Source organism: Solea senegalensis, linkage group LG21 (genome assembly GCF_019176455.1).
Source record: "Solea senegalensis isolate Sse05_10M linkage group LG21, IFAPA_SoseM_1, whole genome shotgun sequence".
In the NCBI taxonomy this organism is placed as follows: Eukaryota; Metazoa; Chordata; class Actinopteri; order Pleuronectiformes; family Soleidae; genus Solea; species Solea senegalensis.
In genome coordinates this window covers 1,825,006-1,950,000 of record NC_058040.1, presented here as the reverse complement: position 1 = coordinate 1,950,000, position 124,995 = coordinate 1,825,006, and the positions used below count along the sequence as shown (strand labels likewise).

The 124,995-nt window shown below is 40.8% G+C and overlaps 8 protein-coding genes and 1 long non-coding RNA gene across 20 annotated transcripts in view; 3 read left to right on the top strand and 6 right to left on the bottom strand.

Annotated features, from left to right (window-relative positions):
- Positions 1 to 3,609: 3,609 nt before the first annotated feature.
- Positions 3,610 to 11,304, top strand: stom (stomatin). Of its 4 annotated transcripts, none has more exons than XM_044012855.1 (9): positions 3,610 to 3,805; positions 5,709 to 5,741; positions 6,741 to 6,850; positions 7,087 to 7,159; positions 8,878 to 8,960; positions 9,570 to 9,773; positions 9,963 to 10,097; positions 10,292 to 10,462; positions 10,605 to 11,304. In XM_044012855.1, exons 1-9 carry the CDS (start codon positions 3,751 to 3,753, stop codon positions 10,620 to 10,622), a joined length of 882 nt encoding a protein of 293 aa, XP_043868790.1. In that variant the 5' UTR covers positions 3,610 to 3,750; the 3' UTR covers positions 10,623 to 11,304. The 4 variants fall into 4 exon arrangements, with proteins under 4 accessions (XP_043868790.1, XP_043868789.1, XP_043868788.1 ...); XM_044012854.1 differs by having other exon boundaries at positions 10,548 to 11,304; XM_044012853.1 differs by lacking the exon at positions 10,605 to 11,304 and having other exon boundaries at positions 10,292 to 10,521.
- Positions 11,305 to 13,756: 2,452 nt separating this feature from the next.
- On the bottom strand, positions 13,757 to 32,743 carry LOC122787120 (gelsolin-like). 2 transcript variants are annotated; one of them, XM_044053717.1, is made up of 17 exons: positions 32,619 to 32,743; positions 23,426 to 23,626; positions 22,254 to 22,408; positions 21,654 to 21,815; positions 21,432 to 21,581; positions 21,225 to 21,314; positions 20,725 to 20,857; positions 20,329 to 20,633; positions 20,111 to 20,244; positions 19,937 to 20,027; positions 19,257 to 19,283; positions 16,560 to 16,730; positions 15,892 to 16,066; positions 15,442 to 15,563; positions 15,130 to 15,207; positions 14,938 to 14,998; positions 13,757 to 14,715 (listed from the first exon to the last, which is right to left on the bottom strand). In XM_044053717.1, the coding sequence occupies exons 2-17, from the start codon at positions 23,619 to 23,621 to the stop codon at positions 14,546 to 14,548; spliced, it is 2,220 nt and encodes a 739-aa protein (XP_043909652.1). In that variant the 5' UTR covers positions 23,622 to 23,626; positions 32,619 to 32,743; the 3' UTR covers positions 13,757 to 14,545. The 2 variants fall into 2 exon arrangements, with proteins under 2 accessions (XP_043909652.1, XP_043909653.1); XM_044053718.1 differs by lacking the exon at positions 19,257 to 19,283.
- Positions 32,744 to 35,026: 2,283 nt separating this feature from the next.
- On the top strand, positions 35,027 to 47,689 carry LOC122787121 (serine/threonine-protein phosphatase 2A 55 kDa regulatory subunit B alpha isoform-like). The gene is made up of 10 exons (XM_044053719.1): positions 35,027 to 35,296; positions 38,843 to 38,911; positions 41,718 to 41,815; positions 42,325 to 42,490; positions 42,597 to 42,709; positions 42,802 to 42,979; positions 43,910 to 44,074; positions 44,158 to 44,327; positions 45,506 to 45,597; positions 46,242 to 47,689. Exons 1-10 carry the CDS (start codon positions 35,290 to 35,292, stop codon positions 46,519 to 46,521), a joined length of 1,338 nt encoding a protein of 445 aa, XP_043909654.1. The 5' UTR covers positions 35,027 to 35,289; the 3' UTR covers positions 46,522 to 47,689.
- A 3,117-nt stretch (positions 47,690 to 50,806) lies between these two features.
- LOC122758626 (ethylmalonyl-CoA decarboxylase-like) lies at positions 50,807 to 54,484 on the bottom strand. The gene is made up of 8 exons (XM_044012890.1): positions 54,460 to 54,484; positions 53,452 to 53,532; positions 52,945 to 53,120; positions 52,668 to 52,810; positions 52,036 to 52,088; positions 51,608 to 51,688; positions 51,424 to 51,496; positions 50,807 to 50,860 (listed from the first exon to the last, which is right to left on the bottom strand). The coding sequence occupies exons 2-8, from the start codon at positions 53,514 to 53,516 to the stop codon at positions 50,807 to 50,809; spliced, it is 645 nt and encodes a 214-aa protein (XP_043868825.1). The 5' UTR covers positions 53,517 to 53,532; positions 54,460 to 54,484.
- Positions 54,485 to 58,760: 4,276 nt separating this feature from the next.
- Positions 58,761 to 65,276, bottom strand: LOC122758542 (uncharacterized protein KIAA0408-like). Of its 3 annotated transcripts, none has more exons than XM_044012779.1 (6): positions 65,021 to 65,276; positions 63,446 to 63,988; positions 63,129 to 63,208; positions 61,111 to 62,914; positions 60,239 to 60,274; positions 59,851 to 60,156 (listed from the first exon to the last, which is right to left on the bottom strand). In XM_044012779.1, the coding sequence occupies exons 1-5, from the start codon at positions 65,153 to 65,155 to the stop codon at positions 60,245 to 60,247; spliced, it is 2,592 nt and encodes an 863-aa protein (XP_043868714.1). In that variant the 5' UTR covers positions 65,156 to 65,276; the 3' UTR covers positions 59,851 to 60,156; positions 60,239 to 60,244. The 3 variants fall into 3 exon arrangements, 2 of the variants coding, with proteins under 2 accessions (XP_043868712.1, XP_043868714.1); XR_006358160.1 differs by having other exon boundaries at positions 59,989 to 60,156; positions 60,239 to 60,612; XM_044012777.1 differs by lacking the exon at positions 60,239 to 60,274 and having other exon boundaries at positions 58,761 to 60,156.
- A 1,281-nt stretch (positions 65,277 to 66,557) lies between these two features.
- On the top strand, positions 66,558 to 77,648 carry LOC122758469 (arrestin domain-containing protein 3-like). 2 transcript variants are annotated; one of them, XM_044012685.1, is made up of 8 exons: positions 66,558 to 67,060; positions 71,382 to 71,463; positions 71,841 to 71,988; positions 72,426 to 72,528; positions 72,648 to 72,904; positions 75,726 to 75,879; positions 75,974 to 76,128; positions 77,544 to 77,648. In XM_044012685.1, exons 1-8 carry the CDS (start codon positions 66,781 to 66,783, stop codon positions 77,619 to 77,621), a joined length of 1,257 nt encoding a protein of 418 aa, XP_043868620.1. In that variant the 5' UTR covers positions 66,558 to 66,780; the 3' UTR covers positions 77,622 to 77,648. The 2 variants fall into 2 exon arrangements, with proteins under 2 accessions (XP_043868620.1, XP_043868621.1); XM_044012686.1 differs by lacking the exons at positions 66,558 to 67,060; positions 71,382 to 71,463 and having other exon boundaries at positions 71,924 to 71,988; positions 72,388 to 72,528.
- Positions 77,649 to 88,434: 10,786 nt separating this feature from the next.
- On the bottom strand, positions 88,435 to 116,962 carry LOC122787017 (myocyte-specific enhancer factor 2C-like). Of its 5 annotated transcripts, none has more exons than XM_044053548.1 (12): positions 116,760 to 116,962; positions 113,819 to 113,913; positions 104,851 to 105,001; positions 100,529 to 100,732; positions 94,027 to 94,170; positions 93,428 to 93,620; positions 93,279 to 93,323; positions 92,674 to 92,846; positions 92,550 to 92,573; positions 91,396 to 91,525; positions 90,685 to 90,808; positions 88,435 to 89,612 (listed from the first exon to the last, which is right to left on the bottom strand). In XM_044053548.1, exons 3-12 carry the CDS (start codon positions 104,902 to 104,904, stop codon positions 89,300 to 89,302), a joined length of 1,404 nt encoding a protein of 467 aa, XP_043909483.1. In that variant the 5' UTR covers positions 104,905 to 105,001; positions 113,819 to 113,913; positions 116,760 to 116,962; the 3' UTR covers positions 88,435 to 89,299. The 5 variants fall into 5 exon arrangements, with proteins under 5 accessions (XP_043909483.1, XP_043909484.1, XP_043909485.1 ...); XM_044053549.1 differs by having other exon boundaries at positions 93,428 to 93,617; XM_044053550.1 differs by lacking the exon at positions 92,550 to 92,573 and having other exon boundaries at positions 93,428 to 93,617; positions 94,021 to 94,170.
- Positions 116,963 to 120,855: 3,893 nt separating this feature from the next.
- LOC122758683 lies at positions 120,856 to 121,236 on the bottom strand. Its single transcript, XR_006358175.1, has 2 exons — positions 121,172 to 121,236; positions 120,856 to 121,020 (listed from the first exon to the last, which is right to left on the bottom strand). It is a non-coding gene; the product is annotated as an uncharacterized LOC122758683 (long non-coding RNA).
- Positions 121,237 to 124,407: 3,171 nt separating this feature from the next.
- LOC122758488 (heme-binding protein 2-like) overlaps positions 124,408 to 124,995 on the bottom strand; it is a 1,620-nt gene continuing 1,032 nt past the window's right edge. The window contains exons 6-7 of the mRNA XM_044012706.1: positions 124,727 to 124,899; positions 124,408 to 124,623 (exon numbers count right to left, since the gene is read on the bottom strand). Of these exons, the coding sequence (XP_043868641.1) occupies positions 124,545 to 124,623; positions 124,727 to 124,899 (252 nt within the window). The 3' untranslated portion in view covers positions 124,408 to 124,544. The remainder of the gene's footprint in view (positions 124,624 to 124,726; positions 124,900 to 124,995) is intronic.

The following is a 124,995-nucleotide window of genomic DNA, read 5'->3' as shown; positions in this document are numbered from 1 at the left end:
GTGTTGTTTGTTTTTACATCATTTTACAGGTCAAACGTGAAAGTGTTGTTTGTTTTACATCATTTCAGGTCAAGCGTAGTGTTGTTAGTTTTTACATCATTTCATCATCATTTCCAGGTCAAACGTAGAAAGTGTTGTTTGTTTTTTACATCATTTCCAGGTCAAACGTAGCAAGTGTTGTTTGTTTTTTACATCATTTCCAGGTTGTGCTCCTCTCAGGTTTCTCAAAACATCTAATTGAAGATGCTTCTGTGTGAACACTGTGTGTTGAAGAGTAAAAGGAAAATCCATTCAAACACCCTCTAATATGTGTACATGTATACATATAGTGAGTGTGTGATGGTGAAGAAACATGATTCTATCTCCTCCGCTCTCATCATCCTCTCATTTGATAGTGGCCCATGAAAACATGAACAATCAGTCTTTGTCATGTGATCCATGGATCCAGCGTCACGTCAAGTCATGTTTGCTCAGACTGTCGTCCAAAGCTAGTCTGCACAAAAATGGAATGTTTCCAGGTTCTGTTTCTCTGTCTGTCTGTCTGTCTGTCTGTCTGTCTCTCTCTCTCTCACACACACACACACACACACACAGCTGTTTTCCCCTGAGTTGTTGTAGTGAATGAAAAATGCAGTACTGTATGTATGTGCAGACAGACAGACAGACAGACAGACAGACAGAGAGACACACAGAGAGACTAAGAGAGAATAAAATCATTTTATTTTTGTGTGAAATATAAATTGTATTATTATCATGATGTTAAGCTCTTTATTTTTTATTTTATCTTAATTATAATTAAGTTTTATGTCTTTTAATTTTCCAGATATATTTTATTGCCTCGTTTTTTTGCCATTATGTCGAACTTCATTTAGCTATTTATGATTCTTCTGTGCAGATCGGATTGAATCAATCAAACTTTATTTACACAGGACGTTTTGTACAAGGCAATGCAGCTCAACGTGATTCATAAGATAAGATATTAGAAGAAGAAAAGAAGACACAATAAATAAGGAAATGATTGTATTAAACAAAACCTAATGATCTGATCACATTTTAATTGGCTATTTTGTAAAGAGTGAATTTTAATTTATTGTCCATTCACTAAATTCAGAAGAAGATTGACATCAACATCGTTCTGCAGTTTACTGAATAATATACATATATGTAAACATAGAAAGAGAAAAATGTCGAGTCATTATTTGACCAAAACAATATAAAATACAAGCATAGAGTTGAACGTAATAACAATAAAAATATCATTTAGAAGCTGAAAATGTGAATGTGCAATAATTTATATAAAAGAATAAGATGTTGCTCACATGTGTTTATATTATTATTATTATTATTATTATTATTATCATTATAAACCTGCAGTGATAATACATTAATAATAATCACAGAATAAAAACACACTAAACTGAATGGAATCATGTAAATCTGAGGTTAAATTTCTCTGCTTCATCAAAGAGAGAAAAACCAGATTAAATCTGATTAAAAAAACTATGATTTTTCATTCACTGATTTTAAATGATTGAGACGATGGACAAACATGTTCAGAGACAGTTTGACATGGTTTCAAACATCCTGCTGTAAAAACTCTGTGTGTCCAGAGAGACATGCTGCCACCTAGTGGCTCAGAGTGTGAATCAGCAGACACTGAGGTTTGTCTGTGACTGAATTCAAGATTCTACATTCTTTATTGTCAATGTAACAAAGCGACATTCATGAAATTGTGTGAAAATAATGTAAAACACAACAAATATAGAAAATCTTTACCCTGACAGTTTCTAACATCTGTTTTTGTTCATCGCTAAATGGAGTTCGGTCACTTTAGCTGCTTTAAACAGTGACTGTGTGAAAAAGAACACTTTAACAAAGATGTGTTTAATTCAGTCATTAACTGATTTAAGTTTCCATCATCATCATCATCATCATCATTAGGTTACAGTAAAGTCATAATTAGACGTGATAAACAACTGATTTACCTTCTGCTACTGAAGTATTCTTAACATAATAGAAATGACTAACTTATATGAATGAATCTTGTCATTTGAACAGATTATAACGAGCTTTATTGTCGTTGAAGACACAGCAAATCAATCATAATCAACAAACTTCAGTCATCCCATAATACAGTCTTCTCTCCAGCGAGGCCTGGGTCTTCGTCCAGGAGGCATTGTAATGGTGCCGGGGCCACCTCACGTGGGCCACCTCACCTGGGCCACCTCACGTGGGCCACCTCACCTGGGCCACCTCACGTGGGCCACCTCACCTGGGCCACCTCACCTGGACCACCTTGTTCTGTCAATCAGGATTCAGGATTCAGGATTCAGGATTCAGGATTCACCTTCTTCACCTCAGTCCACATCAGTACCAGGATGAGCCCCAGAAGTCAAGGAGGGACGGACGAGAGAGGACAAGTGAGCTGACGGAGCATGAAGACAGAGACATAGTTAGAGACGGGGAAACCACGACGCTCTGACACCAACTACCCAGAAGGCTTAGCGAAAAGGCTGGATAATAGGGAGCAAGTGTGAGTGCACAATCACAGTGTCCTAGAGAGAGACAGACAGGAGGAAGAATTGTTGTAAGTGAGACAATCATCATCATCATCATCATTTTCTGTAACAGAGTCCAGACCACGTTCACTCAGCCTCTCTGTGCTGGAGTTAGTTTTGTTTATTCTTTACCTGGAGACACAGCTGAGTTAAATACACGTGTAGCTGCTGTCTGTCTGCCTGTCTGTCTGTCTGCATCTGTCTGTGTGTCAGCTGTTAACTAATCTTGCACAGTGGTTTATAAATAACCAGCTAAGATTAGCAGGTTTAATTCATCTGCCAGCTGTCTGTCTCTCTCTCTCTGCTACAGTGTGGAATCTCTGCTGTGGGCGGAGTCTGTGAATCAATGACGACTCATCGTACAGTTACACACTCTTCTTCATGTGTTTATTAAAGGTCCAGTGTGTGACGTGTCAGTGTCATGTTACAGCTGAATATCTCTGCAGCCTGAAAGTCACAACATGGTTATTTTGGGCCCTGCGGTGATACAATGGTTAGCATTGTTGCCTCACAGCTAGCATATTAGATCCCAGTTTGACCGAGGGTCTATTTTCTGTGTTTACACGTTTTCCCTGTGTGTGTTTATGTGTGGGTTCTCTCTCTCTATATATATATATACATATACATATATATATATATATATATATATATATATATATATATATATATATATATATATATATATGTATATGTGTATATATATATAATATGTTTGACTGATTGTTTCTCTTCTCTCTATAATGTTGTCAATGTTTGTCTCACTGTAAACACACACACACACACACACTTGAGATAATGTATGTTGTGATTTGTGGCTATAGAAATACAACTGAATATTACGACTTTATGGCCCTAACACTCCATATTTATTATTATTATTATTATTATTATTATTATTATTATTTATTTATTTAACCCATGTCTGAATGTGTGTTTCTTATCATGCTGGTTCATGTTTGTCAATGACGTTGTGTCCAATACAGATTTGTTTATTTGGAGGAGGAAAAGAAAAAAGGAGAGATTGAGCGCGAGCCAAACAGAGCCAGTTTGAGCCACGCCCACTTCAGCACCAGTAGAGACAGAAGCAGACTGCACGGTGTCTGTCTTCTTCACGGTGTCTGTCTTCTTCACGGTGTCTGTCTTCTTCACAGTGTCCTCACAGTGTCCTCAGCTTTGACTTTTCTCAGTCTCAATGCAGAACGAAGAATTAACCATGAAAGAAAGCCGAAGACGAGAGCATCAGTCAGGTAAAACAATGTCGAGTTTAGGGCTTAAACCTCAGAAATGAGCTGTTTATTATTCACATGACGCAGCGTTAACTAACCTACTAACAGCGTTAACTAACCTACTAACAGCGTTAACTAACAGCGTTAACTAACGGTTAGCACGCTGCAGTCCAATGCTAACGCTAGCTTTAGCAGTCGATGGTCTGTTTACGTTTCCATGTAAAAGTGATCAGAGTTTGAGTTAAATGTGATGCTTTTGACGCCATTGTGTTTCTTTTAAGTCAACATGTAGAAACAGAGAAAGTATTGTGAGTGAACGTCGTGTTTATTCACGTGTTGACGGTAGAAAGACGTCATTTATACGCACACACGCCCAGGTCTGTGTGTGTGTGTGTAACGGTGGAGCTAGCTGTTAGCCCCATTAGCTGCATTCACAGGGATGTGGTTTTAGTTCAGTGCTAATCAATATCTGTGACGCAGTGGTTTCAGTGTTTACAGGTCTGTCTAATCCATTTAAAACATCAGTTTATTTAAACAGTATGTTATAAACTATAATCTTTATTCTAATCTCATCAGGACTAGCAGGGCAGATTAACAATTTAACAATAACAGGATGTTTCTTGCAATCACTATATAACTTTAAGTAACATTTGCATTAATATAAACACTAACAATCACTATTTTACCTCAGATATAGTAAATATTTCTGTTATTAAACTCACAGCCTGCCAGTCATAAATATGTTTATTTTGGTATTATAAACTATTTTCCCACATTAAAACAAACATTGTCATTTTGACTGAATATGAAATGACACCATGAATATTATTACGATGTCATGATGGAATATTCCATCACAATATTCCGGGGGTTGGAGTGGCTCTGTGGTTAAGACCCTGTGTACAAAGACTTCATGGTCGCAAGTTCAACTCCACCCCTGGCAGGTTGTACTCAGTACCCTTGTAAGTGGAAGCGACTATTTCCAACTGAACCTACTGAACAGATGTTTATCCCTTATTGTGTGTATATATATATATATATATATGTATGTAATAATGTAATAATTTTTAGTAAATATTTAAAAGTGTATGATTGTTTTTCATTAGCCCAGAATGATCCTGTTATATAAATAACGGGAGCAGGGAGGTGGACATTTTTACGGTAGCCCGCAATGGACAAACTAAACATTTTTTGAGTTTTGATGCTAACTGAAGGCGGCACACTTTTACAGACTGTACCTCTAAGTTGATCTTAATTTTGGTCATATCGCCCTCTGATAATGTGGATGCTTGTAATGAGTTGTCTATAAATGAAGGACTTTATGTTCAGTGTCCATCTTAGTTAGTAAAATTGGAAACTACTATTTTTCACTCTGTTTGGCTAATTTTCCTTTTTCTTTCACTCTGATAAAAGAGACAAAAGTAAATGATGCTATCCAAGCTGCATTTTGTATTTTTTGTATTTTGTATTCTAATAAAAAATATCTTTTCATTTACACTGTTAAAAATCTCCAAGTGCTACAGGTGAAGAGCATAAAAATTCAAAATGGAAAAGGGGATAAAACCAAGATAAGAAAAAAATAGATGGAAGGAACAGGAAGGATTTAAAAAACATCATTTAAGAAATGTTTTCAAATTGTCTGTGGTTTGTGGTACATTCCACAGAAAGAAACAGCATACATTATTAGAGAGGTTTTGTTAATCACTAACATGTCGCATGTTTGTGTGAAAGAATATATTTGAGCTTGAATGTATTTTCTGAGCATAAACATGTTTGAGGAGGAAGTAACTGCTGTTGAAACACAGTAGCAAACACTAAAGTTACTAACACTACTGTATGTTGACTGGGCGCAAACACCAGTTAACCGTTATCACCTCTAACCAAAGTCGATCAATTGCCCTTTGACGTGTAACTGTGTCTGTAGGTCCGAGCAGAGTGGGTTTACATGACGGTGAAGGTACGGATCTCGGCCAATGAATGAATAACATGCATGTGTCAGAGATGAAGTGATGAGTTAGACACTGCGGTGCTGTGACTGCCATTATTAGATCCATGCATTTATGAAGAGCACTGTGCTGATGCATGACTGGACCATAAATGTAGATACAGTTAAGAATTTGCTTTTTTACCAGCTTTGAATGTTTTTTTGAATGGTTTGGTTTACAAACAAAATACAGGAAGTGGTGTAAATCATCAAAATGATTTCCCCAAACCTTAAAACACCAAAATTGTTTAGAATCTATGGTTGTAGGGCTGGATTATATGGGGAAAAAACTTCTCATGATATTTTTTATATCTTGTTTATATCTTCTGATATCGATCAGGACATAAAGCAAATCAACATAGATATGTTGAATCTATATCCTGACATATGTGGATATAACGCTGCACACAGGTGGTTTCTCTGGACTCACGAAAAGAGTGAAATAAAATCAAGTGTTTATGATCTGTATCAGATTATCTTAAAATATACACTTATTATTTTACCTTTGATTTCAGATAAATGAAGCATATTTACATGGATTATAAACAATCACATTGACTATAAATATGGTCAAATTCTGCCCAAATAATTGGGCTTAAAACTTTTTGTCCATTCCATGTATTTTTCTAATCAATTTATAATATGTGTATTTCTCAAATGTATTCACTATAATAAATATGATGAAATTATATTAGGATATTCATTTTCAATAACACTGTTCGTGAAGAGTGTTTCAATATGGAACGATATATAGTTCACAATAATGATGCAAACTGAATGTATAAATAGCAAAATAAACAGAAAAAAATCATTATGGGCCACGAGTTTGAGACCAATGTCAATGTCCTCAATTCACAGAGCACACACAGATATTTAGTTTCCTGTTGAAGAGATGTGTTGTCAGAATAGTCAGTGATTGATCAGTGATTGGTTGTGATTGAGTATTTTTATTGTCTTGTTTCTGTCCTGTAGCTCTGGAGAGTGCAGACTCTGACATCGGCATGTGTGGCTGGCTGCTGGTGGGGTTCTCCCTCCTCCTCATGCTGCTCACCCTCCCCATCTCCATATGGATGTGCATTAAGGTCAGCTGTTTGTTTTCCACAGAGTAAACGAGCCAGAACAAAGCCTCGCTCTGTTTATCAGTCTTATGAAAACTCCTGACTCATCTACTGTTTAAGCACCTGCAGAAGCTTCTGAACCGTTGTTTATCAGCCATTTAAGTGAAATCTACCCTGGATAAACGGGGGGTAATTGCACATGGAAGGGAAAGGAAAAACAACAAACGTGTGTGGGTTTTCTTTTGTTTCTCTCAACACAGATTGTGAAGGAGTATGAGCGAGCCATTATCTTTCGCCTGGGACGCATTCTGAGGGGAGGAGCCAAAGGACCAGGTCAGAAATGATTATTGTTGTTGACACCAGGTTATAATGTATAAATTATTATCACATAATGCCATGAAAACGTGGTTCTTAAAGGAGCGAGGAGACCGGACTCTGATTCAAGGGCGTGGTCCCTGAAACAGCAGTGAAGGTCACATGACCAGCTCTTCAGCTGATCTCGCTGTGATTGATGGCTCCTGCTTCCGCTGGCTTAGTGACGCAGGTTGCTATGACGACTCAGATGTTCTTATAGAGTATGCAGAGGTTCACAGGAAGTGTTGAAGAGTGACAAAGTGTGGCTGTGAAATGAAATGAAATGGTGAACAACAGTGCAGGAACTGAGACTTGGCATTTGACAATATCACAATTTATATCACATTATCCTGATCCTTGCTTTAACTTTTTAAAACCACGTTGTATTTTGAAAAACAGGAAACAGCCCTCTGTCATTATTCTACCTTTGTTGCAGCAGTTTTATCGGTTATATAAGTTGTGTTAACCCACGTCACATTTACAGTTAAAACTAAAGCCCTAATGCTTTCACATTTAAAAACACAAACAAATGGTAGATGGAAAAAAAACATGAGGAAGTATGAAGGAGGCGGAGTTTCCTGTATTTCCCACGTTTCCCACCCATCTCCTTCCTGCAAAGCACCAACTAGCGTGTGTGTGTGTGTGTGATATGACCCCTCCCTTCATATACATTACAAACAACCGTGTGTGGCACACACAAGGTCAGCCCCGCCCACACATCTTCTTCATCCTCCTCCTCCTCTGTTTGTGAAAGGCAGTGACTTTGTTTAAAGAAAAACACAGACTCCCACATACAAGCATACATCCCATAATTCACTGTTGTTTCATGTTTGATTTAGTTTGTTTAGTTTTTAGTTTTTTAAATTTAACTGGGTCTAAAAAAACATGCTGGTGTCGTCTGAAACAGATGAAACATGGCTCCTCCTCCTCACAGTGTGTGTGTGTGTGTGTTAATTATAGCTCTCTGCTTGTAAACCTCACATTCCTCAGAAGCTAGAAGAGTCACCACAGCTATAGCAGCTGTTTCCCATGATGCCTCTGACCAACACTCATAATGCAGCACATGTCTAAAAGACCTCCGTATATAAATGTGTGTAAATGTGTATAAATGTGTATAAATGTGTGTGTGTATAAATGTGTGTAAATGTGTGTAAATGTGTATAAATGTGTGTAAATGTGTGTAAATGTGTATAAATGTGTGTAAATGTGTATAAATGTGTGTAAATGTGTATAAATGTGTGTAAATGTGAGCACAGTTGTGTTAAATTCTAACTTTCAGATGATTATCAGTGGAATGTTCCTCTGCGGCCGTCGTCGTTGTCTTCGCTGTCGTCGTTGTCGTCGTCGTCGTCGTTGTCGTCGTTTTCCCGCCCTGAACACATGGTTGTGATCTGGGCGTTTAAATACACAGTATCCTGAGAGGAAGTGCAGCCCGGTGCAGCATTAATGTTAATGTTAGCTAAATGACTGCACATGTCTGTTTGAGTACAGCAGCGCGGCTGCCAGTGTTTGTGGCACTAATTGAATTCTTGAATGGAGAAGAGAGGCTTGTGGAGGCTTTGTGTGTCTGTGAGCACAGCTGCAGAATTACAGCACTAAGCTTCTGTCACAATCTCACTCACTGCTGTGTTCTTTAAACATTTGACTGTGTTTCCAGAGACTTTGGTCTGTGGTTAAAAGCGTGTTTGATTCCACAGGATTGTTCTTCATCTTGCCCTGCACTGACAGCTTTATTAACGTGGACATGCGCACCATCACCTTCGATATTCCACCACAAGAGGTGAGAAGTGAACATTTCCTCTTGTATTACACGATCCTCTGATGTGACTGAGAACACGCTGCTGCTATTATGTTTCTTTGTTTTGTACAATGAAGAACATGCTGCATCATTACTATGGAAAATACTGTGCTACACCTGCTTATAAAGACAGTTACAGTACTGATATTGAGACACTTGGACATATGTCATGATATTATTATATATTCAATATTAAGTGAAAATATGTATTTAACTGACATAAAGGAATTGATTGAAAATACATATGATATATTTATATGCATTGTTGCATCAACTGTATTTATATAATGCATATAACAGGTTTTAGAGTTTAGAGTAGATATTTTCTTTCTTTCTTTCTTTTAGAATGTATGACAGTTTTATCTGTGTACTTTCACTGTGAGAAACTTCAGAGTCCAGCTTTATGTCTAGGATTTGCTCATATATACATATATATATATATACACACACTGGGACACAACTTAAAAATACGGAAGACACTAAAATAAGCCATGTGACCCATGTCTGCCTAGTAACACACAACAGAACTCTATTCCACCAGGTCTCTGTGAGCTCTAACATGTTCTCTCTGTTCTTCTGTCCTGTTCTCAGGTTCTGACCAAAGACTCGGTGACGGTGAGTGTGGACGGTGTGGTGTATTACCGCGTCCAGAATGCTACGCTGGCTGTAGCTAACATCACCAACGCTGACGCTGCCACGCGACTGTTGGCTCAGACCACGCTCAGGAACGTGCTGGGAACCAAGAACCTGTCAGAGATCCTGTCTGACCGCGAGGAGATCGCACACAGCATGCAGGTGAGTGGCAGCGCGGCCACGCCCCCTTCAAACAAACACTCACACGAGTGTCGCTCCATCTGCTGGACAGTTTAGAACATGACGACAGAGATTGTTTCTGAAGAAAAGAAAACTGGAGATCACCTGTGTGTGTGTGTGCGTGTGTGTGTGTGTGCATGCGTGTGCGCGCGCGTGTGTGTGACCCTCCAGTCTTCTCTGGACGACGCCACAGACGATTGGGGGATCAAGGTGGAGCGTGTGGAGATCAAAGATGTGAAGCTTCCTCTTCAGCTGCAGAGGGCGATGGCAGCTGAGGCCGAGGCCAGCCGTGAGGCCAGAGCCAAGGTGAGGCGGAGCCTACTGTCATACTGTGACATGATCAACACATGTGTACATGTACTGTATACACTGGTGTACACTGGTGTACATGTACACCATAGTCTCGCCTGTATAATGATTTTACAAATGTGACAAAAGAAATCATTCAAGCATGAAACCTGAGCACAGACCAGTCATCTGCTCTCTGTCTCCCCCTGCAGGTGATCGCAGCAGAAGGGGAGATGAAAGCCTCCCGCGCCCTGAAGGAGGCGTCGCTGGTCATCGCTGAGTCTCCGTCCGCTCTGCAGCTGCGTTACCTGCAGACCCTCAACACCATCGCTGCTGAGAAGAACTCCACCATCATCTTCCCTCTGCCGCTGGAGATGATGCAGGCCTTCATCAAGAACTGATGAGTCAGCACGCACACACACACACACACACACCGCCGCACGCACACGCGCACACACGCACACACAGGCCTTCATCAAGAACTGATGAGTCAGCACACACACACACACACGCACGCACACACAGGCCTTCATCAAGAACTGATGAGTCAGCACGCACACACACACACACACACACACACACACACAGGCCTTCATCAAGAACTGATGAGTCAGCACGCGCACAGACACACAGGCCTTCATCAAGAACTGATGAGTCAGCACGCACAGCACACACACACACACAGACACACACAGACACACACAGACACACAGACACACAGACACACACACAGGCCTTTTAAGCATGTCTCTTTATAATTATAAATGTGACTTAAAATGTTGTTTCATTTCAACACACACACACACTAACGGCAGAGAAGCAGCTTTCTTATCATTATTATTATTATTTTTATTATTATTACTACTTGTGACCAGTTTGAAGTCTGTTTGTCTTCAAGAAAAAAACTCAAATCACCAAAGACTTTGTGTCACATGATCTGTGACTGTCACTCATGCAGAGTCGGCCTCAGCAAACTCCATTTCAACATTTTAAAGATATCTTTATATATCTTTAGTTATTTGGTTTCATTTTGTAGTTTAATTCCAGTTCAGTATCACCACACTTGTGCTTCACTTTGAATATGAACGTGTGAATTAATACTAGGACAGTGTTGTGATGTTCACCCTCCTGTGACCATGACAGGATGTGGCATGCGTACTTCTCATTACCATAACTTCTCATTGAAAATTCAAAAACTGCCGGGAAACACGTAGAAATAGAGCTTTGCTCTCATATACTGGTCTTTACGGTAGAACCTCAGGACTTCAGCGAGCGTCCAATCACAGTCTGTGACGTCAGCTTCTCAGGACTGGGATTCCTAAACCTGAATTCACTGAACATTTTCTGTGTCATCATGGTCATGAGAGGGTTAAACAACAAAACAAGTGCACACACACACACACACACACACTGTGACCACTGCCACTATCATAGTGCCGTTATTACTATAATAATAATTATTAGAATGAATCAGTGTCGTTTTCCCGACTCAGTCTTGTGGCTTCTCTGCCAACCTTTAGATTCTACCTCTGATACTCTTTTTGCTTCTTCATATATATGTATATACATGTATATATATACACATACATACATACATATATACACATACGTATGTACCCATGTTCACTGTGTCACCGCATGTTTTCACACTGTATCATCAGAGGGAATCAGGACTTGCAGTATAGACTGGAGTTAATGTGAGTGAAACGCTCAGATTCATAATGTTCACTCATGTTTTGACCCTTTAATAACACGCACAGGTCACAGGTCACAGGTCACAGGTGCCGCACTTTAAGTAATGTCCTGATTTTGTTTTTTGCCAAAAGCCTTAAAAACGTCCTGTTCTCAGTTTGACGTCGATGCAGCGACGACACAAACTCAGTGCATTTAAAAACAGAGCAGTATTTAATCAAACCAAATACTCTGCAGTTATTATGTAACGTGTTAACGTTGTCTGTGTGTGTGTGTGTGTGTGTGAGTGATGTACTCCTGTTACTACACATATACATATATATGTGTGTGTGTGTGTGTGTGTGTGTGTGTGTGTGAGTGATGTACTCCTGTTACTACACATACATATATATGTGTGTGTGTGTGTGTGTGTGTGTGTGTGTGAGTGATGTACTCCTGTTACTACATATACATATATATGTGTGTGTGTGTGTGTGTGTGTGAGTGATGTACTCCTGTTACTACACATATACATATATATGTGTGTGTGTGTGTGTGTGTGTGTGTGTGTGTGAGTGATGTACTCTGTTACTACACATATACATATATATGTGTGTGTGTGTGTGTGTGTGATGTATCTTGTTACTACACATATACATATATATGTGTGTGTGTGTGTGTGTGATGTACTCCTGTTACTACACATATACATATATGTGTGTGTGTGTGTGTGTGTGTGTGTGTGTGTGTGAGTGATGTTACTACACATATACATATATATGTGTGTGTGTGTGTGTGTCTGTGTGTGTGAGTGAGTGATGTACTCCTGTTACTACACATATACATATATATATGTGTGTGTGTGTGTGTGTGTGTGTGTGTGTGAGTGATGTACTTTACTACACATATACATATATATATGTGTGTGTGTGTGTGTGTGTCTGTGTGTGTGTGTGTGAGTGTACTTTGTTACTACACATATACATATATATGTGTGTGTGTGTGTGTGTGTGTGTGTGAGTGTGTGTGAGTGATGTACTCCTGTTACTACACATATACATATATATATGTGTGTGTGTGTGTACCATATACACACATATATCTTTTTAGTTTTCAGGGCTCAACGTTGAGACTTTTTTTTATTTTCTTATTAAAGTGAAAGAGAAATTTTCACAAAACCACAAACAAACAAAAAAGAAAGTTTGATAGAGTTGTGTTTGTTTGATTCAGGTCACTGTGACCAGTGTAAACCTTCTGTTGTGAGACGAGATGATGTCTTCTGGTGTTCAGACTGAAGAGCCTGTGATATCATCACACACTGTGATGATTCAAAACTAGTGCCAGTTGACCCACTTTCATGGTGACCTGATGACATTTGCAGAAATGATAGTTAAACACAGATTTTGTGTTTCCACTGCCAACACAGCAGGCTCCGCCCCTTCCCTTCCTTTGAGCTGTTTGCACGCAGCATCAAATAATCACAATGAGTCACTGCAGCCCTCGTCTCACATACATGTCCATCACGTGTCTCTAAAACCTGATGTATGTGGACGACTGACAGCTGTGTGTGTGTGTCATTATATCTTTAATCTAATCTGATTATGATTTCTGTTGCTCTGGGTTCAGGTTTTAGTTGGTCAAAATGAATGTGGAGCCCGAGTCCCAGTTTAACTAAGCCAGGTTTAATGTGTCACAGATGTTTGATTTTCTTTTTCTTGTGGAATAAAAAGCCTGTTACGTGAGTTTCCTACAGTAACATGTGTTACATTTAACTACAGCGACACTGAGCTGAGAAACTGAAAAATAATCTTTTATTCGAGAAAAGTCTTTGTTTCATGTAGTTGTGTAGTTATAGTTTAGTTTGTTTTGTACACTTTGCTCGTGTTTGATGAAGTTTAATGTTCTCATTATACTTAGATACAAACATGTATACACACATAAATAAAGACTTGATCAAAAATGATTTGTCTGTAGATTTCATTCTTAAAGAAAAGCCGAGACTTGACTTTTAGTTTAGTTTAGTTTTTATTGAAATGAAAACAAGGTTCATGGGGAAAAACAGTACAAAGTGTTCTGACTGCATTTTAAAGCAGCAAAGCGTGGTAGCATCACACAAAGCCTCCTGTTGATTCAAAATAAATACAAGTGAACAGTGAAGGCGTCGTTAAACTACAACTGTACCTTTAAAGGAGAGGGAATGATATTAAGGCTTTGGTTGTATTTGCATATCATCATGGCTTTTGACTTTGTCACGAGTGAACGGCTTTTATGTTAAAATCGTGATTGTTGTGGTAGTTCACGACGACTGGACCGACTATTTTGTTCATATTCTAACTGTAAAAATTGTTATTCTACTAGTTTACTCAGATAAAAACATTTTTTATTGTTAAAATAAAAGTAAATGATAAACACTGTTGTTTTGTTGGTTAACTATTTGAACAGTAAAAGAAGAAACTACTACTATAAAACTTGTTGTTATTAAACTAGAAAAGTAAAGTACAGTAGTAAAGTGTCTCTGTAACAACAGGTTTTTATTGTTCAAATATAAAATAAAAGCTTGTTGTCGTACTAAACTTAGTGCAAACCCCACAGGAAGCATGTGTTTGTGTTAAAGCTCGTATTGTTTCTGCATCATCTTCATCTTCATTATCATCACTGTCACATTTAAGTGAAGTGAAAACTCTATCGCATCAGAAACAACAGCAATAATAACCATAGACAGAGTAAGTGAGCGAGGCGTGTTATTGGCAGCTGGAACAGTCTGGATGGGGAGGAGCAAGAGGAGGAGGAGGAGTTTAAAGGGCCAGTTCAGCCATGGCTCGTTCCAGAGGGTCAGTGGTCCAGTACTCGTGATCCCAGCCCAGGAACCAGCCCGTGAACGTCGGCGGCTCGAAGCTCTGCTTGATCTTCACGATGGGCGTTCTGCGATCTCTGCTCGCCGGGTCTGTCTCGATGTATCGCACCGCTGAGGTGAGACACGCACACGCACACGCACACACGCATTTAAATAGTAATTTCAAGCCTAATTATTTGTGATTTTAACTGCACAAGTCATCGACATAATCTGAATACATCCTCTAATCTGATTGTGAACACTCAGATCATTGGAATTTCATAGACTCACATACAGGATAATCTGATGAAGACCAATGAATGATGGAATAAAGAGTTGAATCTGTGTGTTTACCTGAGGCCATGGCTTCAGTCTTCTCTTCCTCTTGGGCTTCGTTTCCGATCCAAACAAACACCTGACACACATGAAAGAATTGTTTATATTGTTCATATGTGTATATATATATATATATATGTTATTCTATATATATATATATATATATATATATAAGTATACAGTATATACGTCATGTTCAGGTTTGTTTACCTGCTCCCATGTGTCCAGGATCATGACGTCATCAGTGGCAAGGTCATCCTGGGTCATTTCCCCGGGGACTTCCTCAATCTGAGACAAAGACGACGATGATGATGATTACATGTCATTTAGCAGACGCTTTTATCCAAAGCGACTTACAAAAGTGCATTTAAACATTTGGGTACATATAAGAGCTAGAAGTAAGTAAGAGCTTCAAGTAGAACAAACAATTAAGTGCTAGTCATAAGTGCGATGATGTCATCGATGAATGTGAGTACAATGTTTCTTTCATTAAAATCACATTTAAAAAAAGCAAACACGTACAATGAAGTTTCCGGTCTTGTTGGAGCAGGCGAACAGACGCGGTGGATGAGCGTCCATCTTGTCCTTCAGTCTGTTAGAAGTGCGATATTTTGTCTTTCCTCCCAGAATCTCCCAAAACTGATCTGTGAAAACATCGTGAAAACATCGTGAAAACATCGTGAAAACATCGTGAAAACATCGTGAAGACATCACGAAAACATCGTGAACACATCATGAAAACATCGCATCAATCACAACATTGGGAAGACATCATCGTGAAAACAAAAACATCGTGATCATCATCGTGAAAACATCGTGAAAACATCGTGATAACATCGTGAACACATCGTGAAAACATCGTGAAGACATCGTGAAGACGAGGTTTTTTGTTTAACATGATCAGTTATTATTATTAGAGGAAGAAGCAGCAGCTTCATCACAGAGTGAAGATGAAACAGATTTCTGTCTCACCTGTCTCTGCTCCCTCAGAGAGGTCAGAGGTCGTCACTCCCAGAATGCCACACAGCTGCTGAGCTCCCTGCTTCTCTGTGTCACTGGCTCCCACTCCCACCCACAGGAAAGCGTCACCGGGCGTCACCAGGACGAAAGCGTCGTTAGAGTTCAGGTTCGATGCCACAGCCTCCAGCTGCGCACACACAATCAGCATTAATCGGGCCAATATTTTCTAATAATTGACAAGTATTACTAATGACACGGTCTCCTTAATGTGTACTTTGTATTTTAAATATTGTCAGTTTACAGTGAAAGTGAAGTTTGTAAGTCACTCACTCTCCCAAACCAAAGTCCACAGAGAAAATCAGTGATTGTAACATCACTCACACACACACACACACTGCTGCCTCCATCACTGAGTTCTCATGTCTTATTTTTGTGACTTCAGCATTAAAATCCTACATTTGGTTTTACTTTAGTGACACAACGTGACCACACGAGGCAGCAGAGGACCAGCAGCTAAAATCACGGATTTTCTCTCTGGACTTTGGTGTGGGAGAGTGAGTGCTTTACAAACACACTGAGATAATAAACTGAACTTTTCTTTATGTTGTCACTGTTGTGTTTCCCTTCAGGCTGGTTGTGATGATCACATGATGACTCATGTTGTCACATCACTCTCTCACCTCCACAGCTCTGGTGTGTCCTGCAGAGTTGGAGCGGACCTGGAAGAGTCGAGTCTCAGCAGGAGCAGACTGACCTCCGTCTCTGGACGTCCCTCCTCTGTACACCACCATGGGCTGTCCTCCAAACACACTCATGAGGTGAGCGGGCTCCTTCCCCTGCACCACCCGCACCTGCTCACAACACCACCGCACAGTCAGTGACACAACACCACCGCACAGTCAGTGACACAACACCACCGCACAGTCAGTGCACAACACAACAATTTTTGGACAACATACTAAGGTGTGACTTTTTTGTCAATATTAGGACGACATACTAAGGTGGGACATTTTTGTCCATTTATGGACAACATACTAAAGTGTGACTTTTTTGTCTCATTTTGGACGACATACTAAAGGATGACTTTTTTGTCTCATTTTGGACGACATACTAGTATGACTTTTTTGTCTCTTTTTGGACGACAAACAATGACATTTATTTTCATATGTATTTTCTCATTTTCCTCCTCACACAACACAACACGACAACAGTGCAGCGGAAACACAACATGCTTTTCAAAATGTCTGCTGCAGTCCTCAAAGCAGACACAAGATGGCAGTGTTGAGCTGAGACACGTGTTCACAATCTGTGCCACAAAAACAGCTGTGTGTGTGTGAGTTTACCTGTATAACTTAGACAGTGGGCTTTATTCAAAGGCTCATAATGTGTTTTTTAACACTTTTAGAATCATAATAACAGTTTAATGTCATTAACGTTAATCTTTTGAATGATTTAGTCGATTGTTTTTGTTTTTCTTTAACAGAAACAAACAAACATGTATTATAATGGAACTGTTGACACAGTGAAAATAATGTTTGTAAATGATTGATTTAATTTGCCAAATTAAAGACTTAAACTTATGATGACGTTTTAATTTAAAGAGAGAAAACACATATGTAGTAAAACATTTCAGGAATACTTTCAAAAATGTTTTAATATTAAACCAATTAAAGTGGTGACTGTAAAAAAATAAGTTTTAGTTATTTAATAGTTGTTGTTTTTTCACTTATTTTTAAAACTGTTATGGTTCAGATTTAACAGACATTATGAGCAGTTTCCAGCAGGGGGCAGTGTAGGAGCTGTCTGTGTTTTATTATCTTAATCTGTTTATGACACAAACAGAAACTTCCTCTTCACACTATATTGTATATATTATATTATATAATATCATTTATATTATATTATATTATATTATATTGTATTATATTGTATTATATTATATTATATTATATTACATTACATTACATTACATTCTATTATATTCTATTCTATTATAATATATTATATTACATTATAGTACATTACATTATGTTACATTATATTATATTATATTGTATTATATTATATTATATTATATTATGTTATATTATATTATATTATATTACATTACATTACATTACATTACATTCTATTATATTCTATTATATTATAATATATTATATTACATTATAGTACATTACATTATGTTACATTATATTATATTATATTATTCACTCTTGTGTATATAAACATAAATATGTGATCAAATATAAAAACTAAGGCGTCTCCATTCAGATACATGTGGGCTCACTATTTGGTAAACAGCAAATCACTGTTACATAACATCTGATTCATGGTGAGTGAAGTGTGTGTTTGTTGTTGTTGTTGTTGTTGTCGTCTGTAAACAACTCTGTCAGGTTTACTTTGAAAAACACAAACACACACACATGAACACATGAACATGATAAGTGGAGACACACATGTGGAGTGAAGGGCAAACGCAGAAATGAATGAATGAATGAATGAACAGAAACAGGGCTGCAATAATGAATAATCAGTTACTAAATTGATCATCAACTCACTCAACTTTTAATAATTAAACAGTTTCTTTGAATTTAAATGTGAAATTTTTCTAAAACAAAGAAATCGTTCAAAGTGAATCAGTGACAGATGATTTGTTAGTTTCAGCTCGTTTGATAAGATCCTGCATTATTGTTTAATAATAAATAAACAATAATAATATTTACTTTAATGAAGATCAAACAAACTTAAGCTTTGATTCATAAACTGTCAGAAAACATTGGTCAGTGTTTGTCAAACGTCACAAAATAAAAAATATTCACATTTAAGAAGCTGAAGAATCACAGAAAGGTGCTTTAGATCATCATTGATTCATCATTGATTCATTATTGATTCATTATTGATTAATCGTTGATTCATTATTGATTCATCATTGATTATTATTGATTCATTATTGATTATTATTGATTCATTATTGATCATCATTGATTCATTATTGATTCATTATTGATTCATCATTGATTATCATTGATTCATTATTGATCATCATTGATTCATTATTGATTCATTATTGATTCATCGATTGATTCATCATTGATTATAATTGATTATCATTGATTCATTATTGATCATCATTGATTCATTATTGATTCATTGATTATTTGATCATCATTGATTCATTATTATTGATTCATCATTGATTCATCATTGATTATTATTGATTCATTATTGATTATCATTGATTAATTATTGATTCATTATTGATTCATCATTGATTCATTATTGATTCATCATTGATCATTGTCACAGCCCTAAAACAAAGAGAGGAATAAGAGGAGGAGGAGGAGCAGGAGGAGGAGGAGGAGCAGGGACACTACCTGAGTGGTTATAGGAGCACCAACAACCTGATGATACAGACGAAATCAGGAACAAGCAGGAAACAAGAAGAAGAAGAAGGGAGGGAGCGAGGAGAGGAAACAAGAGGAAGAAGAAGAGAGGGAGCGAGGAGAGGAAACAAGAGGAAGAAGAAGAGAGGGAGCGAGGAGAGGAAACAAGAGGAAGAAGAAGAGGGGCGAGGAGAGGAGAAGAGCAGGAGAGGAGGAGGAAACAAGAAGAAGAAGAAGGGAGGGAGCGAGGAGAGGAGGAGCGAAAAAGGAAAGGAGGGAGCGAGGAGAGGAGGAGAGAAACAAGAAGAAGAAGGAGGGAGCGAGGAGAGAAACAAGAGGAAGAAGAAGGGGGGCGAGGAGAGGAGGAGAGGAAAGAAGAAGAAGAAGGGAGGGGAGAGGAGGAGAGGAAACAAGAAGAAGAAGAAGGGAGGGAGCGAGGAGAGGAGGAGAGGAAACGAGAAGAAGAAGGGAGGGAGCGAGGAGAGGAAACAAGAGGAAGAAGAAGAGAGGGAGCGAGGAGAGGAGGAGAGGAAACAAGAAGAAGAAGGAGTGAGGAAAGGAGACAGGACGTGACAGTGCTGCGTCAGCCGCAGGAAGAAGACACATTAATAGTAAAATGATAAAGAAAAATGGATGAAAAGACAGAGACAGAAAAGAGGGAGGAGTTTAACCTGGACAGGACCGCCTCCCAGTTCATCATCCAGCTGAGCGGCGAGCAGAGCAGACGCACCGATCTCATCCTGACTGGAGTCCATTCCCTGCCTGAACACACACACACACACACACACAATTCAGGACGATGTGTCGTGTGTGAGCAGCAGAAACACAAATGTCTCATGTCTCACCACATGTAGATGATGTGTCCCTGACGTCCTCCATGATGGTAGTTGTACAGGATGATGTAACTGTCTCCTCCGTAAAACTGTCCATACGTGGACGGATCCACGGGAACTTTGTCCACTGCCTCGATCCTCCAGATCTACAGCCAGAAAAACAACAAACTGCACGAGCTGCCAGAGACACTTGTCCATCAGAGCCTCAAACTCCTCCTCCTTGTCCTCACCTGTTTGTCTCCGCTGCCGTCGTCCACCATGCCGTGCTGCGCGGCCATGGCGGTGGACTCGTGCAGGCTGGCGGCGTCGAACGGAACCTTCTGGATGTTGGCGATGCTGTTGGCAATGTAGGCCACGCCCAGTCCCACCGTCTGATCCTTGTCCCTCCAGTTCTTGAAGAACTGCTTGAAGAGCGGCGTCTCGCCCATCTCGGGCAGGATCTGCACCTGCGTGTGTTTGGGGTAACCCATCTTCTTGATGAACTCGTCCGCCGCCTTCATCGCCGCCTTCCTCTCGTCCATATTGGCGTCTTTGCCTGCGGAGAAAAAAAAACAAAGATCAGACGCACATTCAGCAGATGAGGACAAATCACCTGAAGATCAGGAGACGGTTCTGATGGTTCTGACCTTTCCACACAAAGATCTTCCCGTCGGAGCCATGGTCCAGGATGAAGCAGTCACCGGACTCCAGCGCACTCTGAGCAAACGGGTTTTCAGCCGCAACCAGAGCGATGTTCATTCCTCCACTGGCATTAGACACCTGAGGACATGACAGGGGACATCACTGACATGAGAGACATCACTGACATGAGAAACATCACTGACATGAGAGACATCACTGACATGAGAACCATCACTAACATGAGAGACATCACTGACGAGAAACATCACTGACATGAGGAGACATCACAGACATCACTGACATGAGAGACATCACAGACATCACTGACGAGAAACATCATAGACATCACTGACATGAGAAACATCACTGACGAGAAACATCACTGACAACATCACTGACATGAGAGACATCACTGACATGAGAAACATCACTGACATGAGAGACATCACAGACATCACTGACATGAGAAACATCACAGACATCATTGAAACATTGTTTCTCTCACCTTATACAGTTTGGCTCTTTTCCTGTTGGAGGCGTCGGCTTTGATGTCGTCTGAGTCTCCGACAGGAAGATCTGGTTTAGGACCTAAAACCTGACACACACACACGCACACGCACGCACGCGCACGCACACACACACAGAGATTTAAAACAGAGACAATGAGACTTTCTTATTCAGAGATGTCATTTTGTGTTGCGGTGTTTCTGACCTCGATCATCCTCTCTCTCTCTCTCCCCTCCTCACAGACGTAGACCTTCGCTCGCCCGCTGCGCTCGTTGTCACGGATACCCTTGGCCACCTGCGTCGCCTTCAGCGTCTCAAAGCGGTTACTCTGTGATCCACACCACTGGAAAATCTCCTGCAACACACAACACAGCGTCACACAGGGTCAGATGACATGTGAACATTAAAGATCAAGCGTTTGACTCACGTCTCCGAGGTCCAGGATGAAACAGTCGCCGCGGTTGAAACTGTCCCAGGTCACCGCCACCTCTGTCGCCCGCACCGAGCGACGACCTTTGACCTGCAGCACCCGCTGCACCGTCACCTCGTTGGTGACGACGTGTTTGAACCCGGAGGCCACGCCCCCTTTCTGTGAGACAAGAGTTTTGACGTTGACATTTTTTCAAAATAAAAGAAGAGCAGCTCGGAGCCTTCACCAAAATAAAAGCGTTAAAGAGTTAAACATGTGGTTATTATAGGAACAGTGGAATCAATACATTATGTTTTATTACTTTTAATATATATATATATATATACATATATATGTAAGTTTGAATGTAAATGTATACGTTAAAAAAAACATGATCCCAGCACTGAATATATAAATATAAATAATAATAATAAAAATGCCTTTTAAAGTTTTCGTAACATAACATGGTATTTTTAAATTATTTTAAAATAAATAAAAATATACAAGTAGTTTTAATTTGTATTAAATAAATGTTGTTTTGTGACATTTCTTTCACATTTAATGAATAAAAATAGTTTTCTTTATTTCAAATATTAAATATATGAAGAATTTTCTCACCATGTACTTGATTCCAGACTTGAAGTAGCCCAGGAAGGTTTTGGACTCGTGTCCATGGACTTCGCGGTACTGGATCGGTTTCCCTCCGAGGAAGTCGTCCATCTGCACGGTGAAGATCGCTGCAGAGCCGCTTTCATCCTGAGAGCAGAGGTCACCTGACCACACACACACACATGTCCTCCATGTCAAGCCTGTGAGTCTCACACACACACACACACTGTACCTGCTGCTGACCTCTGTGTGTGTGTGTGTGTGTGTGTGAGAGACACTGACACACACACACACACACACACACACACACACACACACACACACACACACACACTGTCCCTGCTGCTGTCCTCTGTGTGTGTGTGTGTGTGTGTGTGTGTGTGTGTGTCGTTCAGTTACATCAGATCCTGATTTATTGGAAAATGTGTTTTTTTTTTTTTCCAGGATCAATGAGCTGAACTAAAAGCATGAAAACCAATAAACACGTGACCTCTGACCTCTGACCGCTGATATAAAATCACACACTAATATTAAACATGTTTAGATTAAAACATCATGTATACAACACTGATTGTATAAATGTTACATTAAGAAAAATCATAAAGAAAAGGAATAAATTCTCCCTTAAATGAAAACATGAGAACATATGAAACATTTCAATGGTTGTAGGTAACTACACTGAGTATAGTAGTATAGTATAGTTACATATACACTTTTTATTATTATCTTAAGCAGCTTCTTTTGTTGTGTTTTTTTAATTTTTAATTAATCTGACGTCAGTGAAATTATGTTTTTTTAATAATTAAACTCAGTTCCTGTGATTTTCCAGCTTCTTAAATGTCCATGAAACAAAGAAATCACTCAAACTCAATCATGTGGTTACATTTCAGTCCATGGGCCAAACAACTCATGGATTAATGGAGAAAATAATCCACAGATTAACCAAATGTGAAAATAATGGTTCATGATTTCAATGTTTGCGACTTTTCTTTCTTTCTTCAGGATGTGGAAAATGTCCTTTGTGCATAATCTAACAAAACTCCTCTGACTACACTGTAAAAACATGAACTCTGTACGTGACTGTGATAGCATTATAATGTTAGATATAATCCTGTGGTCACTCCTGGGTCATTTAACAGTAAATATTTAACAGTGTACATGTAGTGTCTCTCTGAACTCACCGAGCCAGAAGTGAAGGTCGTACTGCAGGTTCCCCGAGCGTTGTTTGATGGTGTTGAGGATCAGGTAGGCGTCGCCGCTGTAAAATCCGCCGTACAGGTTCTCAGGGACCGGGACCAGGTCAAAGTTCTCCACCCTCCAAACCTGCAGGCCCGGCTTCTGTCCGGCTCTCTGAAACTCTGGGTGCTGCGCTGCCATCCTGCCTGGAACACACACACACACACACACACACACACACACACACACACACACACTGAGTGTTAGAGGCTTATCCACACACACACACACACACACACACCTGTGATTTCACAGGTAAAACAAAGATAAAAACCTTTAATAAGTGACACTGACACTGTGTGTGTGTGTGTCTGTCTGCTCCCTCACACTTTAACCCCTCCCCCCAAGGCTGGGCTGTTACCATGGATACAGAGATAAAGTTTAGGGTTATAGTTAGATATGAATGAGTCAACGTTGCCCCCGTGCTCAAGGTGTTTCCTCACGCGAAGAGGAAGTGGCGCGTCGTCATGACGACCACAGACAACAATAAACACAGAGAAGATTCACTGACTGAACCTCAGCCTACGTTTCCCATCATCCTGATCTTTGAGTTTAAAGCAGCTGTCAGCGATTTCACACACACACACACACACACACACACACACTCATGAGCAGAGAGCAATCACTGAGAGCAGCTTTAACTGTGGAAATCAGCTGATTCATCACTGCCTGTGTGTGTGTGTGTCACATATCAATTACAGATTATTATGTGGTTTGTGTTTTTATGAGTGCTGTCAGTTAAATGTGTTATTAACATGTTATTAACGTGTTATTAACGTGTTATTAACATGTTATTAACAGCGTTAACACAAACCCATTTTAACGGCGTCCATATTTTTATTGTGAGATTAACGTTCTTTTTGGCCAAGCAAACTTTGTGTTTTTTTTTAGTAACGTTAGAAAAACTACAACAACACACCAGATCTAACTAGACCACAAACACGACAACAGCCACGCTGCACACACTGGTTTGGGCTAAAGAGTAGTAGCTAACGTTGTGTTTGGAGTGGATGGCGAGCGCTGTGCGCTTCTCCGTCTCCAACGCAGTCTGGATCATTTCATCCACGTCATGATGTCTGCAGTGTTACCAACCAAGCTGGCAGACCCCCGAAGACCGCTAGCTCCTTTAGCTCGGATTAGCTTGTTATTAAACCACGACACTTTATTCACACACTGCAGCTGATACACAGCCTCTCTTATTATTGTGCGGCTCTCACAATAAGAGCAATAAGTCACAATATGCAGGTGACAGAGATATTGTCTCAATAAAAAAACATCTGCACAAACCAAGAAGATTTTACATTAATGCGACATTAATGCGATTAATCGCGAGTTAACTACGACATTAATGCGATTAATCGCGAGTTAACTACGACATTAATGCGATTAATCGCGAGTTAACTACGACATTAATGCGTCCCCTCCAAGTTAAACACCAAACTTGGAGACTTGGGCTTCAACACTTCCCTCCGCCACTGGATTACGGACTTTCTGACCAACAAACCTCAATGTGTTAGGTCAGGACACTCCTGCTCCAGCACCATCACACTCAACACAGGCGTACCACAGGGCTGTGTGCTGAGCCCATTCCTCTACTCTCTCTTCACCCACGACTGCAGGCCTGTACATGGATCAGAACAGCTTTTTCCCCAGAGCTGTCTGCCTTCTCAACTCTGCCCCCCACTGACCCCCCTGCACAACACCTTAAACCAGTTACACCCCCCACCTTTTTAATTCTGCCCACCGAATTAATGTCTTCTCTTGTTTGTTTATTTATTATGTAGAATGTTCATACCAACTCAATAAGTTATCAACCTGTAAAATATGTCCACAATCTGTAAAATATTCTGTAAATTAGCATTTATCCATATGTCTCTTAATATAGCGTATTCACTGCACCTTATCTGTATATAATAATCTGCACAATATAATTGTATTTATATTCATATTTGTTCTTTTTATATTTATACTTATCCATAGAACAAATCTACTTCTGTACATATATATATATTCATATTCTTGCACTTTCTGCTTGTTGCACTTCTGGTGAGATGCAAACCTCATTTCGTTATCTGAAACTTGAGTAATGACAATAAAGTTGAATCTCATCTCATCTCATCTCATTAATCGCGAGTTAACAGCAGCTGTGATGAAACGTGTGGCTCAGTAAAGTGAGTTATTAGCTCAGTAAACACAGAGACTGTAAACAGAACCGGAACAGAGGAGCCGTGTTCAGACCTCAGACCAGAACCAGAAAACCTCTCCATGAACTTATTGACACAGATTGTTGTTTTCCACAGGAATGTTGCTGCTGCTGTAAAGAAGAATCGCTCCCTCTTCTGCGTCTGAACCACAAACATGGCAGGAATCTGGGTTTGACTCTGGAGAAGGAAGTGGTTCAGAAACGAGCGAGAGGCTCCTCCCTGTCTCTGCTCTCACCAAGTCTGACCAGAGCGCTCACTGTCCCTGAGCTCTGGTCATGAGTTAATGCTGCGTTTCATTTAGCAACAGTGTTACATTGTTAACCGCTTCACCCCCGTGTGTCCATCACCTTTGATCAAAAACACACAGAGATTATACAGATGCAGCATAAATGTGTGTCTAACTGTTCTCAACTTTCTTTTCTGTCTAGGAGGCGCCACAGCACAGATTTTTCTTTTGAGTTTCCGACCTCTTATTGTGGTGTCCAGTTAAGAGATACCACAGCCCTTGACCTGTCGGGGATTCCAACTGGCAACCCCCTGGTTACAAGCAAGTTCTCTTTCCACAAGGCCATGGAACACAGATGTGATTCTGTCAGACTAAACAGAGGAGGTGAGGCTCAGTCGGGACCTCAAGAAACTGCTGAGTCACTGTGTTCGGAGAACCTCTGTGACCCAACTCATTGTCTCTTTTCCCAGCTCCGACACACATGTAGCAGAACGGATCTCCGCTTGTCTGACCGACATCTCTCTGTGGACGTCTGACCATCACCTGAAACTCAATCTAGACAAGACTGAGTTTCTTTTTCTCCCACCACAGATCTGACCGTCACCCTCCACAACTCTGTGGTAACTCCTTCTCATACTGAAGGAACCTGGGTGTGACACTTGACAACCATCTCTCCCTCACTGCCAACATTGCTGCAACAGCTCCATCTTGCAGATACATGTTGCACAACATCCGAAGGATTCGGCCTCTTCTAACCCAGAAGGCGGCACAGGTTCTGGTCCAAGCTCTTGTCATCTCACGCTTGGATTACTGCACCTCCCTCCTGGCTGGTCTTCCTGCATGTGCCATACGACCTCTGCAACTCATCCAGAATGCAGCAGCTCGACTAGTCTTCAACTTACCAAAGTTCTCCCACACTACACCGCTCCTCCGCTCCCTTCACTGGCTTCCTGTAGCTGCTCGCATCCGCTTCAAGACTCTAGTGCTTGCGTTCCATGCTACAAACAGATCCGGTCCAGCCTACATCCAGGACATGATCAAAACCTACACCCCAGCCCGCCCACTCCGCTCTTTGCAGAACTCCAGACTGTTCACTGTCCGAGCTCCCAAATGGTGGAACGAGCTCCCCAACGACATCCGGACAGCTGAAAGCCTCCACATCTTCCACCGCTGACTAAAAACACATTTCTTTCGACTCTACCTCGACTAAGACGACGACGACAAAAAAACACTTGCTTATACATCACACTTATGACTAGCACTTTATAGTTTGGCTTACTTGAAGTTCTTACTTACTTCTAGCTCTTATTTGTACCCAAATGTTTAGATAGATAGATACTTTATTGATCTCGAAGGAAATTCAAGATGCACTTTATTTAATTTAATTTAGTTTAAATGCACATATTGTAAGTCACTTTGGATAAAAGCGTCTGCTAAATGACATGTAATGTAAAGTAATGTAAAGTAGGCTGGAGGAGATTTTCCATGAAGTGTTTTCAATTCATTCTCCTGCACATTTGAATTGAATTGAATTGAATTGAATTGAATTGAATTGAATTGAATTGAATTGACTTTATTCCTCCCCCAGGGGGGAAACACACATTCACCACAGCTCAGTTGTGAAAAAAAGAGAATAGAATAAAAATAAGAATAAGAATAAAAAAAATATATATAATAAAATAAGATTAAAAAAGAACAATAGTGCAATAGTGCACTGTATTGTTTCAATTTCAAAAAATAAAAAGTTACAAAGATAAGAAATTACACTCTAATATAGAGTAGTTATCAGGGTTAAGTACAAAAGTGAATGGACATTTACGAGGAGTTAAATATTTATATCATCCCTCAGATCAATATGAACATGTAAAAAAACTGTAATATTATTATTATTATTGTTGTTGTTATTACACAGTTTTAAAAATGAGAAAAAGAACTTTATGTTCCTCAGTCATCAGCAGTAAATCACTGACTTCATGAACACGCCCTGTAATATAAGAGCTGTGAGCCGAGGATCCTGAAGGAAAAATGTCCCTGAAGGCATCACCAAGTTCACGCCAGAGAAAACAGGGAAACTTTACATTAAAGTCTACGACAAGTGACTACATGACTGTCAACTTCATTTATTCATGTTCAAAAACAAGCTGGAAATAGACATGCAGTCTGAACAAGAACGTCCTCATTAACCCTGAATAATGTCACTCATTAAAAGAGGGAAAAACACTCAAGTCTTCACAGCTGTGTTAGATTTAATGAAGCAAACATCAGCACCTGAATCAACGCACACACACACATCAAACATCAAAACATCAGCACCTGAATCAACACACATCAGCACCTGAATCACACACATCAAACATCAAAACATCAGCACCTGAATCAACACACACATCAAACATCAAAACATCAGCACCTGAATCATCACATCAAACATCAAAACAACACATCAAACATCAAAACATCAGCACCTGAATCAACACACACACACACATCAAAACATCAAACATCAAACATCAGCACCTGAATCAACACACACACACATCAAACATCAAAACATCAGCACCTGAATCAGCACACACATCAAACATCAAAACATCAGCACCTGAATCAACACACATCACACACACACACACACACACATCAAACATCAAAACATCAGCACCTGAATCAACGCACACACACATCAAACATCAAAACATCAGCACCTGAATCAACACACACACACACATCAAACAAACATCTCACACATCAAACATCAAAACATCAGCACCTGAATCAACACACACACATCAAACATCAAACATCAGCACCTGAATCAGCACACACATCAAACATCAAAACATCAGCACCTGAATCAACACGCACACAATCAAAACATCAGCACCTGAATCAGCACACACACACATCAAACATCAAAACAATTCAACACACACACATCAAACATCAAAACATCAAACATCAAAACACACTGAATCAACACACACACACATCAAACATCAAAACATCAGCACCTGAATCAACGCACACACACACATCAAACATCAAAACATCAGCACCTGAATCAACACACACACATCAAACATCAAAACATCAAAAATCAATCAGCACCTGAATCAATCATCAAACATCAAAACATCAGCACCTGAATCAACGCACACACACATCAAACATCAAAACATCAAACATCAAATCAATCAACGAATCAACACAAACATCAAACATCAAACATCAATCAACATCAGCACCTGAATCAACACACACATCAAACATCAAAACATCAGCACCTGAATCAACACACACACACATCACATCATCAATCAACACACACACATCAAACATCAAAACATCAGCACCTGAATCAGCGCACACACACACATCAAACATCAAAACATCAGCACCTGAATCCACGCACACACACATCAAACATCAAAACATCAGCACCTGAATCAACACACACACATCAAACATCAAACATCAAACATCAAACATCATGAATCAGGCACAACCATCAACACATCAAACATCAAAACATCAGCACCTGAATCAACACACACACACACATCAAACATCAAAATCAAAACATCAGCAAATCAACACACATCAAAATCACAAATCAGCACAACACACACACACACACAACACACACACACACATCAAACATCAAACATCAAAACCAGACAAATCCCTGATAATCTGTATAATTTTATAATCTAAGATCTTGCGCAGACACAGGAGCTGCTGTGTCACCTCTGGCGCTAACCGCTAATGTTAGCATCCATGTCCAATCACTTAACACTATCATTCAGCATTATCATTATTATTTTAATGCCATATTAGCATGTTAGCATATAAATCACCTCAGTGAAAACAAAATGGCTGCTGAACCACTCACTATCCCACACCAAAGTCCACAGTGATTTTAATGTCACACACACACACACACTGCTGCCTCCATCACTAAGTTCTAATGTATGATTCTGTTAATTCAGCTTTCAAAATCCTTCATTCAGATTGACACAAAGTGACCACACGAGGCAGCAGAGGACCAGCAGCTCCTGTGTCCCTGTGAGCTAAAATCACTGATTTCCTCTGTGAGGTTTGGTGTGGGAGTGGTTAATAAACTTCCTGTTGTAAAGTCTGTCTCACAGTGAGATAAAGATGTGGTCATGTGACGTAGATTTGATCAGCTGAGTCTTAATTAAGTGGATCAAGTCAGTGTTTTCACTCTGAGTCTCTGTGGCTGCTCCGTGGTCAAAACAGTGACTCGGGGGACGTTGGTATGACTCAGCACTCAGGCTTAAATAGAACAGGTCATGTGACTGTGGGTTCCTGATGGTTAAAAACATGCTGTGTGTGTGTGTGTGTGTGTGTGTGTGTGTGTGTGTGTCAAACAAACATGGAGGGCGATCTTTTCATACCAGCCTGAGTTATTCAGCCCCTCCCCCATTTTCACTCTCTCACCCTTTTGTTTGAGTCGTGGCTTCAGTCCTGAGATAAACTGCTGCTGCTGCTGCTGCTGCTGCTGTTACTGCTGCTGCTGTTACTGCTGCTGCTGCTGCTGCTGCTGCTGCTGTTACTGCTGCACTGCTGCTGCTGCCTGCTGCTGCTGCTGCTGCTGCTTACTGCTGCTGCTTGCTGCTGCTGCTGCTGCACTGCTGTGCTGTGCTGCTGCTTTGCTGCTGCTGCTGCTTACTGCTGCTGCTGCTGCTGCTGCTGCTGCTGCTGCTGTTACTGCTGCTGCTGCTGTTACTGCTGCTGCTGCTGCTGCTGTTACTGCTGCTGCTGTTACTGCTGCTGCTGCTGCTGTTGCTGCTGTTGCTGCTGCTTTTTTTATGAGTGAAATCTGAGTTTTTGTGATTCTTCATGACTCACTCTCTCCCTGCATGCCACTGTCTGTCTGTGTGTGGTGTGTGTCTGTGCAGCTGCCCCCGCTGGTCACTCACTCGCGCACACACACACACACACACACACACACACACACACACTTCCCTCTCGTCTGTTTACACAGTGTAAAACAAACCGAGTGTTTATGATTTTGCTGGTTATTAAAGGACATGAGAGGAGAAGTGTCACTTCTTTATGATTATTATAGAAATATTTGCTTGAATTAGTTTTTAGGATTCGTATGAATCTTATAAAATGTTACTAAACTAATGATAACTCGTAAATATAATACGAGATCATATTGTACATTATTGTCTCTTCTCTAAGGGAAAAACACGCTGATTTAACTTTATATGTGCTGATAATGACATCAGTAACACACAATTGATCATATTTTTATAGATTTTATAATCCACAGTACGTTCTTCTGTGGGCGTGGCCTTTAGTTTCCTCCTCTGAAGAACAGTGAGGGTATGTGTGTGTCTCACGTCCACAGTCTGTGGAAAATGACTCACGTGGAAGAAAAGTGTCTTTGTCTCAAGTTCACGTGAATAAGTTCTGAGTTTATTATTGTATTATTATGCTCGACTGTAACTTTGTGTCGATGATTTAATTCCACGTTGATGAGAAAGAAAAGTTAGAATGGAAACATTAACACCACCTGTGTTTCACTTTAAACTCTGCGGTTGCCATGGAAACTCGTTTGATTAAACAAACAGTTATGAAGATATTAAATATAAATGTGAACAAAAACATCGTGTTGAATGAAATTGTTAGAAACATGGAGGTCCTGAAGCCCCCTTGTGTCACTGCGATGTAAATTCACCAACAGTCCGATAACAGAAATTCACCGCGATGAATTCATGAACACGATGTGCGATAATATTGTGTATTGTGACACACACACACACACACACACACAGAGGCAGTGTTGGGGAGTAACAACGTTACGTAAATGATTATAAAATATACGTAATTGTAATCAGTTACATTACTGGGAGAAATGTGTCGTTAAATTACAGTTTTGCTTTTGGAAATTTCCACGATTTAAATTTTAGTTACATTTTAAAAATCGCAGCAAAATATAATGTTTGGTTACACTTTTGAACAGTTTCATCTTCATAATTTTGGTCCATTTTATAGAACATGAATCACTTCTCTGGTTGTCATGTGAAGCACATTTGTCATCATGTTTTCCACATGTTTTATTATCAGTTTGTTATTTGTGAAAAGAACAAATATGTGGTTCATTCCAAAATAATGAACCATGGTTTTAATGGATGTCATCAAATGTAATGAGTTACATTACTCTGAGAAAGTCATTGAAATAGTTACACTACTATTACATTTACATACAGGGTAACAGGATGTGGTGACTAACTTCCTCACACTTCCTAGTGTGTGTCTCCATGGCAACCACGAATGTCTTTGTAAATATGTATCTGCAGAGAAGTCACTTATCTTCACTGTCACTGTGTGCACGTGAACGATGTGTCTTTCTTTCTCTCCCTCTGTCTGTTTCTCCCTCCCCCTCTCTCTCCCTGTCTGTCTGTCTGTCTGTCTCTCTCTCCATATAAGGCAGCAGCTGCTTTTTCTCTTTAAACAGTCAACTCTCACTTCCTTCCTTAATCATCAACATGATAACAATAATGATGACGAAGATGATGATGATGATGATAACGGTTCATTCCTCTGCAGCTTTGATTCAGGCATCAGGTTACAATCGCAGAGCCCAGCGTTACTTAGTTACATAGTAAGTAAGTAAGTGTTTTCGCTGGTTAGTTCGCTGGTTAGTTCGCTGGTTAGTGGGTTGGTTTCTGGTCTTACCTGGTTGATGGTGGTCGTGGAGCAGAGTCTGGTTCTGGGTCTCGGTGAGAGTTTGGAGCAGAGAAGCTTCTTCAGGTCTGTGCAGCGGCAGAGACAGACAGACACACACACACACACACACACACTGAGACACACCCCGTTATGATACACACTCCCCCTGCAGGATCCGCCTCCTGCTGTAGCTTTTACCGCCTGCAGAGGGCGCTGGATACATAAGTGTAAACTGAACTAAATCACCTTAAATCAAAAGACTTCATTCACACGAACATGATCAAAATCATCGGATAAAACTAAGGTCAAAAGATCATGTCAAATAAAATAAACACTGCTATTAATAAAGAGAACTTTTATTTTGAAAAGACTAAGACTAAAAAGACGCCGTGTGCTGCCCTCAGGTGGTCGTCAGGGAAACTGCACAACAAACGTAAAACCCTGACGTTTAGGTTTTGACTCGTGAGATGATTGACAGACCAGAAGCAGCAGATGTGAGGGTTCTAGAAGATTCACAGATAAATAAGAAGAGTCAACACCATGAAGAGCTTCAAGAAAAAAACAGACCAATGATTTTGACCTGAATCTCACAAACTTGATCTAACAGGAACAACTTTATTATAATTAGAATAATAATTCTAACCAAAATAACAATAATAATAACAATGACAACAATAATAATAATAATGATGATAATAATAATAATGACAATAATAATAATAACAATAATAATGATGATAATAATAATAATGACAATAATAATAATAACAATAATAATGATGGTAATAATAATAATAACAATAATAATGATGATAATAATAATAATGACAATAATAATAATAACAATAACAATGACGATAATAATAATAATAATGAAAATAACAATAACAATAACAATGGCGATAATAATAATAATAATGACAATAATTATGATAATAATAATAATGACAATAATAATAACAATAATAATGATGGTAATAATAATAATAATGACAATAATAATAATAACAATAATAATGATGGTAATAATAGTAATAATGACAATAATAATAATAATTATAATGATAATGATTCGTTTTTGTTGCCTGTTTTTATCTCATGTATCAGCTGAGTTTCCTCATGAGACACTGCCAATATATTACAAAATACAACAGTTAAATACTTCATAACATGTGTTGATTTATTATTTTTCAAACTAAAAGCTGAACATAGTGTGCATATATATGAATGAATGAATGAATGAATGAAGCGCTTTATTGTCACTGATACAGAAGTACAGCAAACTTTTAACCCTCAACCTGCCGTACATACTATAAGACTTGGGTGACATCATGGACAAGTGCATTTTTATTCTTTTACTCCTCACTTCATTTTACAACCTCTCCAACATTAAAGTGCTTTTATTTTGACATCAATATACGATTGTTGTTTTTATCCACAGCAAAAATAATAATAATCTAATGGTGGAAGTTGATTATTTAGCTGTTGTGAATTCACTTCCTCTGGGTTTTATTTTGGGAACTTTATCATGTTTGAACAAACAAACACAAACGGTCTTAAATCTTAAACTGCTGAGTTTCACTGACCAGGCGTCACTACTTCATGTCTCCTCACGGTGGCGCTGCTCAGGTGAATGAGGTAACGTTGGGCAGCGATCTTCTTCAGTTAGACAGATATGGTCATGTCCTGATTATGGTGATATTAATCCCTGTGATTCAGTCATTAGTCTAACAAGAGGTTAACATGAGTTAACGTTAAAGTTAGGCTCATGTCTGTTCATTTAAAGTCAATATCTGTTGATAATATTCTATTAAACCTGCACAAAATCCAGCTCAAAGCTAAAAAACAGATTCATGTTTCAATACAAAACAGTCTAAAGGGATAATTCCACAAAAAGAGGGCTGGTATAATGACGTCACATTATGAACATAATTATGAACAGTGCAGCTGCACTGCATGAAGGTTCAGGTTCATGACCTGGTCCAACCAAGGCTCAAGGTCCAAAAACATGCAGAGGTTAATGGATGAGTCTGAACTGACTGCGAGGGTGAACGGCTGTGACCTGGCGACCTCTGCATAGGTGTGACCCTGCCTTTCACCCAGTGGTACATGAGTGAGTGAATGAGTGAAAATAATAGTGATTTCATCTTCATTTCTACATGTTTTTATTGATACGTGATGTCACAGGAAGAAATACATAAAAACTGACCATTTCCTGTTTGAAATAAAGGAAGATGATTCTTATCTTATCTTGTCTTATGTTATCTCAGGCTGATGATCGGTGTGTGTGTGTGTGTGTGTGTGTGTGTCTGTCCATCATCACCAGTAAAGAGGGCGTTGATGTGCACGCGCGTGGCTATGCGCTCGACTTGCTTGAAAAAGCCTGTAGTGCACGTGCACTGAGTCTGTGCAGGGAGGAAGAGGAAGAGGAGGAATAAATGAGTGTGGATGTGAGGGAGCCGGCACACACACACACACACACAGAGACACTAAAATAAGCGGTGAATTAATTTAGCGCGCGTGCTGCTGCAGGTTTGCGCACAAACACACACGCACGCGCGCGCACAGAGAGCGAGAGAGAGCGGAAGAAAAAGTTGAGATCCCACGAGTCAGCGGCGGCGCGTGGGAGTGGGCAGCAGGATCGTGACTGACTGAGGAAAGCTCCACTGTGTGTCTCGTCATGGCAGGTAATTTATGATGATTCTCTGTAAATCATCTCACAAACACAGTAAACACGTCTGTTCATTGGAGCTAACCAGCTCTGCTAACGCTAGCATCAAACTGCAGCGCCGCCGTCGCCCATCTGGCCTGAAGCTAAGCTAAGCTAAGTTAGGCTAGGCTAAGCAGCCGCTGCTAGCTGGGCGCTCGCTGTTTACCACGGTCCAGTAAGCTAACTCCCTCCGTGACTGTGCAGCGCTGACTCTCCGCAGTCGTAACCGCCGCTTCTGAGACGTCTCTGCGCAAACGTCTAATTTTGCTGATATATATGTAAATAAAACATTTAAGTGTAAGTTAATATCTCGCATGTCTGTGTAGTGTTATACTGTTGTGCTAGCGGTAGCTGAAACTTTGACATTGGCCACATGCAGGCTAACAGTGCGGGCCTAACCACTGCTGCTACTGCACACTCCAAAAACTGGGTTTTTTATTATTTATTTCAACGGTTTATGGTTTAAATTAAAGGTAACGTCAGATAAATGTAGTGTGTTGATGATGTAGAGATAAAAATCCATTCACTTTAATCTGAAGTAGTCATGTATTTGTAGCTTTGTACATTTCATTCATCAGATGAAACATGACTTTGAATGAAGAAAATCATAGTGAAGGACATTTTTACTGTCACTCACTGATCTTTGATTCATGTCTGCTCATCACACTCTAAAACATTCATTTATATCATTTTAGTTCAGTATTATTCAACACTTTTATTGAGCTACATATGATTTTCTGTTGGGAAATCACAAAAGGAGCAAACAAATCATCTATCTTTTGAAATGTGTTAATTATATTCCATTATATTAAGTAACAACTGCTTAAATTAAACTAAACACGCTATATGTATGAGGGCTGAGTAATATGAATATTGTGGATAAGTGTCAGATTATTTTTACCCCCTCATATTTTGGTTTGATTTAATGTCACATTTCTAAATAAATCATCTGAGAAAATTAATACATTTAAGTAGAACACAAGTTCAGGTGAGGCCTATTTTAAGACCTCCTCTATTAATCATTAAACACTATGAAAGTGTGTGTGTGTGTTTCATATATTTATATATATATATATATATGTGTGTGTGTGTGTGTGTGTGTGTATATACATATATAAATATATGTGTGTGTATATATATGTATACAGTATATATACACAGTTTACTAAACTTATAGTTTGATGCATTTGCACAAACACATAATTCACACACGAGTAAAAGCAGCCTTTTTGTAATGACAGTTCTGTGATTGTACTTCTTGACGTTACTTTTTAAAGAAATTCAACCTAGTGCAGAAGTGACCTGGCTGAAGAAGAGTGAGATTACAGCGGGATACGATTGGAGAAAGCTACTTTGAGAGATGCGCCATCCATGCTTAATACTTAGACTTTGTGACCTTTCTCTATGTTGTGAACAAATGGAGAAATCCTGCACTTTTAACTTTTCACGTTAACGTTTTGTTTTCTTCAGTGAGACAGATATTGTGATGTATTGCTATATCATTGTATTATGTTATGTATTGATTATTATATTATTGGTATAGTGGACTGGGATATGGCTGCACAATTCTGGGAAAAATGTGAATCACAATTTTTTGCTTAGACTTGAGATCACAATTCTCTGGCATGATTTTTTTTCACAAATCAAATGTTTATTGCTCTCATAAACAAAATATTAGAAACATTCTATTAGGCATTCAAGTAAAGTGCCTGAACACGGTCCTGCATAATTATTGTTATTATTATTAGTATTATTGTAGGGGCTTAAGTGACGTATGGTGTGTTTCCACTCTGCTCGACTCATGACGTCATAACCAGGGGAAATGCGTGACACAAGAATCAAACTGAACAATGCTGAAGTGTAAGTCAGTTGACTTTTAACAATCCTGAAAACGTGGGTTAATTGCCAGCATTTAGCAAGGAAATTGCATTACATTGAACTGTGACTTTAACCACTTGTGTTTGAGTGATGGCTGTGCTACACAGCAAAAAAATAGGTCACCGGTGGTATTTTTAGTTCATGCCTCGTGTGTGTTTGGGTGGAGAAATGTCGCTGATGTTTTGCTTTTACACACGGTTCTGAAACTGATCAGTGACATGAATTGCTCATTTAATCACCTGATTACTTTCTGCATTTTCTCCTGCAAAGGATGATGGGAGTCTCAGTGAGAGTGCTGCTTTTTGTCTGGATCTGTACCAAACCCTGCTCTGGCACTTTGTGTTAAATTCCCGTCAGAGAGAGTGTGTGTGTGTGTGTGTGTGATGAAACCTGAGTGACTCATAAATGTCCTTGATTGTTCTGCAGAGCTGCTTCATGGTTGCTGATGTACAGGCTCACTTATTGTCCACCTACAAACCCCTTTAATTGTGTAATAACAGAAATCATAGGGTTTTAAAAAAATAAATGCATATGAAAAATATGAATAATTCAACAAGGTTGTGAAATGAGATGTTGGAGAACCGGTTGAGGTGAGTGATGGCAAAGTAGCAGACGGAGATGCTACAAGACTCCTTTGTCTACTAATACAGATATCTGTCTGATACAGTAATTTTACTCCTTTTAAACCACAAAGCTGTTAATAACACATTTGTTGACACATTTCAGGCACTTTCAAAGACATAATTCACCATCTGTGGAACAAATATTCCTATAAAGAAGAAATAAACAGCCCACAACATGGCTGCAACAAACCATAGAAACATTTGGTTCATAAAATGTCAGAAAACATAATATAAAAATGTTTCTTGAACCTGGAAGTGATGACGATGAGAATGAAGAAAAAAGTTGATGTTAATTTGTAATCAATTAAATCACAAAGTGGGTCTACTGATGCCAACATCAGTCATTTTAGACCTTTTAATAAACTATGAAGCTGTTAACAACACATTTGATTTAAAGACATAATTCTCCAATTATTTAACAAATATACTTATCTCATAAAGAAGCCCACAACATGACTCGGCTAAAATACTGTTGCTGATCTTAATTTACATTTTGTCTGTGCATAGTGATGCATGAGATACAAAGGATTCGCCATAGATTTGCACCAGTGTCATATCGGCTCATTCTTACCTGTTATTGGAGTTAAATCACAATTATACAGTTCACATTGATGTTATCAGAAAAAGAAAAGCACAGCAAAAGTAAAGGCTCATATCGAGGAATGCACATTGATATGACTAATGACAAACAGACTGACTAAACTGCTCCCTCCTTGCCTTCTAAATAAAAGCTGTAGATATTTATAGATATTAAAAGCTGTAAGTCCAATATCATGCATTCCTACTCAAATCCTCATACAGTCGTAGAACTTTGAAGATGTTGGATTTTTACACTTGAGGCTAAACAATGAATCCTAATGAAATCACAAATACTTCAACTCAACATTCATGTATTCCCTGAAGCTGCTTCCTGTGAAACACTTGCACTCACATGTAAGCACGACTCTGACTCACGGCAGACGCTCAACACAACATTTAATGAAGAAAAGCTTCAGTCATGTTTTCATTGTATGTCTCTGCAGGACCTGGAGGTGACATGCAGTGGTGCTTCTCTCAGGTGAAAGGAGCCATTGATGATGACGTCGCTGAAGGTGTGAGCTCTGACACACACACACACACACACACACGGAGAAGAGCTGATTAAATGTTTTGCAGTGAATGAGCAGGCAGGGCTGCGTATCAATCAAAAATCTTCAATACCGGTACCAATAACAATACCTTCATTTCAATACTGGTTCCTAATCGATACTTTTTTCGATACCAGTTTTATAATATCATTTCTAAAAAAGAAAATTACACATTATGGAAAAAATCCATTGTTTTTATTTTTCAGTTTTGGCATTTTTACACTCGTGCACTTTTTTTACATAAAAAAATGAACTACAAATTATTTTCAGTGCAAACAAGTGACAAGTGATTTTCACTAAGGATCTCACAGAAACTTACAGATGTAAAATCAACGTCTTATCATGTCCATATTTGACATTAGAACACAAAACAATAACATGGTTGCATTATTATTACTCAAAAACCATAATCTAGGCTGGGATAACTTTAGATAATCTCGGTTTAACTGGTCAACAACAGCAACAGTTTCCTCACCTCCTGTAGAAAAGGGTAACAAACCTTAAACATTAAAGTTGTGACTGTGGCACTCGTCTTGTTTTTCTTTACCTGTCCGTGTGAACAGATTCACACTGACTGACCTCGCCCTCCTCCTCCTCACATCAGGGTCAGAGGTCACTGTGAGGACAGGATAAACATAACAGGTTAAGCTTCATCAGTTACTGTCTATATTCAGTTAGCTTTTCATTTAGTTAGCTATATAGCCATAACACACTAATATCTTAAGTTAGCGTTTCATGGATCCCAGTTCAAGCACATGTTACGCTGCAGTAAACAAACATACAACACGTAAAGTCACCTGTTGAATTCCCGACACAGCGCCATCAGAACTGTGTCCTCGTCATGGATGAAGGTTTGAAATCAGGCCGCTGTGTAACATGAGAGCAGGTGGATGTCTGCACTCCGCTCTTCTTACATTCAAATACTGAGCAACTTCCTGCTCTGAGGTCCATACATTTGTCGTGTTGCCGACCTCAGTGGCGATATCTATTAAACACATTGTGTCGCGCTCTATATTAGTATCACTTTAGTTGAAATGGAGCCACACTTTGGACCTCGTGGCGTTTTTCGTCACTTACGTGTAGTTAATGACACAGTTACACGTGAACGCACGGTCGGTGCCATAAAAGAAGCGAAGCTCTGTACCCAGCCCTATGAGCAGGTAAAAACTCATCATCTTCCTCATTTTTCCGTTTTTCAAAAAGATGGGTCTTAGCCCGCTCCCTGGTGTTAGGCATTAATATTATATACTCTCCACGGCTTTATCTGTCACACTGGATTGATTCTTTGTCTGTGTGGTTATCATGCAGAGATGGAGATGGAGATGTTTTAACTGAGTCTCTGTGTGAGTCTTACAGAAGTCTTGCAGCTTCTCCGTCACTTGTCAGTCTGGATACTTCACTCATGTTCCCTCCTGTGATCTGACAGCAGCCTGTTTTGCTGCTGCTGGTTTTATCCACATACTCAGCTGTTGACGTCATGTGACTCAGTTTGTTAACTCTGCCATGTTGGCAGGAAAAGCTTTCAAACTGCAAGAGTTCACTGCTAACTTTAAATTCACGGAGATCGAGTGATATATCACAGAACCTGACAGACTGAGGGACACACAGACATGTCAGAGGTGTTTATTGTATATTATATAAAGGGATGCTCCGATCCACTTTTTTCACTTCCAATCCGATCCCGATACCTGAATTTGGATATCTGCCAATACGATACTATTTCAATATGGATGCTCTGTTTGCTTTAATATTATTATCATCATTGTTGATTTTATATAGGGCTGTATTAAACTCCTTTATACAGGCACGTATGATATGTACCAACATATGCGTGTGTCCCCCAAGAGGACTTACTTGAGGTTAGTGTAAGGTCAGAAAGTAAAGCTGTAAAGCCACCTTCGCCCTGAGCTTTTCCAAGCCGACCTAGAATCGCAGCACACCACCGGCGAAGGGAGAAGTCCCGCAAGGGTGTCCTCTCGCACATTCTCAGTTTTTTTTTTGTATGTGTATGTGTTATTTTTCGTTTTCTAGTCCCTAACAGTAGTGTTTGATGACGGCTGCAAAACTAACATTGAGTGCAAATACTGAAATATTATGCCTGTATGCTGACTGACTCACACTGGATACTTACACATAAAATGCCACAATATTGATTTATATATATGTATATATATACACATATATTGTCAGATGTGTACGTATTACAACCAGGTCAGAGAAAAGAAAAATAACATAAATTACGTATGTTTATTTGTTTTATTTCTTGTAAATGTTTCTTAAAATCTGTCGTACACATTTTACAGCAATTAAAAACTGAAATACAAGAAAATTAAAAACATTTAATAACCTTTCACGGCCCATTTGCAGTACACAGCCCCCATTCTGGGGGTCGCTGGGGTAAATTGTTACAAACATAAAATGGATGCTGATGAAATAATGACTCCGTTGCTGCTCTAATAGAAAAGTATATCAACTTTTAGGTCACGCACAATATCTCTGACATAGAGCTGCAGGGAGGACGACTGCTGTAACCTTTCACCAGCATCGTCTTTCTGCGCCATCGCACACCAAAGGGTTAAGTGTGTAAGATGAATGTTATCGTTCATAAAGAAACTGCTGCTGGGGAAGGAAACGAGGAAAAACTAGTTCTTGGATCATTTTTGTCTGCTCTACATGCTCAGACGTCTGTCTTCATCTACTACACCAGTTTAAAAAATAACATTATCAATGAACGCTTACACCATTGTCATGTTTGTGCTGGACTTTGCAGCGGACATCATATCCACTGTAGAGTTTAATCAGACCGGAGAGCTGCTGGCCACAGGAGACAAAGGTGGACGCGTGGTCATTTTCCAGCAGGAGATCGAGGTAAAGCTGCTTCAGTTCTTTTCACACACTGTTTACCTTTTTACAAGATTGTATTAGTAGTTGTTCTAAACTCATAAAAACTTAGAAAACACTCTTAACAAGAAAAAACAGCAAAAGTAAAGGTCCTCATGATGGTAGTGCGTCCTGCTGTGATGTATGACAGACACAGGAGGAGCTGGAGATGATGAGATTTTAGTTTTTAGGAGTGACCAGGATGGATATAATCCAAGGACAGCTCAGGTGGAGTGGTTTGGAGATAAAGTCTGAGTGAAGGTTCAGATGGTTTGTTGACATGCAGAGGAGGGACAGAGGTTATATTGGACAAAGGATGTTGAAGATGGAGCAGGAGGAAAAGAGAACGACCACAGAGGACAGTTGGAATGACAGATGAGGACAAGATGGAGGCAGATGATCAGCTGTTGCGACCCCTAAAGGGAGAAGCAGAAGAAACGTAGAAAACACTCTTAAAATCATGTTGTGCTAACTTGTTTTATCTTCTTATGTCACAGAATAAAAGTCCGCCTCAGTTTCGGAGCGAATACAACGTTTACAGCACTTTCCAGAGCCACGAGCCAGAGTTTGACTACTTGAAGAGTTTGGAAATCGAGGAGAAGATCAACAAGATCCGCTGGCTCCCTCAGAAGAACGCTGCTCAGTTCCTGTTGTCCACTAACGGTGCGTTATCATCATACATGGTGACACATAAGCAGGTATTTAACCACAAAGTCAAGCGTCTTAAAACACACAAGGATGTGACCTGTGTCATTTCCTGTTTGTGCAGATAAGACGATTAAGTTATGGAAAATCAGTGAACGAGACAAGAGACCTGACGGTTATAATCTGAAAGAAGAGGATGGACGTTATAAAGACCCCAACACTATCACATCACTGCGGGTGAGTTACTGGAGGGTACAGGGCCTGAGTATTTTATGAATTGATGTTGGATCTTCATGAAATCCTTGGTTTCTTCTCTGTTCTTCCGTCAGGTTCCAGTTTTAATACCCATGGACCTGATGGTGGAAGCCAGTCCTCGCCGGGTGTTTGCCAACGCTCACACCTACCACATCAACTCTATCTCCGTCAACAGTGACAACGAGACGTACCTGTCTGCAGACGACCTGCGCGTCAACCTGTGGAACCTGGAGATCACTGACCGCAGCTTCAGTATCCTTGTTTGTCCGTCACTGCTGAGACACAGAGACGCAACAGTGTCAAGAGCCTTCGCCCAAACTGTCCTCGTTTACTTTGTAACCTCACGTCCAGTGTTTTCACTGAGTGCGGTAACATGAAGAAGCTGCTGAATCTTTCAGTATTCACCTGAGAATCTAAAAGGAAAAGGGAAAAAATGGCTCGTCATTTCTTTATTTGTTTATAATCTCAACCACAAATTTATGTTCAAATCAAATGAAAGATGTTATTCAGCCGAATTTGACCTGATTTTATTTCTCCCATGAGTTACTGAGAGTTACCAGGAGTTATCCAAACAACACAAAGATGTTCTGATGAAGCCAGTTTATTTTTATTTGCTACATTTTAATTGATCACAAAGTCCGAGATAGTTTTATTAAAAATGTAATTATTGAACAAATTGTTTTCCCATTTTGGTATGGACAGAATGAACATTCACGGATTCTGCTGGATAATTCTTCCAGTTTGTTTAAATAACAAATACGGATGACTGCCACCTGCTGGTCAGGGATGGTGCTTCCTCTCACTCAGGTGCAGACTGTACGTGCTGTGAAGCGTAAACATCATTTCAAACATTTCCAGAGTGACTGTTTGCTAAGTGTCTTCTCATATTTCTGAAAAGAAAGCTGGAAAACAAAGTTTAAGCTCTGTGAGCTTTGTCTTAAATGTGGTGTATGATAGACCTGGAGAGGCGTGTCCACGTCGTTGTTACTGTACGAGCATGACGGAGCAGGAAGTTGGTCGTCTGCAGCTGACATGAGGCCAGGTGATGGAGATACTAAGTGTTTTTCATTAGGTCAAAATATGAACTATTACACAGAATAATTCATAAACGGAGTCATCAGTGGCTGTTGATACTGTCATAGACACATCAGTTAGAGTTCATCTTAACCCCGCGCTCTGCAGATATTGTTGACATTAAACCTGCCAACATGGAGGATCTCACAGAGGTGATCACAGCAGCGGAGTTTCATCCTCATCAGTGCAACACCTTCGTCTACAGCAGCAGCAAAGGAACCATCCGTCTGTGTGACATGAGGGATTCTGCCCTGTGTGACAAACACTCCAAATGTTAGTGTGCACCACCATCAGCACGTCTCCACCTCAACAGCTGAGCACGTGTCATAACCAGGCTGTTGTTGTTTGTGCTCCAGTGTTCGAGGAGCCAGAAGACCCCAGTAATCGCTCCTTCTTCTCTGAGATCATCTCCTCCATCTCTGATGTCAAGTTCAGCCACAACGGACGCTACATGATGACCAGAGACTATCTGTCTGTGAAGATCTGGGACCTGAACATGGAGAACAGGCCGGTGGAGACTCATCAGGTGAGACAGACAGTGAGTGAGTGAGTGAGAGAGACAGACAGTGAGTCAGACAGACAGACAGACAGACAGTGAGTGAGTGCGAGACAGACAGTGAGTGAGTGAGTGAGTGCAAGAGACAGACAGTGAATGAGACAGACAGTGAGTGCGAGAGACAGACAGTGAGTCAGACAGACAGACAGTGAGTGAGTGTGAGTGAGTGAGTGAAGACAGACAGTGAATGAGACAGACAGTGAGTGAGTGAGACAGACAGTGAATGAGTGAGTGCGAGAGACAGAGACAGACAGTGAATGAGGCAGGCAGTGAGTGAGTGCGAGAGACAGACAGTGAGACAGACAGACAGTCAGTCAGTCAGTGAGTGAGACAGACAGTGAGTCAGACAGACAGTGGATGAGACAGACAGACAGTGAGTGAGTGAGTGAGTTAGACGGACATACAAACATTGAGTGAGACAGACAGTGAGTGAGTTAGACGGACATACAGACATTGAGTGAGACAGACAGTGAGTGAGTTAGACGGACATACAGACATTGAGTGAGACAGACAGTAAGTGAGTGAGAGCTCTTTTCAATCACCCGATTGAAGCTGTTCTCGAGAGTGTTTATATTATTATTATTATTATTATTATTATCATGTAACATGAACACTATTTGAAGAAGGAAATGACAAACATTGAAATCAAGCTGAGTTATTGCATTAAAAGTAATGTTTTAACAAACTTATGGACAAGTCAAAGGTTAAGTTTTGTCGTAAAGAACTGGAGTCCTGTAATTCTAACTCTGTATTTCCCTCGTGAAGATGAGTATATGTTTTTTCTTTGTGTGACAAAATAAAACAAAAGTCAACCGTAAAACATCTGTAGACACTGGTGTTGTTTCCCATCATCAGGGTTTTTAATCTAACAATAATCTTCATAAAAGGCAAATTGTTGATTAATTGATCAGTAGTTTGGTTTATAAAGAAACAGATTAATGATTGATTAATGAAGAATTCACAGCTAATCCAATAATTATTGAATTGTTGCAGCTCTAAACTCATTGTGTGTGGCCACACCCTTTTTTCCTTATTAATCCCTGTAATACCACACCATCTCCACAAGGAGGCACCACAGCACATGTGTTATGACTGAGTCGAGCAGCGTCTGTTCCTCTGAAACATCAACGTGTTCATTAATGTTTCAGGTTCACGAGTATCTGAGGAGTAAACTGTGCTCGCTCTACGAGAACGACTGCATCTTTGACAAGTTTGAATGCTGCTGGAACGGAAACGACAGGTGAGCAGGCACACGTGCACGCACGCACACGCACGCACACGCACAACACAAGGGTTTGTTGTTTGTCACATCTTTGTTTAATGTCATTGATGTACTGAGAACACCAGTGATGAAGAGATAAAGGTTAGAAATGTGTCTTTATTATTGTTATTATTATTATCTGTGTTTAACTTTGATCACAAACATACGTGATGTAATGGACGAGATGCTTCAGAGTGTCATCTACGACCTCCACTTGTGGTAAAAGTTGAATAGTTCAAGGTAACCATGGCAATTAAAAATTCTGATATCAATGTTCAAAACTACTATTAAAGCAATATTTCACTGCTGGAAAGATGAATGTCTTTTTAAACTGACTCGTCTATGTCGTAGAAATGTGAAATAATATTCGAAGCAAGTGAGAAAGGCAGGAAAATAATATTTTGGCTCATGTAGATGAACGACAACTCCCAGCATGCACGGCGCTCGCTGTCCCACGAGTCTCAAGCTTCGAAGCAGACGGCGCTCATTGTGTAAACACACAAATCCCTGTGAGGGATTAGATTTATACAAATATAAAAATATGAAAGAAAATACCCGCGACCGGTGCGCCAGTGCTTCCTCATACACGTGTTAATCCCGTGTTTCTCGTGTGTCCTCATCAGTGTGGTGATGACCGGCTCCTACAACAACTTCTTCCGGATGTTTGACCGCGGTCAGAGACGGGACGTCACCTTGGAGGCGTCCAGAGAGAACAGCAAACCTCTGCAGGTCCTCAAGCCCCGGAAGGTCTGCGCCGGCGGCAAACGCAAGAAGGACGAGATCAGCGTGGACAGTTTGGACTTCAACAAGAAGATCCTTCACACGGCCTGGCATCCCCAGGACAACATCATCGCCGTGGCAACCACCAACAACCTCTACATATTCCAGGACAAAGTGAACTAACTCAGCTCTGGCGTGGATGGTGTCACATGACCACCCGCAGCTGATCTGCGGTTACCGCCGGTAACCAGCTCCCTGTGTGTCCGTTGCTCCTGGTGACCAGACTGTGCTCAGATGTGGACAGGGGGCGCTCTGCTCTTGTGACTCCTGCCTTGTTGTTTCAGTGACGTTGTGCCAATTTCTTTTCCCTGTTGCTTTGTTTTTGTTTTTTTTTTTGTTTTTTTTCCGGCTCACCTGCCCCTTGTCTGCCCCCTGGGGGTTAACGTGAGTAAAAACCTCTTTCATTTACTTCAGATTATGAACACACACTTATTTTTATAACTTTCTCCGTGTATGAACATCCAGACACTTGTTTAGTTGCTCCCCGTCGTCGTCCTGTGCCATTGTTGTTTATTTTTCTACGAAAAAGAATTTGCCAGTCTTTTTGTTTTTGCCTGTCTGTCTAATCTTCTGTCATAGTTTTTTTTTTTTTGTCTGTTCAATCATGAGAACACTCAGTTTCCTGCTCAGACTGCTGCCCCCTGGTGTTCAACTCCATGAATTTAAAGCGTGTTTCTCTCACTGTGGCTGTGCTTTAGGTTCTGGCTGGCCAGAGAGGTCTAGTCTCTACAAGAAAGGTTTGTTTTTTTGTTTAACATCTTTCTTTCTTTTTGTTTTTTTGTTTTTGTATTCGACGGTAGTCAGGTTTCAGAGATAGCCTATTGAAAGATAAATATTACAATTGTCATATTTATATTAAAACGTTGAAATAATGTCATCACATCTGCGCTGTCCTATTTTGTGAAATGAAGCTGGACCTCACAACATCCTTGTTTTGTTGTTTCCTTCCACGGTTTATTTACCACAGATCTGATTTGACACTGGACTTCATGACTGCACCAACATAAAGTACTTCTGTGGTTTAAAAGAAAAGAAAAACATTATTTGAGGCATTAAATCATTTAAAGTTTCTGTTTTTTTTGTCTCAACTACTGCAGACGTTATGACTGCTCCTGTTCTGTATGTGGTGATACATTACTCAAGGATTTACAGCAGTTGATGTCTACACACACACACACACACACACACACACATATTTAAAACATGGACAGTTCAGACTATATCGATGCCTCTGATGTGTATAACTACAATTTTAATCTATGACAGTGAAGATAATAAACTACTTTTTGCATTTTTGCCTCATGGTTGCTGTCGAGGAACAAGATCAGTGTTGAGTTCTCTTGGTTTTTATCAGTGTTTAGTTTTTGCACAGTATGTATATATTTAAAATATCTGTGAATAAGTTACAGAATATTATAGAAAAAGAATACATTGCAGTAGGATTACTGTCTGAGCTGAAGTTGATCTGACCCGCTGCATTGAATTTATATTCATAAGAAGATTCATATTGATGGTCATGTTTTGAAAGAAGTTGTGAAAGTAGGGATAAAGACTTTGGTCCTCACTTTATGTAGAAGTTGACTCATTAGTATAAAAGTCCTTGGGGAAAATCATAAAGACACATTTTCTTTAAAAAAACATGTTGATCGAGCTCTTTCCACCTGCACACTAATGTAAAATAAATGAATAGGCTGCAAATTCCAAAAAACTCCTTTTAACTGAAGGTCAGGAAAGATCTGAACTAAGGGATAAAAGTCACCGTTTGAATGCTTTGATGTTTCCACACTGAAGTTGTGAATAGAACCAGAAAGTCATAGAACATTAGCACGTAAGTACCTTAGTATTAAATGCACAGGAAATCTAATTGGACTGAATAATGTCCTAATCGAGTCCAACATTCTGAGGTTTGAGTTCAGCTTCTGTTAATGTAAGTGGAATTAGAAGATGAAAATGTGTTTTTGACATTCATTTTAATAATTGCAGAAACTGTTTAATATTTATGAAATAATGAAATATTTCAATTGAAAAAAATATGTGTAATATTGTCTTGGTTGACCTGAACATTTTGAAGGTTGAATCAAGTGTCTAAATTGAAGTATGTGGAAAAAGTTAACAATGCAAAAACATAGAACAACATAAAAGTTGTGGTTATGTAATAAAGAAGAAAATCATTAGTTAAAGGCTGAAAAAGTGAGTCTTAAACACACTGTATAAAAAAAACTGTTTAAAATGTCTTTTGTGTCTACAATGGTATATTTTTTAATAGAAAAAACAAACAAATATCAATTAAATATAGGAAACGTTTAAACTAAAAAGTAAACTTAATGAAATAAGTTTAATTGCATAAAAATGTGCAATTATGTCTTTAACATAACAATAGCAGAAACGTACTCGGTTAAATGATTAGTTGATTTGTAGTTGTTCGTGTTTCATCTCCTGTGTTTTGAAGATTCTTATGTACCTAATAAAATGGCCGCTCAGTAAGCGTACGTGTCTGTCAGGCAGGTGTTGTTATGTCATTTGACTCCTCCCTCCTTCTGCCCTTATCAGGCGAGCGCTGTGACGTCATCGCGCAGCTCCGACGTCTCGTGGCTGCATCAACGCTTTTTTCTTCAGACGAAAACAAACAGCCAACGGAGCTGTTAGCGTAGCCTAGCTTAGCTGTCAGCCGCGCAGCGAAGGCGGACTCTGTGACTTCGTAACGCTCGCGCGTCTGAATGTGCGCAGATATAACGACTCAACGCGTTTTCTAGTCTTAGACTTTAACCGTTTATGTAACAACCATCTTCCTCCTCCCCTGCTCAACGCTCACTGCTCAGCAGACACACAGCACCATGTCCGACGCCGCTAACGCTGCTAACGCTGCTAGCGCTGCTACCAGCGGAGACTCCGGACTCAACGGTGAGTTCAACTCCTCTTTTATTTCCTGTCAGTGTGAAACATGTGTCTGTGAACGATGCCGAAGCTTAAATGTTCATTTATTTCTGGGTTTTAATCATTTCAAACAGTCAATTTTTAGCGTTTGTTTGTGTGTGTGTGTGTGTGTTTCTCCCCATCTGTGTTTATTGACATTGGCGTCGGGTTGACTGACAGGCGGGTGAGCCAATCAGCGCTGTACGCGGAGGCTTGTAGGCGGGGCTAAGGGTCGTCAACAAAGCGAGATGAAGAAGAAGTCAGAATTGGCAGAAAAGAAAACGGGCTAATTGTTTTAACATTCAACGGCGAAATGTGACTACATTAAATATATATATATATATATATACATATACTACCACACTACCAACATTATTTTGACGGTCTAACATGTATGAAATCTACATTCGAATAGGCTGAATGAAAGTTCGAGTTAGGGCAGAATTTATTATCAGCACAGTATCAGTATAGGACTAATGACGACAACAGTTGGCTGAATAAGCTGCCACCCCCTTGACTAATATGCTGGAGTTGTTATGTTTTTATGTTCACTCAATGTAGAAAATGTATATGTACTACATCTGTGAAAAATCTGTCTATTTTACTACAGAAGAGACTAAATGATGTCTGGGCTTGGGTGCAGAAAAACATGTGTAGATCTGTATTAGTTGTCAAGCCAAGTGCTCCAGATATAACAGATATTGACATAAAGTGCAGTTTTGTCGTTCTTTTTAAGAACAAACATTTAACATGTAACACTTAGCTGGTACATATAAATGGAAAAAACTAAAGTAAAGAAAAGCTCTGCTTTTCCCAGGAGATAAAATCCACTTCAATTAATCTGTCAATCATGTTGTGGATTAATAGAAAATGATGACGTTCTCAAAAGTCTTTTATTTTTTTATATGTTTATTTCGGTCTTGTTTTGTTTATAAACTAAAATGATTGAGTTATAAAGATTTCTTTGTTATATGGAGCAGATCATATCCCAAACACACATATCTTAAGTTTACTTATCCATTCAGCTTTTATGTATATCTATTTTTATTTTTATATTCTATTAAGTGATTACTGGAATTCATGTTAAAGTCTATACTTACATGGATGACACAGTGAGTTAGTGTTGGTGACAGTATAATTCCATGTGTGTGTGGACATGAATGACAAGAGAGAAGCTCTGCTTTCATAGAGAAGTAAACAAAGGCGTGTTTATAACACTGCTGCGCTGACTCTGCTCTGCTCACATAGCTGCTCTGGTTTAACTTTACCACACTATGGGGGGGGCATGACTTAGCATGCTATTTAAAGCCTCGGTGACAAGAGGACAGACGTTTGGGACGTGCTCAGAGTGGGCAGAGTTAGAATGTGATCAGAGCAGCAGTCCAACACGATTTAAGACAGAGACTTTAAAACCAGTTACATAGACATTTATCTACAGATAAATACTACAGACCTGCTCTGTGAACTTCGGGTTTAAACCTGGTTTTTCAGCCGTTTAGCCTGTTTTCCTCAGGCTCATCTCCACGGTAACATACGCTGCAAACTCCTCCTGAGCAGGTTCAGATCAAAACAGCTGTAGGAGAAACATGGAGATAAAACATAAACCCTAAAATACATCTGAAAGTTGACTGTAGCTGCAAAGCTCAAACATGTTGGTCAGTGTTTGTCAAACATGGAAATGATGATGTCCTCAAATGTCTTGTTTTTGTCCACAAACCAAACTATTTCACTTTTAATCATTTTTTCTTATATGGAGTAAAGAAAAGAACACTTAAACCAATTCATAGACTACCAAAATGTTTGATCGTTACTTTAGAGTCGATTAATCGCTGCAGCCTTGTACAAAATCTTATTCCAAGGCTAGAAAACAAGTGTTTCACCTGTAGTTTCAGTTTCTGCCTATAATCCTCCTAAATGTTACTCATTGGCCCTTTAACACTGGTTAACTGCCCAACTACTGACCCAATAAGATTACTAGAGATACAAAGAAATACTGTCAATCCTCAACTGTGTTGAAATTGAAATTTCGAGGAACCAGTTCATTTATTGTCATCTACTTGATTTTATGGAAATTCTCCTTTTAATGTGTGAACTTGTTTTTTTTAACCCTACATCGCCAATGATGTCAGCAACGAAGTCAGCAATGCCTCTGCGATCCTCGCACACACTGTCGGATGCCATTAACCTACAAGTGAGCATACATTAAATTACTTGTCCACTGTGCATGGAAGGTAAAGAGATTAATAAATTGACACTGAAGTGCTTTCTTTTGTTCACTTTAACAAAAAGTCATTACCTGAAATCACAGGCAGTGGTGAGTTCTGCACCTCCTCCGAGAGCCCTCCCCTCCACCAAAGCAACAGAGATCAGAGGCAGCCTGCACCGAGAAACTTATTCTGTCACCATATTGTAAGGCATAACATGAGCTGAACTACAATCTTTTTCATCTAGCAAAGTTTCAGAAGCAGGACCACACATCAACTGCACATCATCTAGCATTCCTATAAATAACCTCTTGACCGTTTCCTCCTCTTTTCATTCTCATTTTCCCCTTTCTTTACACTCCTCCACAGGGTTGTGAAGGTGTCAGCGTTCCCCACAGCATAACTCATACTTTCACACATCTTTACATGTCCATCCTTGCTAATGAATATCCAGACTGGTTTCTGCTGCTTTCACATTCTGCATTAAGTAGATTAGTTCACAGAAAAAATTGAGTTTTACCTGAGTAGTCTCGTAAGAGTGTTCTGCATGAACATACTCATCTTCATCCCATCCTAAGAGGCGAAAGAAACATTAATGCATCCAAATCAACACATTTTAGTTCACACTGAAGACAAAAAATTTTGCACACAGTACAGTAATTAAATCTGATTTGTGACAAGACACAACAAACCTATCTGCACAGGTTGCTTTGTTCATGATGTAGTCATACCCACGTTTGTGCCACCACTTTCAAACCCAATGCAGGAATAATGGCGGTGTATCATCTCTCTCTATCATCAAACTTGCAAATCACAGAAGAAAAACTTGCAGTGGAGGAGACTCATATATATTTGCGTTCTCCTTCATAGTACTGCAGCAAATACTTCAGTCACTGTTGTTGTCAGGTGTTGTGTTAAGAGTGACAAAAGACTATTTCAATTCAGATTTGAGCAACCAGTGCATTCAGAATGAGATGCATCTGAATCACCTCAAAATGTGTTTTTGAATCACATGTAGGTGACGTAAAAAAATTTATTCCATTTTGTTGATATCTGGATTTGCACAAAATCAAAATTTTCTCTGGTAATCTTAACAAGGCCATAGAGTATTAAAATCACACAAAGAGGAGAGATATATTTTTACTTTACTACCTGTGGGTTTGATATCGCCCTTACAGCATTGAGGTCTGACCCAGAGCAGAAAGTCTCAGCAGCACCACAGAGAATGAGGCCTTTGCCATCTGTCCAGTTCTCCAGCTCGCTCACCCGTTCCTCCAGATCCACCATCATACCGCCTGCAAGGATGGCAGAGCTCTGTTTAAGCAAAGCAACAAACCGGGATGCAGAGTGAAGTGCTTTTGATGTGTGTCACTGCCTGAATTTTAAGTCCACAAGAAAATCACATGTCTGTTTTTAAGAGTCTCCTAACCTGAGAGGGCGTTCATGCGAGATGGGTTGTTGACAGTCAGCACAGCTATGCCAGAGTCCTGTTTGAACAGATCGATGGAGCCACCAGGAAAAGCCTGGAGCTTCTCTCTGATCTCTGCCTCGTCAAAGGCATGAACGCTGGAATAAACACCACTGCTACTCTGTCTCTGCAGCAACCTAAAAGGAACGTCATTTATACATTACACAAATGTCTGCCTTCAGAGTAGATGTTTATGGGAACAGATGAGTACTTTATCAAGAGACAATATGCATTACTTGCAAAAACATCTCACATAACACTGGGCTCTCAATGACTAATTGTAACTATAAATCAGAGTTATACTAGTTATCAAGTTCTAGCGAGTTCATTTTGTTGGCTAGACTTGGTTGCATTTATGATTTATGAACAAATTCTGGGTTCCACTCTGTACACTTGATGTTCCTTTATTTATGACTACATTTACTACACCCGGAAAGGTGATAAACAACATTGGCAGGACTTGTTTACCTGCCCCAGGCTCCACAGCCACTTCTGCTTTTGAGAATTTGCAGCATCACTGCACACAAAGCCATCCTGCTGCTGCTGCTGCTGAGAAAAAATGTGAGCAAAAATAAGAGGCACAAATAAATTTAGAGAAAAGAAGCACAGTTACCATTTTAGTCTTGTAAAGCATGTGATAAAAATCCAAAGTCATCATAAATGAACGCCTTTTTGCCATTTTGTAAGAGCTGTGACCGTGACAAATTATTTTTGTGGCAGATGTTTTCACAGCAGGAAAGTGTCTGAGGTCTAGAGTAAGTCATTATGTGCAAACAAACAAGTGTTGTGCTTCTTATCAAATGAAGAAAAACTTTAAATTTGGTCACTCTATTGAGTAGGACATTTCTCAACACAAGACATTTATGAGTGGAAACTGAGTTTGCACTTTCTCTAGTGAGTAAGTGTCTGAGCCATGAATACAATACTTAATAAAGTGCAAATACCTGGGAATTATTATCACAATAGATGCTCTCAAAACTGTTGCTACTATTAATAATACTATAATATGATAAAAGTATTACTATTGTCTTAAGATCGACTAATCTGATAGTGCTTTAACACTCTGACATCTCTGAGTCTGGTTCTGCCATAGATTTCTTCCTTTATTTGTAGTTGTTGTTGTTTCTGTTTCAAACAAGTGCTTGAACTGTTGGGTTTCTCTTTCTCTCCAGAATATTGTATGGTCTCATTACTAAAATACCTTGAGGTAATACATGGTGTGATTATTGGTATTCAAACTGAATTTATCTTATTGAAGGCTGATGATGTTCACTGTTCTGAACACGTAATGAAAATGTATTGTAGATAAACATAAAGTACTGAGTGTAACAGAGGAGATAAATCCCTGCTTTACTGTGGAGACTCCAGAGTTCATTTAATTTCTCACAAACGTATAAACTATCGTCTGTTTCTCATCTTTTCTACACTTTACAGCACAGTCGTGAGTCAACAGAAAAAAACAAATTGAACACTAACCTTTGGTGGCAGTCGTGTGGTGTTACTCCCAAATACGTCCCCCTGGAAACCGAAACACTCCGGAAAAAAAGAGTACCGCCACGCCACACCCACACGATTGTTTTTCAGGGTGTCCACAGGAGGGCGCTACATGATTTCACTTCATGCACAGAGACAACGGATACGTGTTTTGTAATAATATTTTTGTTTATTACGTAAACCATATTTAAATATACGAACAATACGGCACTTGAGTCAAGACAGTGTAGAACAAAAAAGGAGCAGGATGTAAAAAGCGAAATAAAAAAATAAAATTAAGTATTGAGACATAATTAAAAAACCATTAAGAGAGCTTGGCTATTTTTAAGTTATACTCTTTTATAAGATGCATTGGAACAGAAGTAACAGAAGATGTAACTTTAATCCTTTTTATTCATATTTACACAACATTCAGCAAGCCATACATCTACGGTTTGATAATAACTGTTATTCATTTATTTTTCAGTTTTTGAGAGAGCTGCTCTTTGTCTGTCACACCTCTGTAAACACAGTCTACTCAGAAACTGGCTGCACACACATGTCCTTATTCAGTAGTATTGACAAGAGACTTCATATAAAACATAGTGTACAAGTTATATTACTTGTATGTTTATTAGTATTGGCACCCAGAAAAGCTTTTTCTTCTTCTTTTTGTTCAAGTGCAAAGCTGTGGTAGTAGATTTCGTTGAATTCACGTGATGTTGTGCCAGACACCAGTGACGTAGCTGAATCTAAAAGCCAAGACATGTCCAAATATTTCTTATCAAACAACAGCCCACTCTGGGATTTGGTTTTTATGTTTGATTTATGAGCAGTAATAATAAAATCGGATTTGCTGTTGAAAACAACCTTGGAAAACGTGGCCCTTGCTTGCGGATTGGTGCTGCTCCAGTCAATCCAAAAATGTATAATATTGTACCAAGAAAGGGTGATAACAAGTGAAAACAACTTGGTGTGTAACGCAGACAGTGCAGGCATAAACAAACAAGAGAGGGAGGGTGAGAGAAAGAAGGTGCAGACATTTCATGTCCTGTCCTCTGATCTACAGCTACTGGGGAAATTAATCCTTCACTTCTCTCCACATATACTTTACTGCTATTTGCAGCCTTGAAAAAGTCTGTGAAAACCAAATGAGGAACCAAAATACATTTATGTGTCACTTGGGCCAGTGAGGATTCCTGAGCCATGTTAAATTGAATTATAAGTGCATAGAATTATAATCATATATCAATAACTCTGACATCTCTTATCTTCTTTAGACGCATCTCTCGACAAAGGAAAGGCTACCCTTTAAGTGCAATCATTAAGATCATTTAAAGATTATTTATTTATGACACTTTAGTGCTATTATTGACACCAGTCAAGTGTTTTTTCCTTAAATGGGTGTTTTTTTAGTGGGACCAAACTCTGAATGACAGTCCTGCAAACATTAAAAGGTCAACAGCAAGAGTACAGTACACTGCATCCAAGACTGGAGAGGGAGACATCTCTGCTTTAAGGCCCACACCTCTCTGGTCTATTTAAAAGTGGGGAAGGAATTTGAAAAGGTCGGTGGGACTCTTCCCAAACAAGCATTCCAGACACACTGACTCCTCTTCTTGTTCTGTACAGTAGATTGAGTTATGTCAGCTTGGCCACAACCTGTCTTTACATATCATTGTTTGAAGTGAAGCACCTGGAGGATGTGATGATTCAGAGGTATTTACTTGTGTAGTAGTCGCAGAGTTATTTTTGTGCATGTGCAAGTGATGATCACACTGGCTTTAATATGTGATGGATTGGCAGTCAATCAAAAATGTGTCTCCTCCTTCAGGAACTTTGGTTTTCAAGAATTTTAACTGTTCCTGTCTTTGTCCATTCATTCATTCATTCATTCATTCATTCATTCATTCAGACTCTGCTCCGGGCTTTAAGTGATTTTTTGAAGTCAGGCATGCTGCTTTATGATACATCCAGATATCAATGATGCAGCTGCAGACTCTGGCTGATAATGGAAGAGAGGCTGAACTAACACTCTGGATAAAGGCAGAGAGAGAGAGACAGAAAGACATAGAGAGGTATGAACACATTGAGTGCATGTGTGTGTGTGCGTGTTTATGTGGTATTCCTTATGTTGTGGAGATACATTATGGGGACTTGATTTAAGTCCCCATAATGTAAATTAGGCGAGGCGACATATTAATTAAACATTCCCTAGTCCCTTATCCAATGTTTCCCCATCTTAACTAAATGCCTAAACATAAATCTAGTCCAAAAACCTTAGTCTGAACTCCTTAAAAAGCCCTTTGAAGTTCTAAACACACGCGCGCACACACACACACACACACACACAAAGATCAGCACAAAGATCAGATCAGGGCCAGGGTCTATATCAGGGGAGGAAGAATGGCAGGTGCCAGAAACTCTTGGACCTGGAAGTTTCCTTTGAGGAGTGTTATGAAGACAGTGTAGCTGGAGGACACAAAGCCAGGAAATGCAATTATTGAGGGTCAATGAACACTTTCCTCACAACAACAGCATCAAGGATGTTACTGTAGACCACTAAAATACCATAATTAAACTTTAGTGTGTATAGTTTGTCTAAAACCGCATCTGAACCATTATCACATTCACATAACAACACAACTAATATCAACAATTTGTAGTTAAAACAGAAAAGTATTCTACAAATCAGAAACTATTCATATTTGTATTTATAAAGGGGCAATAAAACTGTTGTACTTATATTAACTAATGATTTTTTGTATACAAAGTATTTAATGACAGGTGATATTAAATAGAAAAATGTAATTTCTTACACCCCAACAATCACTATCACCATCACAAGTAAAAAGAGGCCTAGTGACTTTTTTAGTGATTAGTCTGCCAGTAAGTATTAGCATGAGTCAAAAAGCACTTTGAATAGCTTCAGTGTTTACACTTGATGACAATCTTTTGTTATGTCACTGCAGCAACTATGTGCTTGAAGGATAAAATACAGATTGTTCCGCAAATTCTTTCCAGTGCGTTTTAAGCAGCGCTGGAATTAAATCAGTTAGTGATGGTTACATAACGGCTTCAGCATCTGGAAACCTCCAGACCTGAGCACCGGCCAGTATCGAGGAATCTACACTCTTGTCCAACCTTAACACAGAAAAAAAAAACAGAGTGAGGCAGCCAATACGGCAATAGGCTGGGCACTAGGAGAGGATGACAATATTTATATTTATATCAGCTCTGGGGTAGGATTTCTGGCACCATAACATTGTCGCACCTGTTATTTCAGTCAGCGTACGGTGCCAGGTTTCAGGGTGAGAGGTTAGGAGAGGTTAGGTGTCTGTGCCCCTCAGGCCCAACGGTGTGTATGGCTTTGTGTGTGTGTGTGTTCATTTTGTACATTTATATAAGTGAAGGGGCATATGGTATATTTATGTATAAGCAGAGATACAAAAAAGACGTATATGTTTTATATTGTCGACAGGAATACAGATGTTATCTGTATAAGATATTAGAAAAACAGATTTATTATTTTTCACAATTCTTTTACAATAAATGACCCCTTAATAGGTTTCCACTCTGATTCTTTACAATATCACACCATTTTTTGTGTTATGTTGTATATATAATATTGGTGTGACTATTACAGTCAACTGTAGACAATATGTATACTGTGCAGGAGCATATTTACATCGCATTAATATATAAAATGACTAATCAATACTGTGAAAGTACAGTATGTAGGATCATTTATCGCCAATGCACACACGTTCATTTGATGTGAAAGTCATGCAACAGGTAGCCATTCATTTACTGTGAGTCAACTGTACTGTACTGCATATGTTGATGCCGTTCACAAGTATAACAAAGCACAAAGACCCACTCACACGGACACGGCTGATGAGACGGATGGTTCCACGTCTGCTGTCACTCTGCAGTCACCACTCAGTGTCACTCAGGACGTGAGCCAACAAAACTCAAGGAGCCAGTCAGTCTTTCGCGTCTGGTGTTTCACGTCAGTGAGCTGGGTGTTTGCCTCCTGTCCGAGCAGTCACAGAAATATTTATATATTAATATGATTTATCATATTCAGAATTGATTAAATTATTGTTAATTTGGCTGGATGAGGAATGAGATAAAAAAAAAAATCAGTTTTAATAACACAAAATGTGTCCCCTAACTTTTAAATACTAGAATAATATTCCCATTATGTTATACTCATTATAAAATACGTCTAAGATAAGAAACAACTTCAAAAAGTGTAAGTAAGTAAGTTGATATTGGTTGTACAAAGAAAATGAGAAAAGTTTAGGTTCTTAAGTTTATTACACAAAAAGAACAGCAAAGGCATCACCTTCATCATGATATGATTCACCACCTTAACCAAAGATCTATACTACTCGACTGAGTGTCCTGATATGTGACCATTCAGAATTAGTAAAAGTAGAAAAAAAAGGCTTTTCAGTATGTTTTATACGCGTCATTACTTATACACAAAAGCAAGCTCTCGTGAAGGGCCTTGAACATACATTTTAAGTGGAAATGGATTGGACAGGAGACATAATGCCATTACAAACACTGAATTTCACTTTCAAAACAGGAAAATGCATAAAAAGAAACCAGCCTTTGGTACAGAGTTATACATATATATTTATATATATATATGTATATATACATATATATATATATATATACACATATATATAAAAAGAAGGAACTCACATCTGTTGATATCAAGTGAATGTTTTTGAGTAAGCATGAAAAAAAAAAAAGAAGAGCATAAAGAATGAGCATAAAGAAATATTTTCGTCACAGGCAAGGTACAGTCCATACATGTATTGTGGGTAATATTCAGGAAGGCAGAAGAAACAACTCTGCTCCGTTAAGCACACTGAGAGTGTGATGTCAGGGGAAATCGCCTCGACTACCTTCATCTCTGAAAATCACATTTTGTGCAAAAAGCACACGTTGCGCATGAAATACAAAATACTTTACAATTTAAATACATCTTTCTGAAATTCATTTGGCTGGAAGTCATTGTAGGTCATCTGATTATGAGCTAGCATCACTTTTAAAGGCATAAATACTTTATATAGAACAGGAGTATTTGACTGTTGTTGTAAAATCTTGAAGGCTACACTAGTCAAGGCTATAATTCTGACCTGAGCATAGGATATCCAGAGACAGTTGGCATGAATGACTGAGGCATCGGATGTGACTGATCCTTTGGAAGGTGATGTTTTGACCTTTGACTGTCTGCTGAGGCTGTGCTTAACTCAAGCTGCTCTTGAGATCCTGCACTTGCCGTCCTTGGTCAGTTACTGTGGCGTCCACAGGATGCCATATACATTCGACCCATGAGTTAATGAACTCACAGCTGGAGCACTTAGCTGAGTCTTTAGGTATTTGGAGAAGCAGTACGTGTTTGGCATGTACAACAGAACGCTGTCATTGAAAGCTTCTGGCCTCTGGTTCATACACACAGTGAGGTGGAGTCTCTATGTGAAAGGCGTGTGCGTAGGTAAAGGAGGAAGTGGGTTTCTGAAGACGACAGGATGGAGGTAAGATGGGGGCAGTGGTGGAGGAGGAAGAAGCGGGGGAACGGCTGGCCCATCGTGAGGGGAGGCGTCGGTTGGCAGGACGAGTCGGCCTCGAGAAACACTTTGGGACGGAAGACGAGGAGACAGAAGACTCTTCATTTGCCTGTGGAGAGACAAATGAATTAACATTTAGGATTATCACACCATCCTGTTGCCAATCAAACTCACACAGAGAGATACTTTACATTTTGTCACATGTTCCATCTGTAGTCTTCTTGACCCTAGGGAAAACAACAGGTATATTTCAAACAGGACCACTGATGAATCCACATGACATCTCACGGAGAAGGTAGGCACCCCCCTTCCTTTTCTGCTGCCACTTCACTGCACTTCAGAATCATCAAAGTTCATTTTGAACACTGCTCCCTGGTCAAGGCTGAACTGAAGTGGTGCCACGAATCACAATGTTTGCACAAGTTCAAATTAAATTGGCCTGATAATTGCGCCAAACAATTTATTTGACATGTGCTGGACTTTGAAGCAGAGTAATAAGCCTTTAGCCTTCTTATTTACGTGGTTTGCCATGGGCATTTAGTCAGCTGGCTTCTTGCAGATACCTCTGTAATTACAGCACAAAAGCAAGGAAATCACATGGGAGAAAAAAATTAAGAATAAAAGACATGTTGTTAAGGATGACAGACCTCCTGCCAAGTTTTGTATGCCACATCAACACTTCCATTTGTTAGTAGACTAAAAGGCATAACCTACATGCCCAGAATATAATGGTGTCTTGGCCTGCTTCTGTCTCTTAGAACATACCAGAAATAAACAACATTCCCTCTGGAGCTGTCCTCTGTTAGCAGCAATTGCTAGAGAATTCAGATTGGAACATGAGATGGACTGAATTGCTAAGTTCATTCTGGGCTACTGATAATTAACTTACTCATTATAAAGTGCAGTTTGACATAATAATATTTCAGTCTAACAATATGCAAACTAACATTTTATGTGAGGAGAATCCCACTCAATGTTTCACCTGATTTATGGCAAGACAGGTGCTTCTACAGTATGTTGTGCTTGTATGTTTAAGATTGAATGCATCTCAGTCTGTACCCACCTGCACTATAAGCTGAATCTCTTTCACACCCATGGCAGTGTGGCTGCTGAGCTGTGCATGTGTAGTGTGTGTCTGTGCGGTGTTAGAAGTCTGTACGTGTCTTAGAGTGGGAGGTAAAGGCAGAGGGTCCATGTCCAGCATGTCTAGTTCAGTGACAGTCTCCTGCTTCCGAACACTGAGGTTAGGATGTGACGTCATCTCGTTCAGTTGGCTCTGGCTTTGTTGGGCCCTAGCTGCAGTCTCGTAATTCTTCAGAATTCTTTCAACTGCTCCATAGTTGGACCTGGATCCCTCAGGCCGTGGGTACGCCGCCAGATTGAGGGTCTTCCAGGGATGGTCGATCATCATTCGAGGTCCATGCCTGGTGGAGTCAGGCTGGGAAGGAGGTGAAGACACATGCCTTGGCTGCGCCTGGTGCTCTGGCTGAGTCACCGGTCTTTGTTTGTTCTCCACAGGCAACTGCTGGATTGGGGCAACCACTCTGGCTGCAGGCTGAAGCTTTACTCCATGTGGAATCTCATTCATCAAGTTGGAATCCTCCATGTTCTGTCCTGGCTGGTTATTTGCAGACGAGACAGGCTCACAGAAGACAGCCCCAGTGGCTGCTCTTCGCTGTGTTTTCCTGAAAGGACTGCTTGGTGTTTGAACTTTGTGATTGACCTCAGGCTGGTGAGCAGGACTCTGGGAGATTATTGTGGTGGTGTCCCTGAGTCCAACCTGTGGCTGTTCAAATGAAAGATCAGATGGGGTGTCTTGCTTTATTCTGACCCCCTGGCTTTCAAGACCACATCTCAGTCCCCTTGGTAGGACCTCAGTATTTTGAAATGTGGAATCTGATATGACCTCAGGATTCACACCCATAACACCGGTGCTGAAATCAGTACAGTGTGGCTGAAATCCTGTCTCGCTGGGCAGTAAAACGTCTGTTGCTGCTTGGCAACCCAGAGAGGAGGCATCTGTACTAGTAAAACTGTCTTGTTGCTTTACACCACGGCCCATCTCAGCCTGAAACAAAGTTCGGTTGAACTCAGCTGTTTTTTGTTCCAGCATTATGTTTCTTCTGGAGCCCTGGAGGTCGGGGCTGACAGGTGTTTTTTCCAGACTGGACAACAATACATCTACAGGTAATTCTGTGACCCCTGGAGGCGTTTGCAGATCAGGATTTTTGAGGTTACCGACACCAGGGTTGTAATCTGAGCGCAAGTCTTTCGCAGTACTCAGTATGCTCACCTCAGGGAAACTCTTTTGTACTGTCTCACAGGGAGATAACTTGCTGCTGCTGAACTTGCTAGCATCACAGGACCAGCGGTTGTGGCAGCAGGCCATATTGCAGTTAGAGTGAGCAGGAACAGAGCAGGATGATACTGCACCATCAATGAAAACCTTTCCTTCATTTTCTTGTAGCATCGCCTCGAACTTCCTGACAATGGAGGGGCTACTGCACTTTCTGTCCACGAGAACACAGGGGCTGTGGCACCTTTTCGCTGTAGTTGTGGGGGATTCCGGGATGTGGAGTTCTGTGTCTGTTAGGGCAGAGGTGCTCAGGTTCCAGGAGGAGGAGCGTGGTGGGATGGGTGGAGCTGCTGTGTCTATTTCAGAGAGTATCGTCTGTGTGTCTCTGCAGCTGTTGGGATCTGCAGCACTTGTTCTCCAGGAGTCACTCACAGTGTTGGCCCGCCAGGTGTTATCTGGTGACAAAGTGATCCAGTTTTCCCTCTCCAAGGCCCGGAAATCATCGTAGATTTGACTAAGGTCGCAGGGAGGTTCATCCTCCTCATTTACACCCAGGAATTCAGACTGATTCCTGGAGGAAATTAAACAGCAGAAGGCATTTAGTTTATTTAAATGAGTCCATTTCAAACCATGTCATATTTCTAAATTAATTTCGCCATGCTAAACTATGTCTAGCTACACACAACAGACATGACACTGAGATTCTGATCTGTATAAGCACATAAATACAAGCGAGCAGCATAGTTTCATGTTGATACCTGAAAGTTAAAATGGATTTTATTTACCTCTTATCGCCACTCTTGTTTCTGATCTCATCCTGGTAGCTGCAGAGCTCCTCGCTTACACGTGCTATCTCCTTCAGCGCCTGAGACAAAGATATACAAAGAGACAAGCTGGAGATTAAGTGATGCTTAAGAAATGTACACAAATGGTAGATTAAGAGGACTGGAAATCTGAAGAAACCAAGGAATGATGAAGGAGAAAAATGAAACTACAGGATTACTGGTGATCAGACAAGCATTTGACAGCACAGAGAGGTAAAGACTAATGTGCACTTCACCCATATGTCTTTCACAAACAGGAAATGGTTTGAAACACTTACAGCATTAAGAGTAGTGGTGTTCCTCTTCTTGTCACTGCCATACAGGTCTGCCCAAACAGGACTTTCTTGTGGACCGACAGGGACGTTGTTTTCATTCCCATACAAAGCATTTTTCTGTGGCATTTGACATTCAGGAGCTCCATTAAAAATAGCAGCCATCTCTGTCGTATCAACAGAAACTCTTTTATTATCAACAGAGTCTTGCTGCCAAGTGCCCCTGGATCTCAAGTCGTCCACCAGCGAAGGCTGTGACGGTTCATTCTGAGAAAACGGACCACCGATATTGAAGTCACAGAGGCTGTCTACTTGGAAACGGCTATGTTGACGACTCTCTCTGTCACTGATGTTTCTGTTGAGACCAAAGCCAGGAAACGACGCTTGTCTGTTTTGCTCCGACTGACTGCTGCTGCTGAGCGGCTCAGAGCGCGAGTTGTCGCTGAGCAAACTGGAGCCTGTGCTGGTGGAAGGTATGCTCAGTCTGTGCACGACATCATCACCGTCCAGTCTGGTCCCCTCTCGCTTGAATCTCACTTCACAGTACAGCTACAAACAGGAAAGAGAAACAGACGTCATCATATTTTTTTAAATGTGTCTCAATTTGAAAACTGGATCTTGGATTAAATTACTAATAAATAATAAATCACACAGTTAAATACACCTGTTTATCCAGTAATGTGCTCAAAGCTGAATTATAAACTGTGTTATTTCTGAAATGACTCCACCTTGGCGCTCATAATGGGAGGGAAAATCAGTCAAGTATAAAAGTATGATGAATGTAAATGGCAAAATGATTAAATACTACTACTACACCAATATACACCGACTCTAACTACTCTAATATAGGAAGATAATCTTATGAACATATTTAGACCACATCTTAAAAAAAAAAAGGAAAAAGACATTCCACAAATTCTTTCACATAAATGGATGACCTCTAGCCTCGTACCATGAAATCTCAAAATAGTAACTATTTCATGTTGACTGGGCTTGTTTCCCATCATGCAATGTCTCGATGGGACTTTAGTCTGCTTTATTCCTCTGCAGTTTTCCCCTCTCATTTTCTGGTCTCAGGGGCAAATGAGAGCCACATGTTCTTTTCATAGCAGGCCTTTTTCCGTGCCTTTGCACTCTGTACAACTACTTGTGTATAGCCTCTTTCATTAAAAACTGTAAATCTGCTGTTTCAACCATGTCAGATTTTAATCTGCTGTTGGCCTTGAGCTTCATCACAACACATGATTAACTTTTCTGTTGTGTTACTTTGACTCTGCCTCTGTTGCAAGCCATCTTCCCCTTTCTATAACACCTCAGGTCCCAGACTGTCTTCATCACTGTATTTGTCTCAGTGCCCAGAGGTCAGAGCTACAACAGAGCCCACACCCTCCCCTTCCACTCCTTCCTTTTCTCACATTCTGCAGCTGCAATGATCTGGGATATTGTTTTGACAGCGTTGGTGTTTAACAGGATGTGTAGGAGGGAGATGTAACACACTTAAGGAAGAAAAAAATATATATAAATCACTGAATCTTGACAAACGCAGCATTTCCATTCAACCATGCAGTCACTCCATCATACCTTCTCTATTTTCTTCTGCATATCTTTCAGCTGGGTCTCCCATTCCTTCCTCTCTATGTCAAACCTCTCCAAAAGCTCAGCTTTTTCTCGTAACCAGTCCCTCTCATTGTGCTCCAGACGATAGCGTAGGTCCATGGCGGTTGAGCGCGTGTCTGCCAGGAGCCTCCGCTGCTCCTCCCTCTCTCGGTGGAGAGCTGGGGTCTCACCGCACTGCGCTTGAGTGCCCTGCGGCGCCACAGAACCAAGACCTGCTGACTGGACCTGACTTTTTGACTGATTTTGGAAGACATACTACACAACTACTTTTTTGACCGATTTCGGACGACATACTATACTATGACTTTTTTGACTGATTTTGGACGACATACTATACTATGACTTTTTTGACTGATTTTGGACGACATACTATATACTATGACTTTTTTGTCAAAATTTGGACGACATACTATATACTATGAATGTTTTGGGTGATTTTAGACAGCATACTATACTATGTGAGGGTTCTTTAATTCACCATTGACATGGTCCTCATCCTGTCAGATGCACATCACAAAACAATTTTGGCAGCTTTCTGGGTTTATTAACAACTGGGATAAAAGTTTGTTCATGCGTTGGTCGACTGACTTAGAGTCTAATTTTCTCAATTTACTATTAAAGCTTGCTACTAAACTTCTCTTTAAATGTAATGATATGGAACCTTGTGTCAAACTCAGATGTATGATGAGACAAGTGAAAACCCTCCTGGCATTAACAGGTCATGTCAATATTATTTAAATTATTGTATTACCTGATCGTAGTACATTTATTTATCTTTTTCAAAATGTCCAATCTTTCTTACAATCTCCTTCTTCAAGGCATTGGACTCCTCATTAAACTTCCTTTCACCTGGGCCCACTTCTCCACGGCACAATTACAGAAGCCTGCAGCTGAAGGGGACATGGGACTTCCTGTTTTACGTCCTTACTACTGCGTTTGTGATGCCAGAAAGTGGGTTTCCTGGAATCATCCTCCAGCTGTTACATGTCAAAGACAGTGATCCCAGCTGGAGTCTTATGAAACAGATTCTCTTTCCCTGCAATGCTTTTTTCTGAGTCAAACCTGAAACAACTGAAGGATGAGCTTATCTTTGCCAATTCTTTTAGGACTCTTAGACAAATGAAGGGTGTGCAGAATCTCTCAGGGTTGTATGTCAGGCTTGATAGATTCTGCATTTACACACTAAGCAGAGAAACTGCTTATGGTTGAGGTTATGTATTTGATGAGAGGCTCTTCAAAATAAGATCTTATTATATCTTATTATTATTCTCATTATTATACAACAATAATGATTGATCAATAATAATAATAAATAACAACAACAATAATAATAAGATCAAAGTCAAATGTAATAAAGGCAAGTCTTTTAAAGTCCTATATATATACTATTATTTTTTTCTTTATCAGCTCAGCTGTGTGCGCACATGCTCAGTGAGGTTATTTTTGCGCTCGGAGGTCTTAAGAGCGCAGCGGCTGGAGGCAGACGGCAGAGAGAGAGAGAGAGAGAGCGAGAGAGAGACAGAGAGAGAGAGAGAGCGCTGGAGTGGACCATCAGCTGTGCGTCTCAGCCAGATGAACCACAGTCCCGGCTCTGCGCTGGGCAGCCAGAGCTTGGGCGCATGAATTTGCTGCTTACATTGCCTATACTCTTCTACTACTGCTCCACATATTTTTGTTTTTAACTTTTATTTTTAAAGACATTCACGTGTTTGACATAATTCACCATGGTGCTGGGCAAAGTGCGGGCCCTGGCAATCTACTTTGACTGTTTGAATGAGAACAATCTGCCCGTGTTCTCCGGTGGAGAGCTGGTGTCAGGGCGCGTGGTCGTGGAGGTGACCGGGGATGTGCGGGTGAGGAGTCTGGACATCACCGCGAGAGGAGTCGCTAAGGTCCGGTGGACAGAGTCGAGAAACGCCGGAGCCAACACGGCTTACACTCAGAATTACAACGAGGAGGTGGAATATTTACACCATTACGACACTTTGATAGGCGAGGAGCGAGGTAAGGACTCAGCCACTGATGTGGAAACAGCTGATCACGCAAACTTCTGTCTCTTTGTATGTGTGTGTGTGTGTGTGAGTGAAGAGAAAGTTTGAGAGCGCAGACATGTCACAGCGCAGCGCAGTGCAGCGCGGCAGCAGCGCGTCAACGCATCAGTGGTGCTGATGCAACAGCTGATGGGTGAGACCCGGTGCCCGAACCAGAACATGAAACCGAGCACTTTTACAAGCACGAAGTGAATAAGAGCTTCAGCGACAGAGCTGCTGTTTTTGTGACGCACGACTGTCGAGACCCAGAGAAACGAGAGGGGGGAAAACGCGCAGGCGAATGTGCGTGTTTTCAACATTTGTCACAAACATTCACATCAACTTATGCGGAACGAACATTTTTTCCCCCACTGATGACATCCTGAAGCAGACTGCACAGCTCAGGCAACTCCCTTTGTTCGAAGCGGTTCAAACCTGTTCAGAAACTGCCAGGGAGGGAGGAAGGGAGGGAGGACCACACTCTGTCTGTCTGTCTGTCTGTCTCTCTCGCTCTGTGTGTGTGTGTGTGTCAGCTGCTGGTTCAGAAGTACCTGCATCCCACTGTTCACACCACATGTCATATAGACTCTCATGAGTGAGATGGGGGAGAATGACTCCTGAAAGCAGGTTTCATTTAGCACCGTCCTGGTTTTTGACGTTCATTTATCTCATCCTCTCGCTCTCAATCAGCCGGTACTTGCAAAAGTCTCAATTATTGGTGTAGTGGGAACTGGGCTACAGTTGTGTACGTGTATGATGATGACCCTGATAGTTGCCGAGCACCTGAAGCTGTTTTCCGGAATGACATTTTATTATTAAAGAACATGCGAACATCAGTAGAATATTTAGTTTTTTTTACGATTAAAAACCTTCAGACTGGGACCAAACTCCAGTGAAACACCGTCTGATGAAGCCTGATGCAGGGATGTGATGTCACCATCATCAGTATGTGGGTCAGACTCCTCGTCCTCACCACACTCTCTAACCCTCACACTGAGTGTAAACAGCAGTGTCACAGACGGAGAGACACGTCTGGAGACATTTAAGACCTCATCGTGTCTTTGACTCTGTTATCTGCGTTCCAGCCTCGCTCCACACTGGCGTCCTGTTTTGTTTGTTTTCAGGGACATTTGTGTGTGTGTCAGGTGTCAAGGAGTTCAAGATGAAATGTGATGATGTGGAAAAGTGTTGTTGCTTCGCTCTCAGGAAAGAATTCCACAGCTTTTCCAAGTGTTTTCCAGTCGCCATGCAAACCTGTTCGAATGTCACTTGACTGTTTCCGGTCTGCTCCATGGATCCATGCAGACACACAGATCTGGCCCTGCTGCTGCGTGTGTTGGCTGATAAATAAGGGATTGCAGAGCTGCCATGTCAGACTAGTTAGAACCCGCATCGTCAGTGCATTTCTCAGCCACAGTGTGTCAAATTCAAACGTATGATGTTGCTGTTTTACTTTTGTGTTTTTTTATTTAATGCAACACATTGCCAAATTGTTTCTTACATGTCAACATCTGTAAAGGGGACGTCCAAACATGTGACCATGTGACATCCCTTCAATACACTATGTGCTTTTATGAAGAGGATGTTGATACCATGAAGATAAATCATGATTTTGTGTCTAAACGTGACCACATTCATAATCAAGGAAACGGTTATCATCAACCTTATTTCCTCAGGAACGTGTAAATATGCATTTTTATAAATGTACATTTTGACATTTTGATTCAGAAGCAACTGTAGCTCAGTGTCATAAATAACAATTATTATAAGGTAATCTTTCAGTTATTGTTTTTTTTTCCACTTAAGCTCAGGAAACAGCTCCAAAATGGACGACACAGAGGGACTTCTGTTTTTTTAATAATACATTTAATGAAGTATTCTCGTCAAAGAATAAAAGTCTACTGTTGACGGGGAAATCATGAGAATAAAAGGATCTGCGTGTGGAACGCCATCTTTTTCTATCTCCTTGTATTTCATTGAAGCGTTTGCGTGCGAGCTGTACCTGGAGTTCACTGATAGTGTGCAACACCACCCTTCCTCTCCCCCCTCCTCACCCCTCCACTCATGCCACACACCACATGGCGGATGGGTTGTGGGCAGGGGCTTGTCACAGCTGCACCAATCAGAGGTCGGCCTTTAATTCGTGTCACACTTCTCCTCCAATGGGAGTCTGAGTTGTAGTGAGTGTGTTGGGAGTTTCCAGCTGAAGGAAGCTGTTCAGTCTGGTTCATACCGGTCTACTCCTGCTTTGCTCTGTGCTGCCAGTGACTTGATGCAGGCGCATACTCTCTGTCTCACACACACACACACAAACACACACGCGCATGCACGCACACACGCGAGCTGTGACAGCTCTCATGCCGAAAACATACAAATAGCCACACACACACACACACACACACACACAGAGAGTGAGACAAACAGAAAAAAGCAGAGTGACTGGTGAGGTGGCAGGAAGCTAAAGTTGAGCAGAATTTCAAATAACAACATTGACAGAAGAAGTGCAGAAGGGGAACAGGGGTCATTTTCTTTCTCCCGCAGGGCACATTGCTCCCTACTGTCTGTAATTAGACCACACACACACACATGAAACATCTGCCACTTCAATCCATGTGTCATCTGGCACTGTTTCCAAAAACCTTTCATATGTGAACCCACGTTTGATGTCAACATGTCAGACTTTATGTGGCGACCCAAGTTCCAGTTGGAATCAGGACAATGTGTTTATGAAATCACATTTCAGACATTCTCTAACATTATCATTTCAAATACACACAAACAGTCATTCCCACCAAGCAATATGACTGAGACATGAATTTCATACATGTTTAATACATACCATAGATTTAGACTTCCTTTTATTGTCATTGCACAGAAAACACAGTAGTGAAACTGGCAACCGGAAAAACCAACAATACAGCATTGAATTGTGAGGTACTTACTGTAAACTATGATTCAAGAAAAAATAAATAAGTGTATATGTACAGTATATAAATATATATATAAGTAGTGCAAATATAAAATGTAGACTTAAAAACAGGGAAAAAAAACTGTAAGCAGTTTTTTAAAAATAACAGTTAAAATATTGCACAGATAGTGTTGGGGGGGGCCATAGGGGCCTGATGGCAGAGGAGTTGCACTGTTGCCTCTCAGCTAAAAGGTCAACGATTCAAGCACCACTTTGGCCGAGGGCTCGCGTGCACGTGGGTTTTCTCCTCATAGTCCAAAAACATGCAAATCGTAATGGAGCACAGGTGTGAACGGTTGTTTGCCCTGCTGTCCAGGGTGTAACTCCACTTTTACCCTGCATCAGCTCGGGTTGGCTCCAGGCCACCATGACCCTCATGTGGAAGACAATAACTGTGTGAAAACACACTGTATTTCCCAATTCTCCAATTCTTCCATCAGCCATCTGTGGGTCTGAACCAGTCTCTGATCAGGTTAAAGTTCAGCTCACCAGAACATGAGCAGCAAGCTGTGAAGTCTCTCCAAGACTCGGTCCAAACATGTGAGTCACATTTGATGCAGTAGCTAAAAACTAGTAGTTTTTAGCAAAGCACTTGAGGGTCACACTCCTGTAGTGTCTCGTGTCACTGAGGAACCAAACGCTGCTGCACTGACCTAATTATCACACTAAACTACCAGGAAAACAAAGACAATGGGTCAGCAGCACCACATGTCTCTCACAGCAGTGGAAAACACTCACAGTCTGTGGTCGTCATCTCCTGCCGGAGGCTTTGTCTGGATGTAGGTTCAGAGTTTATTTCAACAAAGACCAGTTTGACCGACTTCTTTCGGCTCAAGTATCAAACGATGCATTGAAAGCACTCACTGCAGATATTTTGACCTGTAAGGGCTGACAATATGGGTTCCAAACCAGGGTTGTCCATGTTTTCCATGGTAGCCCCCGACCGTGTCTGCAGGTCCCATATGGTTTCAGTAACATGGACCTCAAACCCAGGGTGAGGCCACCATGGAAACCACAGAGGAACCTGCCTGGAACCCATATTGTCAGCCCGATTAAAGCCCTTAGCGGTCCACATGTGCACGCTTGCACCACCTTATCGGTGAAGTTCTTTCAACTAACTTCTGAAGATGACAATGACCTGGACGACTGAGAACCTTTATAGACGAGTTGCAAGTGACAGATCAATGTGTGTGTGTGTTGGAATCATCTGCTGTGACTTTTGTCCTCTGCGTCCTCTCCTCAGAAAATCCTGTTTTTTGTCCAGACTCTGGTTTAGGCTCAAGTGTAAGTACAGGTGTAAATGGACACATGTCCTTTGTCTTTTCAGATGAAGACTGTCCAGAGGAAGGTCTGACTGTCCTGCATGCTGGCCTACACGAGTTTGCTTTCAGCTTCAACCTGCCTCAGATGTGAGTTGTTACCAAGGGCTCAAATGTCCAAATATGAAACTTTGTTTTTTTCTTATTTCGTCTCTTACGAATCATCTCACACACCGTATTATTTTCAACAAATAACACCATGGCCTTGAGTATGTGACAAAAGGCTTAGTCTAAAAACCAGTTTGTTCTTGAAATCTAAATCTCAATGCAAATATTTCACATATGAGACTTTTTTTAAATTGAAATTACTTACATAAGTCTTCTGAATACTTTCCCCTCCTCCATCAAAAACAAAGTCTACTTTAATTGCTGATCGCTGTCCTGGAGTTTGACTTTTACGGCATTCAGACATAAAAGATTTGGGAATCCACGCTTCCTAACATGGCGTCTTTCTCTGCGTCTCTCAGGGCATTGGCCACGTCCTTCGAAGGGAAGCATGGCAGTGTGAGGTACTGGGTTAAAGCTGAGCTGCACCGTCCATGGCTGCTCCCTGTCAAAGTGAAGAAAGAGTTCATTGTGTTTGAACACATCGACATCAACACACCTCTGCTGTTGGTAGGTACACCACTCACACTATGTCTAAATGTACCACTCTCGTGTCTGATCCCCCAGAATCCTCCCTGTTAGACCACACCCTGATGAATGAATGTAAAGTCAAAAAAGTGAGAACTATGCAGCTGCGTCGAATCAGAGCGTGATCTACCTACACTATTGAGAAGCACATACAATTCCCTACCATAGTTGACACAGGGCCAGACGAGGGTGCCGCCCATTTCCATTCATTTCCAATAGGGAAAAACTGAAAACAGCTACAATGTAATGTATACAATTAGAATTGTTGGAATTTTTCATGAGAAACAAACTATAAACAAAAACGATCTAAACAATCTTTTTCTAAAGTGACACCTTATTGATTTATTCTTACCTTGATCATCTCATCTATTGCTATTCTAGTCAAAAGCAAAGGGTGGATGATGTTGTTGTGTCAACAGGCCCCTCAGGCTGGAACAAAGGAAAAGACTCTGTGCTGCTGGTTCTGTGCTTCAGGCCCGATCTCCCTGAGTGCTAAGATTGCACGAAAGGGCTACACACCAGGTGAGTAAAAACCCTTAAAAACCTTCTCACTTCTCTAACGCTACTTCTTTGCTTTAGAGATTTCACTCATGTCACTTCTCCCTCAGTCTGACAGACTGATCTTTTATCTTCTCTCCAAGGCGAGTCTATTCAAATTTTTGCCGAGGTGGAGAACTGCTCGTCCAGGGTCGTGGTGCCAAAGGCTACCTTGTACCAGACCCAAACTTTCTTTGCCAAAGGCAAGGGCAAACAGATCCAGCAGCCGGTGTCCAACCTGCGAGGTGACGCCCTACCACAGGGGAAAAGCCAGAGCTGGGAGGGAAAGCTGCTGAAAATACCACCAGTGTCCCCCTCCATCCTCGACTGTCCCATCATCAGAGTGGAGTATGTCCTGGTGGTGAGTCGTGCATTTGATAACTGATGAGTTAGTGTCCACTGAGAGTGAAAACTCATTTAGCAACTAATTATAGATCAAAACATGCTGTTGGGCCACGAACGGTGTGCTATGGTGGCTTTTCTTTAGCATTTCAAGTCAACCAAAGAAATTATAAAAGCTGCAACAACAACAACAACAATTCCATAAGAAACCAAAGGCAGAAGTACAAAGGAGTATTAGGGCCAACAAAAAAAAAAAAAGAAGTCAGGCAAAAAAAAAGAAAAGTTAGAAAATATCAAAGTACTATAGTCGATGGCCAGGGCTGCCTCCACAGACGCGTCGATTAAGCGGTACTTCAGAATATATAATAATATATAATAATAATAATAAGGAAATTCTCTCTCTTTTGGCTCATAAACACAGTGTGGTGATAAGTATTAGGACGCTGATGGTTTGCTCAGGAAGATAAACCAACATTCAGCCGCATTCATACAAAATGAAATAGCTTTTGATTTTTTATAATTATTATAATCAGATACATTGCTAAACAAGCCCTCATGTAGACGATAAAACGGTAGAACGTGAGTGAGTGAGTGAGTGTAGCTGCTGTCATCGCACATCATCACCGCTAACATCATCATTTGAGTGGCTTTGATCTTTATGTGATAGACTATGACACTGTGTAGTTCAAACAAACGATGGATGACGTCAGTAACAAAAGTGATTCCGTTCGGATGAACAATGTAAACGAGACGCCAAACATGGACGAGATGAACGACATGAACGTCACGGCTAATACGAGCGAGATAAACAAAGCGAACGAAGCCGGCGCTAAGGAGAAAGGCGACGTGAACGCGATTCACGATGCGGACACAACGACCGGCGCGAATGAGATGAACGAAGGGAACGAGACTGACATGAAGGAGACAAATGATGTGAAGGAAAAAACCGACACTGAAGTGAACGATGAGAAGAATGACACGATTAAGAAGAATGATGTGAAGGAAACGACAGACACTGAGGAGACAACTGACAGGACAATCAACATAAATCACATGAAGCTCAAGATGCATGAAATGGACAAGAAGAACGACAGGAGGATTGACGTGAACAAGTACAAGAAGAACGATGAGATAAAGAACATTAGTAAGATAAGCGACATGATTCGTTTGAGCAGGGAAAAGGAAATTAGAGAATTCCTGAAAAGCAGAGGAGGAATCAGGACCTGGGAGGTCTCTGTGCAGACTTTGCCGGATGCAAGCGCCAACGAGAGGAAGGCTCTGGAACGAGATCTGAGGGACCGGACTGTTGAGCTTGATAAGGAGGTGCATGCTCACAATCAGCTCAAATCCAAGTTCGGCAAGATGGAGAGGAAGCTGCAGCATTTAGAGGGGAAGCTATTTAAACTTCAGAAAGAGCACGAAGAGCTGAAGGGAACGGTGGAGTCTGAGAGGCAATCATCAGTCGTTGACCTTAGTACGATAGCACAGCTACCACTGAAGGCCATGGAAAAACAGATTAAAGATATCAAAGAGCCTGCAATTGTTAGGAAGTTTGTGAACTTCTTCAAACATGGCCCGGGCTACAGTGAATTAAAGGAGGTAGAGGAGGAGGAAGAGGAGGAGGAGGAGGAGGAGGAGAACCCTCACATGACACCAGTAAAGAAAAAAAAGCCTTCCCTGTTCAAAAACCTCCTCAAATCCTTCACTCACGGCTCCACTCGTTTAGAGGAGGCGGAGAAGAAAGAGGTGGCGTCTGCGCGCTCGAGGGTCAGCGGTGAACGCCTCAACCAGTTGCCGGAGACGCCAGTGAAGAACATTTCCTTGCTGCTGAGGAACTTCTGTGACTACACTCACACGAAGGGTCCGGACAGAAAAGGAATCCTGAAGAAGGCAGCCGCGCAACAACATGACGGCCAACCTCCGTTGAACACCGCTGCCCTACAACCGACCAGCTGCGGCGGGATAGCGGCCATAACAGAGGAGGTACTGACGAGGTCCTTCACTCCTTCACTCATATCGTGGAATTCACCTGAGGAGAATGCGGTGGATGACAGGACAAAGTTGGTACCAGTGAAGAAGTCATTCAATCCCCCACTGGTGACTTGGTCTACACCTGATAAGGAAATACGGAGGAGACGACCGAGGTGAAGAGTTTTGGCAAACACGTAAAAAATAAACAGCACTTAGCATTTCCTACATGTCTGGATCATTAGTCTGAATTGGGGGAGGGGCTTAGGTTGTTTTCGACTTAACAATCTCCGCTAGACTGAGGACTCGGTTCAATTGAGGGTTGCAACATTCAGCCGGTCCGACTTTCACACTTTTGAATAACGTGTTCCCCTCCGCGCCTGCGGGCGGCACTGCATCAACAATGGATGGATGGCTCATCTGTGGGTTCATGCGGGACAACTAAACTCCTGTTTCCGACACATGTGCGCTTGTGCGTTGTAGTCCCGCTTCCTGTCAGCTGTGTCAACAGTGTGAGTGGGAGTGGGTATGATCTAATGTGCTGTACGTCTATGTGAGTGAATGAATGTGTGAATGGGTGAACGTGTCAAGCAGCTTTTGACTAGAAAAGTGCCCTATAAACACAGACCATTTAATTACCGTTTATTTGAGTCGGTCAGTGCTTAGTCCAGCTGTTTAGTGCTCTATCTGACGCACACACACACACACACACGCACACGCACACACACACACACACACACACACAGTCCCACATTTTTTGCAGTGTTACCATCAGATGTCACCAACTGTTACACACTTTAAACGTCTTTAAAATACTCATTTGTGATGTACAGGTAGAGCTGGTTACAATGTCCCTCTCTATCTGCCTGCAGGTGTATGTGGACATCCCTGGGGGATTGAACCTGTCTCTCTCTCTCCCGCTGGTGATCGGGACGATCCCACTCCACGCCAGCACCACCCGCACCTCAAGCATCAGCAGCAACTGCAGCACTTTGACGTGGCTCGGCCTGTCCGAGCCTCCCGAGGGTACGTAGGGCAAACGCGGGGCGCGTGCGTGTGCGTGTGGTCTTTTTGTTGGGTGTGCGACGTAAGAGGCCTCACGTTTGTTTGCTTCCCGCAGCTCCGCCGAGCTACAGCGATCTGGCAATATCAGAGTCGCACAGGCAGGATTGTCTGCAGGGCTGTGATAGATCTGAGGGGGAGGGAGAGGACCACAGAGCTCTGCTTACGTATATCAGAGAGTTCCGATATCTGCCCCCGCCAGTCTACTCTGAGGTACAGGACACACACAGACACCCAACATGTCGTAAACAACAGTGCAATTCAATAAAATGAGAGATCATGTAAAGGGAACTTCACACGGAGCTTATGAGACCTTCAAATGTCAGGAGACCTCTGCTATAGACAAAGAGTGTAAGTGTGTTATATATATATATATATACATATAACACACTTACACTATTACACAATTCAACAACATTACAAAATATGAAGTCACCACTGAGTGACGTCCACGGCTCCCACCATTACAGAAGATATCAGCAAAAACACCGCGACTCATGAAAACTTTCCACATAAAAACAACTTGAGGGCTGTGCCATTGTAAACATGAGTAACATGATCACATGTCAACACACAGACAGCTATAGATGAATAGAAGTCTTTCTCTTTGAGGAAACAGGAAGTGCTCAGAGCACAGACAGCATGTCGGTCTGTGCCACATCAAGTCAAATTGCTTTTGCGTGCAAATCTATCTCTTGGCAAGAAGTACCAGTTCTGATCCTGATCCTGATGTGGGTACCAGTAGATCCCCTCCTGTAACCTCAACCATAATCCCATAAACAGAGAGCGTCACATCTCTGTGGAGTTCTGGCTCCTGATTCTGATAAAGTGTTGTGGAATACTGGGATAACTCAGAATATACAGCATATTTGACTGACAGCAGCTTTAAGTTCATGTGAATACAGTCTGAATAAAGATGGAATTGTGTCTTGGTGTAAAAATATTAGCACTAGCTGGAGCAAGTGTGTGCTTGCTGCAGGCTTCTGTCATATTTATGTTGACAGATTACAGCGTTCACACGGCACGTCTGCACGCACATCTGCACGTCTGCACGCACGTCTGCACGCACGTCTGCACGTCTGCAACAAATTAAAGTTCATTTCACATGCGGAGTAATAATAGTTTGTAATTCTTCTTTCTAGTTCCGTCTCCCATGTTCTGGGATAGAATGTGGCAGATTGCAGGTCTGCAGATGCGCCTGTTTTTCAGTTTCTAGGAAAACTAGACAGAGAGAGATCTGTTAATAATGATATTGACTGCATCAAACTGACAAATCTCGCTGTAGTTTTAGTGTCTCGGCTAATTCTGAATACATGAAAAACCTAAACATTGTCTTTTAAACCACCTTTAGCAGCTAGACAGACTCTCTCCCAGTCTTAGTGAATAGAAATCATGTGACGTTAAGTCATAAAGTGAAGTCATAATCATATTTGTGGTGGGCGGAGTAGCAGCAGACATGCAGCCGGTGTGACCCGGGCTCAACTGGTGAATACAAGAGCTGTTAAAATGATCAAATCTACATTTCAAGCTGCGCGGCTTGTTTTTCAGCTCATAGCCACAGGCGTACTTATTACATATAGCATATTATTGAGCTGTTGTCACTCTGTAAACACGCTCTCTCTCCTCAGGTCGACCCGTACTCAAACCCCGTGGAAGCGTGTGGGGCCACAGATGTCAGGAGACCCGACACGTGTCCGTCCCGCTGAGGGGAGCTCTCAAACCCCGAACCAGACCAGGACCACACGGCCAGCTTCTCGCCAGATTATATATCACTATAGCTGAGGCGCGACCCTCCCTGATGCAAGACTGTCAGCTGAAAGAGTATCAGGTGACCACTGATGGACGGACCACGGGTAACAAGCCATGCTGGATCCTCTATATTCTGACGTCACTGTGTGGACTCAGAGGACGGACGCTTCCTCCTGCCTCACTATGAATTTTGCACATATCCATAACAAGTCTTTTTCTCTCAGTGGCTCTATTTTCTGCAGATTCCCCCGGGCCTTTATGCGTCAGTAGAATCTGCCCACAGATGCAAACAAAGGTTTACTCTCCTGTGTAAAATGACAGTTGGAGCTTCTCATCTGACCTGACGTCAGGTGGAAACTGTCTCTTTTTTGTGAACATAGCTAAACACATTAAAAGGGAAGAAGGGAAACAGGTAGTAACAAGACGATAACGCCGTTTCTGATCATTCTGTTCAGAAAATGGTCTCCGAATGTCCAGCCTTGAGCTCTTAAAGGGATAGTTCAGGTTGTTTAAAGTGTTCTGACACGTCCAGCCAGAGACCTGTTCTAACGCAGGTGAAATCTGATTTAACCACTTCAAAAAACCTGAACTATCACTATGTGATGTATGTGTGTGTATGTGTGTGTGTACTTGTATTGGTTATCTCTTTAGGACCTTTTTCTGTCCAAACATTGACCTTGTCAGGACCAGTAGTCCTCATGGAGACCAAAACCTGGTCCTAATGAGTCAGAACCTCCTTTCTGGGGAACTGGTTAAGTTTAGGGCTAATATTTGAATTGTAGTTAGGTTAAGGTTTAGACATTAACTGGTTAGGGTTAGGGTGTGTGCGTGTGTGTGTGTGTGTGTGTGTGTGGCAGGCAGGCGGTGTCTGTGTATGTGTTCAGGTCTGTCTGCATGTGTGTATGAGAGAGAGAGGAGTGTGTGTGTCTGTCTGCCTGTGTGTGTGTATGAGAGAGAGAAAGCAGGTGTGTGTCTGTCTGTCTGTGTTTTTGTGTGCGGTGTGTGTGTCTGTCTGTCTGTGTCTGCGCATGAGAGAGAGAGAGAGAGTGTGTTCTGTGTGTGTGTGGCATGAGAGAGAGAGAGAGTGTGTGTGTGTGTGTCTGTCTGTCTGTGTGTGTCTGTTCTGTGTGTGTGTAAGGAGAGAGAGAGAGAGTGTGTGTGTCTGTGTATGAGAGAGAGGAGAGAGAGTGTGTGTGTGTGTGACTGTCTGTGCTCAGGTGTGTCTGTGTGTGTGTATGAGAGAGAGAGAGAGTGTGTGTATGTGTGTGTGTGTCCAGGTGAAAATACACACAGGCCCCAAAGAAAAAGCACAAGTCCATGAACATACCACATGTTGCCTGTTGGTGTCTGCGCTGACCTGAAGCTTCTCTCGATGAACACTTTCCCACACGTGGACGTTACAGAAGCTTCGTGCTCACAAAACCAATGACAAAGTATACAAGACAAAATGTTTACAGATGAATATCGAATTGAGAATGTTGTTCAAACACCATTTCTTCCACCTAAAGTACCAAGTGCAATATATTTTTGTATTTTGTGATTCTATTTTGCACTAGATTTTCATATATTCTGTTGCTGTTTATTCCATTTCTGTGCATTATATATTATTGTCATGATCGTATTGCTGTCATGATCAACGTTTTATAAAAAATAAAAGGTATATTTTATAAAACAACGAGTGTTTCTATGCACAGCTGCTCTGCACTCGACACACGCCGCTCCTCCACAGAGAGGATTTCAGCTGATACAGCAGTTCCCTTTCCTGTTCTGTTTACACACAAACAAACGCTGACCTTTTCAGGACCAGTATTCCTCAAGGAGACCAAAACTTGGTCCTAATGAGGCAGAAACTCATTTCTGAAGAACTGGGAAGGAAGTTGAGGGCTAAGATTTGAATTGTGGTTAGAGTTAGAGTGCTGATACAGATGTGTGTGTTTGTTTGTTTTTTACAAATCCTGAAACAACATGACTGACAGAAAAGGAATGTACCAAAAAGTTACTTAGAAGTGATAGAGTGAGAGGTCACTCTCTGTAGACCTGATCATGGACTGTGACTGAGTGATGTTTTGCACATTAACTGCTTCACATGCTTTCATTTTTAAAAGACATGGAGCAGATGAACATCAGAGTCACTGTGGCAACACAATGGAATAGAATACAGTTCATTTGCCATTTGCACAGGTACATTATACACATGGGCGGAGTCATTTCCCACTTCTCAGGGGCGCGGCCAAGCGGTGTGGCCGACTCCTCAGTAAGGAAAGTCGCTATTGGCCGTTCTAAAAGTCACTAGAAGTGACAAAAGGCAAGGCAAAGAGTGAAGGAAAAACACACTAAACATGTTTATAACTACAAATCAACTTGTCACAATCAGAGTGTTATTGATGGCGACGCTAACCAATCAGAGCAAGTGTTTGCACCCCCACTCTTTTTAATAACCAAGAACAAACCATTAGAAGACGTGTGTAGGGAGGTTGTAATAACATGGTGTGTGTGTGTGTGTGTGTGAGTGAGGGGTCTGAATACTTGCTAAATGAGACCATCAGACATCAATAAAAGTGTCTCTGTACACAATTGGATAAGGACGTACGCAGAGCGACAGCAAACGCACTTGTTGGTGTTTTCTGTGAGCAATGACTATCTAGTAATTGCATCTAACGACTTTTGCATGGAGGAGCTCAAAATGGAAGCAACAGTGACTGTCACACTGGATGTATACAAACGCTGCTTTGTGATTGGTTCCCTTTTTTAGGAGATTCTGAAGTTGCGGCAGAGCAACTGGCAGACTCGACTGGAGTGTTTATGACTTTATTATATATCATTAACCTTGTTCTTTCTCCCCGTAGTTTGTCTTGCAGGCTGCAGGATCCAGATCCAGGTTTTTCTCTCCACTGATGCCTCGTGTTTGTTGATTGTGTGAACTGTTCTCTGCTCTCCATGATGTTGTCTTATAAAGACTTTGCGATAATGTATGGTGTGATTTGGCGCTTTACAAATAAAACTGAATTGAATGCGTGACGATGTCGTACAACCTGTAGGAGACTAATGAAGTCTGGATCCCGTGATATTCGCTTTGTTGGTGCTGCAATACGTAGACGATCCCTTCACATTCATTTCAAAGCCAAGAACATTCCGTCCGTGTCCAATGGACAAAACATAATTCAGTCACAGTCCATGTTCAGTCACCATTAAGTCATAGAGAACAAAAGCTGACCTCTCACTCTATTTCCTTTCTGTCAGATTTGTTTCTGGATTCGAAAAAGTCTTTGACTTGTAAATGTGTTTTGTAAAATGTGAATTATTTTGTCCTAAATGCAAATTTGTCTCTATTTAAAAGTGCAATATTGTCCCTAGTGTAACTTATATGTATCGTAACTATCATTACCACAGAAATGCAATCACACCTATTCATTCTCCTCTTTTTTTTCCATGCATATACAGTAACTTACTTATTTTTACATTTTTAAACTACACTTTCTAAGTGTCTAAAATTGTCTTTTTTATTATTGGTAATTATCTTTAATGTTCTTTGCACCAAAGGAGTTGCACTCTAATTTCATTGTATGTAATACAGTGACAATAAAGGCTATTCTAGTCTAAATAAAAGGAATAGTGCATGGTTTCTGACGAGGTTCCGAGCTCACTGACAACTCAACACCCGCCCTCCAGAGCATATACATCCAACATGGCGAACAAGCGCGTTTGTTGACACGTGTCTTCTCAGTATCATGTGTGCTTTTATAAGTTATTGATTTAGCTCTCACTCTAACGTTGTGTGTAAAGTGTCTGTAAAGTTCATGAGAGCTCTGTGTCTCTGTGAATATTCAAATGTTACCTTGACTGACAATTAAACAACTGTCTTGCACATGGAGACACATGCCCAGAGCTGAACCCCGCCCAGCGCGTGTGATGTGAGGTCACATGACTGGTGTTTTGGCTGCTAATATACAGGCGGCTTCTGTCAGGCTGATAAACACAAACTGGTCAGAACTGGTTTGAGACACAGACAGACAAAGACAAAGATTGGCATCACATTTTTTAAAGGTCCATGCGCCATATTCATAAAGCTGTCTTGTACAAGAGCAGTTACCCCCACAGTAACTTTAAATCACAGTTAAGACAAATACTAATAATAAGAACAAATAGATATATTGTTAGAGGCTGAAGAGTTTCCGAGAAGAAAAAACAGCGTTATTACTTCATTGAGAACAATTAGAGTATTCAGGTTGACTTTAGATATTTTGGTAGCAGATGCTGAGACATAGTTAGCCTGCACGCTACAGTTTATCTCACTTTATCTCAGTCCTGTCCTGACAGGAAACTCTCTTATGCACCAAAGTCCATATAGAAAATAGTGTTTTTAGAAAGTTTGCGATTTCAAACACCAACGTCGTAAAATAACACATTTAAACGCACTGAGGGATAAAAAGTCTGTCTGACAGTGAACATATGAGCAGCCATGTTTTTAAGTGAGGGTGTGCGCGTCCGTCTCATGCTGGTTCCTCGTAAACAGCAAGTCAGTGCTGTCTATGTGTCACTTTCGCAAATAACCACACAAAAAAACAGAATTGTCCTTTGGCTGAAACTCACTGTCGCTTAGAGAATCCAACATGTGTGAGCCACTGTGTGAAATCACCACATTCAAAGTGAATGAGCAGCAGCTAAGCACACATCAGCTAATGTGACTGAGTTTGAGATGTTGTGTGTGTGCAAATCTTTACTGGTCAAGTGTTTATTTCACAGTGGTCTATTCCACTGTGAAATGGGGGAGGTTGGGAGGTACCAAGGGGAGATTGGGGGTAACTGGTTCCCTAGAAATTCCTACTTCTAGGGAATCTTGTTGATATGCTGCTACAGACTTCGACTGCTGGGGAAACTCTGTCATTAACCTTGTTCTTTCTCTCCCTAGTTTGTGTATTTCCTCCTGTCCTCTGTCTTTCTCTCTGTGTCCTCATGTTGCAGGCTGCAGGATCCAGATCCAGTTTCGAGGCGATTATCATTATTATTATTGTTACCATTAGCAGTAGTAGTTCTGCCATCATTACTGTGCTATGATTAAAGTTGATATCAGTGTAACATGTCATCACTGACTCAGAACTGTCTTATAACTTGATACAAAAGTCCCCCTCCTCTCCTCTGTCCTCCATTTTTCCTTTCACCCCAACCGGTCGAGGCTTTTCTGTTAAAAGAGAGTTGTTTTTTGTTCCCCTCTCCACTGCCCCCTAGTGTTTGTTCATTGTGTGAACTGTTGTTGTTGTTTCTCTTCTCTCTACAATGTTGTAAAGGAAGTGAATTGTATAATGAGCTACAGTTTGAGAAGTAGAATGAGAAATGTGGTGATAACTGAATTGAACGGGCTGTATTTTGGTGCCACTTCAGGCTTCAGACCGGGATCAGCGAGCTCAGACACCCAGCCGTGTCCAGTCGCACTTAAAACACATGTTCTGGGATTGTTGTCACTGTGTACTGTTACTGAGGGAGTGTAAAATAAATAGTCTCTAAACTTCTGTCTGTGACCGTGAGCCGTACCTGATAACTCAAGAGTTTGCCTCCAACCATCACTTAAGTTAATGTCCATTTTCAAGATTCCTGATTCCTCCCTGAGCATTTTGCTTGACCACTGCTTGCTGGTCTAGACTGACAGGTGGATCAAACCTGAGATGGTTCTGTGGTCACGCATGATGGAGCCTGAGGAGTTTCTACATGTTTATTCTGGCTATTATTATGCCGTGAGGAACAGGACACACTTAACTGCTCCTACTTGTAGGATGGGTCAAAATGCAGAGGAATACTTTCCCTAAGGGGATTAATAAAAATCTAACTTTAACTTTAACTACTGACAAGTTAATCTTGAGTCCGTCCTCCAGGGAAAGATTTTCCCGAGGCTCAAACAGCATTTCAGTTTTGCAAGAACAGGTGATACACCTCATGTACTCACAACAGGAACGACAACAAGGTAAGTCGTTACCTGACAAGGTAAGGAACACTGTATTTATGAAAGTAAAAGTTAAAGTAGCGCCTCTACCGTCAAGCCTCAGACCAAGAAAAAGAATGAGGATATTTCTCTACTCAGGGGAAACTGAGGTTGAGAAGCACCATTTTTCAAAAATACTAACCCTATTGTAGTATTAATACAAAGCTAAATGCAAATGGGTGAAGTGTTCCTTTAAACTAGCTCTTCTTCAGTTGACTTGCTGACACCAGTCACTGTACCACATGTAGGAAACACACAGAACAAGCTGCTGCAAGTGCCATTAAAGTTTTTGTTCCTTCCTTTCCTCAAAGATGGGACAAAAACGTGACCAGTTCTCTGCTGTCAGAGGTCTGTGAACACGTCCTCAGAGGATTATTCTGCTCATGCTGCTGTGACCGACTGAGCGAGGTGTCGTGTGCTTTGTTTGCTTCTTGGATTACTGCAGAGATGTTGTGAGAGACACCTGATGCCGTGAATAAAAGGCTCCCACAGAGACACGCCTCCCTGACCGTACACTCTATATTAGCTCACACATTCTGAAGTTCAGGAGTTTGCTTTGTGTGCACAGGTTGCATGTGAATCTGACGTGCACGTGCACGTGCACGGTCATCCAAGCAGTCATGCACAGACACCACAAACAAGCTGCCTCTCAGGCATCTGGGCAGACGGCCACGCCGCGGCGTGTCCTTGAGGAATTCTAAACACACTCAGGTTTGGTCGTGGAACAAAAAACATTTGCATTTTTGGCATTTTCAGGACTTTGAGAATTTAGTATTAGAGACATTTTAATGACATGGACAAACTTTGTCCCCATGGTGTTAGCAAACATCTGCAGAAAGAAGAGTTACCCTCCAGTGATATTCATGCGGACATGGTTGCAACATTAGGGGGCGGAGCTCCAGGTTTATCAACTGGGCAAACGCAGGCAGATGAATTCAAAAAGGAGGATTTTTTTATTTTATTTCCTGAAGCTATTTTAATTTAAATAAAATATTTGTTTAAATGTATTCACTTTTTAAATATGCTCAAACAACAACACGATCATCGGCTGCGAGGACTGAACCAAAATGGTGCACATTTTCAGAAGAATAACATGTGGATGAATGTGTTCATTGTTCATTTTACCTGCAATGACTTGAATAAATGTACATACAATAAATGAATGAATTACATATTTATCTGTTTCCTGAATAACAGTTTTATGAGTGTTGAATCGTTTCTAAACAGATAGATCATCTTTTAACAGATTAAAGCTACTATTAGTGACTCACGGTTTCATTATGGAAGTGACTCACTGTTAGCATAACATAGCTGAGGTGGACACATGGACACGGGGACACGGGGACGAGCTTAGAGCTCAGCTGTCAAACACAGATATGAACGTGGTGAACCTAACTCTAACCCTCGGTCGGTGAAACATGTGTTTACAGTACGAGTAATACATCTGTCACCATTTCACTGTTTTTCTGAGTACTGCACTTATTCATTGACAATAAAGTTATTGTAAACTCTAAACTCTCTAAATATGTCAGTTTGGATTAGATTGTTCATCCATTTATTGTGATTTCTTTTAAAGAAAACTCGGCGATTGATGAATAAATACAGAGAATAACTGGCAAACATAATGGTTGTATGTAGCAGCATTTGAGTCATAAGACAGTGAGAGGAGTCAGGCATGTGGCGCCCCCTGGCTGTCATCATGATGTGGTTTGTTTTTGTGTAACACTATGTGAGTAACCATAATGTTACACAAGAACCTAATATTTTGATTAAACTTAATTACTTTATTCACTTTTGAATGTGAATGTATGAACACATTTAATACAAAATACTGATTGAATAAATGACTACTGACTAATATCCCATAATGATGTGACAGTGAAAATATAATCTATAAAAATAGATTGTGAAAATGTCTGTTTTAAATGTATTAAAGAGGAAAAAACAGAACCACGCGTCCAAAAACAACCACATGTCCATCAACAGAACCGCACGTCCATCAACAGAACCACGCGTCCAAAAACAACCACACGCACACGAACTATCCTTTAAAGTGAGGGAATGGTTACAGTAGAATAAATAAGTACATTAATTTATTCATGTTTTGCTTCAATCAATGACGACAAAGAGACGTTTGTAACAGAGCCTGTATATTTAAAGTTTTTTTTTTCCTGCAAAATACAAATACAAGCACATTTGTGAGCGAGGGAACAGCTGAACGTGATTATTTTTCTTGTCTGAGTATCATTCAGTGGCGACAGTGGCGACAAAGGCCAGCTTATGCCGCTAACATTGAGCTCCAGCGCTGCTGTGTGTGACCTCAGAGTATAAGTGTACAGTACAGAGTACATTCACCAACGTTGCCAATATAAAAAACAACAACTTGAAATTGTTCAATCTTTTGAAGCATGAGTGGGTCCAGGCAGTGACAGAGGTAACAGAAAACACAAATATACAGCATATTTCACACTTTGGTTAGTCCACACTCCACCTTGTCTTTGTGTGACCTCCTGACCTCAGTCAGCTTTGTTAGTTAGTGCAGAACATCTGAGCGAGACGCTGACAGTCATCATGAAAACAATTCTGGGCTCTGCCCTCGTTTTTATTTCTTTAAACTAAATCATTTTGTAAAGAAACAGCAGCATCTTTCACACGAGAGAAACTACGGGGATTTTAATGAGGGGAACGGAGTCGCTGTAAAAGTGTGGCACAATGTGACCGAGGGTTTGATTCTCCAAATATACAGTTATTCAACCAAAATATTCAAATGTGAACAACCCTTAGCCACCTAAATGTATATATATGTATATATGTATATATATATATATATATATATATATATAAACTTGAACTACTGTGTTCAGCCTCTGAGTGTAGCTGGTGTCAGACCAAGTTCAGGTACAAGGCACAAAAAATGATTTCAAATGTCGATTTACATCAATAACCTGCAGTGTCTCCTCCACTCGCGTCATTCAACAGTGCCAGTTTTTTAAATTTCTGCTCCGACTGGTGGAGACAGATGCACAATTCTGAGTCTGTTCTTCTTGTTTCTGCTCGTCACAGGTTTCACTGCCGACGTATGTTGTGATTTGACACGATCCAAATGTTCCTCTGCTGAGCCACGGAGATGAGGATATAAGAAATTCTACCATTTACATAAAAATCTGAATCTAAATATGTCAAATAAAATATGCTCGTCTCACCGGTACAAGCTTTAGTCGCCGTCTCGTCTGATCAGTGCGAGGCGTATTTTTACTTTTAAGATGTGGCAGAGTACGTTGTAATGAACACACAGTGACAGGTGGTGGCGCTGCTGTGAGACCACGTTGGCTCTGACACCAGCTACAGCACAGCTACAGCAGATTTGTTCACTTTATAACTGGGTAAAAAAATATTTCCCTGAATGTTTTGTAGAAAAGTCATGTGCACCTGTGCTTCCTGATTTTCATGACTTCATAATAATAATAATAATAATATTACTAATAATCATGACGCTGCAGACATCCCAAAACATGTTTGATGTAAGGAAGGAAACATAATACAATAAAGAGAAAAGCATCACTGTCCTGTTGTTTATGGCTTTTACTTTTCACTGTTAGCACACATGCTAACGTGCATGCTAACGCCCTCTGTGTCTTATCACCACTCATTTCTCATCAGTTTAGACCAAAAACCTACTTCTAACTTTTGGAAATCAAACCACCGTTCAATACATTACACATGTGATTTTAATATTTCATCTTGACTTTTGGCGTTAAATGTCTTTTGTGTGTTATCTAACTTTGCTTACTCACTAAAAACAAACTAAATGTTAGTTCTTTAACTTTAAAAAATCTTTTTTCTCTTTAACTGTAAAACAAAGGTAGTTTAAAAGCATTCAGCAGTGGTTCATTTGTAGTTATTTTGTAAGAAAATGGTCTGAAAGTGATTCACTAACGCTCACTATGTGTCTTCACTTGTCCAAAGCTTCTTCTTCTCTATGCAACCTGTTGCAAATCACTCCAAAAAACCTTCTTTCTCTTCATCTCTCTCCTCTGACTCTCATCTCTCTCTCTTTTACTGCACATACTCACACTCTTTCATTTCCCACCTTTGACCTCCCATGTGTTCACCTCTTTAAAAGTGTGTGCTTTCACGCATTACATGTGTTGAACCTGCAACAGAACCTGCAGCACGTCCTCTGTGCAGTGGTTTAACCCCAGTCGCCCACGTTATTCAGAGTACCAGACTGATCCACCTCTACCGTAGTTAGTTTGCATACATTTGCACAAATATCCTGTGCAGTTAACAGCTTTGTACTGAACGGAAACATCACGTTCCAAAAAACGTCCTACACCCCACAGGTTGTGTACAACTTGTAAGAAATAGTCCTGAGATTAGTTTTATTCTTTCATCAATCTCATATTTTTCATTTTTTCAAGTCAAAAAATGCTTTAAAGATCAAATGTTGTCTGTTTGTAAGATGAAAACTTACGGGGATGAGTATCATTGTTTTTTTTCCCATCTTTTATGACACTGGTACTGCTTATCGATACTGATACTTATGTATACTGATGCTTATCGATACTGATGCTAATCGATACTGATACTTATGTATACTGATGCTTATCGATACTGATGCTAATCGATAGTGATACTGATGCTTATACTGATACTTATGTATACTGATGCTTATCGATACTGATGCTAATCGATACTGATACTTATACTGATGCTTATGATACTGATACTGCTAATCGATACTGATACTTATGTATACTGATGCTTATCGATACTGATGCTAATCGATACTGATACTTATGTATACTGATGCTTATCGATACTGATACTTATGTATACTGATGCTTATCGATACTGATACTTATGTATACTGATGATTATCGATACTGATACTTATCAATACCTATGGATAATTTCAAGTTAGCAAAGGGAGGCCAAAGGTAAACAGAGACATTTGCTACATTTTCCAATTCCAAATCTAGATTAGAATAAAAATAAGTATCGATAGCGGCACCAAATGTCCAGCTGCTTATTGATACATCAGAATTGTTCTCATCGGCCATGTTTACTGCATCATAGTTCATACTGCTCTTACTACTGGTGAATAATTAGTAAGGTCTCTTGTGAGTGACTTTAACATGTGATCTGGCTCATCAACGTGCAAGTGATTTATTTTTATTTATTCATTATTATTCCAGTTATTCCAGGACCAGGTTTTTATCTCCGTTTACATTCTTTGTGCTAAGCTGAGCTAACTGACCTCGCTGTAGTGTCAATATTTACTTCTCAGAACTTTTCATTTGACTTCAACTGTGTCAAATCATCCGAGAACAATCGAGCGCCAAAGCTCCTACATTTTCCTTTCCTCTGAGATGTTTTTGTAAAGTTTTGAAGCTTAGCTACAAAACTACAGACCATTTCTTACAAGATTGTTTTCCCTGTCCTAATCTCCCAAGAGTCACAGTCATAGACTCTAGTGTACATATTATAAATACATCACTGTATGATAGGAACAGACTGACCCTGTCTGACTCATGTTACCATTAAACACATAACACACCCACTCAGTACAAGAAGAATTGGATTATAATAATTATAATAATAACACTATAAGGTAACTTTACTAACATCCCTTCCCCTCTGGTTGTGGACCGGCCCCCATCATGTGGCCCAGCCCTCTGATAGCCTCATCCGTTTGACTGACGGGCTGTGGTGCTCGTCCTGAGTGGACAGAGGTCGGAGGAGGAAGTCGTCACTGCCGTGATAATCTTCGCGCTCCTCGTTGCCTTCGTACGAGCTCCCGCAGCTGGAGCCGCTGTCGCCGGGGGAGCGGCCCGGGTCGCTGGGCCCCCGGCTGGAGAATCCGCCGACCATGCCGATGCTGCGGTCCGTGGGAGGGGAGGCGGGCTCAGATTTAATGTGCAGGTTCTGATGAGCGGAGGTGAGGTTCAGGTTCGAGTTCTGACACAAGTTCCTGTGAGACCAGAGAGAGAGAGGGAGAGAGAGAGAGAGAGAGAGAGAGTTGATGCTTCTTCTTTTTTCCTTTCCTTGGTTTCTCTTCTTCAGAGGACACGTTCTACGACTAGTGGAGCCGGGAATATTATATGCTTTGATTTCAAAATAAATCAACTGAATCATCTGTCCATCGTCTACTGCTTCACCCTCCACATGAGGACTGCAGGGCTGCTGGTGCCAATCCCAAAGGGGTGGGGTACACCAGGTAACCAGCATGTACGGTTAGGACCGTTCAAGGACTTTCCAGGACCAATTCCCTCAAAATCAAGGACTGAATGTGCTGACTCATCTTAAGATGGGAGGACAACTTGTAAGAGCGTCTCCGTCTATGACGGCGTCCACTTATATTGATGTGCAGCACGCTCTGCATCTGGACAAGTGATTGTCCTCAGGATCAGTCAGTCTCTGTCTTTTGTCTTTGGTGAGACAGAGATGTTGGAATTTAAATGTCCCAGACATCACGTCGTCGTTCTATCTCTCTTTCCTAACTTTACTCGCTCATTGTTCTGAACGGAATCTCACGTCAACTGCGGAGAGAGAGACAGTGGACAGAGTCCACAACAATGCTACTAATCATGTCTCTACGTCTGTCCTGCGTAGGCCTCGTCTCAGCGTCTTAAATGTGAATCATTTCTTTGATTCTTTGCTCCATAAAACTAAGAGATCATTAAAACTGAATCATTTTGGTTTGTGGACAAAAACAAGACATTTGAGAACATCATAATTTCCAGGTTTGACAAACACTGATCAATATTTTTCAACGTTTTCTGACATTTTCTGAACCAAACGATTACTCGATTAATCGGGAAAATAATCTACAGATTAATCGATTGTGAAAATAACCGTTAGTCGCCGCTCTATTTCAAAGACATTTGTCCAACTGTGTAACAAATCTCTTAAACATCACATGAAAATGTGATATATGAGATTTTTTGGATGTATCTGGTTTTTACATCTTTACATCTCCAGTGATTTTATCATATATCACATTGTGTCATCTCTATTGTTGTTTTTTTATTTCAGGTGCTCACCCCATGTGTCCAAGTGCTGGATGCTGCATATTCTGGATCTGCTGATGCTGCCAGTTTGTCACAGATCCCAGACCAGAACCTCCAAAGCCCGACAGAGAGGACAGGTCGGTTCCCAGCGAGAACTCTGAATAACACAAAGAAGAAACCGTGTGAGCAGCGCTCTCCTCTCTGAGGTTATTAGAGTTCACCAAAACTAATGAAACAACGAAAAATAAAAATAAAAACCATAACTAACTGAATATAAAACCATGTTTTCTATGAGTTTTTGTTTTGTTGGACAGAAGATTGTGTACGTTAACGTAAACATTAGTGATGTGGTGAACTGGGTTGATTTGGTTCATCTAAGTGAATCAAACCTTTAGTTTTTTATAGATTTTTTGAAATTTGAGCTCACAAACCACGTGATGTGTCTTATGAGGGTTATTCATTATGATCGTTATATATATGTGATTTGATTTTTACCTTTCACACTAACTGTATGATGCACATTTTGCACTTGTCGACTGTTATATTTGATGCAGTGATGGTTGTATTGTCATTTGTCCTCATACATTTTTAAAACGGCATATTGTTTTATTGTTTTTATGACACCTGGCAAATACTGCATATTACAAAAACTAAAACTAATAAAAACTCAACTAAAACTAGAAAACCTACTAAGTAATGAAAAATGCTAGACTATCATGACCTCCTCTCTCTGTGTAGTTTCACCTGTGCCGTAGGAGGAGGTGAGTGTTGATGGATACCCGCCCATCCCTGGTCCAGGTAGAGTCTGAGCAGCAATGGAGACGGCAGGAGTCGACAGCGTTTGAGCCGTTTGAGAGTGATTGATTCTCTGATTCTGCAAAAACAACAGGAAGGGAAGAAAGATTTTAACATTTCAATACACTTCAGGGTGTAAATGACTATAGTTCGGTCAGAGTATACTCAGGTCAATGAACTTGTGTTATGGCCCTTTTCCACAATGGTCCCGGCTCGCCTCGCCTGACCTCGGCACGGTTTAGGTTGCATCTCCACGAGGGATGGGCATAAATAATCGAATTTCGTCGTTGACGTTAATTCTATGGCTAAAACGAATGCAGGTTCTGTTGCGTAGTGTGAGTCTTGAAGGAGTGCAATGCATTTTGCTATGTGGCAGAAATTAAACATTTTACCACACGGGGGAATCGAGGAGCCTGCGCTGTCTGACATGGACGAGGGTGGGGCAAACACTGGAGTCACAACCTCCCAGTCCCAAGTCTCTGCTATGATACAACTCCTTGGGGACACCACTCAATGTGAGACTGGCATCGAAGCAGAACTTCAGAACTTCCTGAGGGAGGCTCCCCCATCCCCCATGCCTGTATTGCATCCCTACAGACTGGTGGAAAGTGAATGGTGAATTTGTTCATCTTGTAATAAAGATCTCATTGAGGGAAACACGCGGTGTTTTTTTCATTTTTATTGCATTTTTAATACAGCCTATAAATAGTGATTTTTAATATAAAAATATTGATGATTAATCGGAAATCGATTGTTAATTCTCCAGACGATCGATTAAGAAGATGTAATCGAACGCCGATCCCTAATCTCCACTACAAAAAAAGTACCTACTCAACGTGGGCGGAGTCATCACTGCTAGGTTGCGTAAAACAGTGTCTTCATTTTACACACACACGCGTGACCAGTGATTTCTAAAGCACTGATTCATTCTAATGATTAATTTACACTCCAATCAGCAGTGCTGTCGCTAATTAAGCCATTAAATAAACAAATTTAGTTTGAAATCCTTCACAAACTTGACAAAACAACATAAACGATATTCCAGTACACTTCACATCCAGTACGAGGTGTGTCATGTTGAGAGCTGTATGTACAGTACTTACCAACACGAGGTCAAAGTCCTCACACTTAGCAGCGGCAGCATTGAAGCACAAACTACAGTTATTCGACGCATTATTGAGAAACTGAAGTTATGAAGAGGAAACAAGTTCGGATTGAATCACTTACAACACTTGGCATGTTGTTGCTCTTGTGGGAGGGGGGCATCAGGGCTCGGAGGTCAGGCTTGCGGCTCATGTGCATTTGGGGAGGAGGTGGACTCTTGTCGTGCATGTTTTTGGAGACTCCTCCCTGAGACAGCAGGCCCGGGGAGGTGCAGTGGTTACTGTAGCTGCCGTTTCCTGGTGACGAATGGAAGCAAAAGTTCACTTTTGATCAAATGAGCGTCAATCTACATATCTCAAGCTAGTCCAAAGGTGTCAGTACCTCATACCAGCACTAATCATTAAATTCTTATCAATTCCCAGTCCCTATTTAACTGTGTCACAAATATTTCTAAATATTCCCCACAGTCTGATTTTTATTTACATATTTACATAGTGAATTTAGATTTGGTCACAGCACCAATGTTACTAGATATTTTTTACAGTGTGGAACTGCTACTTTTACTGAAATAATAAATAATAAATGCTATATGCACTATCTTAGTTTTTTTTTGTTTAGATTTTGCAGATTTTACAGATTTTAAACAGTATTGGACAAATACTGACACCAAGTATCATATCAGCTGATCTCTATCCAAAATAATGCGAAGAATGAGAATACATTCTTACCCACAGTGGAGACCACAGTGCTGGGCAGCTCTGAACCCATCAGTACTACACACACACACACACACACACACACACACGCACAGTGTCAGACATCAGGAGTAGAGCGTGTGGACGACACAGTTTGGACGATGACGTCGTATGAAACATACCAACATTTCCAGTGCTTGAGGGTCTTTGTGGGGACATGCTGTTTCTCTGCAGGGACGGGAGAGTGTGGGACATGGGCAGCAGGTTGTGGTTGCCGAGACTGCCCCCTATGCCCGTGTGGGAGTACAGCAGTCCACTGGCATTGTTGCCCGGGATGGTCACGCCCATGTCATAGTTGGAAGGAGGCAGACCCTGCTGGGAGATCACACACACATGACCTGGTCATCACACTGACGTTAGAAAAACTCAATCATTATCTCAGAACGTTGTATAAACATAGATGATGTGGTTGAGAGTTGAATTCTCAACCCAAAATGTCATTTTTCCCTTTCTCTCCCCCTCCTCTCCTCTGTCCCACATTTTTTCCTTTCACCCCAACCGGTCGAGGCAGATGCTGGTTGGATGAGTTTTTTTCTCTCCCCTGCCCCCTAGTGTTTGTCCATTGTGTGGACAGTTTGTCTTCTCCCTATAATTCTGTAAAGGTGTCTGTGCATTGAGATAACGTACGTTGTGATTGGGCGCTACACAAATAAAACTGAATTGAATTGAATGGAAAGTGATCGCTTTACATGGAAACTTCCAGAAGCACACATACACTTACACAGTTCCTCTGTCTGTTGATCATCAGGTCGATGTCCTCGTTGATTTTGCGGTACTTGTCCTCAGACTCTGGGCTCTGGCCAGCAGAGTCGTCAGCCTCGATGTCGGGGCTGTCGCAGCCGTTTAAGCCCTTCTTACGCAGCGTCTGTTAGAGGAGGGGACACAACACCAACATCAAAATACTGTTGTTCTCTTGTAGGAATCATGCAGTGCATATTTTGACCACACGATGGCGCCACATGAACACATATTCCAACGAAGTGCACATCCTCCTCCTCAGTCTCACTGTTTGAGCCTGAGCAGTGAACACACAGTGATGTATCTATGACTTATGAACATGTCAATGTATGAAAAACACTTCACCCTTTCATGTGTGTGTGTGTGTGTGTGTGTGTGTGTGTGTGTGTGAGAGAGAGACACCTGCCACATTCATGTCAACAATGTAAAGTCTACTTATTGTCTCCTCTAAGACAAGTGTCAGGTGATGATGAAGATAAAAATAGTAGAGCTTGTGTGTGTGTGTGTGTGTGTGTGTGTGTGTGTGTGTGTGTGTTGTCGGTCATAAACACTGACCTTTGTCAGGACCAGTAGTCCTCATGAGACCAAAACCTGGTCCTAATGATGCAGAACCTCACTTCTGAGGAACTGATTAAGTTTAGGACTTAGATTTAAATAGCAGTTAGGTTAAGGTCAGGGTTATGCGTTAACTAGTTAGGGTTAAGGTTAGTGATGAGGGCTTGTTGAGGCTGGAAGTCAACGCAGTGTTTTAAGAAGAAATAGCTGTGGTCTGTGTGTGTGTGTGGTGATAAAGTGTGTGTGGTTTGGCTCTCAGTGACCTGCTTCAGCACTTCACAGCCCATTAGTCCAGTCTGTCACTGGACACTGGATGACTGCAGCACACACACACGCACACACACACACACACACACACACACACACACACACACACACACAGACTCAGTGCTTGGCCCATTGCAGCTATCCCACTCATCCCAGTCATGTCCACCTGTTATACTTTAGAGAGCCGGGGGAGGAGGGAGGAGAAGGGTGAGTGAGGCAGCAGCTACCGCCAATGCTAGTGTGGCTAGTGGAGGGATGGCCATAGAAGGCTATTTTTTCCTCCGTCTCTTTCTCGTCACTCCCATCCCTCCCTCACAATCTGTCAAATCTGGCTTGTCTTCTGAAACTTTAAAGTGATTCCACTAGCCTACTTTCCCCTCTTCAAACACACACAAACACACACACACACACCGTCCACAGTTATTACTGCACACCCACTCCTTCCTTCTTTTTTTTTTAAAAACAGAAGAGCTGGACCATAACAAAGTCAGGAACTGTGGTGGAGGAGGAGCATTTATTTCAGTAGAGTAAAAGCAGCAGTCCCACACTGTAAGAAAACCTCCTGAATGTGTATTCTGCCAGCAGAGACGCAATGAGAAACAGATTTTAGCCCCCTAATAAAATCTAAACCTGCTTAAATCCATGACGTAGGGATGTGTTTGCTGCTTTATCTTGCTGTTAAACAGCCTTTGTCACATGGAAACTTTGTAAACTCTCCCACAACAAGATTAAACTCAAGGTCCTCTGCTGCCTCGTGTGGTCACTAAGATCAATTCAGATTTCAAACATTTGAACGCACTGATGAATCGACCACGTTCTCTACCACAATACATGTGTACACCAGCCTGTGTGTGTGTGTAACAGTATGTATATTCATGTGTGTGTGTGTTTTTCTCGTACTGCTGCTGCTTGTAAATTATTAGGACACTTCAGCACCAGTAAATCAAAAGTGTTGAGTTTTTTAAGGAATTACAAAAGTCAGTTTAACCCTGTTTCCACTGAGCGGTTCAGTGCAACCGTTCAGCTGACTGTGGCGTGGAATGGAATGGTACGCCCCGCTCTGGCTTGTGTTTCCAGTGCAGGGCGTGGAGGCCAGAGGCTGATAGCTACGTTGCCTACGTAAATAATGTGACGTCACAGCATCAAGATACAGTGTGGCCTGCCAATAGATTCCACAAAGAAGAATGCTACAACGTAAACAAAGGTTAACAACAGAGCACAGCCAGCATTTCATTGGCTTTCTTCTTGTCTTATGGCAGTTTATCACATGAAGAAGACAATCTTTGTTTGAGAGACTCAAGTCTGTCTAGGTCCCTCCTTTAGGACTTGGACCAGGTTGGGGTACCTGCTCACAACAATCCTGTGTTGAAGCAAAAATGTCTTTATGTTGACATACTAAGGTGAAAGGAAACCTTGACTAGCCGAGGGGAACACATGGATTTAAAGTCAAGTATCTTGTGAGTGTGCACACAATCAGCTCTGTGTGTGTGTGTGTAAAAGTAAGAGAGGCAGAGAGACAGAGGACTAAATGTAGATTAATAAACTAAAAATCAATTTGCATCTAATGATTAAAACTCATACCTTGCACACATGCACAGCAAAAGCTGAAAATTAAGATACAGGAGATAAAAACTAATAATGATTATTAGTTATTATTTAAGACAATTTTAACTGAATTAACTCATGGAAACTGGTGCACCATTGTTAAAAAATATGGATGCTAAAACCAGGTCTGAACAGGACCTAAGTAGACCGGTCCTGAAGGGGAAAAAGAAAGATGAGGAGCTGAGGATTCTGCTTCCTTTAGGTTACTCAGTCTTAACTTACTTCTCTTCCTATTCTTTATTTCCCTCCTGTGGCTCACACACACACACTCACACACTCAGTCAAACCACAGACGCACACACTCACAGCCCGTCATGGCTATTCTTAGCTGTGTTCTGGGTTATTTTTAGACCACTACTGGTTTCCAGCCATTTAGCAGGGAGGGATCACGCTAACACAAAGGAACTGGACTTGGTCTGCGAGCACATGCAAGCGCTAGTGTGCGTTTCAGTGTGTACTCATGGCATGTGTGCACTCGACTTTATTGGAAAATCTCATCTGTTTCTAATCTAAAAAAAACCCACGCACGCACACACACACACACACACACACACACATCAGACCAAAACAAAGTAAGGTTGCGAGTGAAAAAGTGAAGAATGCTGAACTCCTCTGATTTAAAAATAGCAGAAAGGTTCCCAGGCTAAATGAACACAATACACACAACACGCACGGAAAAAACAGGCACATGCCAACCCACCACACGAGGAAAAGAACAAAAAACAAAGAGGCCTCTCTTCTGCTGAATTCCTGTCCGGCAGATACTGTGTTTCACTGGCTCAGAGCCATTGTACAGCTACAGTCAGTATGTGGACCTGCTGTCATACACAGCCTGAGTGACACCACACATGTAACTGAGCATGAAGCACAGGCCAACTACTTTACTTTACTTTAGTAAACTCTATGAACTTTGCTTTAGTAAAGTCTATGAACTTTACTTTAGTAAACTCTATGAACTTTACTTTAGTAAAGTCTATGAACTTTACTTCAGTAAACTCTATGTGCTTTACTTTAGTAAAGTCTATGAACTTTACTTTAGTAAACTCTATGTGCTTTACTTTAGTAAACTGTATGTGCTTTACTTTAGTAAACTATTTGTGCTTTACTTTAGTAAACTCTATGAACTTTACTTCAGTAAACTCTATGAACTTTACTTTAGTAAAGTCTATGAACTTTACTTCAGTAAACTCTATGTGCTTTACTTTAGTAAACTTTATGTGCTTCACTTTAGTAAACTCTTTGAACTTTACTTTAGTAAAGTCTATGAACTTTACTTCAGTAAACTCTATGAACTTTAATTTAGTAAACTCTATGAACTTTACTTTAGTAAACTCTATGTGCTTTACTTTAGTGAAGTCTATGAACTTTACTTTAGTAAACTCTATGTGCTTTACTTTAGTGAACTCTATGTGCTTTACTTTTGTAAACTCTATGTACTTTACTTTAGTAAACTCTGTGTTTTACTTTAGTAAACTATGAACTTTACTTTAGTAAACTCTATGTGCTTTACTTTAGTGAAGTCTATGAACTTCACTTTAGTAAACTCTATGTGCTTTACTTTAGTGAAGTCTATGAACTTTACTTCAGTAAACTCTATGAACTTTACTTTAGTGAACTCTATGTGCTTTAGTAATAAAGCACATAGAGTGCTTAATTACTAAATTTACCCCACTCTTTACCCCCACTCTTAATTAAATTAATTTACCCCACTCTGGAATAATCCAGACATCCTACACAAAAAACAATGTTAAACCTTTTAACATGGCAAGAAAAAGGAATAAGACACGATAACACATGAATTCCATTCCACAACCTGGTGGAACAAACAAACAATCAATCAATCAATCAACAGTATTGATTGAACAATTTTATTTTGTTTATAATAATTAAATCATATAATAATAAAACAATATTTAATTATAATATTCTGAGAAGTTGGTTAGAGCATGTAAGATCACTCCAGACAACAGAAGCTAATGAGAGTGCAGTAAATAAAAGAGGATTATCACACAAGAAAAAGCAAACTTCAGAATCAGAAGGAATGCTGTACTCAGGTACACAAAGCCAGATTGGATGCAGACACTGGTTGGTTCAGAACTGTGTGGACACAGAGTGCAGAGATGAAGCAGAAGCTGCTTGGCTAGATTACAGTAACGAGCTAAACAAGATTGTAGTAGATTAGAGAGAATTATGCCATGTGATGGGCCTCGTGGAGGGAACACACACACACACAGGCTAAAGAAGTAACCTTAACAATAAGCAGTTAACCTTAACCATAACCACAATTCAAACCTTAGCCCTAAACGTAACCAGTTCCTCAGAAATGAGGTTCTGCCTCATTAGGACCAGGTTTCAGTATCAATGGTATCAAATGATGTAGAGCTGCAACTAACGATTATTTTCGATGAATAGTTTGGTTCATAAAATATCAGAAAACCTTGGTGTCGTTTGTCAAACCTGGAAATGATGATGTTCTCAAATATCTTGTTTTGTCCACAAACCAAAATGATTAACTTTCAATGATTTCTTTGTTATCCAGAGCAACTAGCTTGTTTTAATCATAAAAAAACGATTATCTATTATCAAAATAGTTGTCGATTAATTTAGTAATCGATTAATAATCAATTCATTGTTTCAGCTCTACATTCAAGCAGGTTTGCTTCTTCAAAGACTTTAGATTGCAGGATTCATATGTATCGCGTTACATGGTATGAAATTCTCACTGCTTACAAGTAATCTAATGGCTTATAGTCCCCTCCCACTTTCAAGAGGCGTGAAAAGATCAATGTGGGTAAGAATGCCTGTACGCAATTGGACAGACCTACAACGATCCGATCTGTGACGCGCGGTGTTTTCTGTGAGCGATGGTCGTCCACTAGCGGCAGCAAGCGACTTTTGCCCGACGGAGCTCAGTGGAGCGAGTCGCTTAAAATGGAAGCGACAGCTGAATCAAAAGACAGCTGCTCTTCAGTGGCCGCCATGTCAGTTACATAGAAAAGTCGTCCTGTGTCATCATCGCATTAAGCCCACCTCTAGTGTGCCAGGGGTTTTCTGATTGGCTCCCTTTTTTAGGAGACCCTGAAGTTGGCCAAAATGCCATCCTTACCAGATGTGTCTGCAAAGCGAAATCGAATCTCTGACAGACTCAGCCGGGTTCACCCAGGTTACACTGGATCCATGCATCGTGCAGAACCGAGCGTGCCACGCTCTGTTCTCCGCGTGGCTGCAGCAGCGGGAATGAAACTTTCAGTGTGATCAATGAAATGAGGATCCATGAGGGTCTGTACCATTTTAGATTTACATCCCACATTGGTCTTGATCAGCTCCTCGTGGCTTTTTAAATGAGTGCAGGAGACTGCACAGATGTCTGTCTGCTCTCTGACCTTTGGACAGCTTAACTTTGACCTTTGGCGACATGGTGTTGTGTCCATCTTTCTCCTAATGCCGTTACACAAGTGGAATCTGGAGTGTTATGTATATGCCGTCTCACACACACGTTCCATAAATGTGACACTCCTTCTTGACTGTTTTTACTATAAATCAGTCTGTTAACTTGCTATTTAGAGATCTGTTGTCAAATGTAAAACCTTATATGTCAATAATGTGCGGTCACTGTCAACATTATATCGTATTAAATCATTGTAATTTAATAAGTCATTGTTGCCTCCGAGTGCCAGTTATTGTTCCCAGTAAAATTGTGCTAGACTCTTAATGGCGATGGCTAACTAACATTTTTAAGGGGACCGTTCAGACTTTCTGCACTGAGAACTGGGCTGAGACATGTAGCCACTGATCCACTGGTGCCTCCATCAGTTACTTTGCTAACTCAGTGTTTGAAACCCTTTGTTGGCACTTACCTAAATGACACAGACACAGACAGATTGTTTCCCTGCAGGAGGGTTTTCAGCGAGAACGAGCACCCATGTCTCGGGATGGTTCTCGCTGCAGGGCTCACGCACAAGCGCAATCAACGCAGATTGGGTGCTAATAGCTCGTAACAACACTCTTAACACCTGAACTGTAAAGGCAATAGTACATTTAAACTTCGCGTTACTCACATCCACGATGTCAGAGTTGGTCCTGCTCTCGTGAGGCTCGTTGTATTCAGTGTATTTGAGCAGAACCTTGTCCATGTCGGTGCTGGCATACTGAAACAGCTTGTTGGTGCTGTTGAAGATGATGAGGGCGATTTCACAGTCGCACAACACGCTCAGCTCGTACGCTTTCTTCATCAGGCCAAACTTTCGCTTGGTGAATGTGACCTTGAAAGAAAAAAAGAGACAATGATATTGGTGCCAATTCACAAATGTTAGCATATGGAAACATCATCAACCTTCATTTCATTACAATATGAGATGATGAAGTGAAGATGAGCTGCATTGAACTTTAAAGTAAAAGACTTTTAACTTATCTGGACTGACACTCTGATTTGCTTCTTGTACCTAGCAAGCATTGTCGAATATACATAAAATAAGGGATCATGAATTAATAAAATTCTAAATGAACCAGAGGAAATAGAAAAGGTTTTTGAAAACAGAAACTTCAGAAATAACAATAGAAGAGATAGTGAAAAAATCGGGGATATCTTCAGGATCTGATGGATTTGGGGCCTCATTTTATAAAACTATAAAACCGGAGTTAATCCCGATGTAACGTGACTCATTCAAGATTCCTCCCTCGTGGAATAAGGCCATCATCGCCATTATTCCAAAGGAAGGTGACACTCCCATGTCTTTGTCTCGTCAAGTTTTTGTAGTTTTTCTCTTGTGTTTTCTAGTAGTTTTTCCCTCTTAGAAGTGTTTTTTTGCAACACTGAAAATAAGTTGGGTCCAAGTCCTTGTCCTGGTGTGACAAATGTGCTGCACATAGATGATCTGTATGAAAGTGTGAGTGAGTGAATGGATGATTCAAGTAGATAGTTTGATCTACTTGAAGCTCTTACTTACTTCTAGCTCTTATTTCTACCCAAATGTTTAAATGCTTTGGATAAAAGCGTCTGCTAAATGACATGTAATGTAATGTAATGTAATTAATGGCAAAACTGCCATATAAATACAGACCATTCACCACTTAGACCAGTGGATCCGTGGATCAAACCCATGACCGTGACCTTCATTGATGGTTCTCAAGCGAGTAACGAGGTTAAACACAAAGGTTCAGTGTTAAATCTCGAGTGAACTCTTGCTTTGTGGAACATTATGCTAACAGATAATAAGCTTGACTAGATGAAGAGGGAGGATTTTTTTTTAATTTTTGCAGGTTTAAAGACGATGCAAGTGCATTTTCAGCCGCTTCTGTCAATTTTCTTCTGTGGTTTAAATGTGCACACACACACACACACACACACACGCTGAGGCATGGGTTCACCATGTAACGGTCCACAGTAGGACTGTGACGGGGTCAGTGCTGCTGTGCTATGGGGGTCAGGAAGCATGTGTGCCTGCATTTCCTGTCATAACAGGAAGAGGAACCACTCCCCCAGACAGTGCTCTGTGTGTGTGTATTTATTTATTGTGACAATAGGCCACAGGCAAACCTCCTTCTGAAATTATGATCTTCTTTCTCAGGTGTTGTGTGTGTGCGTGTGTGTGTGCGTGTTGCACTAAACTATCAGGTCTTGGTCCATGTTGAATACATGCTCACATACAAACCCCAACCCCACCCCCTCAAACCCCACCCCCAGGCCAGAGTCAGACACAGCTTGTGAGGATCATATGACATGATATCACCAGTTTGAGGAACTATAGTGTGTCTGTGATGAAGCAGGAGACGGTGAATGAATGAGTGTGGTGGACGATGACACAGTGCTGTTAAAGTGATATGAGATTCTGCTCATGACGGTCATTATATGTCAAATAAAAAACCTCCTGACTCTGATCATCTGCTTCATTCTGTATGTTGTTTTATGCAAAGACTCAAGCCTCTGTTTTCACAGTTTAGTGGATGTCACTAACTCGTGAAACCGTCTCTGACTGTTGAATATTTGGAGGTTTATAGTTTACATTACATGTCATTTAGCAGACGCTTTTATCCAAAGCGACTTACAAAAGTGCATTTAAACATTTGGGTACAAATAAGAGCTAGAAGTAAGTAAGAGCTTCAAGTAGAACAAACTATGAAGTGCTAGTCATAAGTGCAATACAAGTTTTTTTTTTTTTGTCGTCTTAGTCGAGGTAGAGTCGGAAGAAATGTGTTTTTAGTCGGCGTCGGAAGATGTGGAGGCTTTCAGCTGTCCGGATGTCGATGGGGAGATCGTTCCACCATTTGGGAGCGAGGACAGTGAACAGTCTCGAGTTCTGCGAGTGCCTCTGCGATCCTCTCAGTGAGGGGGCAGCGAGCCGGTTTGTCGATGCAGAGCGGAGTGGGCGGGCTGGGGTGTAGGTTTTGATCATGTCCTGGATGTAGGCTGGACCGGATCCGTTTGTAGCATGGAACGCATGGAACGCATGGAACGCATGGAACGCAAGCACTAGAAGCACTATAGTTGCAGTTGTTTCGGGTGCAACTGAATCATTAGAATCAGTGGATTGAAAAGATTCGTTCACAGAATGGTTCAGTGCTTCCTGCACGAGCGGAGCACAGACTCCGTCTGACACAGTCACTGAATGTGGTCGTGATTGTCCAGTCTCATTAGAACCAATGACTTTGCCTTTAACGGGCGAGTCAAGCTCTGTTACAGAGGGGGCCGAATTAAAAAATTGAGGGCAAAAAATGATTACTGAATTATTTTCCTAAAAAGCTAAGTTGTGTTTTGTTTAACTTGTTTGAGGCAACTACTTGATGTGTGCTACTAATAAGGTTCTAGTTATCCGATCATTGTGTCCCTGATCGTGATTTAAGAGTATGTCTTTAAACATTGATATCACTGGTATGTCATGGTGACCTCATTTTAGATCTTTCTAAAGAGAAAAGCACAAATATATTTTCCAAAAAGAAAAGAAATGAACAATTATGTAACACGTGGAACACAAGAGTTGAAATAAGAACAGTGTCCTCTGTTCTGTTTCCTCACAGGCTGAATGAAGACTTGATTAATGAGCGCAGACATCACGAGGGACTATCAGCCCACAAATACATCTCTCTGTTCATGAAGTTTTGTCAGCTCCATCCTCAATAATCTAACACGCACACAGCAGAAGCTTTTTGTGATTGAAGAATCGGCATGTGGAAGTTTTTACCCGCAGAACTGTGCGTGGATTAAGTCTGGGTTCATTTTAGAACTAAACAGGGGACAGCTGTTAAAGAAAGTTTAGTACCGGTCAAACAGGATTGGTTTGACTGGTTTGTGCTTTTCCAAGCTGCAGCAAAGCAAAGCAACAGATCCAAGATTCGCATGATGCATTAAATCCAATGCTCAAAGTGGACATGTTTGACCTCGAAAGACTGTTGGTGGGACATTAAAGGTCTAATATGCAACAGTTAAGCACCACTTGGAAGGTCCTGACAGCTCCTACTCCAGGAGCCAGTAAACAATGAAGACATGTAAGATAATGTATGCATGAAATAACTTGTAAATCCACGAGGAGAAGAGCATTTAAGCTGAAGAATGAGTTTTCTTTTAAAGTAAATCCAGAGTAGCCTTCAGCTGAGCACTCAGTGTCTATTGGTGATCTCCCAATTGCAAACATGCAGCATACACATGCTAAATATCCTTACCCTAGAGCAGGGGTGGGCAATTATTTTCCCCAAGGGGCCAGATGAGAAACAAAAAATATTGTTGAGGGCCGGGCCAAATTTGAATTACTTTTAATTTAATTTTATCTCTTTTATCAAAAAAGTAGTAAACTGTATTGTTTTGGTGTAAATTTGGCAGCATACAAACACACAAAAAACACAATAACTAACCAACTCTATTAAAATCATCAAAGTACTACACTATATAATGAATACTATTATACTATACTACTGTGGTGTGACCACCAAAGGGCCGTAAGATGCCCAGGTCTGCCCTAGAGTTAGAATTCAATGGTTGTGAATATGGTGCTTTAAATTAGGGGTCGACCAATATTTTTCTGGGCCAATAACAAACACCCATTATAACATGATTTTAATTTTTAACATAAAAATTCAATTAATATTTTTGATATTCAAACTTTGTATGTAGAATTTAAACAAAACGATCAATAAAATGATGTTTATGAGCTATGAAATAACAATAAAGCCTTTTTGCTATACTCTAAGAGACCACGTGTTGTTGAAGCAGTGGACTGAGAACAGAGGAAGAGACAGCATTATTGTTATTATTTAATAAAGTGATGCTGATACCGTTAAACTGCCAAATGCTTAGTATCGGCCCCCGATAATGGGCCAATCCAATTATTGGACAACCCCAGCTTTATATTGTATCAGTTAATGTTAATGTGAACGTCTGTATGCTTACATGTCTGTTTCGCTCGTCCATAATCCGTGCTATCTGAATCTTTTTTCTCCCCATCTTTCTTGTCCTTTCTGTCGCTTTTTCCTCTTTTTCACAAACGTCTCCTTCTTCTTTCGACTTCCAGGTCGTCACCGTTTCTCACTTTGGCTGGCTTCTGCAAAAACAGCAACACCACAACATAATCATTAGGGTTCAGATCAATCATTAGCAAAGGCATCATTCTCAGTCATACACACATGCCCGCACATGACAAAGCAGTTTAACACTGTGACACCACTTAAAGAGGTGGCGTGTACATGTCTAACCATTTCCAGGGCAATAAAAACAACAAAAGACATGAAAACAAAACTCAGACAGAAACGTGTATGAACACTGCATCCAATTACCAGAGAGGGGTCGTGTGTGGTTAGTGTTGCATGCTGTGCTGCAGAGTTCAACCACCATGCACGCACAGACAGGCAGCATATTATTGTCTGTTTGCATACACGCCCATTCACTGATGCTGTGTACCCGCCCCCCCCTCCCCGACACACCCACTGGCCCAGCTTCCTCAAGGGGTTACTGTACACTCAGCAGGAAGTGAGTGTGTCGGAATGCAAATAATTAAGAGTGATAAACTTGGCATAAAAACATTATCTCTGAGGACAGAAGAATTCAACGGTTTTGTTGTCATGTGCTAAAAATGGGAATAAAATACTTTACAAAATAAAACATGTATATAGCAAATCATAACAATATGTGGAATAGTTCAGTTTGGCCTCTTAAGTGCGGTTGTACCAGGTACAAGGAAAGGACGAGCAGTAAGTTCCCGTCAGTTACCAGTCAGAGATTCAGAGTGCTGCAAACAGTGGCTGCAGGCTAATGCTATCAACTATCAACCACGCAGAGTTTGAAGAAGACACTGACGACATGGAAAAGCTGGAAACTCAGAGGAAGACGTCACTGAGAGGTAAGACTGACGCTAATACTCCACTCTATTTCTGCTCACACACTATATGATGTGATAGAGTGGCCGTGGGGCCCTGTACTGAAAATAATAAGCCCCTACATTTAGACAGGACGCCCCAGTTTTTCTTCCCCTGTTTTCCATGGTAAACTTTGCTGAATGTGATCAAAATTTGCCATTTCTGAGCAGTCGCTTCGCTGCTTAGTTTTCCGATGAAATCTCGCGGAATCGCGCTTAGCTCACATCTCACATTACATTGGTGGATTAACCGTGACGCGCCGTGGGCTGGCACTGTTATGACCTTTTTTTGTGGTTTGGTAAGTTTGGAGTTCTTTGGCTCCTTTGGTGGCAATAACTGTCGGTGAACCACGGGAAAAAACAACAACAGATACGTTAGCACGATGCGACCGGCGAGAACTGTAGTGGGTGGGGGGTGCATGATCTGAAGAACATGGCAAAATGGAGATCAAAATTTGTATGGGTCCTTTGAATAATAGGAAGCCTTAACTTTTAAAAGGTGGATAAATGGATGTTTGTGGAGAACAGTGTGCTCAATTCCCACTATTGTCATGTTTACAGTTGATAATGTCCTTTATAATATGAAAGCTATATAAATTTTATTTTATTTTTTTTTACTTTTTGCTTCAAGATGGGAAGTTGTGAGTGACTCTCATAAAAAATCATGAAAGCCAGTTCTATGACCAGAATGTGAAAAAACTAAACTCTCACTTTAAGTTATTGGTGTGTACTTGCTGCTAAAAACTGCTCAGACTGCTCCAACCCATACAAACCCACATACATGACTCCTGTACAGACTCGCTGCCTTCAACGCTTCCTGGACATGCCAAACCTCAGGCTATACGAGAAAGACAAATAAACTTAAGGTGGAATTAAGTCTCTGTGGTGCTGTGTGCGAGTAAGAGTGCACGGTTGATAGTGAGGTATTTTCTTTAGGCACTCAGTTTCTTGGCTTGAAGTGGGAAATTGTGTGTAATACTCTGAAGAACATGTACAGGACTACCAGTGCTTGCAATGTGTGTGTGTGCCATGTGACCCACTCCCTCCTGAAGTGGAGCTTAAGAGATTGGGTCACTGAGTTAACTGGATGCTCACGCACGCCGAGACAGACGCATCCAAACGCAAAAGACAGATTTTCTTGGCAGCTTTCTGCCGTCATCACAGCAGGGCGGAGAGAGAAAAGGTGTGCTCACTTTGAGGAGGTGCCAGCCCTCAGGCACATGGGATGACATGAAGAATGAAAGAGGGATTTGACGTCACGAGATGACGGAGGTATGCTCTCTGAACAAAGGATAGATGACTGTGGTTCTCACTTCATGTCTGCAAAGGTTGGAATTTGGTTTAATCTGGCTCATCTCTTAATTACTCTGCCAGGGCTGCCCTTTGCCACCCATTCTGTTCATAACTTATGGACAGAATTTCTAGGCACAGCCATGGGGTGGATGATATGGTCCTCTTAGCTTTATGAAACCACAACCTTCGTAAGATCAGCACCTCCAAGTCTGAGGCCATGGTTCCATGGTGGAAAAGGGTTGATTGCCCACTCTGGGTTGGGGAGAGGTCCTGTCTCAAGTGCAGGAGTTTGGATATCTCGGGGATTCACGGGGGGGGAGGAAGGAGCGGGATCAACACTCAAACAGTCTGTTTAGGGAGCTCAGCCGGAAGGCGATGCTCTCGCTTTACCTGTTGATCTACGTTCCAACCCTCACCTATGGTCATGAGCTTTGGGTAGTGACCGAAAGAACAAGATTAGGTATACAGGCAGTCAAAATCAAAATGAGTTTCCTCTGCAGCGTAGCTGGGCTCAGCCTTTGGAGACAGGGTGAAGAGTTAGGACATACAATGTAGGTCTTAATATATTTGACATAAGCTAACTTTAAAAATAAAAGAGGACATGTTATGTCTCCCCAACAACTGAAAAATGTCTTCTGAGGGGCAAATGTCCTCTTCTGTTCAGGTTTGCTGTCCTCTCTCTCCCTGTCAGTATCCTCATTTGATGTTTCACACACACACACACACATGGTCTATTTAGCGTTGGAACGGTGTTCAGCGCCACCCTCCACTGGAAAACTAGCAAGACTATCAAAATGGGCCGAGAGGGATAAAAATCGATTTTCATCACTTGCAATTTGGCGTCCCTCCGGTTCCCCACTTGTGTTTGACGTCGGGATGGAAATGAGCGCAATGATGTCTTTCCCAGCAGGCTAAAGTTGCTAAAGTTAGACCCGCAATGGGGCAGTGCAATTAATCTATGTGCACTGTAGCGGAGACTGGGACAAGAGGACAATGAACGGGCTGGACACAACGCAACGCCAGTAAAAACGTCCTTTCTGAATTATTTGGGTCAGAGACTCGGGACGCAGGGGTAGCAACGTCACTGTGACTGACATATTAACACAACACACTTAATCTGACACAGCCACTATTTGCATTCAAACACGAATGGTCCTGACTCATTTATTTATTTATTTATACTATACTACAAGATGTCAAGAACATACAGGTGAGGTGTGGACCCTGGGTCAATCTGATTCAAGCTTCTTTTACCTTTACATCATAAAAAAAGGTAACACTAACACTCTCTATCACAACGGTCTAAAAAATTAAGTTGACTAATTAATTAATCATTAAGAAAATAAGCAACATATCATCAATGTTAATCATCAAATAACCACGAGCTGCAGATCTGCTCATCTGCACGGCATAATTCTCCCACACCCATCACAATTATTTTTCCATCCTCTTCTTTGACACAAGGAATGTGTGAATGTGATGACAGCTTCTGTCATGTGAAGATAAATGATGTTTTTGCCACAACAACAACCCGCTCTGGTTAATTGAATGAGAGCAGAGATACTATCAAAATCACATGCAGCGAGCAGAAACATGCAATCCAGAGGGAGTTACATGAATATCTGGAGCCTGTGAAGACTACAGTAACCGACTGCTGACCGGTGCTGCTCTGCCTGTGTGTTGTCTGTCACAGACTGACCAACATCAATAGCATAATAAAATATAGCAGACATACAGTGTAAGAACAAAACCATGAAGGAAATGTGTTGGTTTATCTGAAAGTTTGACACTGTATGCAACTTTTTTTGTGATGGGCAGATGATCATCCATGTTGCCATGAAATCTTTAAGAATCTTTCCACTGATGACTTCACAAAAAACAAAATCCCTATCTGTTAAAATGTCAAAAATCTGATTTTGTAATCTGGGTCGGACCAGATTCTGATCCAGATGTGTATAACTCAGCAACATCTTAACACAGGGGTGTCAAACTCAAATGACCTGAGGGCCAATGAACATCTAATCTGGTCAAGAGGGGGACGACACAGTAGCAGGTGGGCAATATGAGCTAAAATTTATATCACAATATTCCATACAGAATTTCAATGTAAAAGTGCTTGTTGGAACGATGTGTACTTTAGTATTATGACATATTTATGATGAAAAATAAATCTGTGAATATCAAAAACAATAAAAGTCAATAATTACATGGACAACTGTAATGCTTACAGTATATATATATGTAATAAATAATGTCATTTAATGTTGAAGGCAATACATTTAATACCATGATAATTACAAGTGAATGTCTCACCATTGCTATTACAACAAATACTGCTAACAAACGTACTTAGAATTAAATTGTGTTTAAACACGTGATATTAGGTGGTGGGCCGCATGTAATTGATGGGGGGCCACATATGGCCCGCGGGCTGCCAGTTTGACACCACTGTCTTAACAGATCAGGACAATAATCAATATAAACAGCTATAACTGGATCAAAATGTGAAGGTTTCAGGTGTCAGGATGTAAAAGCACGTTGTTTTACAAAGCGTTTAAGTCTTGGCCGAGGTCTGTGCTCTCCGAGTGTTCTTGTTTTTATACACTTTCACAGCGTTTCCTCAGTCTAAAGCTAAATAAAGGAGCTGTAAAGCCTCAACATTTTCAAGGACTGTTACACCGACCTCACTTGAAGAAAACAGCACCAGCACCAATGTGGTTTAAATTTAGAGAGCTCACAGATGACGCACACTCAGCACGCTGGAGTAGAGCGACTTTTAGGCCAAACTGAGACGTAAGCGATGAGGGAAACATTGCACTTTACAAATCAGCTTAAGTGTTTGTGTGTGCTGGAACTGAAGATGGGATTTAATGCAATTTGATCTTTTCTTGGATGACAGCAAACCTCCACCCTACACAGACACACACTCACGAATCTTCCGACTATTTATAGCCTCAGTGTAAATCAGAAGGACTCCAAAAATAAAGGATTGAACTTTTTACCTCAAACAACAATACAACTGGTTTCTGGTTCACGGACAGAAAGAGAAACAGCTACGCAGAGGAAAAGATGGATATCAGCCATCTATCACTGTCCTCAGCTGCTCTCTCTTACTTTCTTTTTTTCTCTGGCCTTGCCAATTATTTTCCAACAAGTTGAGCCTCAGAGACTGTACCAATGAGTGTGTGTGTGTCAGATACTTAGAACACGCAAGTAAAAGTACCAAGAACATCAAACAGGTACAGTCCTGTACTCAAGTACCTACTGTAATACTATCAGGAATAAGTACTGTAAGGGATAGTCCAGTTTTTCCAGTATAGTATGACACAGTACTGACACAGCGTCAGATCAAAATCTATTACACAATACTATATTTGTGGCTTTATATTTCACTGTGCATTTCTGACAAGGGAGTGACGTTTGTAAACCTGGAACTAATCTGTGTTTTTAGCTTGCAACAACTCAGGAGCTGAGGAGTCTACTGCTGCCTCATTTTTAAGTAAATGTGAATGACAAAAAGTTCTTTTGTTAATAAAGTTAAATAAAATAAATACTGACACTCATAACTACATTCAGTTATTTATAAAAATAGATAAATAGCATTTTGATAACAATAATAATAAAACTAGGACTGCACGCAGTCATGATAGGGCCATCGTGTCCCCACGCCGGTAGGGGAGTGCAGCAGTTCCCTGACCTCATTTTTGAATCTGCAAAACCTTTCCGACAACCTTTCGCCTTTGATGTGTCTCATTTACGTAGCATGTAAAAAGCGTCAAAATTCCAAATGCCTGTTGAGTTGAGGCCGCGGCTATATTGGACTTTTTTGTTTGTCTCGGTCTATAACACCTTCCCACCAAGTTTCGGGAAATTCGGTGGAACTCAATGTTTTTTATGTTGGTACTATAAATGTCCTCGGACGAGTTCGCTCACTTACGTAGGGTGCATCTCACCAAAATGGACAACAAATTTCAAAATGGCCGACTTCCTGTTGAGTTGAGGCCATGGTTACCATCAACTTTTGTGGTCATCTTGGTCTATAATATCTTTCCACCAAGTTTGGGGAAATTCGGTGAGACTCAATTTTGCCTCTGTTTTCACCTTAGGGGGCGCTATAGAGCCAACTATGCCAACATCGCATTTTCGCCAGACCTGACCCCAAAAAACACGAATATAACAATAATCTGAAGGATAACAATATGTTCCTCGCAAGAAACTGCCAGTTCATGACTCGGGCCCTAATTTAGAATAATACAATCAACTTAAATAGGTTTTAAAGGGATAAACCAGGTTTTCTGACACCTCGTCAGTACTGACTCACTTAATAGACCATTCACACCATTCATGTTCCTAAATCAGGAAGAAGGATTTCAATCATAGAGGTCACAAAGTTAAAACATTCAAACGTATGAGGTGACGCATCGTAGTAGCGTAGTTTAATTTGTGTGAGTGGATCAACCACTTCTGTGTGCTGTGATGTAAAATAGCTGATCTTCTCTCTGGACTTTAGCACAGGGTGTTTACAGAGCTACACACAACTTCTGTTTCCAGTCATGAAGGGCTGACTAACCGCCAGATGAGGGTGAGTCCATTTCTCAGCACACTTTCAGTGCACATGGTGAAACAAGCACCAACTGTGTGTCATAAAACTCATATCAGGTGCATTTAATAGGAATATTATTATTAAGACAAAAAGAGCTGTACTATCTCACACTAAAGTCATGGGAGAGTACATTCATTCACCTGGAAATGCAGAATTCACCGGGTTCTAAATGAACGAGTGATCTGAATAAAGGCTAACTGATGATTTTTAAACACCTGTAAACAACTATACAACTGCGGTTGAGTGTTGGGATGTTGGGTGAGACAAGTATCTGATCAACTTTAAACAAAAACACTGGCTGGACGACTGCTCTGAGTTCCCTGTAAGGACTTGTATGCAGACACCGGTAACCTGATCTATTACATGCAGTTTGGTTCGGGACACCCCTCTATAAACAGTGAATGAGTCACTATGTGGCACCAACACCACATGCTCAGCATACTGTGTGTGAGTGACTGATGTCAAATCCTGGGCCATCACAGGAGGTCTGGACCAATCACAGAGCAGTTCAGAGACATCGACCGTCACTACTCGGCATACATGTCCCCGCGATAGATTTGTAACTCCAGCACTGACAACGCCTGAATATGCTGCATCATCAGAGAACGCCAGAGTTTCAGAGATGGAAAGATTCTGTCACATATGAAACGAGTTCATCTGTCGACGCCAAAGAAAAGAGCTCATCCAGTAAAGGAAGCTCAAAACAGTGAGCTGCCACCCCGAAACATGAGTATTTCAACCATCTTTGGTTGAAATTCAACAACAAAATTGCAATACACATAGAAAACTGTCACTGGATTTCAGACATTGTCACTCCCACTGTTGTGTACGTGTCTGACCTCTGACCTCTGACCTGCTCTCCAGCTGTGTTTGTAATAAGTGAGTGAAGAAGGGTTTGGTGCCAACATCAGGTCCAAAATAAAAGAAGTTAGTGATGGTCTTCTTCTCTGTGACAACCCTCATACATCTGTAATACATCTGTAACGTCTGTAACGCACCAACACAACACTATGTGAACTGTGTCCTGTGGTGCCTGTTGTGATGCTCTGACCAAAGAAGCAGAGCAAACTAATACATCTTCTGTCTGAAATAAAGCCGACTGCCATCCTTCGGACATGAAGCTGAAGGAGAGGACGCGTTTGAATAAAAACATGTCTCACACACACTAACTGAGGCAACTTCAGTTATCTCTGCAGCTCCCAGGTGTTTTTCATGAGCGTAAGCAGCCAATTAGTCTACTGAAATGGTAAAAAGGTTTGTATAGAGTTATAGTCTTGATGACCACTCAAATCTTTCATACTCATTCACATGCTGCCAGAACAGAGCAGTGAACACAACAGTGAACAGATTTAGTAGTTATTGCTCGACATATTTTGAAAATATACACATTTTTACTGAAATTTAGTTTGGTATGTGAACGCCCTGTACTGAACCACTGGGGACAAATATATACAGATAAATCTTAATTCTGTAAATTTGTTTGAGGACCCATGAAATTCTCCTGTGACCTCTCTGTGGGTCCAAACCCAGTGTTTGGGAAACAATAGTCTAAACTCTCAGTACATGAGCAGCATAATAATGAACTACTGATTTCAATTTTAATGTAGCACAGAAGACAGGTCACGTTTAATATTTAATATGGAGCCCAGTGACCCCCAAACTCCCGTGAAACGCCTCTGGAAGATGGTCAAGCGCTTCCTCCAATCCACACACACACACACACACACACAGGGTCAGCTCTTACCGGGTGGTGTAAAAAAGAAGCGCCTCTTCGCTCCTTCATGTGACACTAAAGTTCCCGGCTGTTTCCTCCGGTATCTGCCGTGAGAGAGGAGCTGCGCGGCGGTCAGACAACCGAGCCGCGAGCCTCCACACAAACTAACTACAACCGAACTGAAGACGAAAGACAGCGACACGCACGCGAGCGTGGAAGTTTAAGACGCGGTGTCCGGTGTAACGAGAGGAGGAAACTCCCAGTGTCCCAGGGTTCCGTCCTGTTGTTTATCAGTCAAGTGTCATGTCAACACAAGTCCGCACGTCCCGCCATCCCTGTCTCTCTCTGTCTTTCCGTCTGTCTGCCTGTCTGTCTGTCAAACACAGAGAGCACTCACCTCTGGTCCGTCCTGCACGTCCTCTCGTCTCCGTCCAGCGGTTCAGTTCAGTCCATCAACGAGTCTCCAATCCTGGACCACGCGCGCGCCAGCACCTGTGAGTCAGGAGGCGGCAACAGCATATGCACGCGCGCACACACACACACACACGCACACACAGGGGGCGAAACCCTTCAATAAACAGAGGACAGGAATAAATTGTGTTTGACAAAGAGTTAAATAAGAAGTGAGACGAAGTGTTGGAGGACAAATGTAAAGTATAGTGAAGTTTTCAACAGGTTTACGTTGAAGCTTCATGTTTACGTCTCTGCTGCCCCCCAGTGGAAAGAATTAAAAGTTCACTTGTGCTCATCTGTTCCTTCATGATCCTAGATTATACTGTATATATATTATGGTAGATTAAATAGATCATATAGTAGATTACATAGATTATATAGTAGATTGTATAGTTTATAAAGTAGATTAAATAGATCATATAGTATATTAAATAGATTGTATAGTAGAGTAAATAGATTATATAGTAGATTAAATAGATCATGTAGCAGATTATATAGTAGATTCAATTTCAATTCAAGATTATGAAATGCAGTGTTAAAAAAGTGAGGAGACGGTGGATTTGATTCCCAGCTCCATTAGTCTACACGTGTCCTTGAGCAAGGCACTTAATCCCACGCTGCTTCTGAAGGCAGCAGGTGAATGGGTGTGAAAAATGTGTGAATGGTTGAAAACTGTGGTGTAAAGCAGCTCATCAAGACTAGAAAAGTGCCAAATACAGACCATAATATCAACTCTTCTTCTTCTTCTGATTGTATTTGATAGTAACAAGTAATAAAGAGAGTTAGAGGAAATGTGAAGTGAAATATGACACTGAGTTGCAGCTGTGTGAGGAGCTGGTAGTGGTTCACGCCCTGCATATAAAGAATCATGATTTTGTGTTAAATGTTGTTAAAAATGGCAGTATTATTTTTAAATATTGACACTGGTATTGACACAAAAACCTCTGCAAAGCCTTTTTAGTTCTTTTTCTTTTACCAAATGCTGGATAATTCTCTCATCTGATCGACTTGCAAATGAACAGTTGGACCACTAATGCAAATTAAAGTGATGTATTAGTACATCATACTAACCCTAACCTGCAATAATCACTATGTTTACTTTTGCAATAGAAGCATTCAGGTGTGTTTATTTGACATAATACAGCCCCAGCACGCCTCGTCGCGACACGGCACGGCTCGACTCCACATGATCTGCTATGGTTTTCCATTACTATAGCTCCTCCTCAATGTGGGCGGAGTCATCACAGCACAGCTGCATGAATCTGTGGTGACGTGACGTTTTGTACGTGACACAAACACAAACTAGTGACTTGTAAAGCAGTTGTTTTGGGCGTAACTGAATCATTAGAATCATTTGTTCACAGAATGGTTCAGTGCTTTCTGCATGAGCGGAGCCACTGAACTGAAATACCACTGAACGTGGTCGTGACTGGGCTCACGATCGTCAGCTTTCAGCAGTGCTGTCGCTAAATACACCAGACTCCGCTGTTAAATGTTGATATTTTAAACATTGTCTTTGCTTAATGTTGGACATTAATGCATGTTTTCAGGATTTTTAACTGAGCTCCAGTTGGACATTGGTAACCGGTACCAGGTTCTATCACTGATGACTGGGTGGTGAAAAAGCACCATAAATGTGCAGAGACCACATGAACTTACAAAACAGTAGCAAAATAACTGTTTAACAAAAATGATTAATTAACTACTTTCATCAAAAAAAGCCATGCCCTGCTACATTCATCTTCTAACAACAATTGTCAACGTCTCCTCTGGAATTGAAAGAGTGGAAGAGTCCAGTTTCTACCACCAGAGCCAAGAAAGCACATGTGAGCACAGCCTGGTCACATGCTGTGCTCGGGTTTCTGCTCTGCACGGTAAACATATTTCACCAGGTTATAATGTGCTTCTCAACAACACTCTATGATCATGTGTTTATGTAGATGTGTTGGACAAACGGCTTTAAAAGTCTGACTTTTGAGATTAAATGTCCACACAGCAGTTGTTGCTCCCATGAAAATGGCATTATTATCCACCAGGTGATGTTTTGGGTCCAAGCCCGTCTTGGGTAATAAAGATATCTTTCTTCTACAGACGCATTTATGTTCATACTGCCCAGAAGCCAGTGTTTATTAAAACTGAATATCAGTGGTAAAGATGACGCCATAGTGAACAGTCACTGTCATGTGTCAGTCTCACTGAGCTGTTAGCACCTGTTGTCCTCAGAATACTGCATTCACCTAAAATGCTTCAAACCAAGGCATGTTTTTAAAAAGCTCTGAAAGATCTTTGTCATCATTATGACTGTAACAATGAACCTTATTGTCATTGTACTTCATTCAGCTTCAACTAATCTGTCGATAGAAACAACATTTACCATTCACCCACTTCAGTTTCTCACCAAAGCTTCAAAATAAAGCTGCAAAGATACTGAAGACTGAATCCTGGCAGCAGTGAGTCTGTACAGGACAGTCAGCGCTGACTAACTGCCACTTCCTCACACATCCCTGAACTATCACTTTAAAAGGATTAAATCATCTCTCGTTTAGTTTGGTAATCCAGTATTTCTCAGGCTGACCACAAACAGCTGAGCATTTGGAGCAACTGGTGAATAAGGAGAGAACACGGTTCCCTCAAGATGAGTTTCAGATAAAACAACACACAATAAAGTATACAATGATGGTAGATGTAAATAAATACATAATAACAATTATATACAATCACATAAAAGTCATAGTCTCTAAATGTTATATTATGAATGCATGGATACAATAATATCAATAAAGTTGAGAGGAAAAACACAAAAAGTGAGTAAAAAAGGATGTGGTAAAAGTGCTTGTTTGTTTCCATCTCCATGGAAACTGTTTTTTCTCATCTCATCCACTCACCGGTATATTCTTCTGCTTCGGTCTTCACCTGGAAGGTTCCCCAACAGCTCCAGCTGTGGCTCTGCTCAGTCAGTCCCTTGTATCAAACAAGAAAAAGCTGGAAAAATATAAAAAAGACAGAAAAGGAAAGAAATGCTGTTAAGCCAGACCAGCTGGCTTAGAAAAAAAGGGGGACCCAAAACTGGGCTGTGTTTGGATCTGAGTTCTTTCTGCACTGAGCAGAGGTAGATCACAGTGACCAGACCCTGAGGCTCAAGCCCCGCCCCCTTCCCTCCCAACAACACACACACACACACTCTTGTACAGCTGCATTAATCTCATAGACATAATACATTTCCTTTATCTTAACTTTATCCATCACAAATCAATGCTGAACCCTGAACTTAACCTCAGTCTAACCCTAAACCCAAATCCAACCTTAGACCAGATCTTAACCAAGCCTCCAGAATCCCAATTTGGCTAATGTCATGTTGAGGTTTTGCAGCCAGTAGTTGAGAGGCTTCACCTGGACGACTGGACGATCACACTAGAGTTTTCTATTTTCCTCAAAAAGAAGACATCGTGTTCTACTGAAGAAGAGCTGGAACTGGGGTTTGAGACTATAAACACCTCAGGAACTCTGTTCAAGTTCCATATGCAGTCAATGGTTTTAGCCCATAAACATGATGTAGCATCTCTGGAACTATTGAATCATTTCAAAAAATAAGTTTAATCTAAACTTAAAGGTTGGGAAAATTCTTCAGATTTCTTTGGCGAGCCATTAAAAAAAACACTGATTTATAAGTAAATCAGAATTCCCTTCTTCAGGAATGCCCTCTGAACTCTGAACATAGGCCAGTTAGGATTCCAAGATGGCTGCCGACGCACAAACAATGCTACTTTCACCGTTAGTAGCACCTGTGTTGTATTTGTTTCACAGAATACAAGGTCCACCAACAACAGCTAAGAACAGCTAACAATGGCTAATAACGGCTAAGAACAGCTAACAATGGCTAATAACGGCTAAAAATCGGGTAACAACGGCTAACAACGGCTAATAGCGGCTAACAACATTACGTTACATTACATTACATGTCATTTAGCGGACGCTTTTATCCAAAGCGACTTACAATAAGTGCATTTAAACATTTGGGTACAAAAACAACAGCTAACAATGGCTAACATCGGCTAACAACGGCTAATAACAGCTAACAATGGCTAACAATGACTAACAATGGGTAGCCTGAAACACCTTCCAAGGTAAATGGAACTCAGCATTAGTTCTGAGCTGAACCAGTTCTGCCTCATTAGGACCAGGTTTTGGTCTCAGTGAGGACTACTGGTCCTGACAGGGTCAGCGTTTATGTCTGTTCATACCCTGTGACCTCCTGTGTCCGAGCTGACGGGAGTGGAGGTGCGGACTCATCACCTGCTCCTGTCATTGACTTTATATTTAGCTCTGAGGTGTCAGTGAAGCTGCTGCCCGTATGTGTGTGTGTGTGTGTGAGAGAGAAATGTGTTGCTGACACTGAGGCCTCTGCAGGCCTCGGTCTAAGAGCCCAGGATTACAGCTCCAAAGACTGTCGGCTCTACACATTACAGGCCGAGAGAAAGAGAGAGATCAAACCTGTGAGCGTGTCCCACATACTGTCTCAGCCCAGCGAGCATCTGCTTGGCTGAGGATTAGCCTCAGCTGTCCACTCCTGTCAGCTCACAGAGGCGTGCCTAACTTTGATGCTCATCTATGATTCTGTCAGATACCAGCGCAGAAAACACGCCCACTGGTGACCGGGTTAAAGGTCACGACGACGAATCACTCCTTCAAACACGTCAAGTTGTCCTGCTCACATGTCATCGAACAGTTTCACAACAGTTAACGTTTAGAGAAATAGAGCTGAGCATTAAGGTTATACAGCAAGCTAGCTTAGCATTTGGCTAATGAAGTTTTTTTTTTCATTCATCTCATGAAATAATCGTTGCTCTCGATGTGATTACTGTAGAAAAAGAAGAGTAAAAAGGATTTCCCACAGTTTGACACCAATAGCTGGACATTGTTATCTTGTGGTGCAGATAACCAGTGATAGATATCAATGCATGGGCACTTCAGGGGCCAATCAGATGTCCGGGTTCAGGTCACAATTAAGTGACTTTAAAAATCCCAGACATGATGGATGTGAACTTGTTCTCCAGGGTTTCACTGCTTCTCCATCCATGGCTGTTTCCTCTGACTCGGACTTATTTATCAGAATTCATATACGCAGTCTAGTCACATAGAAAGTGAAATTCTATAAGACATGGTTGCTTCCTGTGTTGGAGACAATAATAACTTTGCATTAGCAATTTTAACACATTTTGTTTGCGGGGTAACAAAAGACCAAAGTCCACAGAGGAAATCAGTGAGCTGCTGGTCTACTGCTGCCTCATGTGGTCACTTTGTGTCACTGAGGTCAAGAGTAGAAACAAACTCTATGTTCAATTTTGCAGAACAGCGAAATAAAGCAAATATACACTTTTTTTGTATGAGAGCGGTGAACTCTGAAACCAATAAATACTCTAAAATCTTTACCACCTGCCACCACTTCAGTATTTTCACAAAGTTTAGAGCTATAACAATTCTGATTGTATGTGTGTGTGTGTGTGTTGCAGAAATAATAAGCTCAGTGTGAAGAAAACCAGATGTGAGAGTGAAAATAGCTGTGATTTTTTTACAGTGTGGACGTATAAATTAACCCTCATTCTCTGTGACCCAGTTGCCTGTGGACAGATCTTGGATGCGTCTCCTGAGACCACATATGATTAGATTCGTCGTCCCCGTGCTTTATTCAAATACGCAGTGACATCATGACGTTGTTAACGTGCGGTGGTTTCACAGAAATGAACTTAAGACACAAAAAACTAAAACTGCAGCGACATCTGCGTCCTGAGGAGTGACTGTGTGGTTTCTGTGATGGACATCTGAGGACACGTTCAGGACCAGACCTCGGGACAGATGTTAAATACCAGGTCTGAACGAGGTCAGAACCGAGCAGGTTCTGTCTCTGACAACATGGCTGCCAGCGGGACAATAATAGCTCACCTCATAAAATGGACACCTGCGTTAGTCCAAGAGTCTGTCAGTCATTTTATATCACTGTTAGATGTCACGCAGCCCGGTGTCGTTGTCATGGAGACAGTCACAGGACTTGTTTATCAACTGCTGCTTTCAATCACAAGTTCAATAGTGTTCTTTTGTGAAATCTTTCACTTGGATTGAAGTGACACAGATTGGTTGAAAAAGGAGAGAGAGAGAAAACCAGAGTTAATAGATTTGGTATTTTGATTATGGACACCACAAGGTTTCTAAAGACCTGGTTTTAGATTTTATGTGTATATGTATGAGGTTTTAAATATTTTACCAAACAAACGACTCATGATTGGGTATTAACAGAAATGAATATAAATCAGCTGCTACAAGAGGCACAAATGTATGGTACTGAAACCAAAGCTGGGTTTTTCACACGCAGGCAGCTTCATCTCGTCTTCAGAAACTCGGACTCACTGTAGAACAAATGCTGGGTTGGTTGTCTCTTAACCAGAGGAGGAAGATACATATGCTTGCTTGTGTGTGTATATATATATATATATATATATATATATATATATATACACATACATAAAATATATATATATATATATATATATATATTTTTTTTTTACTATCAACGCATTGTTAGGTAAACTTTCTCTGTATCACACCAGGTCGACTTCTCGTCCTACTTTATTTTCTTCTTTTTTTAAATGTACAAACTGATTTCTCCTTCTATGAACCATGGACATGGAACGAGCTGTAAAATAAGATGTTGTTGTTTTACATTTAACCTCTTTGGTTTATAAAGCAGATGGCTACTTCATCTGCACTTTATTATATCGCTCCTTTTTACTCTGCTTTCATGACCTCCTTTTAACTTTTATATATTATCTTGTGAGTTTGACGTCTCTGTAACATTCTGGTACTTTCTATGCTGGAAGAAGAGATCTTGTGTCTCCTGCTTGCTAAATAAAGGATAAGGTTTTCTTTGATGACACCAAATAAAGCCATTAGGGTGATGTAACGATGAAGGTACATTAATAACAGCACTTTGGTCACGATAGCACTTTATTTGCCAAAGTTTGCACAGTTCGAACAGATATTTCCATTACATTCATTATTATTAATAATTGAATACTTATACATAGTTATTGATTAGACCGTGTGACCGCAGGCGATTGCGTGTCTTCGGGCAGGTGCGGCACTCGCCTCCGTCTGTAAGAGAGTAGATCGCGGTTGAGCTCCGACGGAAACATGTGTAAATGAAATGATAACAGTGTGACGCACGTGCACAGTTTATGGTTCAATGTGTGTGGACGAAGTGCGAACGCTGCACGTGTACGAAGGTGTTTGTGTTAACACTTACCTGTCCGGTCCTGTGTCTACTCCAGTGCGCGCGGCCAAAAGATTCCGCCGGCCGCACGGGCACCGTGATAAACGTTCCGGAAGAGACCGGTTTGGTAGTTCTGTTTATTTATTGTAAAGATATTTTATAGGTTTATCGGCAGGGGCATATCTATGGAAGCCCATTTCCGACACTTGATGAAAACAAATTATGAGATAGCTAAGTCATAATTATGAGATACTAAGTCAAAATTATGAGATAAAAAGTCATAGTTATGAGATACTAAGTCAAAATTATGAGATAAAAGTCATAATTATGAGATAAAAAGTCAAAATTATGAGATAAAAAAGTCATAGTTATGAGATACTAAGTCATAATTATGAGATAAAAGTCATAATTATGAGATAAAAGTCAAAATTATGAGATAAAAGTCAAAATTATGAGATAAAAAGTCATAATTATGAGATATAAAGTCAAAGTTGTGAGATAAAAAAGTCCTAGTTATGAGATACTAAGTCAAAATTATGAGATACTAAGTCATAATTATGAGATAAAAGGTCAAAATTATGAGATAAAAAGTCATAATTATGAGATAAAAAGTAAACAATTATGAGATAAAAAGTCATAATTATGAGATAAAAAGTCATAATTAAATGTGCATGCGCCTCAATGGCAGTGTTTTCATCTCGCTGGCCTAACCATGCTCACAATATGCAATTCTAAATGAAGTAACTACAGGTGACTTTAGTTAGATCAGACGTCATTTAGTCTGTCGTTGCTGTTAATTTAGCTTCGGATATGTAAATATGTGATTGAACCATAAAGCGAGCTTCGTTAACGTTCATGGTATCCCTGAAATGACAACAGTTGTAATGCCACGTTTGAAGTAGTCCTCAATATACTCACAATCCATGTCTGTGTCAGTCTCCCCACACCACACATGAGCTGCTATTGAACTGCTGACTTTGTATCTCATAATTTCGACTTTTTATCTCATAATTTTGACTTTTTATCTCATAATTATGACGTTTGTATCTCATAATTATGACTTTTTATCTCATAATTTCGACTTACTTAGATGATATTTTTATGATCAAGGCTAAGTTTTATCTCTCTTTTTTTCCTGGCAGAAATGGGCTTCCATACATATCAGTAACAGAAGAGTGATGAAGATTAGGTGCTAAAGGTAAAAGGTAAAATCGTCACTTGGTAAAATAACCATTTGATAATATTTGAAGTTTACCTCATTAGTGGAAGAGTCCAGTCATAGTTAATTGGTGGCACAGTAGATAAGTTGCCATTTTACCATCTGTCTGTGCTGCTGGTTTAACCTATGACTCTCACCATAATTTTCATCTGTTGCTGCTATTTTTATTATACGTGAAGTAATAAAAAAAAAGTGAAATGGGGAAACCTGACCAGTTCTAAGACTTTTCTTTGGCGTCATCCAGCCGCTCACCAGTCGTTCATTCACAAGTGAACAAATAAGAATCACAGTTTTTAGTTTTCACTGTCAGAGAAGCTCCACCACAGTGCAGCACAGGCGCAGTGAAGCTGGAATGCCCAGGAGATAAAGTTCCCGTGAAAGCCATGAGCATGTGTAAACCAATCCATCCTCACCCGAGTGCCAAGCATTGTCCACAATCCACAGCGTGTCTCGAGGCATTCCCTTCCTCGAGTCTGTGTCCTCTCCTCTCATATGTCTTCTTCATGAGGACAGTGATGGCCACTGCTTTGACTTCACGTCATTCTTTCAATCAGGAGAGGAATGGAAATGAACGTATTACAGAAGTGGAACAGAGGAGTGAGACAACTTTGGGACGGTGAAGGAAAATGGAAAACACACATCCATAAGTAGATATGCCAAGAGAGTGTCAAAGGATTACACGGCTGATTAATCATGGGGACGCTGCGGATTCATTTGTAATAATCAACATTTAATTTTAAAAAATAGCAAGTTTAAATTTTTCAACTTTGGGGAAGTACGGCGACGCAAAAACCACCTCAGTGTAGAGATTGCGCTCTCGTTCAGAGACCAGATCGGAACACCGTCCTCTCAAGTAAATACCAGCTGCTCCGGTGTAACTGGAACCCTGGTTGCTGTGGACAGAGACCAGCTGATGAACAGCTGATCTGTCTGTCTGTCTGTCTGTCTGTCTGCTTGACAGCCACAGGAAATATCAGCAACAATTGGGAGTGTGAATGTTCAGTATGTGTGGAGAGTGTTCACAATTAAAATCTGTCCCCCCACCACACACACACACACACACACCCACACACACCGCATAGTAATATACACTGATGTACAGAATTGTCTGATGTCAATGGCTGCCAGCCGTAACACAAAGAAATAAATAATTTAGCCATGTAACAAAAGTCTCACCTCATTCAATTCAATTTTATCTGTATAGTGCTGAATCACAACAAACATTACCTCAAGTCTCTGTACACAGACAAGATCATCGAGAGCAGAGAAACCCAACAATTCACACAGTGAACAAACACTAGGGGGCAGTGGAGAGGAAGAAACCTCCCTTTTAACAGAAGAAGAAATCTGTGACAGAACCAGACTCAAACATTTGCAGCATCTGCCTCGACCGGTTGGGGTGAAAGGAAAATTGGGGGACAGGTGAGGGAGAGACAGAAGAAAGAGACCAGGGGCCAGCATCAGAAAGCAGGTTTAGTGAAAACTCTGAGTTTTAGATAGGCATTAATACGGTAGCCGACAGGGGCAAATGCATTGCAATGACCCAAAACACAAACGCTGTGGATTCCCAAAACACTGACAAGTCCCAAAACACCAGCAAGTCCCAAAACACTGACAAGTCCCAAAACACCTGCAAGTCCCAAAACACTGACAAGTCCCAACAACACCAGCAAGTCCCAAAACACTGACAAGTCCCAAAACACCAGCAAGTCCCAAAACACTGACAAGTCCCAAAACACCAGCAAGTCCCAAAACACTGACAAGTCCCCAAAACACCAGCAAGTCCCAAAAGACCAGCAACATGAGACCATGGGTCCTTGTTAGATTAAATTAGAACAACAAAATAAGTTCTGGTCATGTCTCCCTTTAAGTCCGTAGCAGTCAATTTGAGCGTATGCATCATAAATGATGTAACATGTCTATTTTTTGATACTGTCCCCGCCCCTTGAAGACATCACCGTGACTACTGCTAGTTTATTTATTTATGCTAATTTTCAATGTCTATATGAATCAACCTATCTATAGGATCAGTCAAGAACAACAACAGAAATGTGCTGAGATAAACTTTATTGAATGCAACACAAATCCATCAAAGGTGGTTTCAAGTCTTCATAACTCATATCAGACACGGAAGACCAGCTACATCTCTGTATTTACGTGGTCAATGCCCACAGCACAATATTCAACTTAAAAAGACGGTAGTCCAAACGGGTTCATCGGTGCAAGAAGCCACAGCTCATTTGCCCCTTGAGAAGACGCCAGAGGACTGTAAGAGATGCACACAAAAATGAAATCAGTCCATATTCAAGTTTTCATATTTGAAGTGAATTTCTCTGATCATCACTAAGAAAATGAAGAGGTTTGCTTACTTGAAGAACACAGCATAGGCTGCTTCTGTCTCAATTTCACCAATTGAGTTCATGAGCGACTGAAGGGCGAATTCGTCACTGATCATTTTCCCGATGTCAAACATGTTGTTGTTGTTGTTGAACTCCGAACTCAGCGCTAACACTGTCATGGCCGTTGCGTCAGTGAGGAACAGCTGTAAGTCAACGTTAGTTATCCACAGAGCTCATGGTAGACGCCACAGAATCAGTTCACACACGTGAAGGAACTGATGATCAAATGAAGGTAAATG

What these genes read in the sequence shown, in the direction of transcription:
- stom (XM_044012855.1), top strand. Translation starts at nt 3,751, where the DNA reads ATGCAGAACGAAGAATTAACCATGAAAGAAAGCCGAAGACGAGAGCAT. An exon ending in CCATATGGATGTGCATTAAG is followed by an intron (nt 6,851 to 7,086) that starts GTCAGCTGTTTG and finishes CTCTCAACACAG; the next exon opens with ATTGTGAAGGAGTATGAGCG. An exon ending in TCGATATTCCACCACAAGAG is followed by an intron (nt 8,961 to 9,569) that starts GTGAGAAGTGAA and finishes TCCTGTTCTCAG; the next exon opens with GTTCTGACCAAAGACTCGGT.
- LOC122787121 (XM_044053719.1), top strand. An exon ending in TGATGATGACGTCGCTGAAG is followed by an intron (nt 38,912 to 41,717) that starts GTGTGAGCTCTG and finishes TGGACTTTGCAG; the next exon opens with CGGACATCATATCCACTGTA. An exon ending in TGCTGGAACGGAAACGACAG is followed by an intron (nt 45,598 to 46,241) that starts GTGAGCAGGCAC and finishes TGTCCTCATCAG; the next exon opens with TGTGGTGATGACCGGCTCCT.
- LOC122758626 (XM_044012890.1), bottom strand. Translation starts at nt 53,516, where the DNA reads ATGGCTTTGTGTGCAGTGATGCTGCAAATTCTCAAAAGCAGAAGTGGC. An exon ending in GGGCGATATCAAACCCACAG is followed by an intron (nt 52,089 to 52,667) that starts GTAGTAAAGTAA and finishes TTCGCCTCTTAG; the next exon opens with GATGGGATGAAGATGAGTAT. An exon ending in ACCACTGCCTGTGATTTCAG is followed by an intron (nt 51,497 to 51,607) that starts GTAATGACTTTT and finishes GCTCACTTGTAG; the next exon opens with GTTAATGGCATCCGACAGTG.
- LOC122758542 (XM_044012777.1), bottom strand. Translation starts at nt 65,155, where the DNA reads ATGGACCTACGCTATCGTCTGGAGCACAATGAGAGGGACTGGTTACGA. An exon ending in ACACCACTACTCTTAATGCT is followed by an intron (nt 63,209 to 63,445) that starts GTAAGTGTTTCA and finishes TCTTTGTCTCAG; the next exon opens with GCGCTGAAGGAGATAGCACG. An exon ending in AACAAGAGTGGCGATAAGAG is followed by an intron (nt 62,915 to 63,128) that starts GTAAATAAAATC and finishes AATTTCCTCCAG; the next exon opens with GAATCAGTCTGAATTCCTGG.
- LOC122787120 (XM_044053717.1), bottom strand. Translation starts at nt 23,621, where the DNA reads ATGGCAGCGCAGCACCCAGAGTTTCAGAGAGCCGGACAGAAGCCGGGC. An exon ending in AAAGAGCCAAACTGTATAAG is followed by an intron (nt 20,858 to 21,224) that starts GTGAGAGAAACA and finishes TCATGTCCTCAG; the next exon opens with GTGTCTAATGCCAGTGGAGG. An exon ending in GAAGATCTTTGTGTGGAAAG is followed by an intron (nt 20,634 to 20,724) that starts GTCAGAACCATC and finishes TTTTCTCCGCAG; the next exon opens with GCAAAGACGCCAATATGGAC.
- LOC122758469 (XM_044012685.1), top strand. Translation starts at nt 66,781, where the DNA reads ATGGTGCTGGGCAAAGTGCGGGCCCTGGCAATCTACTTTGACTGTTTG. An exon ending in TTTGATAGGCGAGGAGCGAG is followed by an intron (nt 67,061 to 71,381) that starts GTAAGGACTCAG and finishes TTGTCTTTTCAG; the next exon opens with ATGAAGACTGTCCAGAGGAA. An exon ending in GAGTGGAGTATGTCCTGGTG is followed by an intron (nt 72,905 to 75,725) that starts GTGAGTCGTGCA and finishes ATCTGCCTGCAG; the next exon opens with GTGTATGTGGACATCCCTGG.
- LOC122787017 (XM_044053548.1), bottom strand. Translation starts at nt 104,904, where the DNA reads ATGGGGAGAAAAAAGATTCAGATAGCACGGATTATGGACGAGCGAAAC. An exon ending in TGGACGAGCGAAACAGACAT is followed by an intron (nt 100,733 to 104,850) that starts GTAAGCATACAG and finishes TTTTCTTTCAAG; the next exon opens with GTCACATTCACCAAGCGAAA. An exon ending in AGGACTTTGACCTCGTGTTG is followed by an intron (nt 91,526 to 92,549) that starts GTAAGTACTGTA and finishes TTGTTTTTGCAG; the next exon opens with AATCAGAGAATCAATCACTC.